Here is a 144,179-nt window from a genome sequence, read left to right as displayed (position 1 = left end):
AAACTAATATATAAAAAGGTGACTAAATCGGTGAGATTAACGGACAACTTAATTTTAAGGCTATAAATATTTTGTATGAATATTTTATTAAGAAGATATTCATCCATATAATATCAAACTTAATAGTTTTACGATTGAATTTATTTTAAAGAAATAAAAATACCGCTAGGTGGCGAAATCGGTGAGGTTGACGGACAGGCAGGTCAAGATCTGGTTCCAAAACCGCCGGATGAAGTGGAAGAAGGACCGGAGAAACGACCTCAGCCAGGGACTTTCCCAAAACCAGGTGTTTTCCCCAAACTGCAAGCTTCAGCTGAACCAGCCATGGTACAAGCAACATCAATATTTTCCCGCGGAAAAGTTCAGTTACGACGGTAACCAGCCAAAGGGGTTCGCGCCCGCCGAGGTGTTCCACGGCAACCAGGGTTTCCATGGCGACCAGATGGTGGGCTTGCTGAATCAGTGGCCCAGTTACCGCGGTTACCACGGCTATCATCCCCAAATAACCGGAAAAAGAATAAACGGAAATTATTTAACTGATTGTTACCATGGTTATTAATACTTTATTATTTTGCATTAGCTTTAGACGATGTCTTTTATTTTTCTTTATTACTTAAACTAATCGTATTCTTTTTTGTAATTTTTTCACATTGTTACTAAAAAACTGTGTCCAAAATAAGTTTTGCAGTTTGAAACTTTTCTTTTTGTACTGAATAATTTTGAGAATCAGCAGCTTTATTTTTGGGTTTGAAGAAAATTTAGTTTTGAAAGGTTTTATGATAAAATTCTAATAATTTTCATGTGTGTTAGCATACTTCAAACAACAAACTACTTAACATATTTTTAACTTAAGTTTTTAAATATTTTGAAAATAGTTTTTTTTGTTTGCATTATTAAGTACTTTTATTTGCTAAAGAATTAAGTTTTAAGTTATTTTTTAAAGTTTCGTTTTTACTGACTGTGACAAAATGTTGGACAAGATTACATAATTCTTCCTAAATAAGTTAAAACTTTCAAATAAATATTTGTTTTTTATGATACCTTTTAAGTTGAAGTCTTCTTTTAATAAATAATCCGTTCATTATATTGGATAAAAAGTAAATAACAAAGTAATAGATTAAAAGGTTGTTATTTAATTAGCTCACAAAATATTAGTCTAGTAAATTCCAATGGTAAAGACTACATTACAACTTTATGTAAGTATATTGAAAACTGTCAAATTGTTGTAAATTTTTCAAAATTTTTTGATATCAGACTATTTTAGGATCTGAAAAACATTTCAAACGAAAAATTCTATAATGTGATTCAAAAAAAATTGTTATCATGATATACATATAGTTTTCAATTTAGTTGTCATAGTCATAATATGTAAAACTTATGATTATATTAGTCGATATAGCACAACAGCAAAAAATACTTTAAAAACACGACAATGAACAACCAAAAAATGATACATTTATTGCTAAAAAATTAAAAACTAATATTAAATATTTTAAATTTTATCTGTTTTCTTTTAAAAGTTCATGACCTCGCGTATAGTGCTATCTTAATTATCAATGGCTTAAAAAATATTTCAAGTGTAAAAAAAATGAGCTTCTCAATACAGAGACGAACATTAAAATTTTACTCCAAGACATTAAAATAAAGTTTTTTTGTAAAAATAATGCTCATAAATCAAAAATATAACACTTATTTGACGGATCATTTTATCATTAAATACTGTAAAATAAAAGTTTTATTTTTTGTGTCAGGACGTTGAATCTTAAATTTCTTTACAAAAAAAGTTCGTTGGAAAATTAAAACAACTATTTTTGTAAATACATTTTTGTTTAAAAATTTATATTTATATTTAATTAAAACTTTGGTGCGTAGTTATAACTTGCACTATAAAGAAATACAAACAAAAATCGAACACAACACCAGTTTTGTACATAAAACAAATATACTTGATATAATTATACAAAAGAGTTTAAATCTAAAAATAAATAAGGAATGTTACTATTAAAATCAACTGTTTGAAACTGTTATCAAAACATCTGTAATCTAAAACGAACTTGTTGTTACGAGACTGTCGACCACTGGGTTAAATACGATCTTATAGCACTTTATACCAGAGAGAGTAAAATAAACAATACAATACTGTGATACAAGCTTACTTTTTATGTTAAAAACGTAAGAAATTTGTTTTTCTTTTAAAATCTAACCAGTAGTTATTACGACAGAGTTAAGAGAGTATCAACAAAGTTCATTAATTATTATTGATTGCGCGAAACATCTCAACTCTGTTGATGATGGCCGTAATAACTACTAATTAAAACTGATCAAACGAGCGCAGACTATAATCTCATAATAAGCTGACAATGTCTGAGACGTTTGGTTGTGAATGATTTAGCTGTGTCAATTTTTTCAACTTTACCCACAAACGATCGCTTCAGTACTTCGTACTTAATCCCGCTTGGTTAAGATTACAGCAGCGGTTTCTCGCGACTTTGCATACCTGATGAGTCCTAATTAGGACGAAACCGGTCGTAGGTTGTCTCGGATGCTGATGTTGTTGATCTTGCGGTAAAGTACATTAATTATGTCTTAAAGTCTAAGTCATAAAGTTGTACATACTTGTTACTCTATATCAGGGGTCGGCAAACTGCGGCCCGCGTGCCAATTGCGGCCCGCGAAGGGTAAATCTACGGCCCGCGAGCATGCTTACTTTTTTGAATGGAATGCGGCCCGCAAAAGAAAATTTCGTGGCCCTCGAGTATGTAAATGTGGCCCGCTGAGCAAAAATATATTTCAAGTTGAATTTTTTCGGTAATTGGTTTAAATTTGATTAGTTTGGTTTTAAGTCTTTGTATAATATTTAAAATAATTAGAAGAAATTACTGCTTTAGTTTAAAAATGTGAAAAAAAAAGATTAGCATTCTAACAGGATATTTTTCTCAGTTTCATAATAACTTCTTTTTAACAACAGCAAGTAATTATCTGAATAAAGAGTTTAAAGAGTGCTCGGATTTAATAAATTGGATATATAATACCTATTTATTAAATAAACTAAATGCAAATGTTTTCCATTTTGTACAAAAGTAATGCACAGTAATTAACTAAAGTGTCATTTCTTTATAGCTTAGATATTCTTTTTCAATATTTTTTAAACCTAAGTTTCCTTTATAGATTTTTTATTTGTAAATGTTATATTTTAGTGTAAAAACATTTAACATAACATAGTAATAAGAAATAAGGTTTATTCAATTTTTGTTTTGACACATTTTAATTTTTAAAAAGTTTTCTCTGCACTTTGAATTAATTTCTATGCACAACAACTTAAAAAGATGCCCATACTTTAAACCACTTTTTGTTTAATACTTTAGTTAGTAAGAGTTTAGTTTATGCTTAGTTTTCTAACATTGTTGTTTCTACATGTAATATCTAAATTGTACACACACGTTTAAAACAATATGACATAAATTAAAATAGTTTTTGTTAAGTACACATTTTCATATTTCAATTATTTTTTTTTGTCAAACTTTTTATGCCTTGAATATCAATACACACAATTGCTGTTTTTTTGAGCTACCTATTTAATATACACTAGATTTAGGGATTGTAAGTTTATTAAGTTTGTACATTGTTAATCAAAATAATTCAAATTCAAGCAAATAAACAACTAAAAATTGTCACAAACTCAGACCAGCACTATTTGAAGACTTTAAATCTTAGGCCAACTAAGTCATTTTTTAAGTTTTTTGCTAGAATTGCTTTTTGTATACAAAAATATCAGGAATGTTTTTGTTGACTCAGGCTGGCTTTTTTGCTTGAAAAAATGGCAAATTAAACTTATGATCTTTGTTTTGCTCAATCCACAGTGTTAGTTTGAGCTATAATATATGTTAAATTTTAAGTCTTGCAGCTTATATAATTTAAAATGCTATTTATATTATTGTGTACATTTAAGTGTGAACAATCAGTGTTGCCAAAAAACTTGAATCCCGGAAAAGCTTTGAATTTGAAAACTTATGCTTAAAAGTTCTGGAAAAAAACTTGAGTTTGAGAATTTTTGAAAAAACCTGGAATTTCAAACAATTTTTACATGTAAAGTAATAAATTTCGATTTGACACAAAAAACTTACCAAATAAATATTTTTCTATTAGAAAGTATATTAAAATAGCTTAACAGTATTTTTTAATATTGATATATTTGTTAAGACATTTTTTTCAACTTAAATTAAACTTTCTACTAAAAATTAAAGAAGGAATTGTACTTTCAAAAACTTTGTTTTGGTGCATTGCACCTTTACTTGTAAAATTTCACCAATTGTTGTGCTTCGCTTTGAAACTAAACCAAGAAATTCTACTAAAATGACAAAGTTAGTAAAAACATCTCTAATAAAAATTCTCATACGAGCAATAGTTTTTTTTGTCAGTGCTCCATATTAACAGATTGATTAAAGTCCTAATTTGATTTATGCGACTATAACCTTAATGCATTTCCTAAACACGACGTCTAGTTGTCATTGAAGAAATAAACAAAAGCTTTTCATTACCGCCAACATAAATTCTTTAGAAAAGTTTTCAATTATAAACGGTATCTCATTTTAATTAATAAATTTTGCTACTTTATAACTTGCCTTAACAATTTTTTCTGATCATTCTGTAGTTATTAAAGATAATCATGTACTTTAAGGAAAAACTGACTTTGGTGATTTGTTTTTTATCGTTTCTCGCAATAACTCCTAACTAACGTATTTTTTATTCTTGTAGCTCGTCTTATATTTTACAATTACTATTTTTAAATACAATATTCTTATTTCAGATAAAGAATTGCTAAAATACTTAATAAAAAATAAAGTTCTACTTCGCTAATGACTCAATAGAATTTTATACTTTTTAAAAATTTGATTAAGAATCTTAATTGTCCATTCAAGCTGACTTATATTTTTTTGGCATGTAATTTATTTACTGTTAATAACCTTCGTTATTTCTTTATGTTGTGAACTTTATTTTAACTGGGTTGCTACACAAACAGGCTATTTTAAAAGCTTGAAAACTCAGGTGTGTGTAAAACTTTTATCTCAATCACTTTAACGAAATCTTTCAATTCTCAGAATAGTTTTTATCACTGTAGTGTAGTTTACTAATTGTAATTTTTTCTTGTTTTCTTACATTTTGTGTACTTTTTGATAATGATAATATTTTAACTAGGTATTTAAGCTTGATTAACAACTATTTATTAGCTTTTTCAACTTTTAAAAAACTCAGGCTGGTTTGATACAACTCAGACATTTTTGCTTCTTAAGTGGCAACCATGTAAAATACTAATTACCATTAAGATATTTTATTAAAGTTTTCGAGAATTAATTATGTTAAAGAATTTGTTTTAGATTTGTTGAATACAAACATGTATTAATTTTATTAAGTTAACTAATTAATAAATTTTCTAATGAGTGTAAATTGTTTAACACGCAAAAACTTTTTTTGAAGTAAATATTCTTAGAAATATGAAAAAAGAGTTGATAATATAACAAGTGTATAAAAATGACCCATAAATTGTCTTTCAATTTAGGTTTTTATAGAGAGTTAGGTTGTAAATAAAATTACAAAAGTATTAAGTTTAACTTATTAAGTGCTTATGAAAGTACATACTTTATTAACAATATTAGTACATGTTTATTAAAGTATATTAGTCAATGTAAATTCTGTTCTAATAAATATTAATAAAAATAGGCATTCTATGTATAGCTAAAAGTCATTGAAAAATATGGTGAATAAAAGAAAAACCTTTCTTTAGTTTGACTAAAACTAAAACAAAAATATTATTCAAATGTCACTAAAACTAAAACTGCGGCCTGCGAAGACTTTGGAAAATTGAAATTTGGCCCGCGACCACCAACTGCCTGCCGACCCCTGCTCTATATAAATTGTCATATAAAAACTAGTATTATCAAACTATCTTTAGAAACTTTAAACTTTGTTATAAATCATAACAATTATAATGTTGTAAGGTTTTTTTGTTTATTCTAAATATAAAATAGTCTTACTAATAATTTACTACTAAAAATATTTAAAAAATTGAACTGAACAAAATCGTTTTATATAAATATTCTTAAAAGATTGTTTTGTTTTTCTTTAATTATACTTTAAAAGTTTTTTCACCTCTCAAAATTTTGTAGCTTATTTTTTTACTTGCTTGAATTTCGGGTCACTATTTGAATTTTTTCAAAAGCTAATAAAAATAAAAACGGTTTGTATGTGCAAAAAAAAACTTTATGACTTTAAATTTGTTAAGAAATTCAACAAAAATCTTCAATCAAATTTTTTTTTAATAAAGTTTTTTTTCAATAACCACAACATTATATTAATGATAGTGTTCTATAACTTCTCATTCTAACTTATAGTTGACCTTTTCATCGAATTTTTTTTTTTTTCAGCATTTAAGGTAAAATTAAATTCTTGTGGTTTTTGTTCAGGGTGTTATTTTTATTTCTGTAAATAGGAAATTAATAATTTTTTTTTCTATAAAATTTCAGCTATGAATTTTTAGAGTGTTATAATATTTTAAGTTAAGAAATAAAGTTTGTTTTTTTATTTATATTTTAACTAAATAGATTTTAGATTGAACTAGTTTAACAAAAACTTTTATTTATTCTAAAATTGACTATGATGACTAATAAAACAGTCTAACTAAAAGTATTTCAAGCTTAGTTATGCTACAACTCTTTAGCTATTAAGGTGTCCAAGATATATTTATGCACAGTTTAAACTCGGGAACATTTAAATGGAGCAGTTCGCTTTGATTTAAAAAGACAGCTGTATATAGATTTTATGCTATGGTTGACAACCAGTTGACTAACCAGTTGTTTATCTCAGCTTATTTGCTGAGACACGGAGAATAGTTTGATCTTTTTTATATAACGTTACTGTACTGTAACTAGTGTTGTCTAGTTGAGTTTGCCGCAACAGTTTGTTGTGCATTTATGATAGAGAAACTATAAATTATCATTGTTTGTTACTTAACAGTAATTTACAGCTAAAAAGTATAAGTTTGCTTTCATTTGTTACATGAGAAACAAAATTTAACTTATTGATAAATGTCTCATAAAAAGTATTTTATGAATCAATATTGAAGCAGTGAGTTAGTGTGATCAAAGAAAATATTTTCTTCGTTTTGTTTGAGATTCGGTGTTTTGTGTTATTATACTAATTAAATCATATTAATTATATACTTTAATAAAAAATGAAGTACAAAATAGTAGTATTATGTTTATTCTTTAAAATCATGCTATGTCCTGGACAATACGTTAAAAGGTATCCTTGCGACTCGATAGACTAAAGGTTTTTCGTGCACCAGGTCTTTTGACCAAATATTTTAAGCGCTTTTTTTTTGTTGTTCAAGAAACAACATATGTATGCTTTATTTTGAAAATAAAGTGTCTGAATGTAGATAGAAAGACCATATTTTTCAATAGGAAAAATTCCCCAACTTGCCTACATATGCTTTCAATGCTTGGCAATAAATAAAAATAAGCTGTATACCAAGTTGTTGTTTTACTATAATAAATGCAGAACAATATTGTCTACAGGTCAAGTGGTATAAAAGATGTTATCCGAATTAAAGTAAAAGTTAGTTTCTTTTTCTTATTTTGATGTTGTTGTTTGAAATTACTTATTTAGTAAATACATATTTGTGGAATGAAATAAAATTTATAAAAATTTTTTTTTACTAAAGGTTTTAAGATTGCAACCAGTAGACACAAATAAAGTGATTGAAAATTTTTTTTAATTATTTACTTTAAATTTGTTTAAAATAACGTTCTAATGAAATTTTTAAAAAATAAGCAGTATAATTTTATAGTAAAATAAAAACTACAAACTTAAAAAGATAAATATTTTAGTTATTTGTGTTTTGAGTAAACTATTAGTTTAAGTTATATTTTCTGTAGCTGATTTTGGGTTCAAATTGGTGGCTGTGTGTGGTTATTGCACCTCTGTTTGTTTTTGATCTTAAGAATCTTTGATTGTAGTTTTTAAGTTGGTCCTACCATTTGACAAGTCACCAATAGATTTTATCTAAAAGAAATAGTTTTTTTATGTTTACCTATTGATTATCAAGTGTTAGCTATTAAAAAGGAAAACTAAAGAAAATGTTTTATAACTTGCTTGCTAGAATTTTGCAAAGTGTTTGTTGTTAAAATACAAAAGTTATCATGTGTTTTCAACTAAAGAAACAGTTTTTTAATTTTTTGTTTCTTAATCATGTATATCAAAATGTTTATATCTTAAAGCCCTTTAAATCCTCTTCAAAGCAGTTATGGTATAGCTTTTTGGTTATTACCTTTTGTTTTTCTTCTTTTTAAAATCACAAGAACTAAAACAGTTACTTATACTAAAAATATGTTTTACTTATTGCTTCTTAGCTAAAAGTAGAAATCATACTTTTTGATAAACTTAATAATTTTTTACCTTCATATTTTCCTTGTATCAAAACATTAACATTTTACCACATTCAACATTTAATTTAATCTAGATGTTAAATTATATGCAGAAGCTAAAAAAATGTTAGACATATTATAAAATCTGCTATTTTATAAACAAAATGTATTGGTTTTTTAATATTCTTTCTCTTAGATATAGTATAACTTAATTAATAAGCTAAAAACTTCAGAACTTAAAAGTTATTGTGTTATGTTTTTGCAATCACACTTTACAATTCATATTTGTTTCAAAAAAAAAAAATTAATGTATAATAAATACCTGCTATAAGCAGCAAAAATAAACCATCATTTTTTTTACTAAAGTTAATAAGAGCTTTAAATGAGTAGTTGAAATATTAAATCGAGTTTTGTTTTGCTCTGTGTATACTAAATAGTTATTTTCATAAAACTATATTTGTTTAACTATTAGAAAGGGTAGAAACATATGCTTATAGATATTCATTTTAAACATTACTTTAAACAAATTTTCACCAAACATTAGATCAATATTTTTATAAGTATTTGTTTTATTTTTCATATAATTTTTAAAAGCTATTAAAAATTTATTTTTACCATTTAATTTTCTTTAATAAGTTGTTTTCTTTAGATTATTACTTATTAAAATTAGTTTTAGGATTTGTTCTTGTTCATGTTTTTATTGAAAAGCTGTATAAAATATCTAATGATAGTTTTGTTACTTTGAAATAGGGAACGGGTCAAAATTGCACAAAGAAAAATTTGCACAAAGGGTCAATTTTGCACAAAGACAAATTTACACAAGGGGACAAAATTGCACAAAGACAATTTTGCACAGAGGGTCAATTTTGCACAAGTGACAGTTTTGCAAGGAGGGTCACTTTTGCACGAGAGTAAAAAAATACACAAAAAAAAAACTAATAGATAAATTAATAAAAATCAACAAGGAGAAAAAAAAAGTTACCAAACGAGGGTAAGGGTTAGGGGTAACAATGATAGTATAAATCAAATAGATAACAAATAATAATTAATTTAAAAAAAAATAATTAATAAAAAAATAAAAAGAAATAATTTGGTTTTGATACTAGTTTTAACTAAAAAATTTAAACATAAGTCACTCATTTAAAAAAGTCATTTAGCGGGCCATCAAAATAATCTTGCTAAAAACTGATAAGAATATAGTGTAAATTTGTTTACATACAATCATTTTTAAATGTCTAGCTAAAAATAGTTACGTCATAAAGAGTTAAGTATAAAAGTCTGTTTAAAGGGTTTAAATTACAGTTGAGTTATACTTTGCTGATTCGAAGTTATTTATAAAATAAAAATGTTAAAACAAAAACATTTAAGGTAGTAGAAGTTTTACTTAAAACTAAATAAAAAAGTACATTACAAAAATACACAATAATAACATGCTATTTATAAAGTTTTAAACTGTAGAAAACTTGTTGTTTACAAACTTTCAGTTTGTGAGATCTAATAAACAATGATTCTAGAACCGAGAGATGATAAGAGTTTTATTGCTCTGGATAGAATTTTAAATCTACTATCTAGGTAGTTCTCAGCACAACTAGGGTTATTGAGCAGGTGTACATGAATGGATGATTGTTCACCTTTTGGCTTAACATCCTCATTTAAAAAGCTAAAAAGGTTTATTTTTTAAGGAGACGCTAAGCCAATAGGTGAACAGTACACTTCAACTGGGTTCTGTAAAAAATAATTACTGTAATATAAGAATACAAGCATAGAATAAAGTAGGTGTATAAATGTTTTCATTAAAATTAATATAAAATATTTACTACAGATTTCTACAGGTTAATAGTTAATAATAGGTAAAACGCTTAAAGTTAAATCCAACTGATATAAAACTATATAAAGTTTGTAATTATTAAGTCTAAACAAAGTATAGCATATGACCACCTTGTTGTTTTATGTTTTACATTTTAACTTCCATATATATTTTTGTGACTCCCTCGATTTAGTTGTTATGAATTTTTATCACTGATTATAATTTGTTTTTTATCTACCTTTAATTTTTTTAGAACTTTTAAATTTTTGAGTTTTTAAAATTACCAATATAACATAAAATTTTAAGAGTTTTATCTCTTACTTTCTTGTTAGAATTTACACAAAAGTATTTTGAGGTCAAAACTTTAAAACTTATTTTTATATTTTGTTTCTATGTTTAAATAAAAAAATGTTTTTTACTTGTACTAAATGTATAAATATTATAAACTATCATTCATGAACATTACCAAAGTATTTTATGCAGAAATATTCTGGCTACTTTAATCCAGAAACCAAAACGTTTTCTGTGGATCCTTTGTTGACTGCCTTTTCTGATTTACAAAAAATATTGGTCAATGCTTTTAGTCTAAAAGAGTAAGTTTTTAAGAATAATTTACTTATTTTGAAAAATATGATGTTAAGTTTTTTAAATTTTACTAACTGCAGTTATTAAAGACTTGAAAAGTTATATGCAATTCTTATGTAATTAAACTTTAAAATATATGTTTACTGCTAAAAGACCCACAAGATAACTAAAGAGGGTTTTGAGTTTCATGTTCAGCTAATTAAAATGTTGATACTTTTAAAAGTTTATTATTTTGTGGAAAAAACTGAAGTGTTGATCAAAGTTATAACTAAGTTCTAGATAAATAAGTTAAATAGTCAATTTTTTCACAAACTAAATTTTATTTTGTTTTTGTATTTTACATATACATTTTTAAACAGTTTTTTAGTAGTTACATGTTTATTTGTAAAATAATTCATTAAATATTAAAACCAGTAATTTTTATACTTAAACTTTTAGCTTAGGAATAGAATTTAAGCAGTTATTTAAAAAATAAAATTTAGAATACAATATTTTTAATAGTTCTTTGTTAGTTTTGCTGTTAAAGTCTATAAAAGCAGTTTAAAAATGTATCATTTTGGTGTTTTTAAATATGCTTTGTAATGAAATGTCTTGAGCTAACGAAATACTGAATTACTGAATGTTATTACATACCATTCCACATAATTTTAAAATATTATTCAAATAATATTTTTAAGTTTTCTCATTATGATTTATAGTATAAGAAATAAAAGTATTTTAAATTTTAAATTTAATATTACTTAAAAACCATCCACATAACATACTTGTGTAGGGATTACTGAACACTTTGCTGATCATAATTATAGGCCTATTACCACTTTGTGTAGAAATATACTAAAAAGTTACAAATGTCAAAGATTGTTATAAAAAATATTACAGGCCATTCCACATCACGTACTTGTGTAGGGACGACGCAGGAGACAAGATATTCCTGTCTCTACTGACGGATTGGGATCTGGATGCAGCTTTCCTCACTTCTTCCGATCCCTATCTCAAGCTCAAGGTAATGGAAATAAATATAAGGAAAAAAATAAAGTTGACTAGTTTTATCTAAAAAAAAGAGTAATAAAAATAAGTGAAAAAATAAAGTCAACAAGTAATATCTCAAGCTTAAGGTAATAAATATGACAAAAAAAATCAATAAGTATTACTTCAAGCTCAAAGTTTTAAATAAAAAATATGTAGATTAAAGTTTAAGGTCAACAAATATAACCTAAAGCTCAAAGTAATGAATACAAGTATGAGTAAAAAAATTAAGTTAATAGGTATTACTTTAAGCTCTTAATATTTGTTTGAGATAAAAAAAAGATTAATAAAAATTTAAAGTTGCCAAAAGTTTTGTCAAACTTTAGGTTTTTGTTTGATATGTTAATACACAAAAGTACTTATTGTAAAAAGAAGTCAGGAAAAGTTATCTCAATTTTTAAATATATTTGAATGTTACACAAAGTATAAGTTAAAAGTTGAAATAAAACTAAAACTCAATGTTTTTTTTTAACTAAACAAAAGCTCAAAAGTTTAACTTGTCTTAGATACTATTAGGTATAAACTAACAAAATAGGTAATCTAATTAAGAAAAACTCAATAAAAAATCATAATGTCTAAATCACCAGTCTTAGATTTTAAAATGAATGAATTTAAACTATTATTTTTGTTTGAAAGCATTTCATCTAAAGTCAGTTACATTATAAGTAAATGTTAAAAATCTCATACTTAAAATTATTTACACTGTACGTTTACTTGCTCAGGTTGACGCGGAGCCAAACAAGGACGGGTTGCTGTCATCAAAAATTTCGTTGACAGACTTACAAGAAGAAGAAGAAAACGCAAACAACAACCAGAACCAAAACAAATACATCACCAAAATATTTCAACCGAAACAAAAGTAAGCTTTTTTAATAACGATCTATTAAACAATAAATACTTGAAATAAACATTATTACTTAAAAAGTTTTAAATTGGTATTTGTTGACTTATTTAAGCTGAATCTTTGATTTTTCTTGTATAAGCTTGTAATTTAGTTTGAGTTTAACATAAGTTTTGTGTTAGAAGTGTATATGTATAAAATATATTTAATAAAAAGTTAAATGTTGTTAGAAGGGGTACTTGTACTTACACAATATTTCTTGATATTTTAAAAAATTGTTAGGTTCTTTTAATTGTTAAACAATTAATAAAATATTAAAGTGATATTTCCTTTAGTTTTTAATATGTAGCGTAATTATGTCTTAGATTTATGCAAAGTAAATGATTTTACTCAACACAATTATTTACTTTTGTAGTTTAAATTGTTTCTCAATGTGAATATGTTTTTTTTTGTTCCTAATTGTTTTCTTTTTACTAAAGTTTTATTTACACAAAATATATTTTACTAACTGTGATAATATTAATCTATTTTTTTATTTCATTGATTTTTTATTAATAAATTTCTCCATTAGTAATAAGCTGCATCTCAGCGCAGCATGTTTGTTTTACGCTTTCAAATGTGAAAAGTATTTATTTTGGTGTTAATTTTCTTTAGTTTGTTTTTGGCGGTAGTTTTGTTCATTAACCGTTAGTTCAAACATACATGTTAAACTATTAACAATTAAGAAAAAAAATAATTTAAATGCTTCAAGTTATACATATTTACTAAAAACTAAGAAAGTTAGTAAATTAATCTTAACATTTAAATAACTTTAACTTTACTTTAAAACCAAATATTAATATAAAAAGAAAGCAGATTAAGTTTTGAATTAAAACTAAGTACAAAAAACAGCACTTACAATACTTTTAGATATTCAGTTTTATTTATTGCATCGAAGTTATCTTAATTAGTAAAGATAAATTGTTACACTACTAAAATAAAGTAGTAGTAAAAACATGGTATGTTAAGAACAATTAATAAGAATAAAACTTATCAATAGAAATAAATTGAAAACATGGAATGTGAACTCGAGCGTGCAAAAGAGTTGGCAGGATAAGCTCGGTGAAGCGTTTAATAAACTGACTATCTGGGGAAACCAGCAGTTATTTCAGAATAACGAAGGTGTATTTCCGACTAAAACTCCGCTTGGTATGTAGTTGTATTTGTTTTTAATGAGGAAATATTTCTCACTAAAACACCACTTGGTTTTAATAAAATCTTACTACAATTAAGACCCTAACTTACATAACTAAAAAGTTATTTGTTATAAATTAGATTCGAATGAAACTATAACATCTTTATGTCTTATAGTAATCTATTCTGTTTTTAGCTATTTAAGAAAAAAAAAAGTTTGTTTAAAAGCTAACTAGTTTGAAACAAACTGATAAAAGTGTAAACCATAAGAAATTATTTACTAGATATTAAATTTTTGAACAGACTATGTTTACTCAAATAATTCAAATAAAATTTATTCAAAATTTCAAAATTTTTTTTATAAATAATTTTTTTTAATAATTTTGTTGTTTTCATAAAAATTAAAATAACTCTACGAACGGTTCTTCAAAGCCAACTTCTATATATTCACAAATTTTTGAAAACTTTTTTTTGAGAACTTAACTAAAGTGGATCAAGACAAGTAGTTTAGTAATAAATTTGTTTTACACAGACGGCGAAGAATTTCAGCGTATTTCTTAAATTGACAAAAAAAACTTATTAACTTGATATAAAAAAAATTCCAACGTAAAACTATAATAAGAGCTCCTAACATTTGCTAATTTTTAAACTGAAAATTGAGACTGTTTAAATCAGAGTTTTCCGAAGTCGGCGGTATTGCCTATTGGGGTAGATTTTTACTATAAGATGACAATAGCAAGTAAGGTGGCAAAAAGTAAATAGACAATGGGGCGATATCTGATAAAGGGTTTTTTTAACTCCTGCCGAGGGGGCGATTTCAAAAACGAGCGTGAGAAACCCTGGTTCAAATTAACTCAACAGGCTTTTCCTCTAAACCAGGGTTTCCCAGTTTTTTTTCAAATTGCCCCCTTTAAAGAAATTAAAAAGTACATTGCAAGACTACCATTTAAAACACTTAAGACTTTTTTTTTGCCTTTCATCTGCAACTTAAGAATATATAGTGTAAGTTCTATAGTTCCCTGCTCCAAACTGTAATTAACACTTTCAACTGTGACGACAGACGACGCGGAATTTCGTCAATACTTGGACGACGAGGGGAGGGTTGTGAGGGGGGAGGAGCTCCGCATGAGGATCTACCACGGGGGCATCGACCCCTCCCTCCGCAAAGTCGTTTGGAGGATTCTGCTGAACGTTTTCCCCGAAAACCTCACCGGCGAACAGAGGCTCGAGTACATCAAGAACAAAACCAGTGAGTTGGTTAAATAAAAAGTAAAAACAATTAGTTTGTAAAATAAATGACACTCCACTACATCAAAAATAAAACTTTTTGGTTTCTAAAACAAATAAAAATAATTAAAAATAAAACTAATGATTTTGTTAAACTAAAAGTAAATAAAGTTAAACTGAAAAACAATGAAGACTAGAGTACATCATGAATAAAACTTCTTAGTTTCTTAAAAAATGAAAAAATTAATGAAAATAAAACTAGTGAAATTAATACGTAGAGACTTAAGTATATCAGAAATAAAATTAGTGGGTAAAATTTATATATTTCTGTATAAAGTTTTAAGTAGGTTTAATTTTTAATATTGTAAAACTCAAAAAGTATAGCCTTCAAAATACGAATTAAAATAATGTAAGAGAAACTGCTGTAAATAAATGATTACTTTTTACATAATTGTCTAAATTTGAAATTTTCCTGAACCAAGGCTCGAAATATCAAAAATTAAGTTTATTAATTTTAATAAAACTGGTTAGTTGAGTTAAGTCAAAAGCAAAATAAAATTAGTGAAATAAATACATTACTTGAACAACAAAAACTAATGTTCAAATTAATTACTTGACATACGTCACATTGAGACATCTTTCAAGAATAAAACTATTAAATGGAATTATTTAGATTTATCTTGAAGGGTGTATTAAGTAGCATGCAGTTTTAATTTCTGTAAACTTAAGTCAATTTATAGTCTTCAATAAAATAAAAAACTATCAAAAAGTGTAAAAAACTTTTAAATTAATTATTAAATGAATAAAACTAGTAAGTGACATTATCTGAAATAATTAGTTACACCATTTATGTAACTAACAAGTTTATTTTTTCATGATAGCACATTTATATGTATACAGAAAGCTTTATCTCAGTTCCAATTTAAATACAATACATTTTTACCAACTATGCTCTTCTATAAAACAGAATTAAGACATAAAGTATTGAAAACAATAAAAAATGTTGAATTTTGATCCAAAACAGTTTGTAGGAACTTAAGGACAATTCAGTGTTTATTTATAATGTTTTGTAAGTACAAATTGCTGATGTTTTGTTTAGATTTATTAAGTAAAATATTTTGAATTTAGATAATTTGGCTGTACTTTTGATTTTTTTATTTTTTTATTTTTTCTATACTAGTAAAAGTACTTCAATAAAGTATGTATCAAATACTTTTATTTTTCCACAAAAACATTTTTAGCTGTAAGTTTAGTTGTGTGTCACTTATCACAATGCATGACAGAAACTAGTTACAATATTTTGAACTAAATTAAAAACTTTAAGTAATATTTACTTAAATAGTGTTGTACATTTAAATAAATAATTTGATTATATTTCAGGTGAATACGAATTATTACGTGACAAATGGCAATCAAAAGCTGATGACGACGAAGTCAAAATACTATCTAATATGGTTTGGAAGGACGCATTAAGAACTGATAGGTTTATTTATTTATTATTTGTAATAATGAATTATCAAAATATTATCTGATATGGTCTGGAAGGAACATTAAGAACTAATAGGTTTATTTATTTATTATTTGTTAAAAATTATTTTTAAAATATTATCTAATATGGTCTTGAAGGAACATTAAGAACTGATACGTTTATTGTTTATTATTTAGATGTATATATATGTTATTAAAATATTATCAAGTATTTTCCGATAAATGCTTTGAAAATTGATAGGTTTCTTTAACCATTTAGTATAATACATGTTTATAAGTAATTTTTTCATTCCAGTGTTTAAAAATGTTTAAATTTCAGTTAATAAAAAAAACAACAAGTGTTATAATTTACTGAAAGTTTGTTTAATCCAGACTAATAAAAGTATCACTTAACTATAATAGATATGTTAAGCAAAGTAGTTTTTTTATTATAGTCTTATTATTATTAATTATATTTAATATTTGTCGATTAAATCTTATTATCACATGTAAATTAAATGTATTTGATAAAAATAATCATTTATTTTTTGGGGTTTAATTAAAAAACTTAATTGTGTTTTTCATACAAGTTCTTTTTAATAAATACTGAACCTTTGTAAACAAATTTGCTTGAAAGTTTTCAAGTGATTTGAAGTTTTTGTTGTTTTAAGATCTTTTATTCTTGAACGAACGTTACAATAATATACTCTGCTGACTTTTAATTTCTCTCAAACTAGTTTTTTATAGCTTTTATGTTTTTAAAAACTAAATAAAAATATAAATGTTTAAGTGTAAAAAAATATATTAATCTGATTATACATGAAACTTTTAACCAAAACTTATTTTAAAGCTTTTGAAAACCGTCTAACATATTTACTTTTAATACACAAAAAAGTATTAGTTTACAATTTAAAGTCTTGAAAGGATAAACTATAAAATGAAATATTTTAATTTTGTAACAAAACTTGACAGAAACCACAAGTTCTACGAAGGACCCGATGACAACCCGAACACCATTTCGTTGCTGAACATTCTCACCACGTACGCGCTCAGCCATCCTAAAGTTTCTTACTGTCAAGGTTTGTATTTTAATTATAGATAGGTAAAAATAAATAGACATACATAGACTATAGGTGCTTTCTGTGATAGAAAGTCATTAAATAGTTGAAACTTGGTAACCCTAAAATTTCTTATCGTCAAGGTTATATTTTTATTTATACATATAGGTAAAAAACCTATAGGTGTTTTTTATGATATAAAATCGTTGATTAATTTTTTTACAGTTATGCAACAAAAATTGACATCAATTGAATAAATAAAAACTTGTCACCCAAAATTTATTACCGTCAAGGTTTCTAATTTAACGTATACTTACAGATAAAAATAAATAGTAACATTTACAGACTATAGGTGCTTTCTACAAAATAAAATCATTAAATTCCTATTTACTCACTTATGCAACAAAAATTAATTTACATTTAGTTTTAATAAAATGATTAGTGATTACGTTTGCTGAAAAGACATATTTTTTTTGTGTCAGTATTTTCTACAGGATCTTTCTAAAACATACTTCAAGCGACTTATTTTTTTTTTCAAAAATTAGTTTAAAGTCCTTCAACATAACACATGCTTTCTTTTCAAACGCAACTGATTTATACTGTGAAGTTTAGTTAATACCTGAAAGCTCTCATCATTTAACATCACAAAACTTTATCTTTTATAGTTTTTCTGTAAGTTAACTTGGTATCAATATTTTCAACCAGGATTGTGGCTCACCAATATCCGTTGTTGTTTAAATATACAAGGCTGCCACAAGGTCAGGAAATTTGACAAAATTTGGAAAAACGTCTGATTTTGTAAGTTCAAACTTACAAAATTCTTATTTTCCAAAGCCTTCAAGTGGTAAAAAGTTAATTAAAAGTTCTTTGAATTCAGAATAAAATTGCAAAATTACTTAATTTCCGATGCTTTCATCCCGTAAAAATTTATAAAATGTCCTTTGTAAAACTGCAAAGTTTTTCTAATAACACATTTAACAACTGTTTTTTTAACCTGTATAAAAATTAGATTTAAAGCTTTATATATTTTCAAGCGTTTGATTATGTATTTTAGAATAAGTTTAAATTAAGAGTTTGACTAGAAAAGTCAGAAAAGTTCTAGCAAAAAATTCAGGAAAATTTTCTTAGCTTGATCTGTGGAAACCCTGAATTTATATTTTCAACCAGTATTATTTGTTATTTGAATTTATATTTTCAACCAGTATTATTTGTTATTTGAATTTATATTTTCAACCAGTATTATTTGTTAAACTTATATTTTTAACCAGTATTATTTGTTGAATTTATATTTTCAACCAGTATTATTTGTTAAACTTATATTTTTAACCAGTATTATTTGTTGAATTTATAGTTTCAACTAATATTATTTGTTATTTGAACTTATATTTTCAATCATTAAAATTTGTTCAATTTATATTTCCAGGTATGTCTGATGTGGTCTCCCCAATACTGGTTGTTATGGACAACGAAGCGCAAGCTTACATTTGCTTCTGTGCCATAATGCGAAGACTGAAGTATAATTTCTCCACTGATGGCATTGCGCTGTCTACTAAGCTCAGGGTTTGATATTGTTATTTTTTTTTGCAAAACTTAAAAGTAGTATTATTTAAATTTGTAGCAAATAAGTTATGATAAAGTAAATAATAAAATTATTTACTGATGGTATTGCACCATCTATTAAACTCAGGGTTTGATATAACTATGATTTTTTTTGAAAAACATATCTTATTTGTCGACAATACGTTTTGTTTATTAAATTTAAATTTTACTTTTATAGTTGATGGAAAAACTTAATGTTCTTAAATTTTAATTTGTAGTAAATAAAATACATTTTTGCTCTACCTACTAAACTCAGGGTTATTTATTGTAAAAATTTCAACTATCTTAACTTATGATGCATATTTTTTTGTTATATACGTAAAATAATTACAGACTTTGTAGATCTGTTCTTATGTTGATGGCGTCAGTCTAATAATCTGTTTACGAACAACAAAATTTTGTTTTTAACTAAAGTAATACAAATATTTTTTTGCAATAAAAATCATTGTTATAAAAGTTTAAAGCAGATAGTCTTTGTTCGATTCTCTTCTAAACTAAACTTTAGAAGTTAGTAATTTTATATTGATGTGAAAAAATATACAGTTCTTTTTAAAAAATTTTAAAGTTTCTTAATTGTTTAAACTAAGGATCTATTGTTGATGTTGTTATATGTTAAATATTTTCTCTTAAATTGAAAAAAAGTTTCAATTAAACATTGTTCTAAACACGGAAATGATTTTATGATACTTCAAATTTGAATGAATTCAAAAATGACGTGATGCATTGAACTAAAGCTGTGAGAAAATACAATTACAAGTTTTTAAATTAAGTGTTTTTTCATAAAAATTTTCTAAAGCTATAAGTACAGTCAAAAGTTTAAACTAATTTGATAAAATGCAAAAGGTCATATCAAACTTACCAAGTTAATAACACTGTATTTTTAAACCTGCTACTTTTATACTAATGTCTGTGCAAGACAGAAGCATTTAAAAAAACAGAAAATAGAATAAATTTCATTAACTTTTGTTCAAATTAACTGTATTTTACAAGCTGGTTTGAACTCAACTGCAACTTTCTAAACAAATATTTGTCATAGTCTAAATTTTTCTTTATTCCTTTTAGCCTCTCTATTAATTTTTTTATTGCGTAAAAATATAAAACGTTTTTTATTTAAATGTTAGTGAGAAACTTCTATTTTTACAAATACTTAAATCATTTAATAACACAACAGGGTTGCCAAAAAACTTGAAACCCTGGAAAAATCTGTAATTTAACAGTTTAGGAAAAAAACTTGAAAAATCTGAAGTTTTTAATTATTTTTACATTCAAAGTAATTAAATTTCTCACAGGTATAAAAATCTGAAATTTTTTAATTTTTTCAGCATCTCTCCTTTTAGCATTGCCATTGTTTTGAATTTATAATAGAATGTACAAAACTTTTATTATTTAAATGTTAGTGGAAGACAGTTTTACAAATATTTAAATTAAACAATGCTGCAATGTTAATTTAGTTTGTTTATTAATTATATAATTTATTACCATTTTCAGCACCTTGCAATGCTGGTGGAGAGATTCGATTCGGAATTTTACAATTATTTGGTTTCCGTCGAGGCGGGTAACATGTTCTTCTGCTACAGGTGGCTCTTGTTGGAAATGAAGAGAGAGTTCTCCTTTGAAGACGCGATCGTCATGCTCGAAGTTTGTAATTAGTTTTAATTAATACGTGTGTTAAACCAGTTTTTCTCTATATTAAGTAATGAATGATTCCAATGTAACAATGAAGTACAAAAAAAAAAGAAAAAAAGAATACGGGATTGTCATGCTTGAAGTTTGTTTATAATTATCAATTTATATGTGGAATATAATTAATTTGTTTTAAGTTATGTTAAATACAAAGTTATATATGCATTAAGTATAGTGATGTTTGTAATTATATTTTATTTTGTAAGTACTATAATTCTTTATATTTTCTTTTTTTCAAATTCATAATTCTCCTTTCAAGACGCAACTGTCATGCTCGAAGTTTGTTAATTATAATTTAAAAATAAAATATGTATTACATGCATTGAAATAGTTCTTTTTCTGTAATATCCCGAATAATTTTATTTTACTTATTCTAAAATTAAATTAAATCGTTTAAAAGTTGACGTACGAATACTGAACGAAAAGTAAATTTAATTTTTTGACATACTGTTCTAAAATTTTATCTTTTTTTATTCCAGGTCATGTGGAGCTCTCTTCCGCCAGACCCCCCTCTGAAAGACCTCTCCCTGGAAGAAGATCCCCATGAAGAAGAAGTTTTGGTCCAGGTAAAACCCCCGACTCCTACCAAAACATCACCAAAAAAGCAAAAAAGAATTCGGCGCAAAAAACCCGCGAAAAAAACCGACGGTGAGGAAAAATCCCCAAGCCGAGACTCGTTCAACGCTTTGAAGTGCGAGTTCAACTCGTTGCTTGGCAACCATGGCGACTCCCTCTCCGACATTTCCTCCGCGGAATCCACCGCCACTGATAGGGAAACCCCTTCGATTAGTGACGTCATCGATTACAAGATGTTGCGAAAGACTTCGGCCAGCCCTTTGCTGCCAACAAGCGGTCACAAGTGGAAGGGGATTCCCCCGCCCCAAGAACTCGGGTTCGGCCACCCCTTCCTCCTGTTCGTTGCCATGGCGCTTTTGTTGGAGGAAAGGGAGGCGTTGCTAGGGGAGTCCCCGGGGGAGGGTTGGGGATACGAGGAGGTCGCCATGCATTTCGACGGGCTGGTGCGGCGGAACAACCCGAAAAAGGTGCTTTCCCGCGCCATTAGCAACTTCGCTGACTACCTGCGGTGCCACCGTGGCGACCAAGGTTGTCACGGTGGTGTGGGGACAACTTCCTGATGGGTTGTTGGGGTGATGTAGGAACAGTAGGATATTTATTGAGGTGATAAGGTAGAAATTTATATTTTAAACCAGGGTTTCCCAAAGTGGGTCACACAGGTCTCTTCGGAAATTTTTGGGGCCATAAGCAGCAAAGTGAGGTCATAGTTTGAAACTTACACTAGATATTCTGGAGTTGATGCTGAAGAGCAAAAAAAAAAAAGGTCTTAGACGTATATAAGGGTAGCTTTTGGGAAATGTTGTCGGAGGGGGCCATAGCTTTTTTTATTTCTTCAAAGGGAGCCTTATGAAAAAATTTGCAAAAACCCTGTTTTAGATTTTTTTTTTTAACAAATTATTATTTTCTTACGTCTGGTTACTTTTTTTAAATAGAAAATATTTGCATAAGTTTTTATTTATTTCCACTAGGTTATCTTTTAAATAACCATTTAAAATTAATTGAAAAAAAGTTATTTCACACATGAATTATTTACACATTTTTTAAAACTAGTATGAAAAAATATTTTTTATTATTTAAAAGATTTTGCCAATTGATTTTATAACCAAAACTCTTTATACTTATTTTTTTTTATATTTTTTATAAAAGTGCTTCTTATTTACACGTGTCGATTTTTTTTTTAATAAGTTTGTAAAGTTTTTTTACTGTAAGGTTTTTAAACAAATTTCTTCAAACTTTTTTTCATATTTAAAGTTTTTAGTTAATACTTAAGAATAAAGCGATTAGTTTATCTGTTTCAATTATGTTAACAATAACGGAAAAGAAACTGTTTCAATATTAATACTTTGTCTTTTATAACAATAAATAAAACCTTTCCTTTTTTTAGTAAATCAGTTTATTATTTACCTAAAACCAATTTGTACTTAAGAGAAGCTAAGTAATATTTTTATCTGTAAACTTATAGCTATTTCATAATACTTTTGTTTTATTTGTTATTATGTTACACAGCTCAAATTTCTACTTGTAAGTTATCCAGCTTGTAAGAAAACTCAGTTCTTCCGAATATTTTTATTTATTAGAATATATATTTGAAGCTAGAAAAATATTTGTACTCATTCAATAAATTCACTGTGTATTTTATACTGAACCTAATTTGTGTCTTTTATATTGTTATTATTTATGCTTTTTTACTTATATACGAAATAAAAACATAGAAAAGATGTAATTTGGTCTCTTGACTTTATTTATAAGCTTAAAGCAGGTATTATGTAAAAATTTTAATCAATTAATTTTTATTTTCCTAAACTTTTTATTAGGCAAACGATACTTGCTTTATTAAACTAAAGGAAATAAAAATTACATATAAACGTGGTTACAGCTTGTAATTACATACGTTACTTTTGCAAGCAAACATTTTTAGAATTTATCCGACTTGTTGTTAATAGTAAACATTGTTAAAGTCTTTTCTTTAAAAAAATCTATACATTTTTCATCAATTAGAAGTTATAACATAAGCTTTGTTTAGTTTTAAAAAATAGTATTTGAATACAAAAGCAGCATAAAAAAACGTAACATTTGTATACCTCATACTTACCTTTTAATTTTTCAGTACTCATGTACTCTGTCTCAAAATTTCCATCAAAAACGTCGGTCTGTGACGAAACAGCGGTTCCTGCTTGATGTTTCATCGTTTTGAATGTCGAGTAATGTTGAGTCAGCCAACCGGAAATAATTTCTGATGAAACTTAAATAAAGCTATAAATTTTTTTTATATGTGTCGGCCATGGGTTTCAAACCTAAAACTAGGAGTAAGTTATGATCATGCCCAATATACAACCATATATAATTAAATATTTTATATATATATAACAGATTTGTAGTGTGGGCATTCAACCTTTCAGCAGACAATTCTAGCATGGCTGTATAGTTTTAGTAATTTAGCTTGATATTTTTTCAATTTTTTAAATCTAAAGTTTACAGGGTTACCAAAAAAGCCTTGAAACATAGAACAATCTGAAATTTGACAATTTAGGCTAAAAAAACTGGAAGTTGAGAAATATTGAAAAAAACCTGGAATTTGGAACAAAAATCACTAAAAAACCTGGATTTTTTAACATGTTAAGTAGTAAAATTTCGGTTTGACTCAAAAAATATATCATAAAATAAAAAAAAATATTTGTCATCAACAAAAATTTTTTTTATTCATAAACACATTTAAAATAGTTTTACAATAACTTATACTATTTACCACAATTTCTTACCTTAAACTTAACTTTAAACTAAAAATAAACTCAAAAATATGTGCTTTTAAAACGTGGAGGAAATTTTGTAACCTGCAAAAAATTTGGCAACCCTGGGTTTTAATTCAACAATGTTTGTTTCTTTTAAGCGTCCTGGACAAGACGTTAAAAGGTACCCAAAATGCGTGCAACTCGATATCCAAAAGGTTATTTGGTGCATAGGTCCTACAACTTAATATTTTGAGCGTCTTTTTTGTCCTTCAATAAACTAATAATATTATTTAAACACTTCTCAAAACATCTTCTCTCAGGTATAATCTATTTGATGCTTTGATTTCATTTATAGTATCAATGTTCTTATGTTATCATTTTGTTTGTGTTTCTTTAAAATATATTATAATGACTTATTTGTCGTGAAATTTTATATAAAGAAACCTTAAGTACTTTTTAGTTTTTTCATATTTAAAATTAACTATGGTTAACAGTGTGGATTTAAATTTTAATAAAATCATACAAGTTTCATAGTTTAAACAATTCATGGTCAGTATTATAGGGTTATAGGTAATATATTATAATAGTTGTTAAAAATTATTTATATGTTACCAACATGCTAAACTTAGATTTTGCTTCATAAAGTTAGTTGCTATTGATAATTACTTAAAATTACTTTAAGCCAATAACAAATCCTATCTAAAGAAATAGACTGAGTTTTTATACCAGTGCATCAGAAATATCTACAAGAAACTATCCTGTTTCTAGGACATTTTGACCAGGTTGTATAAAATAACACACATGTGCAGTAGGGTGCATCTCTTGCCCTGACCTTGGAATTTTGCCTAGCCTATTTTTTTGTACGTACAAATCACATGAATTGACAGCACAAAAAATAGCTTTCTAGCTATAAGTTTGCTAGAGCAAAACACTTTTGAAAAGTTTGCTCTGCATCGTTTATAAGTTTAACAAAAAATTTAACTTTTTATAATTTTTTTAAATAAAGCATTTTAAATGAGCTTTTATTAATATATAAACAACTGAAGTTTGTAACTTCATTGGTTTTCTATAGTAGAAGCAAGCTAAAAGAGCAAAAAAAATACTACTTTATAATTTATCTTCTAGAAAGATAGAAGATATGAGAAACTTAGTTTTTAGAAGTAAAGAGTTGCAACCTCCTTGTGTGCATTGCATTTTATTTGGTTGGGTTTTAAACTGACCAAAATAGCTCAAAACTTGCCCATTGTAGTATGAAAGAATAAAGGTACTAGTGGTTTCTTGAAAAAGCTCCTACAAAAATATGATAACAAAAATGGCTTTATCAAAAAAATAATTTATATATTCTTAGCCGGTTCATGTAACACTACAGGGTTTTCTCCACACACTTAGTATACTCAGGGCTAATTAGGACCTTTTCAAAGGTTACGGTGTTTTTTACTCAAGGAGTTGCAACCGTGAAAAAAGCCGCAAACAGTTGTTTTCAGAGAATTTGTTTTTACGTTGTAGTGTTTAGTTTATATTTGGTATGTTCTTTTATTTTAAACATATTTTTTATTCATAAGTGTTTTTAACTTAAAGTCAACTAGTCAAATTTGTTTACAGCTAATTTAAAATTTTCAAATATTAGTTAACAAAGATGAGTTTAAGACAGAAGGTACCAACCTACGTTTGTATGGTGCATATTCTATAGTTAGCATGTGCAGAATTGACACATTTAGGATACTTGGGCTGTTTTTAGGTGTTTTCTTTAGAATAATCAGGTCCAGGGTTGCCACTCGGTCAGGAAATCAGGAAAAGTCAGGAAAAATTTAATAAAATTACAAAAGTCAGGAAAAAATGGGGGGTTTTGAAAAAAAGTCAGGAAAAGTCAGGAAATTTGATAAATTAAAAAAAAGTCAGATTTTGTCAGTTTAAATTTACAAAATTTATTGTTTTCCAAAGCCTTCAAATGGTAAAAATTAATTAAAAGTCCTTTAAAATCAGAAAAAAAATCCAAAATTTTCCTAGAAATTTATAAAAATATTTAATTTTATTTTCAATGCTTTCATCTGGTATAAATTAGTAAAATATCCTTTACAAAACTGCAAAAATTTTCTATTAACATATTGAACAAGTACCCTACTTGAACAAGCAGATTTTGTTTGCTTTTTAGTATTGATGATCTGTAGCAAGGACAATATAACTGTGATATAAACACAAAAGTTTATCTAGCATAACTTTAGAATCAAAGTGTTTTTTGTTTAAGTAAATAATTGAGTTCTTTACAACTAAGCAGCTAGTTTAGTATTTTATGTAACAAGTTAATGTGTATACTTTACCTCTTTATAATTTTTCAAAGTTGTTTAAATTTATAAAATAAGTTATAAGAGAGGTATATGCCAAGATTAAGTTTATTTAATATTTGTATTTTTTGTAGAGTAACTTAAGTTTTTAAAGTAAATAAGAGTATAACTTATTTGTTACAAATTTTATACTAAATGATAGGAGTAAATATTTTATAAATGAATGTAAAAATAAATGAGTGCCAAAAGAAAAGAAATGAAGCCCATAAGTTGTGGCTTGATTTTAGAAAAGATTCTCTTCAACAAGTGTAGGGGTAGCAGATGAGAGCGATTTAAATAAAATGAGGCAAATGATTTTAACTGCCAAAAAAATGAAGCGGAATGCAGTTCAGATGAAGGAAACCATATTTTCATTTGATGAAGTGGTTGAAGTGCTAATAAAAAAACGGAGAAAATAAATTTTAGTACAAACATTTAGAAAACAGTATTTTATTAAGTTCTTTATTGTTTTGATGTTTTAACTGTAAAAGTTCTTTATTGTTTGAGTTGTAAAAGTTCCTTATTGATTTAAGGTTTTAATTGTAAAAGTTCCTTATATGTCGTTTCATTTATTTAGATACATTTATGCTAGGCAATGCTAAAAAATTGTGTCTTTTTTCAGACAAACTCTGTTTATAAGGTAATAATACAAGTATTTAGCTGATAGAGCTGTTTATTACAAATTCATACACAGATGGTCTAAGTGGTGTACTGGAAGTTTGATGATAGAATTCAGCAAAAAACTGTTGTTTTTAACCTGTATTAAAATTAGATTGAAAGCTTTATATAGTTTCAAATGTTAGATTTTGTATTTTAGAATAAGTTTAATTTAAGAGTTTGATTTAGAAAAGTCAGGAAAAATTTTGTAAAAAGTCAGGAAAAAGTCAGGAAAAGTCAGGAAATTTTTCTCAGCTTGATCAGTGGCAACCATGCAGGTCTCTGTTGTTATATTTCAATTGTACTGCTTTGATATTTTGTACTTAAATATTGCGCTACCATTTCAGTTTTGTCATTTTTAGATGGTTGATTTTATTGATTGGTGAAAACCACTTAGATATAATAAAGGTATTTTCAAAAAATTTATAAACATAATGTGTAAATAAATTTTGCCTATTTTTTTGTTAAAAAATCTTAATTACTAAATGATCCATAAATCTAATAAAAAGCTACGACCTAATTAAGTTCATAAAATGAGCATAAACTTCTAACTATATCAGGGTTGCCAAAAAGTCTGCAGAAACCTTGAATCTGACAACATAGGCTAGAGAAACCTGTATTTGAGAAATTTTGAAAAAAAAAACACTAACAAAACCAGGAATTTTGATCAAAAACTAAGAAACTTGAAAAATCCTGGAATTGAAATAAAAGTTTACATGTTAGTAATCAAACTTTAATTTGACACAAAATATCTATTAAAGAGATACTTTTTTTTTGTTTTCCTTAATTTTTTTAATTAAAATATACACTTAAAATTGCTTTAAAGTGTCTTTTAGATGTTGCTATACTATTTAAAACTTTGTATCCACCTTTAGCTTGCTTTTATCTAAAAATCAACCCAATTACTTGTACTTTTAAAGATCAGGAAAAATTTTTGAAGAAACATGTTGCAACCCTGATATATGGCTATTTTTTACTATTTTCTTTGAACAAGTAAAGAGTTTTTAATATTAAAAAAACTTATTTTAAAAACTCACTATTTTTTCTGTTTTTAAATTGTTTAACCAAAACTCCTAAAATCAAGTGTACCTCTAGGGATTTTTAAGAGTAAATCAATGATCATATGACTCAATAAATGCATGTACATAATATGTATTTTTTTCCTAGAAAAATGTTATTTAAAAACTTCCAGAACATACGTTTCATAAAAGACAAAAAAGAATGTCTTGAGCTGGTTCAATTTAAAATAAAAAGCACTTTGGTAAACAGAGATGCAAAAGTTATACAATAATCACAAAAAACAATATAAGGTAAGAATTGAATATTACCTTAAAATTAATATCTGCTTACCAGAGTGGTTTTTATTTAAAATTGAACCAGCTGAAGATTGAAGACAATCTTTTTTTGTCTTTATGAAACATATGTTATGGAATTTTTTAAATCGCATTTTCTTAACCAATTATTTATAAGCCCTTCAAGTGGGCTCTGTAGAAAGTGATTAAGTTTAAATAATCACCTTATTATAAATATATATATATATATATCTTACTCTTATATCTGTTCAAAAACTTCATCTGATTTCAAGTTACAGAACATGTAATACGAACCCTAAACAAAATTTACAGAAAACTCTGTCTTTCGAAACAAAACATTTTATTAAAGTTTATTCAAGCAGTATTTAAAAGCTTTCTTACGCATTTATTCAAAAAAAATTATGCAAAAATTAGAGTTTTTAAAATAATTAATCTTATAATTTAATTAATACTAAACTATAATTAACATAATGGTAAAAGAACTATATAACTAAGTGTTCTAGGCGTATTTGTAAATAGTTTTTACAAACTGTTTTTTGACATAAGTTGTTTTAATTTGAATTGAATAAATAGTAATACTATTTGCAATTGCTTTATTTCAGTTATTCATATGTTGTTACTTTATTTAATTGTTATTTTAGTATTTTAAATCATTAATAAAAAAAAAACAAGATTGAGAGATGACGAAGTTTGTTTACATTTTTAGTTACTATTTTTACCGGCTGTATATTTCCCTTGGTAGTTTTTGCCAATTAAAAAAGGTAAACGTTTTTGCAATCTATGTGAGGGATGTTAAGTTAAAGTAGTGTATTTTTCAGATAATTTTTGAAAATCTTATTTTTATTCTCGATTATCAACCCCGCTAAGGCTTTTGGTTTCCAGTTTTTTCCACGCTTAACAACTTAAAATAAATTTCGTTTTTTAAATTATGCTTATTAAATGCTTTTTTTGGTTAATATTTGCGTTTTAATAAGTATTCGGGCAGTTTTCTTTTAATACCTATGTTCTTGCAACTATTTTAACATTATAATCAAAAACTCAGGTTTGGTTATTCAGGCTGTATTTTTGCTTCAAAAGTTAGCGACTTTGTATGAATAAATGTATGATTAATTTTCAATGAACTCTATATGACATTTTTAAGCTAGTAAAACTTATATGAATCTGTAAAATATATTTTCACTTATACTTGGTACAACGATATACAAAATAACTTGAAATATAATGTACGACTTGATAACTGAAAGACTCTTCTTACACCGGGCCCTCAGACCAAACTTTTTAAGCGCTCTATATTTATCGTTTGTTATATAAATAAATGTATATGTTATTAAAACATTTTTTTTTTTAAATTTTGTATTAACAACTTTATACTACTCTAACAGTTTATTATTAAATGATTTAAAAGGATACGTTTACTTTCTACTACGTAAGGCTAAATCTGATACTATAAAATTGTGATTCTTAACCTGGGGTAAATTTAGCCCGGGGTCGAGTTCCCTTGTTTTAAGGGTAAATTTTTATATTGCAAGTTATGTAAACTAATGCTTATTAGTTGTCTTTTTCATTTTTAAGTTAGTATCTAACTGTAATTTTATTTAAATTAAATAAAATCTTTAAGTTTTATGATCTTTTCTATTTAATAAGCATAAAGTTCAAAAATCTATTTTTTTTACCTTAAATTAAACACTGTTTTGGATGTTGGAGGTAAATTTGGTAATTACCTTTCCAAAAAGGGGTAAAATATGAAAAAAAAGGTTAAAAACCGCTTTCTAAAGTTATTAGAAAATTCAGGTCGAGTCAGACTAGTTCGATTTTTTTCAGAAAATCAGACCAATAAAAACTTTTAATAAGTTATTTTTGTTGAAACATAAACTAAACTTCTTACTTCAGATTTTAGCATTAAAAAAAAAAACATATAACCTTTTAGTTTTGTTTAACTTTACTGTTTTAATTTTAAACACGTTTAGCTAAAAGGTCTAATGCTTAAAACTTTTCGTAGCTTTTAATGTTTTAACTTTAGTTATTTACTTTGTTTTTATGTACACATCTTCTTTGAAAATTATTAAATCAATGTTTAGCAACGTCGTATGTTTGCCAATGCTGTATTAAAAAAAAATAAACTTTTTCTAATCTTGAAGAAATATTTAAATTTTTAGTGTTTTGAATTTTGATGCTTTTATCGACAAGATAACGTAAGATTTATTCACTTTGTATCGTAGTTATCAGATTGCTATGCGCAAAAAACACTCGGTCACAATTTTTTAACCTCACACCGATTGAAAGAGCTATGCTTTTTTTTAATCTAACCAGGGTTGGCTTTAAGCTGGTTTTCAGAAGTCTGTCCCTGTGAAAAGAAAAAAGATCAAACTGTTTACTATTAATTGAAAGATTTACACAGTAATCTTCTTCTTGAGTACGTATTTCGCACTCAGCACTAATTATCAACAGGAAAAGCCTAAAAAGTTCTAGACTCGGTGGAAAACTTTATTTCAAGCACAAAGCGTTTTGCTTAAAAGCGCCTACTCGACAGGAAGGCCTACTGTATAAGCCTGTAGACTTGCATACGCTTTCTTATTAGTTGCTTAATAGTGAAATTTTAAATTGAAAGTAGTACAAAAGTTCGGTGAGCACCTTATAACAGCTGTAACTAGTTTTGAAAATTGCGTAAAAAGTGATGGCATATGAAAAAAATAAATAAAGTTTTAAAGACCTATGCAAAAAATGAAAAAATAAACTAGTTTGCGTAAGTTATTCAACTGAAAGTGCTTGCATAGTAAAAACGCAACACTGGTTCTAAGTTCTGTACTGCGTTTTTGCTTTATAAATCTACAGTTCTGTGTCAAAATTTTAAATTATTAACTTTTATTTGTAGAAATTAAATTTATGCGCAGTAAGCTTTTATTATTTGAAAATAAAGCAATTGAAAATCGAGTTAAAATAATTCAGGTTACTTTACGCTTTCAAGCATGATACTTTTTTATATGCACTAGTTTTGATTTAATGTGATTCTAAAAATTAACCAATAATTGATCATGGCGGTTCGAATTCTCGACTACAAAAATATTAAGCGACATTTGAGCTTAAAGTTTACGGTAAAACCAATAAATATCTTATTTAGAAAAAAAATATTATTATTTTTTTAACTTTATCAAAGTAACTTTTCAACCTATACTACTTATACTAAAACTTAAACTTATAACTAAATAAGTTTATGAATTTAATTTTACTAAAGGCTAAAGAATTTAAAATAACGAAACCAAGGAAAAATTGAAATGTCAATATCGTAATGTCTAAAAACTTTCGTAATTTGTTTCGAAGTACATGATAAGTTTTTAAGAAATTTTGTCAATATAAATTTGATTTCGAATAAAAAAACTGTTATTTATAAATGTTTGTATTTAATGCAACGAAGCTTTGTAAGATTTATAAATATGTTTAATAATTTAATACAAAATTATTACTTATTAAATACAATGTTTTACATTTTACTCAGTGCCTTTACACGATTTTAAGCAGTTTATCTAAATGATTATTATAATAGTTTTTACTTTGACAGAAAAACTAATCGCATAAAACATGGTTAAACAAACACGTAAAATAGAAGATTTCACTTTTGTAAGAAAACACAAAAAATACGGAGTTGAAATGGTGAGCATTAAAGAGCTTAAGAAAAAAAAAGTTTCCCTGATACGAAACCCGGTTATGAGCGATTTCCAGCAGGGAGAAGTTGGGAACTGCGCAATGGTAGCCGCGCTCGCAGCCCTCTCCACGAGACCGGAGTTTATGCGCGAAATCTTTCCCGCCATCGAGCACTCGAAGAAGAGAGGCACCAAAATTCACTTCAAACTGTTCTGCAAAGGAGTTCCGACGACGCTGACCGTGGACGACGCCCTGCCGTATCTGAAAGGCCACGGGCTGGCTTACGCGCGTTCCTTCAACTACCAAAACAAGTACCTGGCGTCGTACTTTGAAAAGGCGTACGTGAAGCAGACTTGCTACAACTCGTATTCTCTCTGCGACAACTCGGAACCTTTGTTCGTGTTTTCGACTTTCAGCGACTGCATGAGCTGCTGCTACTTTTGGGAAGAGGACGAGCCCAAAACCAGCCTGCTAGATGACGTCATGCGTGAAATGGAAAAGGGCAGCTCGGTCGTACTGAGTTTAAACCCGGATTTTGATGAAGATGCAAATGAGTTAGGCGGCGGTCATTCTTACACGGTTGTTGGGGTAAACCGCGACGCAGTCAAACTCTACGATCCCAACTGCGTTCCCAAAGACTCCCTGCCTTCCTCGCTCGCAAGCAGTGACGCTGACAAAGACAAAGGCGAAGTTTGGGTAGGAAAAAAGGTCTTTGATGACAAACAGGTCGACGTCGTTGCTCTGCATTCGAAAAACATGTACAAAACTAACTTTAAAGTACACAGGCAGGTAGATCTAAAACGTTCAAAAGAAAGTAGCGAGTTCTGGTTGACGTCGTGCAAGATTTCTGTGAAAGAAAAATCCACTTTCATGGTAAACTTCTTCTTGTATTCGCACTTGGTTGAAAACGTGGGGTTTAAACTGACAACGGAGGATAAAAAAAAAGCTGATACGCATTTTGAATTACCGGAAGTATTTACTTGTGATAACTTCTCTACACTCAAGAAAGGGGATTATTTGACTCAATATTTTCAGAGATTTGAGCTGAAACCAAGCACATATGAGATTTCTTTTATAATAAAATTGTCAGATGAACAATTAGAGAAGAGTGCTATAGCTGACTTTTTATTGAAAATTGGATCAACCTCGGAATGTAGTTTCGAAGAGTTAAGTAATAAAACAAAGATTGTTGAATAAAAAGATTATTAGAAGGACTTGAAATGATAATAACTTTTCAGACCTGAGGATCCAAACTTTGGGTGAAACATTGTTGTCTTTTTGTAAACAAAGTTATTATTTGTATTGTCTCCGAATAAATTGTTGTCAAGACCTCTTGTGTTAAAAGTGTGACCTCTTCACGCATACTTAAAACAACCATATTTATTTCTCAACGCCTTCCTTAAAGACTTTCTTTATCGAGTCGTACACCACATGCTTTAAAACTTCTTACGAGCTAATACACTTATATTTTGTCATCTTCTAAATAATTACATATTTAGTAATAAAACAATCAATTAGACGAAGTGAAAGAAAAGAAAACTAAACTAAAATTAACTGAATTTTGTGTTTAAAAAAGTAATTAAAAACTTTTCTAATAACATAATAAGTAAAAAAATAAATATATATTTCTCTTTAAATTAACTTATTAAAAGGATAAAAATAATATTAATAGAAAACCTGAATGATAGGTTAAAACTCCTTTTAAAAATGTAAAAATGTAATACACTGAAGTATTTCTACGTAAAATTTTATTAGTATTTTGTGCTAATAGTGTAATTTTTCTTTTTATAATTGATGATTTTATTTGAACAGAAAAATGAACTTTACATTTAGTTAGATAAATAAACTATTGCATATTTTTTATAGTTTTAAAAAGGTTAATTCTACCATAACTGAGCTTAACTTTTATCAATGAAAATATAAAGAAAAGAACTGCAACATTATTCGCTTAATAATAAAGAAAAAAAAAGAAGATAAAAATAACAACAACAAGTTTCTTTCTTTTTTTAAACTTAAACATTGTAACACTTGAATAGTGTTTTGCAGTCGATAGTGGCTTTCTTTCTTTTCTCTCAAAATTGTTTACTCAAATTCAGTAAAAGCGCTTGTTTTTTTGGGGGAGTTAGTTTTCAGTGTCTTAGTTGATAACGCTTCTATTTCTTGCAAAGTGTTGTGTTTCCATTGTACACTTGTACGATGGCGACTGTTTTTTATGTGAACTTTTGAACTAAAGTAGTTTATTTGTACAATTTGCTATATTTTGTTTAGTCGTATTTCTATTCATTGTAATACACCTTTTTGTTCAGAGACTCGATTTCTATATATAAGTATTTAAACATTTTAACAATCTTACTACTTTATTAGGCTAAGCTTAAATGATAGTTTAAGTTATTTAACCAAATCAGTTCGAAACATTTAATTAACCGTCACCGATATTGTTACAACGCGTTAAGTTAGTTAATATCCAGGTTCGCGTAACTAAGTAACAACTTTCTAATCGTTTGATAGGTGAAACATATTTTTTATATTTTAGATACTTGTCTAAGTCAAAAATTGCAACAATAAAAAGCAAAATTATTTAAAATACAAAGAAGATTTTGGATTTCCTTACAGAAAGAGTTTTTTAACGTAAGTTTGCTTAAAACAATTATCTCAACCTACTATTTAAATGCTTAATTCTCTGTTAAAAATATACACCTATATATTTTTTTTTACATTGGCATGCTAAAAAAAAAGGAAAACAGTTTGTAAGTATTCTGATCCTAATTCAAAAAAGTAATCTTAAAAATTTATCTTAATAGTAACCAGATAAAAAGTGCTGCAATCTAGACTAAACCATTCTTATTGTAACCAAACATATTAAGTGTTGAACCAAAAAATAAAATTAAAGTTTTGAGGCTAAATGGCAAACAATATTAACTCCTCAAACAAAAGTAAATAAACGAGTAGCAATGATCACAAATAACCTTGATAATTACTATTTAATCGATAACTTTAAGGTCATCCTGGAACTTTTTAAAATGACTTATATTTTTTTGACATAATGGTCCATAACTTACTACCTTGGTAAGATAGCATATGACTTGATTTGCTTTTTAATTTAGGTAGGAAAAAATTGGTTTCTGAAGACCTCGTATGATAGTTATGGACACCTAGTTTAAGTTTAGGATAAATTTAAGACTTAGTTTAGGATAAGTTTTAAACTTTCTTATACTTTCTTCAATTTTTTATAATGTTTGCATCTAAGTGCTCTGTTTATGAGTACAATGATATCATTTATACATTTTTTATTTGCTCTTCCCCACAACAACAAGATTTCTAACATTCCTCATAAGCAAAAATATAATGATCAAACATAATGCTTTTTCATTTAAGAAATATCTCGTTTTATATATTACACCCAAAGTACTTTGTAACTTTGTTTTTATGATTTTTAAGTGTTTTTACTACTTGAAATTTCTGTCTTAAATAAAACCTAAATATTTATTGCTATATATCTTTGTTATAACTGTGTTACTTATTTTTACTTTAAGATTTAAGTTTTTCCAAAAATTATTTTTTGATTGATGTATAACGATGCTGCTGGTTTTATCAAGGTTAAGTTTGAGTTTAATTACCATAAGCCAATCTGATACTTTTTTTTAACTCTGTATATAAACTCACTTAATAGTTATTCTCCTAAAAGTAATAAATAACACTAATAAAAACAGAATAAAGACAGCCGTTTTCAACTTATAATTTATCTGCTAACATAGACAACACTTAAAAAGAAGTAGTTTTAATTAAAATTTCCTAAGGTTTAAAACAACATTTAAGAAAATAAATTTATTTTTTTCTAACAAAGTTTAAGCGATTTTTTTTAAAGTAATTTATTGTCCTGGACATGACTTTAAACCAGGGTTTCCCAAACTTTTTTGCTAATGGCCCCCTTTAAAGAGTTTGAAAAAGTAATGGCCCCTTCAACATATAGATTACTCATAAACTCCGATAAAATACACATAAGACCTTTTTTCTTTTTTTTTTTTTGCTCTTCATCTAAAACTCAAGAATATCTAGTGTAAGTTTCTAAACTGCCATAAAATACACGTCAGACCTTTTTTTTGCTCTTCATCTGAAACTCAAGAATATCTAGTGTAAGTTTCTAAATATCTAGTGTAAGTTTCAAGTTATGGCCTCATGGCCCCCCCCTGTGGCTTCTTTACTGCTCATGCCCCCCCCTCTTCCCCCTTTGCTGCTCATGGCCCCCTGAGTATCTGTCATGACCACTAGGGGCCACTTGGCCCACTTTGGGAAACCCTGCTTTAAACTGTATCCTGGTATATGACTCGATAACCGAAAGGTTTTTTCGTACACCAGGTCCTTGGACCAAATATTTGAGCTCTTTTTTGTTCAATAAACAATGATATAGTGATTTAGTTTTCTATTAATCAAAAAATTTTGTTTTAGCTCTTTTAAACATATAAGGGCACAATAAAATTATAATTAAAACATTAGTTTTATTTCGATATAACAGTTTTCTTTCTAAATTTAATAAAGCAATACAAACTTTAAAACAACTAAACAAAATATTCTTAGTTCTTTCGTAGGATGAGTTTATACTTAATCAGATAACAGTTTTTTTCAGTTTATAATTTATTAAGAAAATTCATAATTTTTTAAAAGAGGCAGCTTTTTAAGGAATTGTAACAAAATTTTGAGTAAATATCTAATTTTATTTAAAAAAATTTAAATAAAAAAATGTAATATTTGACTTGATATCATCGCAAAAGTAAAGTTAGATCACTTCTTGTTTAAAAACCAGTTAAAACGGCATAAATTTAAACAAATTATTTATTAAAACTTAGTCTAAACTTTTTATGTTCAAAATTATTTTTTCACAAACTTTTATGTTAGACTTGATGCCAAAAACAATGCTAGTCATCTGAAAACTTATTTTTTTCTTTAATTTTTTATACTTTTAATTTTTTACTAAACTTAAGTAAAATTGAAAACCAAGCATTTTTAAGATTTTTAAACGGATATAGATGCTCGCATATGGTTCAAAGTATTAAATGTGTTTTTTTAATTTTTTCAGTTATATAAAAAGTCTACTGGGTCCACAGAACTTAGGTCCAGCCTGTTCCGAATCTAGTTATGAAATCGGAATTTGGCTGAATCCAGCTTAACTACAAAACTTATTCCAACCGGGTTCGGAACTTGTTTTAAAATAAGGATCCGACTGGATCTGGATCCAACTGGATCCGGATCCAACTAATATTGTGTGAATCCCAAGCTCGAAATTCTAACAAGTGTGCCAAAACCTTTGTATTTTGCTCTTTATCGTTAACTCCAGAGTATCTAGTGTAGCTTGCAACTTTTTTTTTACTTATTGTTGTCAACTCACAAAATACTCATCAATTAACACGCTCTAGTGTGAATTTCACAAAGAACTTGGCGCTTTTTTTACCAAAGTATGTTCAACATGACTACTAAGAGTTGAGTACCTTACATTTTGTGCACTTACGTTCAATGGTTGCTCTCGATAGACCGGGTGTTGTTGATTTTAGTGAAGTGCCTTAGATCAAGAAACCTAGAGAAAATTAAAGGTGTTTGACATAACTTCTTCGTCTAACCCACTAATTTCGTAAGTTAAAAAAATGATCTAACATCCAAGGGTGTCTTATCTTTTTTCTTTTTACAAAGGCTACTTTATATTTGGCATAACAGTTGCTACAACGTTAATATTTATTCTAGTTGTAGTAAACTTTAAATTTTACATCATTTTTAAAGTGTTTATTCATTTTTTAGCACACCCCGTGTTTATGAAACAAAAATACTAAAAGTTTTCTTTATACTGCTAGAAAAATATTAAAAGTTATATTTTGTACCGTTAGAAGCATAATTCTAGATTTATGTAAAAAAAAATCGTGAAACATTAATCGAAAATGACATAGTTTAGCACTTTCTTTTCATAATTCAGAAACGTTCATTTCTTAAGTTCTAGCGGGACACGTTCAAAATCCACCCGCGATCAAAATCCACACAATATTAAATTTGAGAACCGCTTACCGAACACGGGTAAGGATTAGGGGTAACAGTGATAGTTAAAAATAAATTAAAAGTAAATAAAAAAAATAAAAAAATATATAAAATAAATTAGTAAATAAAGAAAGTGTAAAAAAATCGGGAGGATATTTAACGCGGGTGGATTTTGATAGTAAACTATTTTAGCAAACCTCTTTTAAAAGTATTAATAATTTTATAACTGTTTCATGTAACTCAGGGGTCGGCAGCTTTTTATAAGTTGCGGGCAAATTTTTCTAGAAGAAGTTTAACGCGGGCTGCAGTCATTTTAAATTATTTTTAGTAATCAACATAAGAATTCTACTTTAAACTAAAAATATTATAAAATAAGCACTGTTAGAACATTGTCAACAAATAAACTTAAAATTTGAAGCCTAATTGTGAGACTTTACCACAAAAACTTTTCTCTATCCTATTTTAAAAATATAGGTTTTCAGCTAAAACGTACCTCGTGGGCCGCAGTTGTTTAATTTTTATTTGACTTTTCTAATCACACTATTAAATAAAAAAATAAATTGTCAAACCATTCGCATAAAATAGTCATAAAACTTAAAGTACGAAAATTTCAGCTTATTTCATATTTTTGAACTTTTGAAAGTTTTCCTTAAAGAAGTTGAATGCTATCTTTTAATGTTTATGTTTTTTGTTACGAATGTTTATTTTGTTTTATAAACTTACTCAAAAATATTTTCAAGGTCTAAAAATATTTTATATTACTGTATATATATGTATTAAGCTTAGACTCTATCTCTATTTGTATGTTATTACAAGTTTCCAAGTACATTTTGCATACAACTTTCTAAAAAAACATTTTGCTAAGTATTTTTTAGAATAACTTTCTTTCCTATCTTTTTAGATTGTTTTATAGTTGAGGTTTAAACTTTAAGTTGAAAATAAAAAACTTCTTAGCTTTTAATAGATTTTGAAAACATGTGGTGTACTACTCGATAACCAAAAGATTTCTTCGTACACCAGGTTCTTAGAGTAATTAAATCACCAAAGATTTTAAGCGTTTTTTTTTATCATTTAATAATCATAATTAATTCAATTCTATAACGTTTTAAAACCTTTTGTTGCCTTCAAAAACCCTTCTACGCCTCATGCCTTTCAGCTAAAAAAAAATTGATTTACGAATAAACAAAAGCTTTTTCTTCTTTTTAACTCTGAGTAACTTAAGAGAAGGTTGTTTTACTGAACTTCTTACGAATGGTTTTACTAAACTTATTTTATTAATTGGGTCTTAAAATGTGTGGCAAAGGGGATTTTTATAAATATTCATAGTTTCCAAAAAAAAACAATAACAAAGCACTACTTATAATTTATTCGCTAACATAGATAACACTAAAAAAGAAGTAGTTTTAATTAAAATTTCCAAAGATTTAAAACAACATTTAAGAAAATAAATTTATTTTCTTCCATTAAAATTTAAACGATTTTTTTTCTTATGTAGTCTAAAACCTTTTTTATTGCGTTTTAGACGCCATTCTAATGTTTCACGAGGCGAAGGATCCGGCACTGCTGTTGTAGGTCCGGATGAAGGATCCGGCACTGCTGTTGTAGGTCCGGATGAAGGATCCGGCACTGCTGTTGTAGGTCCGGATGAAGGATTCGGCATTAGTGTTGTAGGTCCGGATGAAGGATCCGGCACTGCTGTTGTAGGTCGGGATGAAGGATCCGGCACTGCTGTTGTAGGTCCGGATGAAGGATCCGGCACTGCTGTTGTAGGTCCGGATGAAGGATCCGGCACTGCTGTTGTAGGTCCGGATGAAGGATCCGGCACTGCTGTTGTAGGTCCGGATGAAGGATCCGGCACTGCTGTTGTAGGTCCGGATGAAGGATCCGGCACTGCTGTTGTAGGTCCGGATGAAGGATCCGGCACTGCTGTTGTAGGTCCGGATGAAGGATCCGGCACTGCTGTTGTAGGTCCGGATGAAGGATCCGGCACTGCTGTTGTAGGTCCGGATGAAGGATCCGGCACTGCTGTTGTAGGTCCGGATGAAGGATTCGGCATTAGTGTTGTAGGTCCGGATGAAGGATCCGGCACTGCTGTTGTAGGTCCGGATGAAGGATCCGGCACTGCTGTTGTAGGTCCGGATGAAGGATTCGGCACTGCTGTTGTAGGTCCGGATGAAGGATCCGGCACTGGTAATGTAGGTCCGGCCGTTGATCTTCCATGAGCTTCTATCAATTCGTTATTTTGTTCCATTTCATTTAGTTTAAAACTACTACTAACACTATGAATATAGTTCTAAGATAAGATTCTATAGTATATTTTATGTTAAAAAAGTTACACCCACTCCTCTATGGCCTTAAAAGTAAAATATTGTTTTTATTGTAAAGTAGATATTAAATCGTTGATATATTCATGATATCATATTATATATGTTTTATTAAAATTAATTATAAATCTGAGTTACCGTTCAAAATAACTTTAGTTATCAATATTACTTATGATAATTTTTTTTTTAATTATTTCATGTAGTTTTAAAGTTTAAAACTAAACTAGTTATATGCTACATTCAGCAAAGTGGTATTATGTTTATATACATGAAAATTAGACTTAATTTGATTAACGATGCTAATTATATGATTTATAATTGCAATTATTTAGCTTTAACGACATAAAAATCACTTTTTAAAACCGATATGGCATTTTACAAACTTACCACCATAAGCTTATAAGCATAACTAAATTAAAATTAAAATTGTACAAAATTAGCAGTTAAAACTAGTTGAAACTGGGTAACAGTGTATTTAGTAAAATATTCGGCACAAAAGAAATTAAAAGTTAATAAATATGCATTGACCAGAAGACGTTCGTTTCTAAAACTTTTTGTTTTTCGGTAAACTAAGAGAAATTTACTTTTAAATTATAATATATTGTACGCATCGAAAAGTTATAATTAAAATTAAAAAATCTAATTATATTTTTTTAGTTCTATAACACCCTTCAATTTTAAAAATACTTTTTTAAAGTTATTATAAACAAAGTATGTCATTTATTAGTTTTCAAAACATTAGATATTGACATTTAGTTTAGTATTCTTTACAAAGAATAACATACATTTCCTTTAACTATTTGCTACATTCTAATTAGTTTAAGACAACGTCTAAACTTTAATTGTTAATGAGCCAATGGCTTTTATTTATCTTATTTTTAAGTATTACTTACATATTTAAATTAATTTTTTTAAAAACTTAAAAAAACAATTATATATACTTTATTAAATATTTTCTGTCAAATCAATAACCAATTTGAAATAGTGCGTTCAAAAACCTTTTGATCCTGCTTTGCAGACCATAGCACCTCCTACATAGGAGAGACAAAATGTTTCAAAGAGTTTCTGACCATAAAGGACAAGCTACTTTTGCCCACTTGCATATAAGTTTTCTGCATTACAACTCAAACATTTAGAATAACTTCAAAGCATAAATGCTAGAGTTTCGAATTTGCACACGTACAAACACATGTATGTTAAGTACGTGTGGCTTTGAGCTTATTAAAATCTGGCAACAATGCTCCGAAGTTCTTATGAAGTCTATTTGAGGCGAGCTTTACAGCTTAGAATCGATGCTAAGTTGCTGAACAAGAAAAAATAAAACCTAATACAAGAGTAGCAGCAAATAGATAAATGCTTTCAAAAAAAATAATAAACTTACTTTTGTTTTTAACTTAAGATTTTATGGCTTAATATGACGTTTTAAAACATAATAAGTCTGAGTTAAGTTTATAAATTTTTCAAATAATCGTTTAACTTTTAGTTTAAATTTTGAAATATTAACTTAATAACACAAAAGTTTTAATTGTGATAAAAAATTATAATAAATTAAAAATGTAAATATTTTAGCATCAAAATTATTTTTGAGTACAATGAAATACCTCGCTGCAATAGGTTTTTTGCATTCTTTTTACAACTTACTTGTTAAACTAATTTCTAACATTTTTTTATAGAATTTTTTTGAGAGATTTATTCAGATAGTTAAAACTCTATTATCAAAAAACAACTAAATCAATTTCAGTAATTCTATAAACCTACTTGAATTATATACTAAAAAAAAGTAAAAGTTATGTTTAAAATACAAAACAACAATTTTTGAATATAGATTACTGAACTTTTCTCTTAATATGACCTTTATACTTAGTAGAAAGTTTTTTCTAATGTTTTTTTTTTCTGATTGAGTAATTTATTGTCCTGGACATAACTTTAAACCAGGGTTTCCCAAACTTTTTTGCTAATGGCCCCCTTTAAAGAGTTTGAAAAAGTAATGGCCCCCTTCAACATATAGATTACTCATAAACTACGATAAATACACATAAGACCTTTTTTTTTTTTTTGCTCTTCATCTAAAACTCAAGAATATCTAGTGTAAGTTTCTAAACTGCCATAAAATACACGTCAGACCTTTTTTTTGCCCTTCATCTGAAAGTCAAGAATATCTTGTGTAAGTTTCTAAATATCTAGTGTAAGTTTCAAGTTATGGCCTCATGGCCCCCCCTGTGGCTTCTTTACTGCTCATGCCCCCCCTCTTCCCCCTTTGCTGCTCATGGCCCCCTGAGTATCTGTCATGACCACTAGGGGGCCACTTGGCCCACTTTGGGAAACCCTGCTTTAAACTGTATCCTGGTATATGACTCGATAACCGAAAGGTTTTTTCGTACACCAGGTCCTTGGACCAAATATTTGAGCTCTTTTTTTGTTCAAAAAACAATGATATTGTGATTTAGTTTTTTATTAGTCAAAAAATTTTGTTTTAGCTCTTTTAAACATATAAGGGCACAATAAAATTATAATTAAAACATTAGTTTTTTTTCGATATAACAGTTTTCCTTCTAAATTTAATAAAGCAATACAAACTTAAAAACAACTAAACAAAATATTCTTAGTTCTTTCGTAGGATGAGTTTATACTTAATCAGATAACAGTTTTTTTTCAGTTTATAATTTATTAAGAAAATTCATAATTTTTTAAAAGAGGCAGCTTTTTAAGGAATTGTAACAAAATTTTGAGTAAATATCTAATTTTATTTGAAACAATTTAAATAAAAAAATGTAATATTTGACTTAATATCATCGCAAAAGTAAAGTTAGATCACTTCTTGTTTAAAAACCAGTTAAAACGGCATAAATTTAAACAAATTATTTTTTTAAACTTAGTCTAAACTTTTTATGTTCAAAATTATTTTTTCACAAATTTTTATGTTAGACTTGATGCCAAAAACAATGCTAGTCATCTGAAAACTTATTTTTTTCTTTAATTTTTTAAACTTTTAATTTTTTACTAAACTTAAGTAAAATTGAAAACCAAGCATTTTTAAGATTTTTAAACGGATATAGATGCTCGCATATGGTTCAAATGTGTTTTTTTAATTTTTTCAGTTATATAAAAAGTCTACTGGGTCCACAGAACTTAGGTCCAGCCTGTTCCGAATCTAGTTATGAAATCGGAATTTGGCTGAATCCAGCTTAACTACAAAACTTATTCCAACCGGGTTCGGAACTTGTTTTAAAATAAGGATCCGACTGGATCCAGATCCAACTAATATTGTGTGAATCCCAAGCTCGAAATTCTAACAAGTGTGCCAAAACCTTTGTATTTTGCTCTTTATCGTTAACTCCAGAGTATCTAGTGTAGCTTGCAACTTTTTTTTTACTTATTGTTGTCAACTCACAAAATACTCATCAATTAACACGCTCTAGTGTGAATTTCACAAAGAACTTTGCGCTTTTTTTGCAAAGTATGTTCAACATGACTACTAAGAGTTGAGTACCTTACATTTTGTGCACTTACGTTCAATGGTTGCTCTCGATAGACCGGGTGTTGTTGATTTTAGTGAAGTGCCTTAGATCAAGAAACCTAGAGAAAATTAAAGGTGTTTGACATAACTTCTTCGTCTAACCCACTAATTTCGTAAGTTAAAAAAATGATCTAACACCCAAGGGTGTCTTATCTTTTTTTTTTTTTACAAAAGCTACTTTATACTTGGCATAACAGTTGCTACAACGTTAATATTTATTCTAGTTGTAGTAAACTTTAAATTTTACATCATTTTTAAAGTGTTTATTCATTTTTTAGCACACCCCGTGTTTATGAAACAAAAATACTAAAAGTTTTCTTTATACTGCTAAAAAAATATTAAAAGTTTTATTTTGTACCGTTAGAAGCATAATTCTAGATTTATGTAAAAAAAAATCGTGAAACATTAATCGAAAATGACATAGTTTAGCACTTTCTTTTCATAATTCAGAAACGTTCATTTCTTAAGTTCTAGCGGGACACGTTCAAAATCCTCCCGCGATCAAAATCCACACAATATTAAATTTGAGAACCGCTTACCGAACACGAGTAAGGGTTAGGGGTAACAGTGATAGTTAAAAATAAATTAAAAGTAATTAAAAAAAGATAAAAAAAAATATAAAATAAATTAGTAAATAAAAAAAGTGTAAAACAATCGGGAGGATATTTAACGCGGGTGGATTTTGATAGTAAACTGTTTTAGCAAACCTCTTTTAAAAGTATTAATAATTTTATAACTGTTTCATGTAACTCAGGGGTCGGCAGCTTTTTATAAGTTGCTGGCAAATTTTTCTAGAAGAAGTTTAACGCGGGCTGCAGTCATTTTAAATTATTTTTAGTAATCAACATAAGAATTCTACTTTAAACTAAAATATTATAAAATAAGCAATGTTAGAACATTGTCAACAAATAAATTTTAAATTAGAAGCCTAATTGTGAGACTTTAACACAAAAACTTTTCTATATCCTATTTGAAAAATGTAGGTTTTCAGCTAAAACGTACCTCGCGGGCCGCAGTTGTTTAACTCCCGATTTGACTGTTGTATTCACTTCACACTATTAAATAAAAGTTAAGTTGTCAAACCATTCGCATAAAATAGTCATAAAACTTAAAGTACGAAAATTTCAGCTTATTTCATATTTTTGAACTTTTGAAAATTTTCCTTAAAGAAGTTGAATGCTATCTTTTAATGTTTATGTTTTTTGTTACGAATGTTTATTTTGTTTTATAAACTTATTCAAAATATTTTCAAGGTCTAAAAATATTTTATATTACTGTATATATATGTATTTAAGTATTAAGCTTAGACTCTATCTCTATTTGTATGTTATTACAAGTTTCCAAGTACATTTTGAATACAACTTTCTAAAAAAACATTTTAATAAGTATTTTTTAGAATAATTTTCTTTCCTATCTTTTTTGATTGTTTTATTTGTTGAGTTTTAAACTTTAAGTTGAAAACAAAAAACTTCTTAGCTTTTAATAGATTTTGAAAACATGTGGTGTACTACTCGATAACCAAAAGGTTTCTTCGTAAACCAGGTTCTTAGAGTAATTAAATCACCAAAATTTTCAAGCGTTTTTCTTTTATCATTTAATAATCAATAATTAATTCAATTCTATAACGTTTTAAAACCTTTTATTGCCTTCAAAAACCCTTCTACGCTTCATGCCTTTCAGCTAAAAAAAAATTGATTTACGAATAAACAAAAGCTTTTTCTTCTTTTTTAACTCTGAGTAACTTAGGAAAAGGTTGTTTTACTGAACTTCTTACGAATGGTTTTACTAAACTTATTTTATTATTTGGGTCTTAAAATGTGTGGCAAAGGGGATTTTTATAAATATTCATAGTTTACAAAAAAAAACAATAACAAAGCACTACTTATAATTTTTATCAATTAAGGTAAACTGAGGAAATTTAAGAATAAATATTCAGTTTTAGTTGAATATAAATATGATTCAAAAATACTTGAATTGTATAATTAAGTATAAAAAATTTAATAAATAAAAGTTTAACATAATCTGTACATAATTCCTGTATAATATATGATTTTGGCCTTTATTTAAAAGTTTATAAATTCAATGCACTAAATAAACTTGCATTTTTATCTTCCAGTATAATTAAATTTTTGTGTAAGCATTTAAAAATTTAATAATTAATAGTAGCCAGAAAAAAAAGAAAGAATATTTCGTTGATAAAAGTTAAAAAAAACTCTAAAAACTACTTTTCACAGAGTTGCCACACATTTTGGATATTTCAAGATATTTTGAAACTTTTGAAAATCTCTGAATAACTAAGGGCAGTTCAGGATAATTCTGGATATTTTGAAGTTGTTTTAAAACTTAAGGGTGACTCTGCATAGTTTTGTTTGTTTTAATAAAATATCAGGGTAGGTGTAAGAATTTAAAAAATTTCAAGCCTGGTTTTTTGATTTTGAATGAGATTTAGTTGATTTAGTTTAAATGTTTAGATATTTTATATCCAATTTTATTGATAAACTTCTTTTTTCTTAATTTTTAGAAATTTGAACTTTTTTTAAATGTTTTGATAAAACTCAGGATGTCTTTGGATAGTTTAAGGTCACAGAAAACAGATTTTTGACTCAAAGAGTGGCGGCCCTGTTTTCAACTACATTTTTGATTGACTTAGGTCATAGAGGTTCTACCTTGTATTCAAAATGCAGTATCTTTATCTAAGATAGATTTTTTTCCAAGCTAGTAGAACATTTTTGTGGATTAGCATTTTTTAATGTAGCTTTTGAGATAAGTGATTAAATTTAAAGAGTTGTTAAATAAGTTAGGTATAGAGGGTGAAAAAAAAAATTGGGATAAAGTATATATTTTTTTAAATACATAGTTGCCAAAAAGCCTAGCATCCTGAAAAAACCTGGAAAAACCCGAAATTTGACAATTTAGTCTAAAAAGTTAGGAAGAAACTGAAATTTGAGGAAATAAAAAAAAATCTAGGATATCAAAAAAAAACACGAAAAAACCTGGAGAAATCTGGAATTTCAAACATATTAAGCAGAAATTTTTGACTTAACACAAAAATTATGAAAACTTGTATGCATGTTAGGGTGCATCTGTTGCCTTTTCAAAAATTAAGTTTTAAAGTTGGTGCACTGAAAAATTATTTCAGCAGTGTGGAAAATCAAAAAAAAAAAAAAACAACAACACCAACTAGATTAGTCTCATAGATAGATTTATTGAAAATGAGCTAATGACATTTAAAAATATTTTTAATGGATCTTTTAAAAATAGTTAACAGAGGGGTTGGTCAAAATTTTATTTTTTACATTTTTTCACCTTATTCACAGTTTTGTGGTTAAATAACTTTTAGATTTTGTTTGTTCATTTCTATAATAAAAAGTTCAATTAGTTATAGAGTTGTATTAAAAAAAACATAAATATTTGTAAGTATTTTGGTTCTAAAGAAAGTAAAACAAATTGATGAAATGGTTTTAACATTAGTTTGGTTCTAAAATTGTGCTAAAGTTTGGAGCTTAATTCTTAAGCCTTTGATAATTTGTAGATTGTCTTGAAGCGTGTTTTCATTTCTTAAAAAAATAGAAAATTTCTGCACAATTTAGCATCTTGTTAGGCAATGTCTTGACATTGCATTACTTTTACTAATTCTTTGATGTTTAAGTAATCTCTGTTGTTAATCCATTGTTATGGGAAGAAAAGTATGATTGCAGAGTAGAACAAAAAAAAACATTGAATTGCTTCCAACAAAGTACTAGATCTCGGTTCATTCCTTCTTCAGTAGCAAAATTAGACAGTTAAGGTAACTCATTCTTGTTTCTATAGTTTGTTTTTATCAGTTTAAAGCATCAGAAATCTTAGTTTTTATTACTAGAGTGGTATCATTATCAAACAAACTAGTTCTTTAACAAGATACCAGAGAAGGCAATTCATTGAATTTATCACAGAGGTTGCACACAACTTATCACTACTTTTCTAATTTTGAAGTGTGTTTATTCAATTTCAGTATATCTTAGGAGCTGATGAAGCAACAGTACAGTTCATCTATAGGGAACGTAGCAGTTTATACAAAAATCAACAAAGTGTTTAAGTTTCTTCAGTATAATATTGTCTATAATTTTTTTCAATGAGTTTTTTTGAAAACAAAGTTATTTTAAGAGCTTAAATGACTTTGCTCATCAATTTAGCTTTAAAAACAGCTCCCAGACGTTGAATAGTGAAACCAAGCAAGATTTTATTACATATTTGATTTAAGGCTAGCTTGACAAGCTTTTAATAATCATCACACAGACAAGTCAAATTTCCAAGTTTTTTAAACTGACAAATTTTAGAAGTAACATTTGTAATAACAAATCTCTATCAAAATGTTGCCAGGTTAAATTATAACTCATACTAAAACTCCTTAAGATCTTAGGAGTTTTTAAATTTTATATGGCTAGAGAACAAAAAACTTTATCTAGTAGCAGCTCTAGTACAGAATGCCTACAAGCTAGCTAAAATATTGACATACCAAGACACTTTTAGAATGTCACACAAGTGCCTGTTTTGCATCTTGTAATGTCAAAAACCATACAGTTATTACTGTTCTGTTTTTAATATAATCCATCAACATATATGTAATTAAAAAAGGTCTAATATCATTAATATCTGTATATGATAAAAGTTTGCAATAAGTAAGTTTGTCAAAAAAAGGTTTGTATTTAGAAGTACATTTTACTGTCCTCCAATAAGAAGTTTATGTAGAAATATTATGTTCATAAATTTTATACCTTTCTTTATGCTGTTATAACTAAAAAAGTTTATGTACATGTTTTTCAAACTATTTATTGTACTAAATAACAATTTTTCTAAACTTATATATTTGTTATAGGTAATACACAATTATATTGAAAATATTCAACAGTGTGTATATGGTAAAAGTTAAAAATTCACAATTTGATGTCTATTAAGAGAAAGATTTCTTACTAGATAAAACAGGGTAAATTATTGTTTTATAATTTTTTAAAAGTTTTTTTTGTACAAAATTGACATAACAAAGACAAAATATGTTCATTCAACAAAAGATTTTTTTATAAATACTCATTAAATCAGTATAATCCAATAAATGTTATGTTACATAATCAAAGAATCAGACAGCTAATAGTAGAAATAACTTTTATTGGTACTTTTATTTAAAAAAAAACTTGTATATAGATTTATATTGCCACTTTATTATAATTTCAAGGCTTTTAAACTTTAGTGAAAGCAAGATATATAGGGAAATTAAATCGTAAATCAGTTTTAAGAATATTTTATAGTGGTAAATTGTTAGAGTTTCATATATATTAATGAAAATGTAAATTAGAAAAAAATAGAATGAATATAATCATTTAATTTTAGTCTCAAATTATTTTACTATTGCCAGAACTTGTTTTTTAAATTACCTTTCATTTATATCAAACAAAAATAAACATTTTCTAAGCAAACTTTTGAATATTTTAATTATAGTTAAAGTTTATTTAATCATTGTTTTACAAACATATAATGTTTGCTCATAAAAATGGAGTCCTTGAGCGAGCGCTGCCACCAAAAAAAAGTGCAAAAGAAATAGCAAAAATCAGCAAACATGTCAAAATAAACAACAAGGAAATTAGCAAGCTGTCTGCACTCATATCTGAAAAGTTCATCAGCGGTGAGTTCTCACTGGACAACTGGAAAGCTCACGAGCTTCACCCGGATCAAGCCAACAACAAGGCCGTGGACTTTATATTTGCTGTGGACATCCTGAACTTTTCTTTCTGGCCCAGCAGTGGTGATGAGAAGTTCAAAGTTGCCTACCAGGGAAAGGAGTACACAGGGTACTGGTCCCTGGTGGCTGCTATAATGAGGGCGCAAGACAAGGGAATTCCCTTTTGCAGTGCAGAGTACATGGCTAAGGTGACTGACAGTGAAATGGAGGAAGTTTTCAAATCTGATCTTGGAGTAGCGCCACTATTGAAAGAGAGAAGAATGGCAATAAATGAGGCAGGGAAAGTTTTGCTGGAAAAATTTGAAGGCAGTTTTGTAAATTGCCTGAAAAAATGTAACCACGACGTTGTTGAGCTGTTGAAGGTGCTGACCACCAATTTCACTTCCTTGCAAGACATAAGTGTTTGTGGTGACAAAGTGTACTCGTTTCTGAAGCGCGCCCAGATCATAGTCGCTGATGTTTGGGGCTGTTTTCAAGGTGAAGGTCTGGGGTATTTCAAAAACATTGAGGAAATCACCATGTTTGCGGATTACAGAGTCCCTCAGACTTTAGAGTACTTTGAAATACTAAAGTATTCTGATGAGTTGAAGCAAAAGCTGAACAGTTTAGAAGTTATGGAAAAGGATTGCATTTATGAAATTGAGATAAGAGGCTGTTCTATTCACGCTGTTGAGCTGCTGAGGGATTGTGTGCTGAAAGACCTGGCTGAGAAGGAAGCCAGTAAAGATGTGCTTGATATTGTCAACTCTATCACCTTGGACTTCTTTTTGTGGGATTTTGCTAGAGCGCATAGGAAGGAAATGAACCATTTGCAGTTTCATAGAGTAAGGACTATTTACTACTAGAAGCTGTATTAATTGTTTGATAAGCAAAAATTAAAATTTCAACAAAAAAGACTCAAGTTATAAAATTAATTTGGTACTTTAATCAAACTTGTAAATATATTTATTTTATTCAGTCAGTTGTTCTTATAGGACTTTTATTTTTTATGAAAATTATGTTATAGTTGAATTATAATTATTTTTTAAAGTATTTGTTTTTGTGTGTTAGTAAATATATTTTTATTTGACTTTATTTAGTTTTTTCATAGTTTTACTAGTGTTTGATTTTGTTTGTAAAATTTTGTTGTATAGTTTTTGATGGTCTTAACAGTTTATGGTGTATTTTAAACTAAAAAAAACTTGTTTAACTAACAAACAATATTTTCATTTCATTCATGTTTTAATTTGCAGATTTAGTACTAATTTTTTTTAAATTTTACATTTGTACATTTTTTACTATGTTTTAAAGTTATATTAAATTACAGTTTGTAGTTTAGGTACAATTTTAAAACCTTAGTGATTTTACTTTTTATTTATATCAACTTTGAAAATCCATATTATTTCAGCAAGATTTATACAGCAGTTATCATGGCAATTAATTTTATCAGATTTTATTTAACATAACTATTATGAGAGATGCTTTCGGCTGAGGAATTGAAATTAAAAGATGATGCAAAATACAAGCAATACTGCAATCAGATAGACAAGGCTCTGAGGAGTTTTGAGGCTTCCAATGAGTGGGCCGATCTTATATCCGCCCTTGGAAAACTTCAAAAGGTTTCTTATTGTTTCAGTATTAACCTGTGCACATTTTGTACTAAACTCTATTTAGTGTATTCAAGGCCACCTGTTGCTTAAGTGGATGGTTATACTTGAGCTAGTTTACAGTTTAACCTGAAAATAGCAAACATTTTCCTTAAATTAAATGAAGTATTCTAATTATAAAGGTTTCGGCTTTAATTTTTTTTAAATATTTAAAAAAATTTTAAACACGTAATTTTAAAAAGCAACTTTTTCAAGGAATGATCGTTAATTGCTTTAAGTTTAAAACAGCTTATTTAAAACTCAAGTTTGTACTTGGTTTGTATCAAAAAGTAGCAGCTTTGTTTTTAGTACCATATTTTGTATCATTATTATTGTTGGTTATAGATAACAATCAAATTAATATTTCACCAGACGTTGAGTTCCAAATACAAGTTTGTTCCAAACAAGTTGTTGGTGGCAAAACGCTTAGCCCAATGCATGCACCCGAACCTACCTGGGGGCGTCCACATTAAAGCGCTGTCCGTTTACAAAACCATATTTGAAATCCTGTCCAAAGAACAACTCGGTAAAGATTTGTACCTCTACAGGTTAGATTATTTTATGTTTTTTAATTATTTATTTAAAATTTTTAAGGACCATTTTTATACTAGTTCAGTATTTTTAAGTTTTTGTTTAAGAAAATATTACTTTAAGCTTTTTTTTGTTATATTAATTCATTAAATTAAATGCATATTAATAAGTTTTGGATTGTATTTTTTGGTCTAAATTAGATGTCCTCATTGTTATCTTTTACAACCTAAAATGCATTCTCACAAATGACAACAATTTAGTTCTGTATTTTGCTCTGTTTAGCTTTGTTTAATTAACTTTAAAAAAAAAAACTATTTTTGTCAAACAACAATGACTAGAATAGATTTATAGTAGTTAGTATTTATTAGAACAATAAAACTAAATTATTAAAAATAAAAGTATATCAAAATATACATTTGAACTCAGAATATTTGTCTGTATTAATTGTTTTAATGTTTTCATAAAAGTTTAAACTAATTAAAGTTAAAATTTTTCAACTAAGTAATATTTTATGGTCTTCAATTTATTTACGTTTTTGGCTAAAAAATAAATGGTGAAAGTTGTGTCAATTTGTTTCACACATTTTGAGTTGGAATTGGAAAAAATTGGATTTATTTATTACTTGTTAAAATTTCAAAAATTATACTTTATTGTTATAACAAGTATGGTAATTTTTGTTTATTGAATAATAAACTTTCACATTTAGAGGTGATTACAGTCCTTTTTTGCCTGAAATATTTTAAAATTGTTATCTTCATAATTAATAGAAACAAAAAAGCTTTTAAAAGAAAACAATATGTTTTTTTCGTAATAGTTTCTTACAATTACTTTCTTAGTTGAACATCAACTTAATTAGTAATAGTCAAAAAGCAATATTTAATATTATTAAAAAAATTACATTACTACCACGATTGTTTCTAAAATAAATAAAAAAGATACGTGTCTACAAAGTATTTAATTGTTGATATTCCTATGTTAATACCTAACTAATTAATATTTAAGGGCATAGGGGGGGGTAAACACCCTTTTTTGGTTTTTGATCTTATTTTATATAGTTTTTGCTAAGCTACAAAATGCTTTTTACAGATTTAAAAATTTCAAAATATTTTTTGAGATATAGCCGGTCAAAGTCGGAGGCAACAACAGGTTCCTTATGGGAGGCGCAAACTAAAACGGCAAAAATAGACTATTTTACTAAAAATCTATCTTCTCCTACGTTTTTTGAGATAACTACCTCAAATTTTCAGGAAATGTTCCTTGATATATTTAAAAAATTCTGTCGGAAGGAATTTTTTAAAAATTAAAAAATAAAAATTTTATATAAAAAATAAACAAAAAAAACAGTTTTTTTTTAGTTTTTTTATTATAAAATTTTTATTTTTTAATTTTTTTAAATTCTGTTCCGACAGAATTTTCTAAATATTCCAAGGAACATTTCCTGAAAATTTGAAGTAGTTATCTTAAAAAACGTAGGAGGAGATAGATTTTTAGTGATTTCTAGTTATTTGCCTTTTTAGTTTGCGCCTCCCATAAGGTTCCTATTGTTGCCTCCGACTTTGACCGGCTATATCTCAAAAATTATTTTGAACTTTTTGAATCTGTAAAAAGCATCTTGTAGCTTAGTAAAAACTATATAAAATAAGATCAAAAACCAAAAAAGGGTGTTTACCCCCCCCCCCTATGCCCTTAATAGATTATAATTTAGCTGTATGTGCAGAAAAATAATTGTTTAAAATTGTTTCTAAAAAACTGTATTTATTAAGAACAAGATGTTTTTCGTATGGTTTATGAGTTACTAAGTTTAACCTGATCACTTGCATGATAGTTAATTTATGTTCAGTCAATTTACAGCACATTTTATATTAACAACCATACAGCAACTATAAGATTTTATATTTGTTTAGTTCTTTAACAACAAACTAAATACTTATTGTTAAAACACAAGATCTTTTTGTTTGTTTGACTAACTTTAGCTATCGTATTCATTACGATGCGTTGTAGTGCAATTTATGTTTAGATAACTTATATCTTATGTTCGAACAACTTTTACAGCACAGGAATATTTCCAATTTACTTGTCGGCATCTTTGCAAGTTCGCCCAAAGGTTCTTTCCCTAATTGAAAACTATTTCCTTCCTCTAGAAACTTCGCTGTCAATATGCCTGGACGGTTTATTGTTTGGGCTTTTACCAGGTTTTTTGTCGTTTAAATATTTAAATAACAGTATTTCTAGTAGTTAATAATATTGTTTATAGTTTACAAGTCTAAAAAGTAATTTTTATATTTAACTTTTCATATACTTTTCATAATGGAGAAAATCATTTTAACTGTTTTTAAGATGTTTCTTTTTCTCAACACATTGACAAGTAGGTACTAAATAAATATTAGCATACAAAGTATTTCTCTTTGTTTATTTCAGTATGGGTCATTAAAATCAATTAATCATCAAATTCTCTTTAAAAACTGCGTGTAGAATATTGTAAATGCAAGTTACAGTTTGTTTATTTAATAATTTAAACGATCACTTTAAATAATTTTGTGATGTATATAAAATTGTAACACTTACTATTAAATTTGTTAACTAATTTGTTAAATTAGTTAAGTGAAAAATTCTTTACAAAGTACTACTTGTGAGGAAAGGTTATTTTAACTTATTTATATATTTTTAGAAATAATGGACGTATCTATTTAATGTTATAGTGTAAACTTTAAATTAATTAATTATTTTATCTACAAAAAAATATTTAGTTACTATAAGTTATCTCACTAAATTTTGAGATTTATTATATTATAAAAATTGAGAGGTACACTTAACCATAAAAAGGTTGAAAAAATTTCCTTAAAAAATATTTTACATAAAATACTTAAAGTAAGGAATGTTGAATTCAAGTTTCAGATACATTTCATTTAATAATAACTCTTGGTATATTTTGATATCTTGATATGTGAAAGCATAACAAGCTTTAGTTAAACACAACAATTTAGATATTCTTTTCAAAATAAAAGTTTAAATGTTGGAGATTATGGTGTAAGTTAATATTGTTTATAAACAGACGTTTTTGTTGCGTAGATAAACTTATCTAATTTGACATGTTACAAAGATAAAGTTTTGCCATAAAAACTAATGAACTTTTCTATTTATGAAATATGTTTTTTTTTTTTAATTACATAAAAATGATTGAACTAGTTTATATGAAAACAGTAAGTTTCTAAATCAAGTGTTAAAATTTGTCTATATTTTCATATTTAAGTCAGTTATTTTATTTGGTCTTTAACAGTTTTAAGTAGCTTTTATTTAGCTTTATCTTATAAAGTTTACATATATTTTTTGTTTAGTTTAAAACTATCACTAAAAACTTTTATGATAACTGTTTTAAAGCTAACAAAAATCTTTTGATGTGTTTATAAACACTTGAAACTTGTTGCATAATAAAATAATGCTTACTTCAAGAGTGTAAGTTTATTGATTTCCATATGAAAGCCTAATGTGCGGCACTTATATATGATAACACCTACTCCATATAAATATAACGCCATGAAAACTGTTTTCCTTTTTATGTGGTTTATAATAGTTTATAATTCTTTTTTGATAACTGTTTGCAGTATTGTACTATTTGCTTTTAAACCAGTCACATGTATAATTTACATATGTCTTCATAAGATACAAATCAATAAACATGGTAATGTTTATTATTTGTGTTAAAAATTTCTTTTGTTACTACAATCAATACAATTCAGTTTAAATAAACTTAAAAAACCTTGGTGATCACAACAAATGTTTTAAAATCAATAAATTTATTTTAAAAAAATCTTTAGTTGAATACCTTACAAAAAGTGCTGATTATAAAATGTTCGTACATATATAATTAAAATAGGCTAAATCTATAACTACGTGTAAAATGAAAGTTGTTATTGTTTGTAATTTGATATTAAACTTTCAAACGTATATTTTTTTATTTGAATATTTTAACTGGGTGCTTTCTGTTAAACTAAGTCGGTATTTAGCTCAAGATAATTAGTTTACTATTTTGAAAGTGTTTAAGTTGTAATTTAAAAAATCTTGTATACTACTAATTATCATTATCACTTTAAATGAATAACAATTTAAAGAACGTGATAAATATGTTTACATGGAATAAAGTTTACAGCTATTACTGTTTATTTGAAAAAATTAAATTCAGATTATTTAGTACAAAGTTTTATGATAAACAATATATAGCTTTCTAGTTTTTTTTTTGTCCTTTCATTTTTTAGGAATAAAAAAAACTTTTTTTTAATTATGAAACCCACTTTTATACTGCAGTTGTGCAATCAACAGTTAAAATTTAATACTGTACTTTTTTGATTTTTAATGGTGTTTCAATACTAATTTATTAAAGCTTCATAACTGTTCTTCAAAGCTTAACACACTACACATACTTCCCAGGTACTTTATACTTCCTGCCAATAACCACACGCACACCTCTTAGGACTAAAAGTAGGAAGTGGACTTTGACATTGATTAAAAACTTATAAACTACACTACTATAGTTTTTTTTTAAATACACTTACTTAAGCAAAACATTATTGTTTTATATGTGAACATTTTATTAAATGATGATTTAATAATAAAATATGCTCAAAAGTCGGCTTAAGGATTATAATAATTTAAAGTACCTTCGACTCATATTGTCGCAGTTTTAGAAGAAGAAAGTAAATGTTTCAAATATATATTTTTTTAATTTGGTTTTGCTAACACATTTCGTTATGTTTATTGTTATTTTTTTACATACAATTTGTCATTTTTTGAATAATTTTTCAACAAATGACCACTGGATTAGAAAGAAGGTTGTAATACTAAAAAATTAAAAACATATCAAATAAAAACATATACAGTTTTAAATTTTGTAGCCAGCATATACTTTTGATGGTAGAGAGCAGATCAGATCTTAAACAAATAAAATTAAAAGATAAACAAAGTGACACGAATAGATGAACTAAATCACCTTCCACTGAGCCCACTTGAAGGGCTTTTAATATTTTATTGCGAATATTTAAGTTCAAAAAAACCGCATATATTAGAAATACCTTATATATCAAGTATATAATAAGGTTGTTTTCAATCCTGAGCAGTAGCTCGAATTGAATTGCACTGTGCTTAGAATTAACAAAAAAAAAAAAAACAACTATAACGTAATTATGAAATTTTGCATAGACATTTTTGAACTTTAATTTTTGCACTGAAGATTGTCCACTACAAAATACAACGTAATATTTATAATTTCTCATCACCACAGGCTTGGAAGAAGGTAGTGAATACTTCACGCGCGTGGATCAGATCTTCACCAAGCTTTGCGACAGGATAGGCAGGAGGGACTTCTTCACGTCCGTGTGGAACTGCGTCACCTCCCCGTCTCCCGCCAGGTTGCCGGCCATCCAGCTCATCACCAGGAAGTTCAACAAGAAGCAAGCGACCAATTACCAGACGGCCATACTGGGCTGCAACTACGATATTGTTGTTAGTATTTGAAATAATTGTATAAATATAAAATGAACTATCACTATAGTGGGCTGCAACTACGATATTGTTTTAGTATTTGAAATAATTGTATAAATATAAAATGATCTATCACTATACTGGGCTGCAACTATGATATTGTTGTTAATATTTGAAATAATTGTATAAATATAAAATGAACTATCACTATACTGGGCTGCAACTACGACATTGTTGTTAGTATTTGAAATAATTGTATAAATATAAAATGAACTATCACTATACTGGGCTGCAACTACGATATTGTTGTTAGTATTTGAAATAATTGTATAAATATAAAATGAACTATCACTATACTGGGCTGCAACTATGATATTGTTGTTAATATTTAAAATAATTGTATAAATATAAAATGAACTATCACTATACTGGGCTGCAACTATGATATTGTTGTTAGTATTTGAAATAATTGTATAAATATAAAATGAATTATTACTATACTGGGCTGCAACTACGATATTGTTGTTAGTATTTAAAATAATTGTATAAATATAAAATGAACTATCACTATACTGGGCTGCAACTACGATATTGTTGTTAATATTTGAAATAATTGTATAAATATAAAATGAACTATCACTATACTGGGCTGCAACTACAATATTGTTGTTAATATTTGAAATAACTGTATAAATATAATATGAACTATCACTATACTGGGCTGCAACTACGATATTGTTGTTAGTATTTGAAATAACTGTATAAATATAAAATGAACTATCACTATACTGGGCTGCAACTACGATATTGTTGTTAGTATTTGAAATAATTGTATAAATATAAAATGAACTATTACTATACTGGGCTGCAACTACGATATTGTTGTTAATATTTGAAATAACTGTATAAATATAATATGAACTATCACTATACTGGGCTGCAACTATGATATTGTTGTTAGTATTTGAAATAATTGTATAAATATAAAATGAACTATCACTATACTGGGCTGCAACTACGATATTGTTGTTAATATTTGAAATAATTGTATAAATATAATATGAACTATCACTATACTGGGCTGCAACTATGATATTGTTGTTAGTATTTGAAATAATTGTATAAATATAAAATGAACTATCACTATACTGGGCTGCAACTATGATATTGTTGTTAATATTTGAAATAACTGTATAAATATAATATGAACTATCACTATACTGGGCTGCAACTACGATATTGTTGTTAATATTTGAAATAATTGTATAAATATAAAATGAACTATCACTATACTGGGCTGCAACTACGATATTGTTGTTAGTATTTGAAATAATTGTATAAATATAAAATGAACTATTACTATACTGGGCTGCAACTACGATATTGTTGTTAGTATTTGAAATAATTGTATAAATATAAAATGAACTATCACTTTACTAGGCTGCAACTACGATATTGTTGTTAGTACTTGAAATAATTGTATAAATATAAAATGAACTATCACCATACTGGGCTGCAACTACTATATTGTTGTTAGTATTTGAAATAATTGTATAAATATAAAATGAACTATTACTATACTGGGCTGCAACTATGATATTGTTGTTAGTATTTGAAATAATTGTATAAATATAAATTGAACTATCACTATACTGGGCTGCAACTACGATATTGTTGTTAGTATTTGAAATAATTGTATAAATATAAAATGAACTATCACTATACTGGGCTGCAACTATGATATTGTTGTTAGTATTTGAAATAATTGTATAAATATAAAATGAACTATCACTATACTGGGCTGCAACTATGATATTGTTGTTAGTATTTTAAAATAATTGTATAGATATAAAATGGACTATCACTATACTGGGCTGCAACTACGATATTGTTGTTAGTATTTTGAATATGAATAAGCATAAAATGAACTATCACTATACTGGGCTGCAATTACGATATTGTTGTCAATATTTTGATATAAATAAACTTTGAAACCTGTAAGAATCTGGAATTTTGAACAAAAACCTGAAAAAACATAGAATTTTAAACTATTTTTACACGTTAAGTCGGTTTAAAATAATTTAAATTCAAAACTAATTATCACTGTACTGAGATGCAGTTGTGATATCGTTGTTAGTGTTTGTTAACATTTTTTTTTTATCAGTGTTCTTTATAAATTCATAACCAACACAGTTTTTACATACTTATAGAAAAATAAGTTTATCTTTACGTATGATTACTTTTAACTTCTGCTTAATTTGTTAAATTATATTATGATAAAAGATAAATACAGATTGTAACATTTTAATACTTGGTTTTATATCTAGGCCAAGACTAGGCCAAGATAGTAGTAAAAATATTTTTAGTTAAAGTTTATGTGTTTAATTAAAAAAAACTTGGATGCTTCTTTCTGACTTTAATCATTAAAATTATATAAAGTTGTACAATAACACTATTTAAAGTTAACTACATTGAATATTTTAATACCATGCATAATAAATGAAAAATTTAATTCCCAGATGATATATAAAAAATAGACAACACAAAGTACTTGTTAGCTCAAAACACTTCAAAGGAAAAATATCACAATTTTTATAAATTAAATCATATTTCCCAGATAATAGGACTAGAGTTAATCAAGTTGAAAATCCTAATACCACATGCTATTAATGAACAACTAAAAACTAAAAAACATGATGTTTTTTTTATTCAAAATAACACAAAAATAAATATATATTGAACTATTTTCCCAGATAATCGGGCTGACGGGGGCGCTTCAGGATTCCAACATTCTGGTGCAGAGGGCGGTGCTGGACTTTCTCATCATTTGTTTCCCCTTCACCGGAACCGTGCTGACTAGGGACAAGCTGATGACGTTGCTCGTGACGTCACTCACGTGCATGCTCAGGAGGGACATGTCATTGAACAGGAGGCTTTACACGTGGTTGCTGGGTGAGTTGAAGTTATACCACTAGTAAGTATTTTGAAGTCATATATACATATATATATATATATATATATATATATATAAACAGCCGTTATGTATGCGTTAAAAAGAAAGGTTGTTTAAAATAAGAGACAAACAATTAAAACTATATTTTGAACAGTTATATGTATGTATATATATTTTACACTTGATTTTTGGGTTAGTGTGGTTTTATACCACTTACAAGTATTATAGTATATATTTATATATATATGGCTTTATAGTACTTATTATAAAATATAATACTTTATATATATTGTTCTGATGAAACGTGTTAAATGTTGAAACTTTAGTAAGCAATACATTTTTTTTTGTATTACAAATAAAAAAACATATATATATATATATACCACAGATTCCGATAAGCTTAGCTTATCAGGATCTCCAGGATTTAACGCCTTTTAACGTTACATCTTATATATATATATATATATATATATCAAGTGTAAAATAACCCCAAAAAAAAAATATTTTACACTTGATTTTTGGGTTAGTGTGGAATTATACCACTAATAAGTATTATAAAGTCGTATATTCTACACTTAGTTGTTGGGTTAGTTGAAATAATATCCAGTGTTGCCAAAAAACCTGGAATCCTGGAAAAAATTGGAATTTTAAACAATTTTTACATGTTAAGTAGTAAAATTTCGATTTGACACTAAAAATCTATTGTATAGATGAAGTTTTTTTGAAATTATCAAAAAAAAAAATTAACACACATGTTTAAAAGCTTAAAGATATTTTTTCAATGCGTTTATACTATTCAACACAGTTTTTACCTTAAACTTAATTTTAAACCAAAAATAGACCTTAAAACGTGTAATTTTAAAAACCTAGAAATTTTTTTTTTAATCTGGAGAAAATTTGCCAAAAACATTTTGCAACCCAGTATATCACTAGTAAGTATTATAAACTCATATATATATATATATATATATATTATACTTGGCTGTTGGGTGAGTATAAAAGTTATTTTAAAAAGAAGTTTATGTCCCTTACGTTGATGGTTGTTTTTTAACTTTCCCAGTTAATTTAAGAAGTTTTTAGTTTTAAATTCGGTTTATTGGTTTGCTTAATTTTTTTATGTGTGTTTGTTTAAAAATTTTCTTATAAATTATTTTGTTTGAAGCGTATCATTTTAATTAGTGTTCCTCAAATTAAAAATGTGTAAGGAATTAACAAGTAAAAAAATATTTTGTGCTCACTATATGTATTTTTTGATAGTCAGATATTTATTTTTACATAGCTACACTTTTAAAAGTTTGTTGTTTTGATAAATCACTGATACATTGCTAACGACTACTTCTGTTTATTAAATAATTTTGTTTTAGTAAAAAAAAATATATATAGTTTTAAATAAAAAGCTTTCTGAATAAGTGGTAAATTTATTACAACAGATCTGATTTTTTGCAGTGTTCTCATTGTTTTTGAAGTTGTATTAACATACATTTGCGTTTCTGAGCTTTTGAAGTTTTTGCAAAATCTTTTTATTTACATCTAAATACATGCGCCTTAATGTATGTTTTTCTTTAAAGATCTTAAATGTAATTATGCGACAAATAGTTTTATTTTTAAGCTTTTAGTTATGAAATTTTACTTTTCAAGGTTGCGATCAAACAAAGTTAATTTCAAATACGAGCGAAACGTTGAAGTTGCAGGTAAGAAAATATTTCAACGAATTTTCGAGAAATATGTTGGTGGAGAGTTTGAACAGCTTAATAAACAAACAAATTGATACCATCAAGTCCTACTGTAATAATCCTGTGAGTTTATTTGCATGTATATAATTATGCAATGTAATATATGTCCAGAAAAAAAACATCATATATGCATACATTAGATAAAACAGTTTCTTTTTTACACGTGTTTCAAGATTTCCTTAGAGTGAAGTTTATTTGTTAACGTATAAGCACATTAAACAAGAAATTTAGTATGAATTAAGTCTGAAAAATGGTTATATAACTTTTAAGGTGTTTATAATTTTTATTTTGACATTAATTTTCATTAAAACATTTAATTTAAATCTAAAGATCTATTTTCACTGTTTATAAGTATGTTCAATATTTTTTTGATAATTTAATATAGTTTGCACAGTTTAAATAAAGTTATTAAACATAAAAGTATTGTAAATACAGTTATAAAAAGAAGTTTATACAAAAATGATTATTAATCATACAGAATTATTTTTGCTTCATTTTAAGTATTTTTTACAAACATGTTAATGACATTCAAGCAAACATATAGTTTAAAAAGTTAATTACGATAAAATAGAAAAAAGCAAAAGTATTAACACAAATGAACTAGAAAGTCTTTATGTAAAATTTAATTGTTTTATATTTTGTTACATGGTACTGTAATCATTTTTATTATGAAGTTTAAAAATAAAATCGAAAACTATAAACATACAAAATTAATACTTAAAAATTTAAACATAAATATAAAATAACACAAACGATGATAGTTGAACAAATATCTAGTATGTATACAAAAATAAATAAATTTATTTGTACATATATAATTGATCACTTTTACAGAAAGAGAAAGTGACACAGTCGATGATTGTGGAACAAATGTTTCCATTGAAAGTAATTACCAGTTTGTTAGATAAGCCCGAAGTAGGACCACTAGTGGTAGAAAATGTACTTGTCTCTGTTTTCAGGTTATTGAATATTGTTGTGTATTTATTTATCATTAAATTTATGATAAAAACAACTGATTAATATTAAATTATTTTCTTATTCGATCGAAGAATATTTTAGTAGTTTTTAGATTTTGAATTAGAACAACTTTTTTTAATGTTTTGTACAACGAATAATTTCAAACTACATATTTCAGACTGGTTAAAACAGCTGTTGAAACGTCGAAAATAGTAGAAAATGTAAAAAAAGAAGAGAAAAAATGCAATGGAGAAGAGTACAGGTTTCTTAAACTATAAGTATTACAATTAAACAAGAAAATACATACTCAAAATATTTTTTACAAGAAAATATTTTTGTTGTTTTTTTTCTATATAAAGCAACTTTTTTTAGTTAATAATAATTTTAAGTAAGGATTATTTTATAGTTTTTTTCACTTTTAATATTTATAATTTTGTTGAATTTCAATATTTTATGCTTTATTTGTATAAATAGTGTAGAAATGTCTGAGTTAACATTTAAAAAATGTTAAATGTTAAAAAACAGTTAATATTTTATACTATAAAATCCAATACTAATTTTTTTTCACTGCTTTCATTTAAAATAAACCTGTAACTGCAGTTATAAAAGGAAACAATTGAAAAATTGAAGATGCTTACCATGTAATTGCTTAAAAAACAACAGTTTAATGAGTTGATTTTTGTTGTTTGACTGATTTTTTATTGTAAATTAATGTTGTACATACATTTGATATCGTGACGTAATAACAAAAAAATTTACAGAAACGAACAAACAAAAGAAAAATCGTCCAAGGAAAACATCAGAGATGAAGTGGTCAAAAGCATCAAACTGTTCTTCAGTTTTCTTGATGATGAAATTGTTTGGAGTTACCTGTCTCGTTGTATTAAGCAAATTGGTTCAAAAAAGTTTGCTGTTATTATTTATGCTTTAAAATAAGTTTTAATATTTAATATTATTTTATTAATAAAAGTATTTAACAACTTTTCATTGATAACTTGTTACACCTGTAATATTATTTTTGATCTGTAAAGACTTTTTACAACTTGTTTATTTATTTCTTACTTTTTGTTACTTTCTGTTTTTTAGGAGCTCGTTTTTACATCAAACACAAACTTAATTATCTTACAGTAAATCCAATTCAGTCTGATTTAAGTTTGATGTTTAAAAGTTAAAATTGTTACTTTATTTTCTAAATAAAAAGTCTGGTACTTGTATCTGTTATAAGGTTTTAACACATGTTTATAAAAGTAACATAAAAATAAACTGTTGTTCTTTTTACTAGTATTTCGTAACGTATTTTCATTCACGCTGAAGATTGTTGATTTAGTAAATGTATTAACAACAAATTAATAAACAGAAATTCAACTGTAGAAAATCGTGAAGCTTCAAAAAATGAAGATCTTAGTATCGGAGAATTGTGCACGTTTGTGTCTTTTCTACTTGAAAATCTATCACTCGACAATGGAATTGAAGTAATTAATGGTTAAACTGCATATGAAAATAACATAGATTCTAAAAAAATACACTTTTTAAAAACTTATAGTTTATGTAGTTTTGTCCTTGTTATTGACACTTTTCACTTTTCATAAAAATGCTGTATGCATTAAATGTGTATTTTCAATATTTAATAGATTTTTTACATGTTTTCAGGTACAAACATTATGGTTACCATCCGTGAGTCACTCAATTTTATCGGTGCTAGTGTCAAGAGGTCACCAAATGAGCGGAGAACAAATTAAAATTGCAATCAAAACTTGTTCATTACTACTACAACATACACAAGTACAATTTCCAACCCAAGTTAGTTTTTTTTTGTTTTAATAAGTTTGATTAAAAAAAAATAAAGTCACAATCAAAACTTGTTCATTGTTGTTAATACGCAAACAAAAGTTTAATTTTCTGCCTAAGTTAGTTTATATTTGTTTTTCAATCGACATTTCTTTATATGCATGCAAACTATAAGCTCTAAAATTTAGGTAGCATAGGTAACTATTAAAAGGGTGCATGACTATTAGAATTCTGATAGTTTTGTTTTAAAGTGAATTGCTCTCTTATTTTTCAAATTATTTTATTTTTGTCATAATTTTGTGTACTTTTATCTCTTATTACAATAGAAGTTCTCAACTTATAAATAAGGAGAATTGTATTATTAAAATTTTTAAAAATTTATACCAAAACAATTTTCACTCGTTTAAACAATTTAAACGAGATCTTCTATTGATTAATGAGATCTTATTCAATTGAAAATTTCAGTCATATTCTTAACAAATTTATGGTAAATTTTTATATGTTTTTGATTATAAGTTATTTTCAGAAACGGCCTTTTAATTTTTTTACAAAAATTTGATATACCTTGTAACCATAAAAAAAACAGTGACTATCATAAGGCATGTATAATTTATTGTTCTTATTATTATAGTTTTCACTGTAGAACGAATCTTTATAAAAGCACCAAAGTGACATGTGCTATCGTGATTTATAACCTCGCAAATGCATTATAAACCATCAACAAAATCTTTTGAATATACTTTATACATTTGTATTTATTAATTTTTATAAATTTGTGTCAAGATTTATTGTTATATATATTTTTTATAGGATTCCGATGATGATGAAGACTTGATATACACAGTTGAAGATTCATTTAACTTGGTGCAAAAATTCTTTGTAAAATTCGTTTACCATCGAATTAACTGTAACAAGTTGGTTTATTTAAATTTGGTTATATATTTCAATCACTTATTTGAAGATTCATTTACCATTGAATTAATTTTAATAAGTAAGATTCTTCTTTGAGTTTTCATTTGAAAACTCATTACTTTTAAATATAAATTAGTAACTACTAATTAAAAGCTTGATGGTTATTTAGGCATTAAACAAACTATGAAAAGGCAGATATTATGTAAGTTATGTGTTATCGCAAAGTTGTAAAATATTTATGATAGTTTACATTTTTTTGATACGTCAAAGAGGTATATCACGATCAAAAGTTTCTATTTTTTGTTGTCTTTGAACTAGTTATGAACGAGAAGTATCTTTAATAACTGCAACTAAAAAATATTTTGCATCAATACACACTTTATAAACAATAAAAAATGTAAAATGAAGTAAATGTGTTTGAAAAACATTTTTTGCAACTAAATTAGATCATAACACGTAATAATATCACAAGATGTAGCGCAAGTTTTACGCAATTAACATTTATCACATGAAAGTTGTTGTGAAGTTTGTATGCAAAACAAAACTTTTTAACTAACTTTTTAAAAAATTTGATATTTTAAAAGATAAATTTCTGTAAACATTGCATTTATTATCACTTATTTCAGAGACAAGCTGGAGAAATGTCTGAATGAAATAAGTTTCCAGCCAGAATCGAAAAATTGCCTTCTAAAAAACTGTCCGCTTGATGATGGTAGAGATACATTTGTATTATCTTAAATTAAACGAAATACATAAAAATTTTCACAATGAACCTTAATTTTTTATGATTTTAATTTTCTTTTAAGTCCCTGTTTACGTATTAGATTTTTGTTAATTTTCAAAAAAGTAGGTTGCTTAAAGCACTAAATAAATAATTCAAAACAATGTATTTCAAGTCGTATTTAATTTTTCGTTTAATTTAGTTGAAAGTATTTCATACGAGTCGTTTTCATTAATTTTTGCAAACAAAACAAAGTTATAAAGGTTTTGTTTCTAATGAATTTTTTCAGTTTGTTTATATTATATAAATTTGAAATACTAAACAGAAGAACCTTCACACGCAGCAACAACTTCACCCCCGTTCGAACCTCCCACCCTCTCCAAACTGTTCACTTCGCTGTGCCGGTTGCTGATGGACTACGCCTCCTTGCCCGTCTACCAACCGTCCCCTCCTGCTGAGACATTATTACGTCACAGGAGGTGCCACACCCCTCCCCCTGTGACGTACAACCCTCCCTTGTTACGTCACAAGCGGTGCAAGAGCGACGGCGCTGCCAAGTACGAGTTTCAGGGCAACTTCGTTCCCACTTCCACAAAGTTTGTTTGAATTTTTATATTGAAAAAAATGTATGAAGTTCAGTTTATACTTTCGAATAACTTATTTGTGTATAAAAGAGTTGAAGTTTTTGTGTAGTTGTCTAATGATTTTTGAATTGAAAACTGATAGGTTTTCAAAATAAACCATTTGAAATTTGTTAGCAGATTGCTAATTAATTTAAAAATGACCTATATACACATATTCTATTGGTACTGAAAAGGTCTAAACAGTAATGAATCAGTATCAAAAAATTATGAAGTAAAAAGTTTAAGTTTATATATATAGATATTCATCAACAGAGAACACGAATCGCCTTGGGTGGCCTCACTGGTCTGGTGCTGCTGTTCTTGCTTCAACGAAGCAAATAACCAAAATTTTCACGTTTTTTCAACCGCTGTACAAACCGCCATTGACCTCATGCAAATTTCGCAAAATTCAAATGTTAAAAGTAAGTGAATTTATAGTTTGTTTTTATATGTACTAATTATTGTAGTCATTAATGTATAATATAACCTGCGATTGAATTCTAAAAGTTTTTTTTATACTTTAGTTGATTTTAATTTCAACACAAAGTTTAAACGTATTAAGTCTAATATTTTTATAAGTGAATTAAAAATTAGCTTAATATCTGTTACTGATTTTAAACAAGTAATTTAACTACTTTATGACCATAAAAACTGTTATTATCAAGGTAGCAAAGAACTGAATAACAATGAAACAACATCGGTGAAATGGCTGACTAATTTCACAAGAGTGCAAGCCGATTACATCACTTATCAAACTGCTTTCTATGAAAACGTTACCAAAACACTGTGGCAGGTATGAACAAAATATTAAAACTATTTGGAATACTTTAAAATCTAGCATTTTTGAACTTTTACAACTTTTTTATGTTGATTACAATTTTTAGAGTTTTTTGATCGGTTTTATTTTAATAAAGTTTCTTAAAATAATTTCCTATCACTAATCTTATTTAAGATCTAACACAAAGAAGTTCTTAATTTTGTTTAGTTGTTTAGTTTTGTATTAATTCAGATAATAGGAGATAGAAGGTACGGTTCTTCACACTTATCCGCTGTTAAATTGATCACTGTTTGCAACACTGTGTGTCCAAATTCCTCCTGTGAAGATGTCATTTTGAAAGATCTCCTGTCAAACAAGGAGGTAAGTGTTTTTAATAGATTTAAAGTATTTTAAGTTTCGTGCACTACAAAACAGTTTGTGGTGGTTTTTCTATTAAATTTATTTTCTAGCAAATATTTTAATCACACGAGGGAACCATAGCAGCTGTTTTTAAATTTAGTTTGTTCGTAAAAAGGATAGAACGTTTTCTTTTTTAATAAATTGAAAGTATAATATGTAAGATTAAAAGTTTAAAATAGTTGTTATGATCTATAAATCCATCTTGTTTTGTGCAGATAATTTTAATAACTTTTAAAATGAAATAGTATTTCATATGCTTTATATTTCGCTCGTTTAATAAACTTTAAATTAATAAAACGTTCCTACTTTTGAATTTTTTTTTATTAGTTTAAAAGCTTGTCTTCTTTCTTACATTTTTAGCACAAAGTATTAAAATTAACAAATGTATAATTTATTTTTTCAGGAAATGCGAATGATAGCATTGCAAAAATTTTGCAGATTATGGCAAATAATAAGAAATTCAAAAAGTTTGTCTTCTGATAACAAAAACAACAAAACTAAACCTTTCAACAGGTAATTAGTTCCACATATTAAATTGATAACTTGTTACCACACTACTTTAACTACCGCATCTCAAATACTAAAATAACTTTTTAATAAATTTTTTTGTAACAAAGTTAGTGACTCTTAACTTAACGAAAGTATTACCAGTGAGAAAAGTTCTGTGTGCAATCGAACAGTCAATTTTAAACGTTTTAAACTTTCTCAAAACTATAGATAAAAATATGTTTATATACAAGTGTAACTTTCACCTATTAGATCAGATTTTTGTTATTAAACTTTTTTACAGGTGTTTGCTTCAGCTAGCGGACCACCTTTTTAATTATTAAACTTGTTTACAGGTTTTTTTAGTGGATCAGCTTTTTCATTATTGAAATACTTTACAGGTGCTTGTTCCACCTGGTTGACCAGCTGTGCTCGCAACACCACCTGGTGGCGAACAGCAGCATGGTTGTGGGCCGGTGGCTGCGTCAGTGCTTGGAGGTGAGGGACATCAGCAGGATTTTGCAGCCCTACTTCAACATCTTGTTGAACCAATCAACGCACAGCTCGCCGCTGAACCCTGATAATAATTTCCGTTAGTTTGTGTGAATAAATTTTATTTTGTTATATAGTAAGTATAAATAATAATTGAAAAGTAAATTAATAACCTCGTTAGTTACAAGTTAGCAAAGCCCTGATAATAGTTTCTGTTAGTTTGTACATACACTTTATTGTTTTTATCGATGAATTTGTAACTTGACAAGTTGTTAATAAAATTAACAATTTATGTTAACTGATGTAAACAACATATTGTGGCTATCGATTGGTTTACAGCTTGAAAATTAATTAGTAAAATTGATAGTTCATGTTTGTAAAAGTGTCTGTCTTCGAAAATGCCACAAGTAAAAACACACGCTGAGCTTTAATACAATAGTTTCTGGTATTCAGTTACTAAGTAGTAATGTTTAATCCCGTTGTTTTCCTATAAATATAATGATTGAACTTTAAAACGTCTAGGAAATATTAAACTAAAAGTTATTTGTATTTAAAGTTGTCTAATTTGTTGTAAATTTTGCACAATTGATTATAAATCTAGTTTTTATTTTACAGTGCCTAAACCTAGAAGTAATTTAAAGGATATCGTCAGATTGGTTAGTTAAAAAAATTTAAATAAAACAATCTCATTATTATTTTTTTTTTCTAACCTAATCATAATACTCTATAATTTTAATAACAAACAGGAAAAATGTCCGATAATTTTGTCGCAATTTTCAAAAAATTCACCTGCATCTGTTAGAAGTGTTTCTCAATACACGTTAGTTTATTTGTATTCATATTTAACAAAAAAATCTCAAAATAATCTACAATGAACATATAGTCAAGTTTAAACTTTAAGAGATGTATTTTCTAAAAATAAAGAAGTTGTTTATACTTGTAAACTGTTCTAAACTATTTCACACACTCTTCTGTTACAAATTTATCTAAATGTATTATGAACTATGTTGATAATTTTTATTGTAAATTACAGCGATGACAAGTCAGAATCGTTCACGATGAGCGAATTTTCAGAGTTTAAATTGAATGAGACTAGGTAATCTTTTTATTATTAATAATTAGTTATAATAGTATTTTTTAAGGAAATATTTAGTTTTTGTATACAACTTAACTGAACCTACTAAGATTATATATAAACTAACACAAAAACATAAGTTTACCAGCTATACGTGAGGATTTTTCATTTACCATAAAAATTTAAATTTCTTCAGTAGAAATTACAAATATGATTTTAAAAGTTTTTGATAAAACAAAATTTTTCAATCAGGAATTCAGAGGGGTCGCCTCAGACTGAAAGTTCAACAGCAAAACAGAAAAGTGAAAATTTAGTAGAAATACAGAAGACAGTGGACGAAGTTGCAGCAGAATTAGTTGATACTGCAATTAAAAACAGCTACATTGAACTTTCTCAAAAGTTTGTTCGGTTGTTAACTACGTTTTTTGTTATAAAAACTATTATTTTCTCCTCAAAGGATGCTGATTTGTACTGTTACACTGAATATTATCAACTTGTTTTTATTTATGCAGCTTTTGCTTGATTAATCTTTCATAAAACTCTAGTCTTTAAAGGTTACTCAAGAACTCTTTTGTGATAAAGATAGTTTTATATGTATTTATTTTTTATTTTTTACAACTAAATTGATTGTTCTTTTACAGCGACTCACCAATATCTATAAAAGGACAATTTGAAGAAAGTATGGATGGTTAGTTGATATCTTTATAAATAGTTATAAATGTTCAAAATGAAATTATTTAAATTCAATAATATAATCTATTATGTTTATAAAAACTTTAAGATTTTTCTATATAATAAACCTCGTTTGCTAAATTTATTATTTCAAACTAAATAAGAATGTTAAATTTATTAAACCAAAACAAAAATCATAGTTAATAAAATAACTTTTATTTATTTATTAGTTCTTCTTAGAGCAGTTTTTAAACAAAACTTTTTATTTTATATGAAAACCAGACTCTCCGGCTTACAAACTGGACAAGAGGTGGAAGAGCGAAACGGACATTTCCGACTCGGCCTCCATGACGTTGTACGACAACTGTGACGTCACCATGACGAGCGGGCATGACGTCACAAAGTGCGAGGACACCACGTCGCGCGACAGCTCGCTGTCGATGGAGGAAATTGAAAAAATCGGCAAAGAAATTCCGCAGGCTCTTGTTTATCAGGTATAAAAATAAAAGTTATTTATGTATTTTTTATTATTTTTAAGAAAATGAACTGATCAATTTGTTTTAAGTTTTCTTGTTTACCAGGTAGCAAAGTTTGAAAGTATTTATTTTCAATTTATTCGAAAAAAACCTAACAAAATATATGTTTAACTTTCGACTCTTAAATATATAATTGTTTATAGATTTGGCTCTAAGTGAAAACGTATTTAATTACAGGAAAGTGTTTGTGGGAAATTAAACAGTTTAATATTTCATAAAAAGGTTCTTTGGTATCATGACTATATTTACAAGTTTGAAAGTGTTTTACTAAAGTTAAAAACTATGTTGAGTCTTAAATATTCAACTGTTTAATTATTTGTTAATGTGTGCTACAATTTTGTTTGTGTGCAAACATAAAAATAATTCATCGTAGAAGATTCTGTAAACATTGAGATACGTAATCTGCCTTGAGGTAGTAAATATGCGGTTATTAATAGAAACAGATTATAAATATAACCTCCTCGGGCAATAAGAATCTTTGTTAAATAATTTTGACAAAATTTATGTTCACAACTATTCGCTCGATCATAAGTTAATATGAAGCACGATTTAGTTTTGTTTAACACCAAACAAAGTTATAATTCATGACGTTAATTACTTTTACCAACTCTGTTGAATGCTAAGCTCATAATTGCTAAATACGTATGTATTTTAATTACTGTTTTAGGTGATTTTTTTTTCAAGATTATTTCAAGTTTAAACAAAGGTTTGCTGAGGTTATGTTTTGTATAATAAGGAGCTGTTTTAAACGTGATGTTACTTTGATCATGCGAATAATTTTTATCAGTTTCGATTTGTTTTATTATGACTGGATAATGTCATGCAAAGTTCACATACTTTTAGTTTTTAACATTTACCTATAAATCAAAAATCTTTTTTTTTTTTTTAATTAATTCTTTGAAATTTAAAGAAAACTATTAATATTTTAAACATTTTGCAAAACATAAAAACCAAATTTTTCCGACATAATTTTATTCAACTATTTCAAAACTGTAGTACGTTTGTTCCGATTTTAAGTAAAGCGTTTTCTTCCAATTACAAATCTAAGAAAACTTATTTTCATACAGCACTTTAATAATTCAACAACTTTGAATCAAATTATTTTCTGACCATTACAACTTACCAAACAAATTTTTCTCCAACCATGTTTTCATTCACAACAAAGTTGCTTCGAACATTTTCATGTCACAACATTTCAAACTTCACATAAAATAAAAGCCATACACGAATCCCACAGGACAGTTTCGACAGAGGTCAGGTCGTGTACGCGCTTCGCTCAATTCTCAACATTGTCAAAAACCAGCCACAACTGTTCATATACGCCGCTAGCACCACCCAACTGTCGAGTAGCAACCTGTGCGCTGATGGCAGCTATCTGCAGGTTCGACTATTTGTTGTTGTAAGTAAAATTAACTGTTGGGTAAAATTATTTGCAGGTGTGTTTAGTGTTGTTATTGTGTTTTTACAACACTTTAAATAAATGTCCACTTAAACTATTTGCTATTTCGACTTTTTAAACACTCAACATTGTTAAACAATAAAAATGATTAGCTAAAAGTATGTTTACCAATATCTAGTTGTTAGCTTCATTACAACACTTTGATAAGATTATTACTTATTAAAGTCATAACTTTTTTAAATTTATATTTAAAATGTAAAAAAATCCACTGTCCAATGAGTACGTGGAAAAATCGTCAAGTTCAACGTCGTTCTGATACGTGTAGTAATGCTAGTGTAGAACATTTAATGTAGTATTACATATATTCTAAACTGCAGCATATATCTTATATTACTTTAAATATTGATTATACTATTTTTATGGTCATAACGACCCTTTTAATTATTAGAACAATATATTTGTATGCTTTGTAATAAGCCATGTAATTAACAAACATTCATTTGTACTTATATATTTTTATAGGAACTAATATCAAGACACGAACAGGCCCACAAAGGAAAGAAATTTCATGGAGATATAAGCAAAAGAAAAAAATCATTGATGATTGTAGACGTTCTTATTGGAATCTGTCTGCATTATATACGGTATATTGATATTTAATTACTATTATTTTACTTTTTGCATTATACACGGTTTACTTTATATGCTTAATTATTTATTTTTCTTTACTATTGATTTGACAAACTTAGTATGCAATGGTTATTTTTAAACATTCGATTAAATACAATTGCATAACTTAAATATGTATACACTTAATTGATAAAGTAAAGCAATACTAAATTTAACTCGAAATACAACAATTATTCTTTCAGATACCTTAATTGATGAATTCTTTTAAAAATAACAAATTTATACCAATTAGACGATTAAGATATACCAAAACTCTGTTTCTCTAGCAGGATTAGATATATACTAATTTATACTTTTAATCTACTTGTTTCATTATTAATTTATTTAATATTTATCAAATTTTAAACCATTAAAACTTTTTTTTTTCGAGGATAATTCAGTATACATTCAAATTTTAAACCAATCAGATCGTGGCCTTCGATGGACGCCACCTCATTGGATGAATTCCACGAAGTCAGATGCAATGCCTGCCTCCTATTGGTCGAAGTTCTAAAGCAGCTCAACCAACTGAACTGCGAGAAGAGCGACCTGCACCATGGTAACCATGGCAACCATCAAGGTGGTGCCAGGCCCACCACGCTGTCCATAGCAACCGGTCACAACAACGACCTGCCCAAATTTGCGGCATACCTTAGCAGCATATTGGACAAACACAAAGTGAATTCGACCATATTGCAGTCGCTCTCCGCTACTGTGAGGGCAATGGTTTGTTTATTTAATTGTAAAAAAAATATTCATTCTTTTATAGTTCGATGATATTGCTAACACTGTTTGCTAATGTCAGGGAAATAGTTTATTTGGATATTTATGTTAAATAAGTATTTTATTTTATACATCAGTTCAGTTGTCTATTGAATAGTACAATGTTTGTTTAATAAATAAAAATTGTTTTTGTATTTTATATTATGTTTCTAAGTAATTCTGCAATTACTATCTGCTGCTGTTGAAAACATGGTTTCTAGAAATGTATTTGCACAAAAGTAAAAATGATAAGAAAACATAAGCTGAAAGTTTTTATTTATAGTTTAAATTTTATTTTGTTTTAAATAGTTTTAATTCAACCTGTTCGCTTCCTGTTAATTTCAACAGCACTGCATTCTTTATCCTCTAGTGACTGACCTTTAGTTTGTATTTGCTCTAGTATTTTGTGTTTACAGTTTTAGTCCTATGATTTAACTTGCATTTATTTTTCAACTGGAAATTATAATACGAAAGGCGTACAAACGCTAATTTTGTTTTTAACTTTTGTTCGAGTTGCCTGTCAAAAACAAAATGTGGAAACATTATGCTTAAACTTAAAATTTCTTTATAAATGTTTATTGTTTTCTTATGAATTATTTAAACACTTTTAACCTAAATTTCAAAAATTATTTTCTTACTTGCTAAGCAAATAATTGGTAATTGGTTGATAAATTTTACATGTGCGAGAACAAAATTTTTTTTACCAAAACTGATTTAAGAAAAAACAATCATAAATTTAAAGTTGTTCTTTATGTTATATGCATTTTTGAAACTGATATTTTTTATATAAAATGTTTTTAATTTTAAGATTAGAACCAAATAGTTTACTAAAATTAAAAGAAATATTTAAGTATTAACAAATGAATTTTATTAATGCTCTTTTAAGTTTCTGTTTAAATTACGAATTTAAATTAATTTATTTCGAATATTAACAGAAAAAATCATCGAAAACAACTGAAACTGGGAACAACAACGAAATAATATCGAGTTTGCACTACTGGTGTGGTAGTAGCAGCTTGAGAATAAAAACTTTTCAACATTTGTTGCTCAACACTGTGAACACACTGCTGCACATTGAAGATGAAAACACTTCGAATAAAAAACAAATTCCATCTCCAACCACTCCTACTGGTTAGTGTGTTTATTTTTTTGTTTGATATTTTTAATGTTTGTATAACACTTGACCTTACTTAAGTTTTAACAGTTAACATGTTAAATTTTTGCAAACTAGTTGATGTTTAGATGTATCTTTTTAAGTGGCTCTGACCGATAATTTAGCAGATTAAAGTCAATTTATTTTAATTTTACGGAAATTACATGCCGTTCACATCATTAGTAGTTTTATTTGTAGATAACATAAACATTTTGTTCACATAATTTTAGTTCACCCAAACTTATAATTTATTTATCTATTTTGTAAAGTTCTTTTTGTGTTTTATAAAGGTTTTAAATTATTAATGAACAATTAAGAAGCAAACTGTTTGTACGTTCAACGCAGTTTATTGTCAAAATAACGACACAAAGTAACCTCACAACACAACAATTTAAATTAGTTAATTTCACAAAATGCAATATATCCGACCATAGTTCATCTAATTCGTTCACAAAAGTCTGACGGAGCCGGAACAAAAGCTCCTGTAGCAAGTTTCGCACAAGTTTCTGAATTCCATCAGGCTCCAAGCTTGCAGTTTCGATATTGCAGGGTTGAATTCTGCAATGAAAAATAAATCGTTTATATTTTCAGTTCACCTGTAGTATTTAGGTTGAATTAAAATAATGGCCATAAGAAGTTTTGAAAAACGCTTTTGTAAGTTTTGTGAGTTTGTAAAGGAAAATAGTTTAAGGAGTGGTAGCTTTAGTTTGTTTGAAAAATAAGCGAACAAGCTGGTCAAAGTTTTATGTTGGTAAACAACAGCAAGCTGTCACATTAAAAAAAGAAAAGTAGAATTTAAATATTTTTATTTCAGTAATACCTTTTACGAAAAATGACTTGAATTTTTTAAAAACTCATGGGTTGAATAAAGTTAAAGTCAAAAATGTTTATGCAATCACAACTGACTTATATTTCTGCAACCGGTTGATTTAGAAAACCTCTCACAAACCCGTTGAGCCTGACAAACTTTCCTGAACACAGGCCTGGATATGACCCGTTTGTCTTCTGTTTTTCTTGCTGAGTTTACGTATTTCACCTTTAAATTAATTTACTTTATTAATAATACAAAGTTTCTATTACTTCATACTATGGCTTAATTGAATGAATAAAAAGCATATGAGTGTTAATTATTAACTGAAATCTTTCAAAATTTGTTTAAGATAAAAACTAAAGTTTGATATTATTTATACATCCTTATAAAATAATGAACAATAAAAATTATGGCTTAAAATAATTATAAAGTGTATATGGTTTAATAGAATAGAAAAACTTATATCGAATTAAATCAGGCTTGAATACGGTTTTTTAAATTGCAAAAGTTAAAAAAAAATTAAATAATATCATTTTTAAATTATTTTTAAGTAAAATATTTTTTACAAAATTATTTTTTTACAAGTAATAATTTTTAATCCAGCAACAAAGTTTAAAAAAATTTCATTATGCATTGGATAAATTATTTTGAAAAATAGATTAACAAAACTTCATTTTCATAATAAATTGAGTATTAATATATTTGATTTTGTTCTTAAATAGTTAAATAGCTACTGGATTTTTTCTACTAAACTTAATACTAAACTTTCTACTAAATTATATTTTTCTACTAAACTAATTACACTTACAAAGTATTAGACAGCTAAGAAAAATATTTGTGAAAACGTTAACTTATCAAGACACTTCATATAAAACTTTAGCATTTTACGATTTTCTTCAACAAAACACAGTGAAAATTAAAGTGAATAAGGTTGAACAAACTTTTAGTAATAAATATCTGATACTTTGTAAGTTTCAAAAGCAACCAACTAACAAGGATGTCATGAGAACAATTGGGTAGTTCCCCGTACCATTTGCCTCTCATTATAAACAAACAAGCAACTAACAAGGTTGTCATGGGAACAATCGGGTAGTTCCCCGTACCATTTGCCCCCCTTGTTGCACACCACGTTGGAAGACCTGAACCTCCCCTGTCCGTCCATGGGGCACAAGTATGAGAACTGGCACCTGATCGCGATGCCTCTCACCCCCGACTGCGTCCTGCAGGTCATTTTGTTGGGGAAACCCCAGTTTCGAGAGCTCGTCATCATGTCCTTCAGTTTGCAGTTTGTTGAGACCTCTGTTGGGAAAAACAGAGAATTAAGTCTGAACCTTAACTTGAATCGAATGGCGTTAGAATTAAACTTTGGTTTGGTATAAAGAAAAGTGATGCATTAGTTGAAAAAAAACTGTACTAAAGCCAAAGTAAAATAAGACAGTAATAAGAATAGACTCAAAGATTACAACAAAAACTAATACCTTTATACTTCCAAGATGCGTTATTTAAATTTAAAGATGTTTTCAATGTTTTTTTTTGTTTTTTTAATCATATTTAAAGATGTATTTTGTATTTAAATGTTTTTGGTACATTGTCGTTATTTTTGTAAAACTTACTGATTAATTAAGTAAACTATAATTGGTATACTAAATACAGTTTTTTTACTAAAATTAAAATTCAAAATTAATAAGTATGTATGTACATATTATATATAAAAACTAACTATGACCAATATTAAAAAAGTTTCAATCAAATTTAAAAGTATAACAAAATTAAAAATTATTATTTTTAATTAAACCATGATAAATTTTAAGTACCGTATATACTTAAAATTGATAACAAAAGTTAGAAAAAAATATATATAAACAACAAAATACTAAACATTTACACTTAAGGTATACCTCAAGATTTTTTCATAACATATTTTTAGTTATTGATACAAGTTTGTTTTAGAAGTAGTAAGAAATACGTAGTTTGAACTTTTGTCAGCGTAATAAATCTCATTAACGAAGTCAAATTGTTATAGTTTATCTTTCAAACAATTCTCAAAATAAATCAAGTTGTTTTAAAACACAGCTGGTTTGTTACAAAATGATAAAGCCATAAAAGTAATTATTTAAAGCTAAAAATGACTGTTATAATTCATAAAAAAAATCCTAACCAAACGTATTGGAAGATTTTTGAGCTGTATAGAAATAATTTAAAAACAAACAGTTTTAAATAATAAAAAATTAACCAGAAATGAAAGCTTATGATGTTATGAACAACTAATATACAAAAAATCGTTCTACAAAAGCTAAAAACAATAAATAATAAAGAAAGTTGTTAATATTTTACCTCTCATTTGTTTAATAATAAATGCTGGCGTTTTCGAATGAATCGAATATCCTTGCGTTAGCATCAACCAAAAATATACAAATATATTTTCTATTTTCATTTCTATTTATATAGTAAAAACTGAAAAAACAATTTTGCTAAGTATCTTCTACAACTGAACTTTTTACCAGTTGCCCTGATTTTAAGTCGCGATTTTTTTTTTACACTGAATCGCTTTTTTTCTTTTATCTCACTGTTAGCTTACTAGAATCCCTGAGAGAAAGTTAAAATAAAATGCAAAATAAAAAAGTGTTTTGTGTGCCATAATTACTGCATTAAAAATTAATTCGACACGTTTAAAAGTGCATTGAAAATATAAGTTTTAACATAAAAATATAAAAATAAGAGTTGTTGTTGGTTTTCAATAATGATCATAACTATTGATGTAAGTTACATTAAGTAAAAGCTTTTATGTTTGTTTAATAGATTAAATTACCATATAACTTGATTAAACAATTTTAAGGATATAATAAATTTCTCATTTCTTGGTATTAACTATCTATGTTTTAAGTTTATATTTTATAATCTTCCTGTTTTGAAAACGTTTTACATATGGCCTTTTTGAAACTTCAACTTTTTTAAATGTTTTCAAAACAAAGCTCATAATTTTTAATGGGTAAAACGTTGTTTGGGATTATGTTGAAGTCAACAGTCTTATAAGACGCCGTAAACATATTAGAATTAATAATTAATAAGCTCAAGTCTGGTTATTTCCAATTTCATCAGCATTAAATATTTTCCGTTTTTTCTAATTTCGTGACTTTACTCAGTAAAAGTTTACTACGGAATTTAATTAAGAGAAAATATAAAAATCTATATATTTTGCTTGAAAATATTATTGTATAAAATGTCTTTTTGTCAAAAGATTTATTGTTTGATATTTATAAAACATGCAAAATCATTAGCCTATGACTCAGTTATTTTATGTAAAATAATCAATTCATCTAAATTGGATTTATTTTTAAAAGATGCGTCACTCACATAAAATCAAGATAAAAAGCAGAATCATTGAAATTAGTTTGTTTTTGGTTTTCAGAAGTTGACTTCTAAACAAAAGATAATTATTTACAAAATGTTACTTCTAACAAACAAAAGTTTAGATGTTTAAAAGCAAGAATTAATAAAATTTCAAACCAACTTTATCACGCAAGGGCAACATAAAAGTTCAGGATTATTAAAGTCACTATTAATAAAAGTTTCAAAGATTAAAGTTTTCTAAATAATGAAAATTTTGAATAAATCTTAGCACGCAAGTAGTAACCTACAATGGCTTATTTGTAGTTAAGTTGGCAAGTTGCCTTATTTTCATTTTTCTCAGTAATTCGAATATTTGAGTAAGACTTGTGTACTTATGTATTGTAGACTTGTATGTTTTCAATGCCAATTAATACTTACGTAATTAAAAAACATACAAGTTGTTTAAACAGTTTTTTTTTTCAATAGTGTTATCTAACTAACCATAGTTGATAAACAAAACTAAGTTAAGCTTGTTCCTTAATTTTTACCAGTAGTAATAAAAGATTTATTTATTAGATTTTATATGAAAATCACATCATTTTATTAATGTTTGTTTATAAAAAGTAAAACTTATAAGTTTTACAGTTTTGATAAATTTAGTTGTCATTCTTAAATTCAAAAAAGCTCGTTTTGTGAATATGTTCATTCGAAAGTTAAATATTTATTACTTTTATGTTTGTTTACGACAGTAATTTTGATAAATCATTGTAATTTTTCAACTCTATGAATTTTGCATCAAGTCTTGTTCTGATATACTACTAAAATACAGTAAAAAATTTCAAACTTAGTCGCTTCTCAAGTATAATGTGAGAAATTTGACTTAATAAGTTGATTGTTTATTGGATTATCCGATTTAGATGGATCATCTCAAATAGACTCTTACCAGAATTAGCTACTGGTTGGCAGACATTCCATTTTTGTTTGTCATTTTTATTTGTTGATTATAATTTGTTTTGAAACGTTTCAAATCAAGAGACTTGTGTCAATCAATTTTGTTTTGTTGCTACATTTAGTTAAACAATTAACTGTTTTTCCCATGTTAACACGTAAAGTCATGAAATTGATTTATTTTGAAAACTTTAGTACATATAAAACTTATTGTTTTCATAGACCAAATGTTTGTTTATGTAAAAGAAATTATTCTTATGGTAATACAATATGTATAAAGTAAAAAAGTTCTCAAAATATCAGTCATGATACAAAGTTTGAGTTTAAGTTTTTCATATTTGTTTAATTTCATTTTCACGATTATCAATGTCAATAAAACTATTTATTATACACATTAGAAATACATTAACCTATTTTATGCCCATATATAAAAGTTATATAGCATTTTAGTTGACTTATATGTCGTGCTAAATGTTTAATCCAAAACAGGTAAAGTAAGTTTAATCGAAGTCAAATATTTAAAGTTCGTTCGAACGCTTTTGAACTGAATATATTGAAGTTCATTTGTCGTAAACTTCTAAGTTTTCAAATGTTTCACAATTTGAACTTATTTTAAATTTACAGCAAAATCAGTACCGTGGAAAAAATTGAGCAAAATAAAATACAAGAATGAAGAATATTTATCAAAACAGCCTCTTCTTACATCTTGCATTATAAATGTTCTGTCAGATGAGGTTTCATGTTTAATTATATAATTTTTTTAAATTACTTCAATATATATTTACTTTATAACTATATACTGCACTTATTTAGCTTAGCATAGTTAGTTGTATTTTTTTTAATATATTTAAACTTCATGACTACTTGCTAGTATAGTTTGGTGCATTTTACATATACAAAATATACATACTCAAAAGTAATTTTAAAGTTTTAAAGAAATTAGTATAAAAATTCAATCTAAACTGGTAAACTTACGACAGCTAATTAGTACACATTACCTGACAAGAACAGCTTCAATTTAACTCACACCTGAAAACGAGTTATTTTTGGTTATTATTTTCGTGCCTCAGAAGTCCATTGTGACGCAACAGACAGGCGTTTAATTTCCATTGTAAACTCCAACAATTGCAAATAAACTTTTCGGCGTGTTCTTGCTAACCTGGTGATGAATTTTGCGCGCCTGTCTCCACCAGCCTGGTTGTTTCTTGTGTGAATTTAAAAGTGCTTATTGCATCATGACTCATTTTATTGCGTCGGGTTTTTTACCTCTCAGTTATTTTGGCTGGTATAAAAAGATTTAGCAGGGAATTAGAATGAGCAAGGTTTTCCGGTTTTCGGTTTTTTGTTTTCCTTTAAAAGTTTGTAAAACGTAAACTAGTTTCTTAATGTGTGAGAAAAAACAACCATTAATTTGAAAAATATTTACGTATAAAAGTTTTTAGAGTACATTGAGGTAGATTTACTACATGTAGTTTAAATTACAGAATAAAATTAACTCCTTAAAGTATTTAGTTATTGATGCTTAGGTTGAAGTTTATAACTTTAATCTTTAAAATAAGCTACTAAAAATCCGAACAAAACAATATTACGTTTTTAACATAGAGAAGTGTCATCAGTTTAAAACAAAACTATTTAATAAACTAATACTATTTTAAAAACATATTATTAATGTTAAATTTTATTCAAAAAACACCTTTAAAAAATCAGTATGAAAAAATAAACAAACTATTCAATAGAAAAATTGAAAAAAGCAAGTTTAATAATTTTTGTTCTCACAGCAACAGTGCGATGACGTCAAAGTCACGTGGATGAACTTCATGACGTCGTCGCTCAGCGCGCTACGTCACAGAAGCCACATTTTGGCCAAACCGATTGTGACGTCACTCTGCGAGCTGCTGGAGCGTGTCAGCCGGGTTTACGAGGAATCTGCCGATAATCGAGATGACTGTTATTTGCTGGTTTGTTTTATTAATTAATACTGTTGTACTTTTTTATTTTTATAAAAACTTTTAGACGTGTTGAAATACTTTTTTGAAGTGAGTCTAGCGGTGGTATTAAATTTTTTATATTTAAAAAAATTGTTTGCATTTGTCGTTATTAGTAATTAAACAATTCAACTCTATTTGTAATATTGTTCATAAAAAATATTTTTTACAGGGTGAAATGCCAGTAGACTACCTGATGATTTGCCTGAAAACATTGAGAATTTTTATTCACAATCTACTGCCTTCATTTAACAGTGAGTTATTTATATTTTTGTTCACAATCTACTGCCTTCATTTAATAGTAAGCTGTTTATTATCTGTGTTAGAAAATTACTTAAAAATTATAAAAAGTCTAAATGAGCTTGACTTTAACTTTTAATATCTTATTCAAACTTATTAAACTTATATTAAAATGAGAACTTATTAAATAAAAACATGTAAAACTTTAAGCAAAATTAGATAGACGTCTGACAATATAGACTGATAAATGATAATGGAAATTTTATGTTTAAATTGTTAAAATACAAAAACTGAAATCAGTCACTAGTCTGTTTAGGTGTTATTATTAAAAGTATGCCATTTTTATAAATTAAATTTCGGTTTATTAAAAAAATAACAACTTCTTGTTTTAAGATTTAATTTAAGTTAAGTAACTTTTAATGGTTTAATAACCTTTCCAAGTTACTTATATTAAAATTACATTTGATACATTTATGTATTTAGTTTTGTAAATAAACTCTGTGTTTTTGCTATGCCATTAAGTTGTATAAAAAGTAAGATTAGTTATACTATAACATTCGCAATAAAAATACTTCCCCAAACTAACTTATTTTTACTTTTAATTTATAGCTTTACGTTGTTCATAAGATTGATAGTTTTATGTGTATTTTATTTTATTTTTAAGTACATAATTACTGTTCTTGTATAATTTTTTTTTTACTATGTCTAATACAATTACTTAAATGAAAAATATAAATAGTAAGTTTGTTTAACATGATAAGTTTTAAATTAAAATATTTCTAATGTTTGTAAAACAAAACTATTAACGAAATTTTTTATCCAATCTTTGAACGAAGAAAAATAAAAGGATTAAAATTAAAAGTAAAAAATAATGGTATAGTCGCATAAAAATATGCTTTATAAAAGTTTGTATGCAATATTATTAATCTAGAAACTAAAAAATAAATTAGTGTACTGTACTTATAGAATCAAATGCTATTTTTTACTAAAACATCAAAATGTTTTTTCATGTTTTGACTAGTGTAAAATTTTTTAATGTATAAGCCTTAAAAATCCTTATAAAACAAAATTTAAAAACAAGCTATTGTAACTAGTCACACCGATATTTTTGATATGCTAAAGGTTTGTAAAAAATATCGATTTAAACGTAAAATAATAGTATCAAAGATTCAAAACGCTTCGAAACATTTCATTTTAAGCTAAAAATTTTTTTAGGTTTAAATTAACTCGAGTTATCTCGTAAATTTGTCATGTTGTCGCATAATGTAAATGTTACTAGCACTTAACAGTGCTTGCAAGTTATTTTCTCTTGCTAAAAGCTTTCTTTGTGACCGAAACCTTTTTAAAATTCCCACTAGGGATTTGCTATAAATATGTAATATAAGTCACTTTACAAAAAGATAATAATTAATTGGTGTTCATAATAAAAATGCTCAATTTTGTTCGAGTGTAAAAAATAGTTCAATATGTATAACATTTTTCAATATTTGACTGAAAACCTTATACAATTTTGTTTTCGAAAGGTTTGTCAAACATCTAACTTAATTTAGCATATAGTATATATGAAAATTATAAAAATAGAATTGAAAACCTAATTTTTGGCTGCTGACATAATTTTTCCGTTTAGCAGAAAACTTTTTTGTCAATACTTTTGTGTACTACATATTATATTCAAGTTAGCATAATTGTCATAAAACTTTTTCGAAAGTTATTTCGCAAATTTGAATAAAAAATAAATACACCAAAATGTGTTTTTATAGTAAGAAAAATTAAGCAGATTGTTTAAAAGTTGTTAATGTTTTTAACAATTGCCTTGTAGTTTTTAAATAAATTTATTTGTTTATTCACTTATTTGAACGTTTAAATCTATTTATAAGTTTAAAGTTTAAGGTATTTAATTATTCCGACATGGTTTTAAATTTACTGTTTAACATTCCAAAGGTAAAACGAAGTCGCTTACGATGAATTCCAATTCCAGCCAGAGCACAACACCTAGTTCCAGTTTGTTTAATATGTTCAATATGTTTGGACAACCTAGTAAGGTTTTTTTTCGTATACTTATTATTTTTAATGTTATACTTTTTAACAGTTTATAAAATTCAAAATATTGAAACTAACGACGTTTTTTATTATAAACTACTAAAATAGTACAACAGACTAAGAAAATAAGTTAATGTCGTGCCTATGAATAATTTTAATTGATTTTATTTATTAGAATTAAGTAGTTGTGTTTGTTTGTTTTTGTATTATAAAGCTTTGCTTAGGCAACAAACAGATTACGGAAATCGATTTAAATTTGTTTATTATTTGTTTAGTTTATAATTTCATGTTTTCTTGTAAACTAATTTCACACCCTAGTAATCTGTAAAGTGATTCACTTAATTGCGTATTGTCTCAAATTCTTTTGTATGTTTATTTTATTTCAGTGTTCTAATCTTTCTCAAATTCTTTAACACAACTAGATGCTTTATTTAAAAGTTTTAGAATTTTAAGTTTGGATAAACTTTCTCTAAAGTATCTATAGCTTACGAGCATAAAACAAAGTTTAAATTTATTTTTAAATAACTTTTTAGTACTTTATATAATCTTATTTTTTATGACATGTATTGATAAGTTATATATTTTTTATTCTAAAACTCTCAGTAAAATGTAAATTATTCTACAGCTAAATTAATTTTTAGTTCTACAACAAGTTATGTAAAACATTTTGAGCAGAATTACAAAGGAGGAGATGAACTTGTGATATCTCCATACTACATACAAATACAATCAGTTATAATGCAACTAATACCGAAAATTATTACTACTATGTCGTCTGTCTGGAGCAGAATTGTTAAAAACAAACAAATTATGGTAAACTTTATTTTATACTTTTTGTTTAAATTCAGTAATAACAGTTCTCAAATTAAAGGTTAAAAAAAACTATATGAACGAGATTTGTTATTTAATAAATGTTTTGTATTCGAGTTTAATCTAAGAGGACCTTAATTGCAAAATGACTCCTATTGAAGTATATATTTTTTAATATAATTATTGTCCTTCTTGATTAAAAATTATTTTGTAACAGATGATACTCTTAGATAAAATTAAACTCAGTTTTAAAATGATAATTATGATCTAAAAAGCGCAGTAATTTTTAATTAAATGAGTCTTAATTTGAATAAAAAATATTTTGCACTTATGCTTAATATTAAAGCTTGTCTAGCGTAAAGCAAAGTTCTCAAATAATCTTGTTATATATTGATTTTGTATTAACATACTAACTAATATTCAAACCTATTGATTTAGGAAGGATATTGTGTAAGTGAAATTTTTGTATTTGCAAATAATTATAATCAAAAAGTTCTGTTTGATACAACTTTACGTTAGTGATTTTTTCTCAATGTTTATCCAAAGGAGAAATAATAATATTATCAAGTAGAAAATCAAAATGGAAAAATCTAGTACTTTAATAAGTTATTGCAAATTTTCTTATAAAAATTATACTTGCTAAACTTTATAAAATGATTTAGTTGAAATGCTAACGGAGATTTTTTAAAGTATTTTTAAAGATTATTTTATATAATCTAGTGTTCAATACTTTGTTTTTAAGTTCACAAAATAATAATATTTATACAGAAATATTCCGATGAAAGCTTTATTCATTCATCTTCAGTTTTGGGCAGTTCGCAAACTGTTTCGAAAAATATTCTTCAAATTCTCAATCCCTTTGTTCAAAATGTTAGTCTTTTATAATAGATATAATTAAAATCTCTACCAATGGTTAATAGTGTTACACTGATCTTGTAAAAACGTTAGATTTAAAAGTGTAACACTATTAATCATAATTGTAATGCAAGACAAGTAAGTATGACGATGCAATTAAATATTTGTTAAACTACTCATTTACCTAATTTTGTATACCCAATTCATCTTTTTGATTAAAACTTAGTATTGATGGTTTATATTTCTAAAGTGGCTAAAAATTATTCAAACTAATGCAAATTAACAGCTAAACTTAATATTTTGTACAATCATGAAATGGCTATATTTGTTTTTTTTTGGTACTATGAAATAGCATCTAGATTTATTATTTTGTAGTAAAATATATTTTTTGACTATATTTATTTGTTATATAACTAATGCGAGACAGATAACCATAGTATTGATTACATAGTTAAAAATAAAGATTTACTGTTTAAACAAATCATTTACCTTTTAATTATTTTTATATACCAAGTTAACTTCAAGTTACGTTGAGATTTAAAATAATGATAATTGATTTTTTATAAAATAATGATAAAAGTTTCCGAACAATAAAAATAACAGCTAGATTTAATATTTCTCATTAGTACGGCGAAAACCTGATGGCCGGTTTCGCGGTTGTGTGGCGAAGCATGACGAGCAGCCAGCCAGTAGAAACGCAGGAAACGTTGCAAGGCGAAATGGGAGAAAGTCAGAGTGAGCTGCTGAATTTAGTGGCCACTATTACGTCACTGAGGTGCGATTTTCTGGTGAAAATGGTGAAAAAAGTTCTGGAAAAACCCCCGATCAAACCGGAACCCGAACCACATCAACAATCCAACACTTCTTTGCAAGTTTGTATTTTGTGTATATTGGTTTGTATAAGGTGCTAATTAAAACTAACGATATTTTACAAGTATAATGGTTGTATATTAAAAGCTGTTATTTTGTAAATAAACTTAATCAAGTTTAAGCAAACCTGTTTTACTAAAAGTTTGTATTTAATATTTTTATTATAAAATTCTGCTTCAAAGATGTAATTTGAAACTAAGTTTCATTCTACTGCAATGCAAAATAAATTGTACAAAAAGCATATTTAAGATATGAAATATTATAAATGTTTTAAGACAGCAAACTAAACAACTTTTATTTTAAAAAGATTTTAAGTAAAAACTTTATTATTTTTATCATAACTTTAAATACATAACAATTTTTTTAATTTTTTGAAAGTGATTTTTAAGAATATTAAGAAATATTTTTAATCAAGAAAATTTCCAAATTATAACAATAAGAATGCAAACTTACGTACAAGATTTTATATAAAGTACTTTAAGTATATCATTCATTTAAGGTCAGCCTGCTCCAATTCACACTGGGTTACATCCACCTCCAGTCCGGACCAACCTTGTTGGAATGCCGCCCGACCATCGTGTCCCTGATACGCGACCACCTGCAAAACAGCTCGCCGACGTTAGAATTTTCATCCGCCAGTGGTCGGCATTGGGCGAAGTCGCCGAAATGCTGCTTCTACTTGTTACTGGTGCTGTTCGAAGTTGTGCGGAGGAACCAGCTCAATGTTAATGGTCAGAGCGAGGGTAGTCAGGGTGAAGATAAAAAACAACAGAAAGATTTGCAAGTTTGTTTAAAGTTTAAGTGTTAATTTAAGTAAAATATCTTTATACGTACAAATCTGTTGGCATGTCAGTTTTTCTTTTATTCATATACTTTTAACCGCATAAAAAATATTAACGAGTTTCTTTAAATATCTTTAATCAATATAATAAGTCTTTAAAGTTAAATTTTAAATGAGCAAGTCCGTATAATCAATGCATTATTTGTTTTAACAAAATATTTACAAGTAAAAAAAAAGCTTTAGTTCATATACTGAAGTAAAAAAAAAGTTTATAATCAAGCTACAGTCTTTTACAAACTAATTCATTGTTTATCAAAAACTTGTGTGGTTTAACTTAGTATTAATTTACAAACAATATTTGCAGGAAGTGTGTCAGAAATGTGTGGAATTTTGCAACGTAGTGGTCGAACAATCACTAGAACACGGAAGTTGGTTGCACACTAGGAAGTTGAACGCCGTAGTACCTAACACCCAGCAACCCAATATACAGAAAGTGTTTCAACTCAGTATACAAGCTATCACCGTGCTTTCACAGGTGTGTTTTTATAACATTAAACAGTATTTTAAAGCATATTAATGTTAATGCTTTTATTTATGATAGTTTTTTATTAAAAGTATAATATACTGTTGTTCTTGAATTATATTTTGAAACAAATGTATTAAGTTTACATGTTTTGTGGGCAGCGAAACGCCTTTAATTTAAAATAAGTATTAGCATACAAAAAGTTAGTTTTTATTAATACTTGTTTTATTTTTATAGGTATTAGCAAACTTACTGGATCTTGTGTTTTCGAGCGAAGAAAAAGAAAAAATATTACCAATTTTGACTCCTGTTATTTCCAATGTCACACCTTATCTGAAAAATCCAAAGTTTGTTTGAAAAATATTTTGTTAATTGTTATATATATATCTAAGATTTTAAACTTATCTAATTTATTGTTCAATTATACTGTTTTTATTAGAATTATTAGACACCTAATAAGTTATAAAGTTTTTTATGCTCACCTATTAAAATTTATTACTAAATTTTTCTATCTTATTCGTACGTCATAATATAAGTTTTATAAGCTTTTTAAACTTACTTTAATACCTGTAATATTTGAATAATATTTGGTCCGTAAATTACTATATAAAAAAATTTTTTATACAGAACATTGTATAAATCTGAATGAATACTTTTGATACTAGTTCTATTTAAATATGTTAAGGGCATAAGGGGGGTAGGGCGTTTATTCTACAAAAACAATACTGTCTCTTATATTTAACCTATAAATATAAACTGTATGTCAGTCCTAATAGGAATAAAGCCAATTTATTCTTGCCTTTTAATCTTCGCCCATCCATAAGAGCCCTATTGAACTCTCCGATTTTGTCTCATTTTATCCAAAAATTAATTTTCATCATAAGAAAAGGTAAACAGTAACTGTTAGCTAAGTTGAAGATCTTGAAAATTAGGTCAACATGTAAAAAAAAGTGACATATGCCCTTAAACTGGTCAGATAAAGGGTTAATCTTAATTTTTGAAATAGTATACAGATAATAAAAGCTTAAATGTTTTATGTAGTCATTACTAATACAGATCGGCAAACACCGGAGCATACAGTTCATCAGTGAACCTGCTATCTTCAGTTTGCGGGTACCAACAAACGAGGAGGGCGTGGAAGAAGGAGGTTCAGGACGCGTTCTTCCACAACAACTTCTTCGCATCCCTCGATAACAAGGCGGAAGATCACCACCTAGTGTCGAAAGTGTCAGATAATCCGGTGTCAAAATGGAAGGTGGTTATCGATCACTTGATGACCCACGACAACACAACTTTCAAGGATTTAATCGGTATATATTGTTTGACTTTTAGGGATTTTTTGCTAAAGTTTTGATAATGTTTCTGTTAAAAAAGTTAAAATTATCATTATTATGTCCTTAAATAAATTAAAAGTTCAAACTTTTTTTTTATCGATATTTTACTCCTATTTAATACTTTACTTTTTTTATTTATGTTTTAATGTATCACAAAAAAGAAAAAAATCCGTTGAACCACTTTTGAATAAACAAACAATATTTTCAACCGCTACAGGTCGCATCGGAGTAATAAGATCGACCACAGGACCAAGCTCATTGAACTTGTTTTCTAACAAAGATCAGGTAAAAATCAACATATTTAAAAATTAAAAAGATTTTTCTAAATATTTATTTTTGTAAATACTCTGAATATTCTTCCTTAACATAGCTTTTAATGTTGTTAACTAATTAAAAATATGTAATTTAAAAAAATTCATTAGTTTTTATTTCTTTTAAACAGATATTTTTTCTAACACATGCAGTAGATAAACCTGTAACAAATCACAACTTTTGTTAACCAAATTCTAATAATTTAACAAAGGAGCACGAATTGCGGGCAATGATGTTGAAGAGAATGGCATTTGTGTTGTTCAGTTCTGAAGTGAACCAGTTCAAATCAGCTTTACCTGAAATACAAGAAAGATTAGCTGATAGTTTGAAACTACAACATGTTCCTAATATTCAACAACAGGTATTAATAATTATTTACATCAAATTCATATGTATTAGGTTGTTTTAAATTTTAATGCGAAAGTAATTGTAGTGCTAAATGTAAATAAGTCATAATTTTTAAATTTAATCTTATGTATATTTTAGATAGCTTTTATAAATTTTAAGTAAAAACTATTTGTTAAATGCTGTATTTTTCAAATTATTTTAAATGTTTTAAGGCTAACATTTTGTAAAACTTCATTCCATTGATAAAAACCAAAAAAAAATTAAGACACAGAATTGGCATATAAGACAGTTTTAACTGTTATAAGTGCAATGTGGCGCTTTTACTTAACATTTTTTGTAAACAACTTTACTTACTTCCAGGTTTTAATTATGTTAAAGAGTTCTTCTGGTTAAAAATTATCAAGTTTATTATTTGTACTAAAACATTTTTCAGGTTTTCTTATGTTTTAGAGTTCTTCTAATAAAAAAATTATTAAGTTCATTATTTATATTGTAATGTTTTTCAGGTTTTCTTATGTTTTAGAGTTCTTCTTATAAAAATTTTACCAACTTCACTTGCTGCCTTATGGCCAACTATGTTAACAGAGCTGGTAAGTTCTAAAGTTTATAATAATAAACATTAAAATATATTGTTTTTAAAAACTAAAAATAACTGGTGTTTTATTGTAACATAAGTAAAATTGTTAAATGCTATTGATAAGTACTAATTAAAAAAATTAAATCTTTTTTAATTCGGTGTTATATATGCGTAAACATAAATGTTTATTTACAAATAAGTATATAATAGTTTTTGGAAACTTAAATTATTATTTTTGTTTTATTTCAGTATCAAATACTGGTTCGAATAGAAGCTGAAATAGAAAAACTCCCCACACCGAAAATAAAAAGTCAGGAAGTTTCCAACGCCAAGCTGACACGCAACAAAATCGTCAACGCGTCACATTTGAACAATGACGTCATAATCACCCCACTGCCGTCATCCAGCAACTCGAGCAAGAACAACAAGGAAAAGTAATTTATTTAATTTATATTTGATTAGTACTAGAATTTGTAGATGGTATTTTTTAATGTAAACTATTAGAAAACTATTTTATACTTGTTTACAGTTTACATTGTTTAAATATTAATAATTAGAGTATTTCTTAAGTCAAAAAATTTTCTAAAAGTTTTTAAAAGTTTTGAACTATTTATAAACAATTTTTTTATAGTTAAATAAATTTAAGTAGTTTTTTAATTTATTTATAATGTAAAATAACAACTGATTATACTAAAAAGGACTTGATTATGAAATAAAGTTAAAGTTTAAATTATTTGTTTTATCAAGTAAAATAACAATTTTTTATTTACAAAGGGACATACTGGCATTGTACTTGTCAGTTTGCAAATTGTTGGACCTACTTCTAGTTATACAACCTGATCAAATTCCTCATTTTAAAGTTTGTTTTAACGTTATGTTGTAGTTGTGTTTAGTGATATTTATTCTTTTTTGATTAAATTATTAAAAAAAAATTAAGATAGTTCAAAACTTCTCATTTAAAGTTTGTTATAATTTTATATGTTCATATGAATACTGGAATTGTCAGTTTTTAACACTTTTATTACATTCTAACTAATTTTTAGTTTTGAAGTAGTTGAGTCAAACATCTTCCAGAAAATTTATTATTTAGGAACCATACATTAATTTTAAATAGTTTATAATTCGAGTATATTTTTACAGTTGTTCATGTGGTCGTTTGTGGGCAAAATAAGCAAATCGACCGAATTTGACGACAGTATGGCAAATGACGTCATAAAGAACTCCACACACCTGAGTATCACGTCACAAAAGCCTAATTTCACTCCGCTTTGCAAAAGAATTCGAAACACACTCGCCGAAAAAGTGATCAAAATTAATGTTCTCAAATTAATCTTTTTTTTAGTTTTAATTATTCATTAAAAAATCTAAATGGACTACTGAAGTAAAAATAAAACGTTTTTTGTAAAACTTATTTGTTATTCATGCATATTTTGATACAATGAAACGTTGTTAATATGTGAAAAACATTAACAAATTATTTAATTAACTATTATTTTAACCAAAAAAGTTAGTATTATTTATCTACAAAAATTTATAATTTTTCTTTGCAGAATCCCTATGGTGCGTACCAGTTGAACGAGGTTGTACCAAACCGACCTCAACTGGCAATGAGGACAATTTCGTCAATACTAGAACTCCAAACTTTTTTCAACACAATTTCGTCTCCGAAGACAGTCGTCAAATATCATCAACACAACAAACTTCAAAGTAATGTCATCAGCAAGAAAAAAGGTTTAAGATAATACGGAGTTTTTATAACCTTCCTATTCTGCTAAATTAAATTTATGTAGTTTAAAAAAAATACTTAATACTAATGTAAACTATTATCTTCAAATTTAAGACTACTCAAGAAACTTGTACATAAAAATGAATGTATATTAGATTTAATATTTGTTCAAATTTTATTTAACTCTTTTTTAAAGTTTTATTTTTGTAGATGATTCTGTTAGCAAGAAAAAAGCTTCCATGGAAAACTTAAGCGACGTTTTAACGCTCTTAGAAAAAGACTTCGCTGAAAGCGTGTCTTCGTGACACAACTAAAAGCATCTACACAAAATGAAATACATTGTACACGAAAACTAAGAAAAATTCTCTGAAAATACACGGTTCTATTTAGTTGTTACACAAAACAATCTGACATACATTTGTACTTGTTTATTTGCAATTGTTGAGTGGCAAAATTTTACTGCTAACCCGTTACATTTCCTTCAATCATCAGATATTTATATGCAGAATCTTATTTGAATATTTAAATTAACTTTTGATTTAGCGGAAAGTGCAACATAAATTGTTTTTTTGCTTTTTTTCTTTAAATAATTTATTTAGCTACTAATTTTCTTCAACTGTTTTTGTTACGCGATTCCTTATTTCGTTTATCTATAATAAAGAAACCTTTTTTTTCTACAACTACTGTAACAAAATTATGTTAACTAGAAAAAAAAATACTTTTTTTCATTGTACATTAGGTAAAGTAACTTACTATTATTTAAAGTTAAAATATTTTATCTAGTTTTGAAAGTTTTAGCTAATTCTTCAAAATTAAATTTTCTAAACTTAGTTTTGCATAGAATGATTTAATTTAATTATAAAATCACTGATACAATTACTCACAAAGAGTTCATTTTTCTCCATTATTTTGTCCAAGTGGATTTTTGAGGACAACTTTTTTGAATGTTTTTAAGTAACAGCTAGTATCAATCTCTGAGATATTTCTAGATGGAATAATAAAAAATTCACTTTAAATAAATCTAAACCAAGGTAATTAAGTTTAACGATAAATAATAGATCGGAAATGAGCAGTAAAGGGGTCACAGGGGGCAATGAGGTCATAGCTTGAAACTTACATTAGATATTCTGGAGTTGATGATGAAGAGCAAAAAAAGGTCTTACGCATTTAAAAAAAATGTTGTCGGGGGGCATAGCTTTTTAAGTTCTCTCAAGGGAACCTTTTAAAACAAAGCTTGGGAAATCCCGGTTTAAATCATCTGAAGAAATTTCTCATAAAAGCATTACATGTTAAGTCTTAATGCGTTGTTTAGAAAAATCAAACTACAAAATATTATCAAATTTTTTTTTCTTATAGTTTTGATAAACATTGATTAGAAATATAAAACATTATTCAATAAGGCCTCATAGATACAGGTTAGACATAAAGTTATATTTAGAAGTTGTCTATACAAAAATGTCAATTTATGCTAATCTGAAATTTACCCAGAGATATAAATTATATTTGCCTCATTAAACTTCACTTTCAGCTTTAAATGTTTGTGTGTATTTAGTTTCAGCTATCTAAAAAAATGTTTTACATTCATTATGTTTTTATTAATTGTTTGTATATTGAGTCTCTTTTTTTTTTGGTACAATTTCAGTTGTAAACTAATATTTTAACAGATTAAATAATAAAGTTTTAAAAAAATATTAAAACTGTGTCAGGTGCTACTTAAAATTGTTAGCTTAGTTAAGTAGTTTACTATAAAAACTAAAACTTTGTATAACTTATTTAACACGATAAATAAGTTAGTCAAAGAACCTGGTGTATAGAAAGACTTTTCGGTATTAGTCTATTGAAAAATCAAAAACAAAGATGCTCAGAATGTTTGGTCTTAGGACTTGCACAAAGAACCTTTTGAATATCGAATCGCACATCACGGATATCTTTTAACTTCCTGTCTAGGAACATAAGTAATCAACCATTGTTATATTACAAAATTCTATAACTTAAATTTTCAATAGAAAAGTTATAGTTGGTGGTAGCATAATTCTCTCTCTAATAATATATTTTTCGATAATAATTTTAAGGGTTTATAAATACTTTTTAAAATAATGCTTTTACACTATATAAGTAGAACAAATTTCAAATTAAAGACAATTCACTAAATTGATAAAATATAAACTAAATCTCCCCGATGTAAACTCATTGGCGACATTAAACGGATAATAGATATTGTAGTTTGCATAAGCATGTTTTTTTGAAATTATAGAAGTAATCAAAAAAAGTAGCAAATTAAGCCAAAAATTTTCAAAATAATCAATATTTAATGCACTTCATAAATAGTTATAAAATAAAACGAATCTATAAGCTAAAACAGAATTTTTAAATAAAAGCATTTAATGTTCAATTATGGCCTTACTTTAGCTTAGTTTTTAATTTATGTTTAAATTACTATGATATAGTTTTTTCCAACCTGGATTTAGATTTAAGCTCAAACGGTAATCAGCTTAGCTTCGGTTTTAATAAAACAAAGTTTAAGTAAGCTGAACAAAATAATATTTTGAAAAATACTTCAAAAAACGTTTATCGTTGTAGAGCAGGGGTCGGAAAAATGCGGCCCGCGAGCACGTTTATTTTTTGAATGAAATGCGGCCCGAGAGAGAAAATTTTTCGGCCCGCTAAGTAAAAATATATTTAAAATTTATTTTTTTAAGTTATTTGGTTTAGTTAAATTAGTTTCGTTTTAAGTCCCTGTAAAACATTTTAAGCAATTAAAAGACTTAACTGCTTTAGGTTGAAAATGTGAAAAGACAGATTAACATTTCACCAGGGATTTTTTTCTTAGTTTATTACTAACTTTTTTATTACAGCAGCAAGTAATTATCTGAAAAAAAAGTGCGCGAATTTAATAAGTTAGCTATATAATACCTGTTTACTAAATAATCTAATTGCAAATGTTTTCCATTTTGTACTAAAGTATTATACAGTAATTAGCTAAAATGTCGCTTCTTTAAAGTTTAGCTTTTAGTTTAAATGTTTTTTACAGAAGTTTAGCTTTTATAGATGGTTTATTACTAAATGTTGTATTTAAGTGTGCACAAAAACATTTAAATAATACAATAATAAGAAATAAGGTTTATTTTGTTTTGGTTTTGACACATTTTGATTTTTTAGTAGTTTACTTGGTACTTTGAACTAGTTCTTATGCACACTAATGTAGAAAGATGCTCATATCTTAAACTGCTTTTTATTTAATACTTAAGTTAAATTATGTTTAGTTTATGCATAATTTTCTAACATACCTTTTTACATGTAATATCTAAGTGTGTACAAACACATTTAAAACAATATACATATTATATAAATTAAAATAGTTTTTGTTAGAAATACATTTTTATTTTTTAAACACTATTTTTTGGCATATTAAGTTATTTTTTATCTATTGCATACTAATATACACAGTTGCTGTTTTTTGGAACAATCTATTTACTACAATTTTGATTAAAGGATGTTAAATTAATTAAGTACGTACATTGTTAATCAAAATAGTTTAAATTCAAGCAAATAAACAACTAAAGTTTGCCTGAAACTCAGATTATGACTATTTGAAGATTTTAAATCTCAGGCCTATTACGTAATTTTTTTAGTTTTTGACTTGAATTGCTTTTTGTATACTAAAATATCAGGCTAAATTTTGGTCACTCAGGCTGGATTTTTTGCTTTAAAGAGTGAAAATTAAATTTATGATGTATGTTTTGTTCAATTCACAGTATTAGTTTGAATTATAATATATGTTAATTTTTAAGTCTTGTAGCTAATATAATTTATATAATTATTTATTTTAATTGTATACATATAAGTGTGAACAACTAGTGTTGCTGAAAAGAATCAGTGTTGTGATTCAGTGTTGCAATTATTATCAAAAAACATATTCATAGTAGCTTAACAGTAACATTTTAATATTGCTTTATTGTTGAAAACTGTTTTTTTACGTTTAATTTATTTTTGTTCTAAAAATAGAAGCAAAAATTGTACTTTCAAAAACGTTATACTGGTGAATTGCACTGTTGCTTTTGAATTGTCTTTATCTATTGTTGTGCTTTGCATTGAAACTAAACCTAGAGATTTCTTTTAAAATATCAAAGTTAGTAAGAACATCTCTTTTTAAAATTCTCAGATGAGCAATATTTGTTGTATTATTGGTCTCATCTAAACAGATTGATTAAAGTCTTTATTTGGTTTATGCGGCTTTATAGTTTTCAGACATTTATTAAATACGATTTTTTGTTCTCTTTGAAGAAATAAACAAACATATTTTACTAACGCCAATACAAGTTCTTTAAAAAAGTATAAAATTCTAAACGGTATCTTCTTTGTAGTAATTTTTTTTTTTACTTTATAACTTGCCCTAACAATTTTTTTTGATTAGTCTGTAGTTACTATAAATAATCATGTGTTTTGTCGGAACTGAATTGAGCGTTTTTTTTCGTTTCTCGTAATAAATCCTAGCTAACGTTTTTTAAATTTTAATTCTTACAGCTCGTCTTATATTTCACATTTACTCTTTTTAAATGCAATAATTATATTGCAGATAAAGAATTGCTATACTGCTAAATTAAAAATACGTTTTGCTACTTCATTAATGTCTTAATAAATTTTTATACTTTTGTTAAAAATATTTAAGAAACTTTATTGTACATTTAAGCTGACTTATAATACAATTTTTTGCTATACATTTTTTTGCTATTTAATTTACTGTTAATAAACGTCGTTATTTATTTATTTATTTTGTGAACTTGATTTTAAACAGGGCTGCCGAACAAACAGGCTAATTTAAAAATTTAAAAAACTCAGACTAGCTTAAACTTGTTTAAAACATTTTAAAAAAACTCAGATGTGTGTGAAACTTTTATTTCAAACACTTTGAATAAGTCTTCGAACTCTCAGAATAGTTTTTATGACTGTAGTGTAGTTTACTAACTGTAGTTTTTTTCTTGTCTACTTACATATTGTGTACTTTTTTATAATGATAGTATTTTAGTTAGGTATTTAAGCTTATGTTTTTTTTAAGCAAGTCTTTAGTTTTTTCAATTTTTAGTCAACTTAGGCTGGTTTGGATAGCTCAGATATTTTTGCTTTTTAAGTGGCAACCATGTAAAAGACTAATTAATTACTAATAAGGTATTTTATTAAAGTATTCGAGCATTAACTATGTTAATTAATTTGTTTTGACTCTTATAGAATACAAATAGATATTAATTTTATTTAGTTAACTGACTACTGAATTTTTTAAAGAATGCAAACTATTTAAGACGCGAAAACTGTTTTCAAAAGTAAATATTTTAAAAATATGAACAAGTGGTTCGTAATATAAAAATTGTAAAAAAGTGATCCATAAATGTTTTTCAAGCTCGGTTTTTATAGAGAGTTAGGTTGTATTTAAAATCAAGAAAATATTAAGTTAAGTTACTAAGTATTTAAGAAAGTACATAGTTCATTAATACTTAAGTAACAGTCAATATAAAGTTTATTTCATTAGATATTTATAATTTAAATAGGCATTCTATGTGTACCTAAAAGTCTTTTAAAATATTAAAGTGAATAAATCAATTATTTTCTGTAGTGTGGCTTAAATGTCACTAAAACTAAAACTGCGGCCCGTAATGATTTTGAAAACTTGAATTTTGGCTCGCGAGCACCAACTGCCTGTCGATCCCTGTTGTAGAGGAAAGAGTAAGAGTGAATTTTTTCGAACATAAAAAGAAACTTTATTCTTCACAAACTAGCATTTTTACTAAGAGAAGTAAAACAAATAATAACATAGAAAATTTATACTGTTTTGAAAATAAACAGATTATTCCATAGTCTACAAAGTTTAAGATAACTTTAAAGCACTTTTGACTAAAATAAATAACTCTAAACAAAAAAAAATTACTGATACTTTTAAAAAATCCCTTTCTGTAAAACATTATATTTCTAAATATACGGTCTATTGATTGTAAAAACTTTGATTAACAGGTAAGTAATAAAAGTATTTTTTATAGCTTGTTTTTGTTGGCTAAAATTGTAGGAATAAATAAAGTACATAAAAATATTTAAAAGTTTCATCGTTAACTTTCAACGATTTGTTTATGAATGAAATATTCCATAGCGGGAAAACACCTGAAAGTTTGCCCAGATTGTTAATGTTTAAGCTCTAGAATAAAATTGTATGTTTTTTAGATTGATAAAACGAGTTATACAGCTATTGAAAAAAAAAACACTTTGTCTTAAGGTTTAAATGTTTTGAAACTTGTTTTAATTTTTACTATCGTGCTCGTTTTTTCAATACAAAGCATATTTAAAAGTAAAAAAGAACTTAATACAGTTAGGTGTTTTAATGTTAGTGATAGAAGTTTTATGAACAAAAACTATCAACAGCTAAAGAAACACTTGAAAGCTTACTTTAGATATATCGTACAAAATGTTTTATATTTAACCAAAATAAACTTTATAGAAATTTTTACTAAAAATAGTCAAACAGTTGAACTTATGAGGGGGTAAAACTATGTTGTACTTGTATTAAATTAAACGAAAAAACTTGTCTTAAATTTAGCTATTAGAAAGTAACAAGCAGGTCGTATTATATATGACCTGCGTAAAGCAAGTACTTTATACCGACAATAAACTAAAACTTTATTATAAAATATTATGATTAAATAATAGAATAGTTTAATGTATTTTAAAGCATTCAAAAATTTTAAAAGTGTTAGAGCTTTTATCTGTTATTATTCATAACAAGTTTATTATTTAAAATAAACATTTTCGTTAGTTAAATAACAAAAAGATTTAATCATTCTCTACTAAGTTTTTTATACCTTATATTTATGTTGATATCAAAACTTTTAAACAGTACACCTTATGACAGGATAAAGAACAAAACAAGGTATTTATCAATCAAAAAACTTTAATTACAAGTTTCTTTAATGAAAATCAGTTTCAATATTCATTATTTTTATTGATATTTTACTAACAATATGCTGCTTATTTTATTTTTTCTTAGTACTGCTTTTCAGGCACCAAAAGGGGAAAAGCAACATCAAAAAATTGCTCATAAGGGTGAAAAAATAGCAATGCCACAACAACAGCCCAAAAGTTTTAGAACAAGATTTTTATTTAAGTAAAATTATAATTATTAGTGTTAGTTTATTTTTTGCCTGTGTGCAGTATAAAAAACTAAGATTGTTTATTTAAGAAAATTTGTTTTGAAAAACAAGTTGTACCGAGTCAATAAATCAGTAAGCTGTTTATTAACTTTAAATAGATAGTTTGTTGGAGAAAAAAGTATTAAGAGATACTCCTTAACTTGAATATTAGAATAATGATAAAAGTGCTTCGCCAAATATGAAAATTGCTCTGTTGGTTTTCTTTTTATTAACTTCATAAAACATATAAACACAAATAGCTACTTTTTTAAATGACCCTTTTTAGATTCTAAGCATGCAGAAAAAATTAGTCCACCTAAAAAAGGAGACAAACTTTAACAGTACAATGTGGATACTAAAAAATGTGATTAATTAATTTATTGTTTTAATTTTTACTGTTTATTTTTATGAATTATAAATTACTGCTCAGTTATATTCTAATGAAAGTGACTTTATTTATAAACATACTTTTATAAATGTTTAATTTAGTTGTTACTTATTTTTCTTAAGTACTAATATAGGGGTGGGCAACGTTTTTCAAGCAACGGGCCGGATCCGGAAAAATTTAGTCTTTTGCGGGCCGGAGCATTTCGAATTAGTGATTTATCGGATCCAGTACCCGGATCAAGCCGAATAATGACTTTTTAGATCCGAATCAGACTGGAAACTAATTTTAAGTCGAGATACAGATCTGGTCGGATTTTAAAGTAAATAAAAATTTCGGATCCGGGTGGAATATAAATTTATGGATACAGATAATCACTTTTTTAAATCCTTCAAGTTCAAAAAACTTTCTCAAGTCTGACAACTTAAGATGAAGATTGAGACATGTCAGATGTTTAAACAATGTATATAAATAGAATTGACATTATAATTGACAAAGGTACGTATGTAAAATATCGTATGTAAAAAAAACACTTTGCTTGGGGTAATTTTACAAAAAGATATTCCAACTAAGTTAGAACAACATAAAAAATTAGGACAAAATGGTGTATTTATTAGTACACATTAATTTATAAAGTAATTTTTTAGCATGTTGTTGAAGTCAAATTCTTACACTTTTGTTTTATAAAAATATGATACAAAGTTTTGTAATATTGACTTTTTGCGGTCCTATAAATTTGCTCGCGGGCCGGTCATTTTCATTTGCGGGCCGTACGTTACCCACCCCTATACTAATAAACTTAAATTATCAGTTGAGGTTAAATACAAAATTGATTTTATTACAAAGATTGTTATAGAATTCCTGCGAATACCAGCTGAAATTATAAATTTGCATATCATAGTTATGTCATAATCAGTTTAAGGCAAGTTTTTCAACTTGAATTTTTTTTTTCTTTCAGTGTTAAATCTTTTTAAAGTGGTATCTGTTCTTATAAATGTAATTTATAATTATTATTTTTTAAGACATTTGTCTTTAAAAATACTACATTTTCTTTAAATGTGTTCATTGCTGTTCTAAAAAGAGTTAAATTGATCGAACAAAATATTTAGTTTCAAACTTACAACTTTTGTCTTTATTTTGAATATAATAAACCTCACAATTAGTTTTTTGATAACTTTACAGCAGTTATATCAACAAAATGTTGAACAAACTAATGTCAGTTACTTTTAACATTGTTAGTCTCAGATATCCTAAACCTGCAGTCTGCATATAATCACCAAATGACTTAAACTAAATTGTTGTTGAATTCAAAGAATTAACAGCTATAAGTCAAAAGAAATAATCTTACTTTGTTTTTCACTAATAGTTCAATAATCAATTACTTATAAGTAGTGAATAGTTATATAACAAATAAAACATTGTTGGTTTGACTCATAACTTGTTTTCTTTTTTATTTTCTTCAGACAATTTGAATCAGTAGGTTTTACTAAAGGTATATATGATAAGATCAACTGTATATTAAATGAAAACATACTAAACACATATTCATTTGACATGAACTGGTATACTTTTATACCTAGCTTATAATTTTAATATAGTTTTACTTCATATAATAGCTAAGTATAATACAACTTTTCTACAAAAACCTCTTTTAAGCAGGTTGTTAATTAGGTGAAAATAAAAAAATAAGGGGTCTATTTATAAGCTAAAGCTAACCCAAAAATCTCATGACATTTTTCTTATTAACTTCAACAACTATTTTCTTTTAAGTAATGAATAGTCATTTAAAAATAAAATATTGTTGGTTTGAACTCATTACTTGTTTTCTTTTTTATTTTCTTCAGACAATTTGAATCAGTAGGTTTTACTGAAGGTGTATATCAGTTTCATAAGATCAACTGTATATTTTATGAAAACATACTAAACACATATTCATTTGACATAAACTGATAAACACTTATACCTAGCTTAAAATCTTACAAGAGTTTTATTTCATATAATAGCTAAGTACAATACAACTTTTCTACGAAATCTTTTAAACAGGTCGAGTGAAACAAAAAATATAGTTTATTGTATTTATAAGCTAAAGCAAACTCAATATTCCAATAGTTTTTCTTTATCATAAAACTTTTGTTGCTTTATTAAGTAAAATTTCATTTAATATTTTGGTTAGCCGTATTAAAGAACACTTTCTTTATCTAAGTTTGAATATAAAAACGCATAAGTAGTTGTATTGATTTAAAATATAACCTTAGATAAGCAGTGAACATTGACATGATTTTCTTTCTTATTTGATTCAGACGATATGAGTCAGTAAGTTTTAAACAGAAATATTAATTTTTCTATTTCATATTTTTACAATTAAACATTCAAAATTGATATTATTACAATGCTTTTATCTACATATTACGTTTTTAGACCTATTGCTTGTTTAGTATATAAAATCTTGAAAAATATAGTGATGTATTTTTCATATAAGAACATCTAAAGTAACTTTTAAATTAATATGGTTTAGAAACGTTTTATCTTTTGCATTAAATGATAACTTTGCAGTTATTTTTTGGAATGTTTTATTTATTAAGTAAAAAAATATTTTAAATGGAAGATGGCTGCGTATTGATTTTTAAAATCAACCTTACAAAAAGATTACCTTAAGTACAAATACTTTGGCAATCAACATTTATATAATTCTCAAGTCAGAAATTTGACCAAAATTAATAAAAAACTAATAAAGTTTTCATCAGATGCGTATTTTTATTGATTAAAAAAATCTCATTCAGCGTAGTCGACATTACTGCATTTTGGTGAACAGAAAAGCTAAATACCACTGGAGTAAAAATTGCTGAGTCAGCAAGTTGTCTGGTGAACTTTTTTCTGAACCACTAGCTCCATAAAGAAGTGCGTAAAAACGTATTCTAACTATTAAGATAAAAGCTCACAGGCGAATTTTGTAAGAGCGGTAAATATATATATTTTTTTTCATTTAAAACACAGCATTCGAACTGATTCACATTAGCTAAGGTTATCGAAAAAGGGGTTAAAGATCTATCCAAAAGTCCTTAATTGGATAGCTCTACACCTCTTTTCACTATATAGTGCAGATGATTAGGCTGTAAAAGATCATATCATTGTTTTTTGGGTCCAGTAAAGTTATTTGACAGCATAATACTTATATTCTTTAAGTAAAGGTTTTCTTCCTTGCTGAACTTATCATTTATTTCTTCTATTCTTTAAAATAATTCAGTAGTATTAGAAGCATTTAATGTTCTGCTGAAAAAAGATATTTTCCACTTGTTTTATTCAAAAATTTTTTTTATCAAAAATACAATTTTTCAAAACCAATGAAAACTGTAACTTTCTATAATGAATTGTTTTAACCAATCTTTACAAAAATTACTTTTAGTCCAACTACTTTTGCAATCAACTTTTTATAATTCTCAAGTCACAAGTTTGACCAAAATGAATTTAAAGTTTTTGAATAAAAAATTGTTGAACATTTGCTGTGACTGAAAATAAAGTTTTGCTCAAACTTGCTACTTAAATTATCACTGAGAAATGAAATTAATTTGACAATATTTTTGGACACACCTATCCTAATATATTAAAATTGGCTTTGTTTTGAATACCCATTTATTTTTTTTATTAAAACATCTTCACAAGTACCTTAAAAATTAAGCGTTTTCGAATCGATGACCTCTAACGATTCCATTAAGTGGATGGTTTGTTTTCTACACGACACTATAAGAACTTAATGGCTTGTGCAGTTTAATTAAGTAAACTGGACAATGATGGAATCAGTAATAGAAAACTGATCATCTTAGTTTAATATTCTGCAAAATATTTATTTTTAATAACCATATGATGGACAGACTTTATAAGTATCATCCAAACAGTAAGTAGTACAAATCTTAGTGGCTTCTTATGTAATGCTTTGGACAAACTTTTGTCAGCTTGTTTCTAAAGTTTTCATCGAGTTTACTTACAGCAAACTGATGCATTATAAGTAACTTTGTTTATTTTTTAACTACGTTACTTTTCCTTCATTGACATCAAAATTTAAGTTTATAGGGTGTTTATTTGCAACACATTGAAAAAAAAATTCAATTTTTTTTGTTATAATTGAAATAAGAAATAGTTGGGTGGTACGATTTGTTAAAGGAAAATTGTAGAAATCTTGTAATATATATGTTTATTGAACGATAAAAAAACACTCAAAAAGTTTGGTCTAAAGATACTATCTTTGTATGATGTTATTTTTTCAAACGGATCACAAACATTTGTTGTTATGAAAAATGCCACCCTATTAGCACACTGGATCCCAGTTCCGTCACATTTTGTTTCACCAGATGAACTTAGTTTATTAAAAGCATCGTCGCCTGTTTTTCATGAACATCCAACTGACATCTGGAGTAGTAATTGCTGACTCAGCAAGTTATAAAGTAAACTTTTCTCTGAACCACTAGCTCCATGTAAAGAGATATTCTTTTTTTTTTAAGCTCACAGGCGAATGCTGGAAGTGCAATAAATTTGATTTTTATTTCCACTCAAAACGCCACATTTAACTTAATTTGCTATTTCTAAAACCATTGAAAGACCTTCTTTGAGGACATAAGATCTTTATTTTTATATCTGAGTAACTTGAAAGTTATATAAAAGTACAAAGAAGTGTAACTTTTAGTTATTGTACTCAAGTGTTTAATATTACAAATAACATGAAATGTTTTTGAGATCATTTTGTATTGTTACAAATTTTTTTATTACAAAGTTTTGACAGTTTTGCTAAGCAAGTTTTCTGCAAACTTATTATTTTTTGTTACGTGTTGGTTTGTTTTTGAAAATTGAGAGGTGGGCGTTATACTTAAACTATATTGTTTATGTAGTTGACCTTTAATTAATCCTAGTCTGACGATTTTCGTCCGAATACATCATCCCTGACCACAAGGGAGCCATAAATATGACAAGAGTTTTAAATGAGGCAAAAAATACGATATTTGTCATTACTTGTAGTTTTAAAATCTTTGTTGAATAATATCTCAAAAGGTGAACTTTTTGCCATCTTTACAGGCCTCATTCTTCCTTTGACAGTGTTCCAGCCAAAACTTTTGATTTTTTTTTTCAAATTTTGTTAATGAGATTTTTTAACGCCACCTTGAAAGAAATGCTGGTCTAGTAAAGTTTTTCTTTTTTGTGAACTGTGTTTACTACATTTATGTTTAAACACGGCAAAAAAGTTATTACTACTCAAAAACTTAAACCTCAAAAGCACATTTCTTTGTTAGAGTAAAGACAATACCTTTTGGTCATCTCCGAAATTTTCTTTTAGTTACAAGGCGCAGATTTTACTTAATATTTTTTTCCTTTATACTTGTTGAATTGTTCATCCTAGCAAATACAAATGTACAAAAATAAAACTGTTATGCATATGTCGAGAGATTTCATAGCGATTACTAAAGTGTGGTATTTAAGTGTTTCTTACTAAACATTTTTTATCAAGTGAGCAATTCTTCAATACTAATGAGAACTATAATTTTCTCTAGAAAAAAACTGTTTTAATCGATCTTTACTAAAGTTACTTTAAATCCAACTACTTTGGCAATCAGCAATTTTTTCATAATTCTCAAGTCTGAAATTTGACCAAAAACAGTTTAGCTATCTGTGTATTTATAAATGAAAGATTTGTTAAACATTTGCTACGTTTCAAAATAAATTTTGCTTGTATTACCACTTAGAAATAAAATTTATTTGGAGAATTTATGAATACACCTATCTTAAAATATAGTTAAATGACTTTATACTGAAACATGCATAAATTAAATATGTTGTAAAAACTCAGCATTTTGGCAATGACGACCTTTAAAAAATCTATTTTGTGGTTTCTATTATACACAACATTATAAGACTTAATGATTTGTATAGAATAACAACAAACACTTTGGATTTTTATTGAAGTAGAATTTTTTTTGATACACCCTTTTCAACTACTATTGTGTACAACTAAGATATCTGAAATGCTCCAAACATTATAATGATAATAAATTGATGATTGTAGAGTTTAAATAAGTAAACTAAACAAAGATGGAACCAATAACAAATAAATTATTTATCTTGGTCTTAAAAGTCTGTGCAGTATTCTTCAAAACCTAATTATGAAAAATTTAAAATAATTATCTAATTCTTTGTTTAAACAGTGCAAATCTTAATCGCTCTAATTGTAATGCACTGGACAAAATTTTGTTTATTTTGTTGCTAAAGTTTTGGACATACATGGTGCAAATTATAGTCCTTTAGTTAAAACAGAAAACTTGTTATCGTGCAATGCTAGGAGCATTAGAGATTATTTAACAGATGACTTTTAATTGCCGGGAGAATTTTGTTTAAGTGATCCAGATTCAAAAACATTTTGTTATGTTTTGATTCCTTCTTAGATAAAACTTTGAATTGAGGAGTTTTTCCATTATATACTATAAACATTATTTATATATCATTGAAATACAGAACGTTAGAAATTTTTTATTATTTTTGTATTAGATTTCTGTTTACAAACTTTATTATAAGATATTTGTGTTTCTTTATTTTTCAACAACCGTACAATTGCTGTTATGCTTACATTTAATATGGACTTTTTAAAGTAACAATTATTAAATATGTTAAGGAAAAAAACTTGCAATATTACTAATATAATATGCAATTATGAATATTTGAATAAATAGTCCCTTTTTTACTAAGCTTTCTATGATGTCTAAAGAAAATAACTTGAACAAAACTGGATTTTCTCAAACATTATTCAATTTTTGATATAAATGAACGTTTTTGAACAAAACTTATAATTTATTTACACTACTTATGGGCAACATATTTTGTTAATCTGCTTTTGGAACATAATCAAATTAATTTTAATAATAAAAAAAGTTACATTACTTATGTTAACCTTTTTTTGGTCTGTTAAAATTTTAGTACTGAAATTTTTATAATTTATTGTTGTGAGATGTAAATTATATTCTATAAGGCAATTACTTTACGAAACTCTAATACTTTTATCTGAGTCAGTATTGCAAAAAAAACATGTTAACTTATGCAGAGTGTCTTAAATTTTGATTGATATTTCGCACAGTAAATTAAAAAAGTATTTATAATTCAGCGTAAAACTGTTTAAAACTAAAATTTGATATTTAAAACAAGCTAATTTTTTTAATCTCAACCAAAACTTGTAAGCTATTAGAATAATTTTCAAACATCGAAGTATGTATGCCGCTTTAACAGTTTACAAAGCTTCACTACAGAGAAAAGTTTGTTTTAATAACAACAATACAAAGATAACGATCATAAGAAAAAATGAAAGCTATCTTCTTAAACGGAGTTCGTATAACATCAAAACTAATTGTCTTACGTAAAGTTAAGTATTTGAAGTTAAAAACACATTTAATTAAAGGCTTTTTCAGACACAAAAATAACAGACCAAAAAATTGTAAGCTATCTTATTTACTGTTACTGATTTTAGTTTTCAATATATACTTCAAAGGTTAAAATATTGCTTTGAAAAGTTAAAAAGTAAACAAAAGTTTGAATTCATACAGATGTTTTTTGTTACTTAAAAATATAGATAAATTTTTAAATTACCATTTAAGTTTTTTTTTAGTTGTATAAGGTGTTGTCTTTTATATGATTATTTTTAGAAATTAGTGTTTTTCTTAAAAAAAAGATATTTTTATTTTTTCTTCAACAGATTTTACTCGAAAAACTAACAAAAAACTTGTGTAACTGAAAGCTTTAATCTTTCTAAGGTCGTACCAATATGTTTCGATATTTTTACGAAAACTTTTAATTTGAGCGACTTCTTATTACAACAACATTGCTAAAAAATTAGTTTAGACAAGTTTTTAAAAATAGTAAGTATTTTAAAATTGAAAAAGAACGTTTGTTTTATATAATAAGATGCACTATTACCTCTGTTACAAAAGTTTTTTATAATTTAATTTACAGTTTAACATCAAACAAAACTGTAAACATTGTATATACATTTTTTTAATAATAATTACTAACATTAATAAAACACGTGTAGTTTTTAAGACTTAATTTATTTAACTCTAAAACTGTTTAAAAACTTTACTTAAGTTCTACTCAACTTTATAAAAAAGTTGTAAATTTACTAACTCTTAGTAAAATAATTTAACAAACTTTAAAAAGAAATTTTTTAATCATTTCCAGTCTAAATTTTGTTACGGTGAGATTTAAAATCGATTTTAATTTCATAAAACAATCTTGTGAGGTATAGAATTTGTTTTTTTAACTTTATCACACCGTCATGGAAAGGTTAAAATACTCGAAAACTTTTTCGTTGAGACTCGAAAGATGAGATAAAAGTTAATCCCAGTTGTCAACTTTGAATGGATTGGGATTAACTTGTCTTCCTTATTGCACCTGCATTTATTTTATACCAAGTTTTTCCCAGAATTTAAAGGTTTTTGTGAAATTCTAATTGATTAAATATAATGTAAATTAAATGTAGTTTCTTTACTTTATGAACTTTTTGATAACAAAAATTAGAAAGTTTACAAACTGCTTTTACAACTATTTGCTTGGATTTCTTGTAAAGTTTATAAAAGCTGTTTCACTAACATACAATTTTTCTTATCTAAGTTAAATATTGACAAACAGCAAAAGACGTTTAAAGTAAAAGTATATGCTTGTATAAGCAATTGGTGGTAATGACCCATACTTGTTACATGTCTTTTATAAATTGAGTTGATGTTAGTTTTTATTGAACTAACCAATAAACAATCTTCCTATGTAAAGTAAAAAAACTGTTTGATGTTATCAAGTTTAAAGTTTTGTAACACTTAAGATATTTTAATTTTTTTTATTTATGTTTGTAATAGAAGTGACTGCCAAAATGTTGTTTAATGTATTGTAAATCAACAAATAATATATTTATAGTATCATTAACAAAACTAATTTACATGCAAGAAATACTACAGTTTTTTAGTAAACCTTATGCTTTTATTTATGGGAATTTAGCTTTTACAAGCAACTTGTTTAGTTATAATTTTAAAACTTAACCTCACTTTTATAAAAGCAAAATTTTGTTAAAGATTTTACAGGTTTTAGTAAGTAGATAAAATCAAACTTTTAAGTTTTTTTTTTTTTTAAATAGTCTGTAGAAAACTTTAATTGGCCTAGAGCTAAGTTTTCCAAAGTGCGCAACAACTAGTAAAAGGGCGATATCTAATGAAGGGGAATGAAATTTTTTTTCTAATTTCTGCCAGAGGATAATATGAAATTGAATTTGGAAAACTGTAATCTAAACATTATTAAATTTTAAAATGATCAATATATTAAACAAATAAGCTTTTTGTTTCTTTGACAATGTTTAGATTTTTGCTTTAAAGTAAGAGTTTTAAATATATAATATACTTAGGCACTAAGTTCTTTTTTTTTTGATTTATTGTATACATTACCTATACTCAAAAATTTAAATAACGTAATCAAAAAATCAACAAAAGAAATTTTTAAATACATCTTTTTCACTAGATCTTCTACTATAAATCTAAATAACATTCGATAAAAAAAGTTACATTTAAAAGTGGTTCATTTCTTTAAAAGCTTTATCATTTGTGAATTGTTATTTTAAAAAGCTTTAGGTTTAAAGAAATATTTTTTAGTAAACGACAAAAGCAGCGAGAAAAATAAAAGTAGTTTACAAATGTTATGATTTCAATTTGGCACCAAATAAGTTGTCCAGCAACTCAAGTTCAAAAATCCCCATAACAACAATGACGTCATCAAACCCTCGTCGTCATGCGGGGTCGCGATTTCGTTGTGACGTCACTTAGCGCTTCTCTCGAAAGCTGGTGTCTTAGCAGCGCGTGCTTGTATTGGGGAGTTTTTGGGGCGCAATGGAAGTTCTGTGGGGTCCCTTGGAAAGGCGACACCGCGTGTTGAGACCTGCCGAACAATGTTGTGGTACTGGAACACCTCTGGTTGTCATGGTGACGGAGAGACTGTACCGCGTCTGATGTGGAGTTGTACACTTGGTAGCCCCCTTGGTAACCAGAAACGATTCTTTGTTGCATCATCATTTTGGGGTCGTGTTGTTGAATAGGGTAATAACCTGTAAAAAGATTAGTTAAAGTTTTAGCAATAAAGATTTTTTACAATAAAAACGACGTCTTACAAACTTATTTTATTTCATTTTCTTTGTTCTTTAACTAACAATACCTGATATTTAACAAGTGTAATTTGAAATAAAATATTTAATCTTAACCTTATTCTTTTTATACTAAACAAAAAAAAATTTTAACCTCAATAAAGATATTAATAAGTTATTAAAACCTTTAAAGCTTTACAAATGTCGTGACTGAGTTTCTTACAAGGTGCTTATGAAAGTACTTCAATAATATTTCAAATGAAATAATGCCCCCTTAAGAAGTAAATAATATCTTGATAAAAAATTGTGTTGTTTTGCTTGAAAAAGTTGAAGAAGTTACATTGTTTTAGTAAAAGTAACATTAGAAAAAAGTATCGTTCTTAGACATACTTTTATCTCATCGAAAGTTTGCTAAAAATAGAAAAACCAAATCAACACTTTGCAAAAAGTTTAATTTGTATAAAGAACAAAGCAAATTGTTTTACTACTTTTTGATAGTTAGATTGATAGTTATGCACTTTAAAATTTTATAGTTTAGGTCATAAAAATGTATTGTCTATTTTTTCATAAACATTTAGTTTTTTATTTAAACGTTTCAATTTTGCACATTATCATTTGTAGAATACATTGCTTATAACCGTTTCTATAAATATATAAATGCAATTCTTGTGACATCACAATAAAGCCTAAAATAAGTAGAACCACATTATTTAGGTTACATAGTTGTGAACTTACCAACTTTCTATTTAACCTCAAAAACTTTTTAAATACAATTAGTAAAACATTAAGTTTAATAACAAAAAAAGATTGCAACTTATACAGCTTAACTATTCTATTTTATCTACCTTCAGTAATATAACCTTCATCATTCACAGGACTCTCCGATGTGTGAATCTGAACTGATTCCGTGGAATTTCTTGATCTCTGATCTTCAGTGGATCTTCTCGATGAATATTCTGAACTCTTCGGATTTGTTGATTGATCGTCATTAATTTGTAGCGAGTCTTTAACTGGGACTTTCTAAGAAGATTTTAGAGTTAAAAGCTACAAAAATTGTGTAGTTGTTTTACAATTACTTTTTAATTTAAATTAGAAACAACATGTTTTCAAAAGTAACATTGCACTACTTTTTTTACAGGTATATAAGATGCTCTAAACAAAATTAAATAGGAAAGCATATTCTTGTTTTATTTTTAAGTTTACAATTCAGTAGCTTTATAAATACAAGTTATAATTATTTTCTGAAAAACAATTTGATATATAAATACACTGTCAAGTTTTATCTGTAAAATTTTTTTTTGATTAATATAAGTTTAGAAATAGCTATAAAAACTTACTTTAAAAGAAGAATTTGTTGAAAATTTTGAAAACTTTTGATTTTCATGATCCCCCTGTTGAGATCTCTTTAGTTTGCAACGAATAATTAAACAAATAACTGCAACAAGAATGAACAGTCCTCCTAAACAAGAGCAAAGGATTACAACAAATCTATTTGATGGAGAACCTGTTAATTTTTTTATTAAATTTATAAGTATAAAAGCTTATGTAGTTTAAAAACGTTTTGTTTAGTCGAGAACATGTTATAGTAAAAGAACATTGAACATACAAATTTAAAACTACAAACTTTAAGTTTAAATTATACATATTTTGTTGAAGAAATGTTTTAAAAGTCTCTAATATTTTTCTTAGCTCTTTATTTCTGTTTAATATTATATTTGTTGCAACAAATATAATATAATTTAAAAATTTGTTTCACTAAAAATAAACAAATGTTTTATCAACCATTATCAACTAAAAGCAGAAAAAAAAGAGAATTTGAATACTTTAGACCAGCGGTTCTCAACTTTTTTAAATTTTTTACCCCTTTTTTGAAGGTTTTTACCAAATTTACCCAATTTTGGAAGGTAATTACAACGTTTACCCCCAATGTACAAAAAAGTGCTTTTTCTGAGAAAAAAAAGATTTTTGAACTTTAAGCTTAAAAAACATAACAAAATCTTGCAGTTTAAAGAATTTATTTAATAAAAAGAAATACAGTTTAATACTAACTTATAAATAAAAAAGACATTAGATATACACAAATTTACTTAACTTTTGTAAAAAACAAAATTTACGCCCTAAAACAAGGGAATTTACTCTCAGGGGTAAATTTACCTCAGGTTAAAAATCGCTGCTATAGACACTTTTTTATAGAAGCAAACTCATCAGAAACTTACTTTCTCAGAATATAAAATGATACGAATTTATTTATTGTATATGCTACTATATCTAAGAAAAGTTTAACTGAAACTTACTTTCTTTTATTGTGATATTCAAGCTTGCAGTTCCATATTCGTTTGAAACTTGACATTTATATCCCTTTACAACTTCATCTAAATCACTTTTATTTAAATCATGTATAATTAGTTTTCCTTTGTTGTTTTTTCTATCAAATATGCTTTCGTATTTAATTTTCTTGCCAACCATATACTTTTCATTGTCAACTAGTTTGTATGATATTGAGTTTGGTTTAGTTTGATTTGATACTTTAGTCCAGTACCATTCCTTAAAAAGTGAAGAAATTTAAAACAACAGAGTTAAATATGTAAAAAAATAAACATTTTTATATCATAAAATATTTTTTTAACGACTTTGAAAGTTTATAGTTCATTTTATCGAAATAATTGAAAATAGTGTTGAGTTAATTTTCTAAGAAACACTAATAAATCTGTAAATAGTTAATTAGTTTTAATTTCTGAAACAATTATAAAAAAGTAGAATTTAAAATGATTACCAAACAGATGGTAAAATATATTTTCTTTAAAGTACATGTACTGTACATTGTAGTACACTTACAAATGAAACTATTCGAGAAGTAGTTGAATATTTGCATTGAACTTCAGCTTTTGTGTTTAATTGAAAGTTTTGAACTTTATTTTTACTGTCCATGGTTGGAGGTCCTTTTACTTCTAGTTTAACTACTTTTTCAACTGATCCAACCTTTTATAAATTGGCTAATTAAATTAAAAACCTTTAAGACGATTTAAATAGCTTCACTTAACAAAAATAGTTTATGTTTTGATTATGTTTAGTAAAAGGTACTTTTGAATACTTTTATGTCAACAAAGCAAAGTTTACTAGTTATCTTAAAACGTAAAAAAAATCGTTATGTTTTGTTTTAACTAAAAAGTCCTATGATAAGACATCACTTAAAAAAACATTTTTACTCATTAATGTTTTCAAAATTTCAATAACTAATTACTTGTTCATTTTTTTTTAATTACATACCCTGTTAGTGACGCGGCACTTGTACAATCCAGATTGGTCAAAAGTAGCCTCAACAACTTCAAACGTATTCTCATTGGTCAGTATTTCGTGATCACTCATCCGTATCCACGTCACTCGAGTGTCATCTAAATTGGATTCGTACGAGCAGGTTAAACTTGCAGAGCTTCCAACTTTCACTGTGACGTCATCGATCGGTTTTATTGTCGGTGAACCTGTAATTTTTTTTGTTAAATCTAAACTTTAAGTAACACTACACAGAATGGAGATTTGTTGATTAACTTCAAACTTGTTTTAAAACTGAATGCTTAATATTTTTTAAGAGTTTTGTTTTATTACGCCCTGGATGTTTTATTTATTAAAAATTCAAAAATGTATTGTAATTATCTTAAAAAAACATATTTATATTTACACGTGTAAAATGTACAATTTTCTTCTTTATCTGTAATTCATACAAACTAGCTTTATGCTGAAAATATAATGCACAAAATGCTTTTTACGAGGTTTTCCTGTGATAAAATCAGCAATAAAAAAGTAATAAGTCATACATAAACCTTTAAAAGTATATAAGTGTTTATACTGTTTTGCATTAAAATGTTGATAAAATATAGCTGAACGTAAAAAAAGGACTTAAGTCAAAAGTTATAAGTTGTTCAAAGAAAATAAAGCTTTGCATACATATCTACCATCATTATGTTAAAATATATTACTTAAAGCATTTTTATAAAATAAAAAAACGTTATGTAGAGATAGGAATTAAAGTCGAAACGCCTCAATAATGCTTAGTTAAGTAAAATATAAAAAATTTCGTGCTGTTATAGTCGGCTTAAATTCGGACGATACCATCAAAAAGTGTTTACAAACAGAAAATCAAAGCAGAAACAATTTGCTATTTATATTAGCAGGGACGAAAAATTACAGAGGTTTATTTTCTTTGCCGAGCTTTCACGTTTGGTATGTTTCACGTGTTTTTGGTGTTTTCGGCCGATTCAAGCAATTAAAGTTTTCGGGCGTTAAAATGAACTTTTGAACGCGTTTTAATGTATTTTGGCTCCTTTAAACTGCTTGTTTTAATATAAATAGTATATTAGAATTTAATTACACACATATTAAAAAAAGTATAAGAATTAAATAAACTTTGTGCTTAGTTTTTTTATAGCTTTTATTTTTATACAGTTTTTAAACTTTTGAACATGTAATTAAATAATATATATTTATTTAATAAAACAAACTTTTTGTAAAAATAGTGTATTTAAATTTAAATTCAAATTAGCTGAAATATATGTTTAATGTTAATTACGTATATATTAAACAGTATATATAATATTTTAAATACTTTTTTATACTAAATATTTTGTTTCCTTTAACTTTATATTGTTATAAACATTTTTAATTTCAATAAAACATTAAATTTTTAGTATTTAATAAAACAGACGTCTCATAAGTAAAGTTTTAGTTGATTTAATCGAACATCCTGCTTCGTTGCAAGCATCACAAGATATATTTGTACCATCGTAACTACTATTTATTGATGTTATTCCGTACCTCTTCGAATAAACTCGCGTCACTATTTCATCATTCTCATACCATCTGAACAATACATTATTAACAATTAATTTTATTAAAAGATTGAGAAGTTTTATAAATAGTTACTAATTAACTGCATTTGATAGATTTTTATCAATTAAGTTGCTTAAAAATTCGTTAAACTAACCGAAACTAAATTGCAATAAACTAAATATATCATCAATACTTAAAGTTGGTTTTACAAAAATAATTTCAAAAGTTGATCTAAAAGTTTAATCTTTAACAAAGCAATTAAAACTAAATAGTAAATACGTAAAATTATCCAAGTAAAACTGATATAAAATATTTAAAAATATATATCACTAAGTTTGATAGTTGTTATATGGTTGTTTATTAAAAATGTCTCAGACACCTGAAACACATCATATAAACAGTAGTTATAATTTTTGTCAGGCACTTGAGAATGATAATGTAGGATTTTAAATAGTTACGTCATAATGTTCAAACCATACACGCTGAACAATGTGCTTGTAATTACGTGTTTTTATGCGTGATGAAGTTTAATAAATATTTCATGAAACGGGAGTCAGATATTTCACGCGAATATTTTCATGTCATGGTAGATATAAAATGCAGAAACAAAAACTCGTAGTGCAAAAGGAGTATATATATTTTAATGGCTGTCAAAAGTTTATACTTGTTGTGTATCGTGATAAAAATGTTTTATATCTTTTATGACTTGAAGTCTAGGTTTTTTGGAAAAGGCATTGTTTTGACAAAAATGTGTTTATACAGAATCAGTAAGTGACTTTACAAAGTTTTTCAAGTGTACTTGTAATATGTTGCTTTCAAATTAGTTTTTACTTATACCGGCGAATTTAATAACAACACAATTGACATTACGACCTTATAAATAGCTTTGTAGTATTTTAAAAACTTTACAAAAACCTAAACTGTATTTTAAACGCATTAATTTTACTTTTTCGAAAGGCATTTTTTATGCTATAGGCTATCTTTTTAAGTTATAATAAAAGTTTAAGTTATTTGTAATCAACTTTAAATATATCATTGTTTCTTGTTTTAAGTATTAAAAGTCATAAGAAATGTTTTAGTAGTAAAACTTAAATGATAATTAGAGGTATTTAGAAGGTTAAACAAGTGTTATAGTAGTTTATTGCTATTTTAAGGACATTAATATTTTTAATGGTTGGAATACTTTTTTTAATGTTTTAAAAGCTCAACAGACTCATAAGATATGTACATAAGATAACAGTTAAAGTAGTACTAGCCTGTAATTAGTAATTGGTACGTCACTATCAGTCGTTGCATTGCATAAAAAGTAAACGTCCAAACCATTTGCAAATACCGGACCATTATGATCAACTACCATTTCTGCAATTGGTTTGGCTAAAAAAAGGTAGTTTTGTTTAATTAAGCTGCTAATATATTTGAGTAAGTTGTTAGTGTGTTAAAAGTTATATTGTGAAGTAAATCTAACTCAGACATTTTAAAAGAGCAGAAAATTCATAACTTTTTTTATGAAATTAAAAATATTAAACTTAAAATTTTTAACTTAAATAGTGTTAAGTATAAGATATTTCATAAACTTACCAATGACTTTTATTTTTATTGTTTTTTTCTTCACAATATTGTCACCTTCTAATTGTTTTGAAGGTTCAACTTTACATGTGAACTTTTTGTCATTCAGATCTTCAGTAACGTCAAGCTTCAAATTACTTTCTGTGTTCCATAATCCTTCAGATGTCAGTTTGTGATCAACTTTCGCTGAGTTTGTTACTGGTTGTCCTTCTGTACAAATAAGCTATTTAATCTAACATACGGTTTGTAAAGCTTGTTTTGCATACTAGTTTTTATAGTAAAATGAATTATTCTAATTAAATATTTAGTTTAGCACTTTAAAGAAACATTTTTAAAGTAGTATTTTTTTAAAAGCTTTTAAAACTAAATTATTGAAAAAAATTATTATATTTTTTGTTAAAGCTCAGACTTGTAGAAAGTTATAAAACTCATAATTATAAAAAAATATGTTTTACTTGACGTTTTTATATGAATTTTTGTTATAAACAATGCACAAACTAACCATTAAACCAGGTAACTTTAGGTTGAGGAAACCCATTTATACCTGAACATCTTATAACAGCTTCTGTCCCTTTGACCAGTTTGTAAACTAAATTGTCGTCAATGTTTTTAATTATTGGACCAGATGGGTAAGCTGAAAAGAAAAAGATGTATGATTTTAATTAAGTTTTATATCACTGGTTTAACTTTTATTGTTTAATAATTTTTAATAAAAGTAAACAACATCTTTTAAAAAGCTGGCACTTTAAACTGCAAAAATTAACTTTGAACCTGTCAATAGAATGTATAGAACAAACAAAGAAAAAGTTAATGTTGTTGCATTTTATTAAATGCTGTGGTAAGCTTAAAAAGTATTTTAGAATATTGAAATAGTTTGAACATGTAGAAACAGTTTACATACAAACAAACTAAATAAGCTAAAAAACGAACTCTTACTTTGTGACAGTAACTTAAAAACAAACTTTATAATTGAACAACTATTAAATTTATACCAAGTACGTCAATTGGTGCGGATTGTGATCTTATTGGTACGGCATCTCCATTCTTTATAAATGTGGTCTGACACTCATACTTTCCCGCGTCTTTCAAATTAGCTTCTTGTATTGTTACGTCATAAACACCTTTCTTACGGTCTCCTAACATCTTGTATCTTGGGTAATCTGAATAAAGCACATTGAAAATAAGCTATCTTTAAAACTATTTTTAAAATAAAATTAGTTGCTATTGTAATGTTGAATATATGATTAAAAATCAGTTTTACACTTACAGAAAATTTAAAATACTTAATAAACTTAAAGTTAAAAAAAAACACATGTAAAATAGAAACTATTCTACATATTTTTTATTACTAACTGCTTTTGATTTTAGGTCAATAAAATTAAAAATTTAGAAAACCAAAGTTTTCTCAACGGCTATACTTACTTTAGAACAATCTAACTAACTTACTTTTAAAATAGTTTGTTCCAGTTTTCAAGTCACCAAGAATGAATGCATTTTTCACCCATTCGACATTAATGTCATTAGGAAGATTTTTGATTCTACAAGGAATAATGACACTACTCCCTAACATGACACTTTTCGCAACTGGATGGTGAGTGATTGAAACGTCGTTACTGCATTTGACTGTGGCCACAATTGAAAAAAGTACTGCAAGTTTTGTATTGAAGTTAATAGTTTTAATAAACTGTAAATAACTGTTAAAAGTTTGTTTTGATTTTTTTGTTTTGCTTCAACGTATGTTTTTCTATAACAAAACATATAATAAAATATTTAAAAGTACAACGCATATTCAAAGTTTTTCTAATATTAATATTAAGTATTTTAAAAAACACGAAAAAGTAAATTTTTAAAATTGCTATCAATTAAAATTATGCAAAACATTTTTACTTTAAAAAGTATGCTCATTTGTTACTGAATGAGCTCTTTTGATTATTAAAGACTTAAAAAGTGTATTGTTTAGCACAAATGTCGTGTAAGGAAGTTTATACGAAAAACGTTGTAAAACAGTTTTGTATAATTCTATACCATGCGTATTTTTTCAAGTTTTAATTGCAAAGTTTTAACATAAAGTTGAGTTAGATAGTAAAAGTAAGTATTAGATGTTTAAACGAGTTCTTTCTCATATATACATGCTAATAATACTTTATATTTGCTTAAAAAAAGTAACAATACGAGTACGATAATTGATATCTTAGTTTACTTTAACAGCAATTAAAATAAGTGTTTTAGAAAAAGTAACTTCAAAAAACTATAGGTAGAAGAAAGTATAAACAAACTTGAAACTAAAAAGTAGTACCTTTATAAAACCTTATTCAAAAAACTGACTTTCTTAAGTTAAAAAAAGTTCTTATTTTATAAAAGCTTATCACAGTTTTATTAGTATATGATTTTTGTTTGATAAATTAGAAAATTAAAACTAAAACAACACTTACTTGTCAAAAGCATTATATTCGTTTTCGCCATAAAATTTAAAGCAGTTTCTTGATTATTTTAATCTATATAATAGTTGAAAATCTAGAAAAATAATTAAGCTTATAAAATCGATTTACATTGTTAACAAAAGTTAAATGTTGTTTTTTTTTTTGTATTTGACATATAACTTCCTGTTTAACTTTTAAGTATAAAAATTTGACCTTTTAAAATAATCAAAATAAAAACTTTTAAGTTTAACTTTATTTTAATTAATAATAGTTAGATAGAAAAAACTTGCTTAATCAGTTGTTTGTTAGTTTGTGTTGCGTTTGCATAAAATAAAAAACTGGTAAATTGCTTTTCTTAAAGTTTTAAAATGTAATCAACAAAATTAGGCTCCAAGCTCACATAATTGAGAATTTGCTTAAAAGCAGTTTTATGAGTTTTTAAGTAAAATTGATTATTCTGGTTAATTATAATTCAAGTATCTAGAACACAAATTATTTATTTAAGCTACTTTTCACAGAAGTTCAATGTTGTTTCGAAATGGTTTTTGTATTTGACATGAACTTTACTGGTTAATTTTTAAAGTCAAGATTGATGATTATTAAAAACAATTTAATTAAAACATTAACATCATTTTTATCACAGTTTATCAAAAGTTAAATAGTAAGTATAATAAGTAGAACAAATGTGCTTAATACGTTATTCGATAAATTTGTTAAGTTTGCATAAAATGAAAACTGCTAAATAGCTTTTGTTTAAGTTTTGAAAAATTAGCGTAATCAACAAAATTAGTCAAAAGCTCACAGAATTGAGAATGTGCTTAAAAGTAGTTTTATGAGTTTTTAACCACAATTGCCTTCCTGAGATAATCTATTTGACTGATTAGTCTGTACAAGTTTTAAGAAAACAACTTTTTTTAAGAAGAATTTCTCAAAAAGTATATATGCTTTTATTAATCACTTATTTTTATTTTTATTTTATTTTGCTATCCCTTTTATTTTTTAATAAAAAATAGTTTTTTATTTAAAAGAACATATGATTTTTGAACGAATATTACAAGTTTAGAAAATGTTTTTAAAGCATTTTCCTTTTTATTATTAGTAAAAAATGTTAATTAAATTATTTTTTATGTGATTTTTTTTATTCAGTATACCAAAGTGATTTGAATTTATATGTACAAATATAAACATGTTAAATTAGTTTATTAGTTGAAAACAGTTTGTTATACTTTCATACCTTGTTTGGTAAAAACTTAATTTTCTTATGTATCCACAGTTTATTAACATTAAATTTCAAAATGCAAGTTTTAAAAAAGTTATTATTTATTCGTTAGTTAGACAAGTGAGAATTTATTTAAAAACTTTTAGAGAAAAAAAAAGTCAAACTAAGTTTCAAGTACAGCTCAAAAATTAATCTGATGTTTGTGCAAGTTTAAATTTTTAAGTGTAAGTTCGCTGACCCGTAAATAAGTCTGCACTTCAAAAACTTTCATGTTAGATGACAAATCTTGTTAACGTTTTTTTCAAAGTCTACTTAGCTTGTCAGTAAAGTAACTTCTAACTATTATGAGTTTTACTCGCATGAATGAATAAAACTATCACTTTCAAATTTGCGTTTCAATTATCATAAATACCAACTTAAATATGCTTTGACACTTTCAATCTGAACTGACTACAAGTGTAAACAAAGCTTGTTTGATTTTTGTTTTTACTATAAACAACGGCAAAATTGTTACATCATAAAACGTGAGAAACCGAAGCAAAATAATCGAGAGATTTTTTCTTGAACTTTTATTAATTTTCTAACCCTTTTAGAAAGGGGGTACAATACTACTGGCGTCAAAATTTTGAAAAGGCACGTAAGAAAAAAAATTAAGAATTAAAGTTAATCCCAGTTGTCATTAAGACTATATTCTGTGTATTTTTTCTCCAACTACAATTAAGACGGAACATTTTCGTAGGTTTGAAGATTTGAGTTATATTACAGAAAAATCACCGAAAACAAGAAACTTTAAACTTATGCCCTGGTGAGCAATTTTTTCAAGCGTGAAATGATACATTATAAATTCCTAAAGTGAAATTGATTTTTTAAGTTGGCATGGTTAAGACTTGGATTCTTTGACTGTAAATGGTTGTTAGACAAACAAATGTTTAACTTTTAAAGTTTTACATTTTCAAGCTTTCCATTTTAGTTTGCGTTTTTCTTAAATTACAAAAAAAAAAGAAACTTTTGTTTACAATTGGCCGAAATTACTTTTAAGTACGTTGAAACATTTTGAATGTTATGTATAAACAGTTTTTATTAATGCTTCATAAAGTTTAATAAGTGCTTGCGTTTAGAAATAACCATTTTCTTTAAAAAATAGTTTTAGTTCAAGCAAAACTTAAGTAGAGAGTGACTTAGGTTCTTTCTAAACATACTTAATTGCAAGCACACTCATTATTAAGCAATAAGAATAGTCATTAGAAAGCCTTTAAAAGCTTTCTTCTTAATTAAACAATTAAGCTACCTTAAGTAGCAAGTAGTGCTTAAATACACTTTAAATGTTCAATATTCCAATTAAATTTTGTATTTTTAGTTGTAGCCAAAGCTGTCAATTGCCAATTTAATGTTTGATGCCAAAGACTATAATATAACAAATTAATAAAAGACTTCTAACTAGTTGTAATCTTGTTAACTTTACTTATTTTTTATAGGTTTTAGTTGCTTAAAGGTCTGGTTATCAATAAGGGCTTCAAACTTTTCTGTTATTGTTAAAGTCTACTATATAACCTGTGCTTATGCTGTAAGGAAAAAAAAGTTCATTATTAATAAAATGAGGATTCTTAACATTGTTTTTAAACAATGTACAAAGAAATCGCGAGGATTTTTTTTTCATTATAACTGTGAATAAAAATAAGCAAAGGAAATAAATTTCATTTCAAAAAAACGGAAATATAGACAAATTTAAAGGTAATGCAAATGATAGTCAGTTTTTTTCTTATTTTTTAGATAAGAATAAGCTACGGAAACATGTACCAAACAATCCAACACGCTAAGTTAAAGCTTTTTTTGTTGTTCCAGTGCTATATGTTTCTTGTAGTTATTTTGAGTAAAAATTTATCATCTACATGATTTTTAAAAAACATAATCCATTAAAAACAGTAATCCTGAACTGAATACAACGTTAATTCTATCAAGTAAAATAAACTAACTTTTTCAATGCTCTTCAAAAAAATAAACAAAAATCAAAAATTTATTGCTTTAAACTCGTTTTAGTTAATATAGTAGTTTTACAACTAAACTATTATAGACAATTTGACAATAATAAAAAAAAGTTTTATTAGATCTTTGTACATTTCAAACCGACAAAGTCGTCTACATCTTTAACTGAAGTATTTTCGAAACATAAAGTACACGAGAGAACAGAAAAAAAAAGCTTGAAAATCTCATCTAGTTTTCGTAAAGGGAAGTAAATTTAATCTGAAAAACTTTTTAAATATTTTTAACTTGTTACACTAAGTTTTTGATTTAAAAATACTTTAAAAATAATGACAAGTATGTGCACTACGTTCAAATAAGTTTTTAAGTATTTCATCTTTTAGAAAGAAAAAAAAACAATTAAAAAATAAAAACATAACCGCGGGCGCAGTTTCTCGTTCCCTGCTCTGATGTTTAATTCAAATCGACAAAAATTTGCATTTTTCAATAAATATATGAAAATAGTGAAATATAGAGAACTTAAGCTTTCCATTCAGTAGAACACATTAACTCATATATAACATCGACGGTTTTTTATAGTTTAAGCAAATTAGGTATGTAATAAAATTTGAAAGCTAACTTTGTTCAAACTATAGTTGAAATAATTTCTTACAACTTAAACGTCCAAACATTTGTTCTACAAATTAGTTTTTAAATTGAACAACGTTTAGCAAATTACAGTAACCTCTCACATCTTTACGCACTCGTGACGTTACGCACTCTCGTTTAGTTACGCATTTTAGAATTCTAAAAAATTCAAAAAGTAAATTTTTTTTTTTTAATATTACAAAAATTAGGTTTATTGTATATTTTTAATTTAAAATATGTTTTTAAATACTATACCACCTCTCTATATCTTCAAAATTTGTAAACTTATGTTTGTTGACTAATTGATAAATATTTAGTTATACCTCAGTATTAACATTTTTGTTATATTTTAAATATTTTCGTTCAAAAGAAGAAATCCATTACAGCTCTAAATGCATATTTTTGTAAAAGGCTATAGAAACAAATTCTAATATAGACACCAAACCATTTATTAAATTTAATTAAATAAAAAAAAAGCTTATTAATTATAAACAAATGCTTAATTTAAATTAAATTTGCTAAGTAGAATAGAATATAAATGTAAAGTGCTAAATAAGTCTTAAGTTATAAAGGTATAATCTTATTATTAAAATTTGTAAAATTTTTCTACAAGTACTATTATTTCATATAAATTTAAATTCTTTTTTTTACTGTATGTATAGTTTTATCTTTTGTTTTCATACATATTAATAAATTAAGTAAAAACATTGTTAAAAGTTGGAAAATTCCCAGTCTGCTTTTAACTAAAAGCAATATCAAAAAACAGTCATTATAGTAAGCATATTTGGTACCTCTCGTATCTTTACGATCTCTCATATCTTTACGCACTTTTTCTGTGGACACAATGTGCGTAGATAAGCGAGAGGTTACTGTATATTATTTTAAGTATAAAGCTGGGTTTAATAACTTGTATTTTACTTAGCTAGACTTGATATGTCTTTCTAGTATAAAAGTTTGACATGCGTTTCATAAAATTTTAGTATTAAGTGTTTGTATTTTAGAGTTACTTTTTATTGAACTAAATTATTTTTGTGTCAATGAACAAGTTTAAACAAACAGTACTAAAGGGTTGCTCATGCCAATTCGATTATCAGACCACAAGTTTCGGTAGACTGAGACCGGTTTCGTCCTTATTAGGACTCATCAGTCAGTCACAACCGAAAAACTTGTAGTCGTCAATCTACAAACAGTTTATCATGCTTTCGCATGAAGCAACCATTTGCTGGCAATGATTAGTGACGTCAGCATTGTCTTTGCCGTGCAACGTTTAAAACATTGTCCACTAGGCAAGACATCTGGTACGCTCGTTTTAGTACAATCAACAAAATCGGCGAAAGTCTGCAGAACAAGTCCGGACTTTCGTTTGCCGTGAGACAAGCTCAAATTTAACAAAAGGGTTGATCATGCCAATTCGATCATCAGACCACAAGTTTCGGTAGACTGAGACCGGTTTCGTCCTTATTAGGACTCATCAGTTTAACAAAAGGGTTGATAATGCCAATTCGATCATCAGACTGATGAGTCCTAATAAGGACGAAACCGGTCTCAGTCTACCAAAACTTGTGGTCTGATGATCGAATTGGCATGATCAACCCTTTTGTTAAATTTGAGCTTGTCTCACGGCAAACGAAAGTCCGGACTTGTTCTGCAGACTTTCGCCGATTTTGTAAACAGTACTAAACATTGACTTAAAGTTAACAACATATTAATACAATACAACTTTTATTAGCCAAAAGCTTTTTCGAATATAGTATTAAATACATCATTCTTGTAATTTTTGTGGATTTGGTAGATAAATAGATACCAGATAACTTCTTAAAGTTGATTTGTTTAACTAGTTTTTTTTTTTGCTTTTTGAGTTTGTTTAGTTATCTTATTACAAGCTTCATGAAAATAATGTATTTTAAATACTAAAGTAGTGTTACTTAAATTGTGCTACAGCTTCAAAATAAAACTTCATTTTAAGAAAATTGTATTTGATCAATAACAATAAAAATTAACAATTTCAGTTACATATCTATTTAATTTTATTTAAATTTTTTTAAATTGGTTTCGCATCTTAATATATTTTTTTCTAATATATATAAATAAATTGTGTTGTATTATCTTTGTTTTTTTAATACTATCTCATTAAGTTTATAACAGATATAAGTTTTAATTCAACTCTAAGTACAAGCCTTTATGTACTTAAAAAACTTTGTCAAACTTTCTAAAAACTTTTAGCCTTTGAAATAAACTTTTAACATCAAAGCTTATGCCGCGACGTGAGTTTACAAAATCTTTACAACAAAGAAATAATTAAGCTTTTCTTAAGAACAGCAGTATTATAAAATGCACGTTGGTAAAGATCAGAAGAATTAACTCAAAACATTTTCTAAAACAAAAACTTGCAAAACATTAAAACTAAGTATTAAACAAATAAAACTTTGAAGTTTTATGGGAAAATACAAAATGCCTGAACTGATACAATAGTAATTTTTAAAACACATTTAAAAATAGGTCAATTGTTTTTTTTTCTAAGGTAATTTGTACACGATATTGTTTAAGGAAAAGGTTCTGTTTTTTTTTCAAAATTTGATCGTACTTAAACTGTAAAAAATAGCACTCAATTTATTAAAATAAAGCACTTATTTCTACTTAATAATCATAATATACATTGTTTATTTATTATTATAACTTTCCAAAAAAAAAAACACGATAAAACTTGTTAAATATCTTTTATACATTTGCTTGTAGATTTTGTTGTTTGAAATTTATTTCTAAGAACAATAAATTAAACTCAATTAAATTTTTTAATTTAAAAATAAATGAACAAATAAATAGGTAATTTTTTACAGGTGTTTTATTTAGAACAAAACTAAATAAGATAACTAACTAAGTTTAATTTAAACAAACAATATAATATTTCTGGTAAAACAAAAAAGAGTCAATTTATGTCATTTAAACACAAAATAGTTATTAGTAAGATAACTGTTCAAAATAAATATTTAAGTGTTTGCTAACAAAAGATCCTAGTGGAACAAGTTCACTGGAATATAAATAAAAACAAATTATACTTTTAAGGTACATTAAAAAAAGTTTACTGTATAATTTGTTTTTACCAATAAGATACTTTTTTATAAAACCTATTTGATTATTCTTCAAGAATAACTGTTTTTTCCATGATTAGTCAGGTAAATATAAAAAAAATCTTAAGAAACTAGTTAATTTGTTAATCTACTAAACTTTTGCAATTTTTTTTAGCTTTTTAACTTTTTCTGCTGGTTATTACAAAAATAAGCATTTACTTATGTGCTGCTAAAATTTAAAAACGAACTGTCATTTTTTTCTTTCTTTTGTTTTTTGGTCAATTAACTCTGCAGATAAATAAAATTCACAATAAATTGGTTTTTAATGCTTTAGAGTCTCAGAATCGTTACGGTAGGATTTAAAATCGATTAAAATTACAAAAAAAAAAATCGTGTGAGGTGAACAATTTATTAAACTTATCACACCGTCAAGGAAAGGTTATAGAGCTTGAACTAAATTTTCGTCCACACTCGAAAGATGAGATAAAAGTTAATCCCAGTTGTCAACTTTGAATAGATTGGGATTAACTTGTCTTCTTTGTTGCACCTGCATTTACTTTATAGGATATCTTTTGTGGAGTTCTCAAAGTTTTTTTAAAATTCTAAGCTAAATTTTTAAGCCTTATTTGATGTAAGTTAATACTATTTGTAAAGCTGTTGTACGTTTTTTTTTTTCTGCTTTTAAAAAGTTTAACAGTTTTAACTTTCAAAACTAATGTTGATGTAACTAGAGTTTTGAAGGAATGTACTTTTAACTAAAAAATGGATAAGAGATTAAATGCAACGACGTTTGGTGTTTTTTTTCTATATTATTTTTTTCAAAATAACTGTTTAGATTTATTTAAATACATTTTAGAGAAAGTTAACACTAAATCAACTTTTGTTTAGTTTTTTTCCAGATTATTAAACACTTCTCAAAACTAAATTGTTAAAATTTATAATAGTATTGTATAAAACAAGTGCAAAAACTTTTTTTAGTTAAGCCTTTTAAATTTGTAAATATAACCTTACATATTCTGAGGATTGTTATTTTTCTACATTAATTAATGGTTATTTATCGACAATTTTGAGCTGGCTTAAGTCGTGTAAAAGTCAAAAAATAAATGTAACAACTGTTTTACAGCTAAAGTCCTAAATAACTTGGATCTTTTTTTAATTCCTTTTAAACATGTTTTATAAATAATAAACGCTTCAACAGCAAAAGCTTTCATATTTTTTTATAACGCTAATAGTTGGTTAATGTTAAAACTTAATTTTAACTCTAGTTTATTTTCAACAATGTTTTTGAGCGCCATAAACCTTAAAAAACGTTTTATTTTTAGTATTTTTTTTCTGCTTTAAATAAATTCTTTATAATTCGGTTTCAATAAAGTTATGAGTTGTTATACTTTACTGTTACCACATTTAAAAAGAAGTCTTTAAGTTTTTTTAGTTTTTTTTTTAATTTAAAGCACTGTGTAGGTTCCATTAAAAGCTTTAAAAACAATTAGAGCTGTAAGAAGTTTGGTGTGAGGTGCAATGTTTTTTGTCATGAAAAGGGTGAAAAAACTATTGAAACTAAACTTTCGACAAATAAAAACAAAGACTCGAAAGATGAGATATAAGTTAATCCCAGTTGTCAATTTTGAATGGATTGGGATTAACTTGTCTTCTTTGTTGCACCTGCATTTACTTTATATAAAGTTTTTAACATAGCTGCAAAGTTTATTAGTTTTTTTTTTTTTTCATTGTAAATTAATATTTTTTGTAAAGCTGGTATGTTTTTATTTTTAATTTAGAGGTAGTGTTGTTTTAGTTTCAAATCTAGATTTTATAAAACTAGAGTTGTATAAAACTATTCTTATGACTCAAAAACTTTGATATTAAATTAAAAGTAAACAAATTAATTATTATTTTTACTATCTATACTCTTTGTCTGAAAAAAACTGTTTAGATTGCTTTTATTAGATGCTAGTATAAATTAACATTTAGAATCATTAAATTTGATCTAACTTTTCTTAGCTAGTTTATTATTTCTTAAAGCAAACTTTTCACAACTTATTAAAGTATGCTTTAAGAAAAAATCATGTAATAAGTTCTTTTTTAACAAATAAGTATTTTAAGCAAATAGTACCAAAATATAGTTGGTATACTTTATTTAGGAACTAATATTAACCTAAACTAATTGACAAGAACTTGTCAAGAAGTGTGTGTTTTCTAAAGTCGTTTAAAAGATAAAAAGTATACTTTATTAACTCCTTTTATAACAATGTTTTTCACCAATAAAGTCCTAAATAACTTTAGATTAGCCTTAAATAACTTTAAATTCCTAGAACCCTTTTGAACATGTTTTATAGATAATAAACGTTACGGTCACAAGCAAAACAATTCATATTTTTTGAAATAACACTACTAGCTAATTAATGTTAATACTACAATTTAACTACAGTTTATTTTAAATAAAGCTCCGTAAACATTAAATTATGTTTTTTTTGTCAATGCTACTTTTCGGTTTTCTCAAATTAAGTTTTATCAGTTTTCGGTTTTTATAAAGTTTACAGTTTTTAAACAACCTTTGAAAAAAAATCTTTTGTTAGTTTCTTTTTTAACTTCGAAGCACTGTATAAGTTTTAATGAAAGTTTAGAAGCATAAAGCTTTTAAAAACAATTAAAAGTACTTAAGAAATTGCCAATTGGTAGAAATACATTTTCACGTAAAAAAAATGCTGATTTTTATGCATTTTGATTTGATTCACTTTCCTTATTTTTCCTACTTCATGATTTAAGCCTCATTTTGTCCTAAACAAAATGTTTTAAATACAAAAAATACATAATTAACTTAGTGACACATCCAAATAAAGGTTATTTTGCAATACTTTACAAACATTATAATTTTATTAAAAGTGTTTCTTTTCAGTACTTTGTTTGGAAAGAATGAAACCTTTTAAAGTCTTATCGTTTATATTAAAAATAAAATTTTAGGTTCCTTAAAAAATATTAGTATTGAAATATAATAATACAACCTATCTTTTTAAACTCAGTGGAAATAATTAGAAGCAATTGTTTGAATCGTATAATATAATACTTATAAATTTAAATACAAAGAAAGTTTGTTCTTTTGATCGGATAACAAAACTTAACGTTAAGATAATTTAAATGTTTTACACTTATGGTAAAAATTGACTTTTAGTACGCTGAACAACAATTGAAAAACGTAAAAGTTATTTGATAATTAAGTTTAATTATAGTATTAAACTTTTAAAGTGTTCGAGCTTTTTCAGTTCATTTAAGTTAACCAAAAAAATACAAAAAGTTTAAATATTGCAAATTGAAAGGGTTTATACTACACACCAAAATAAAAGCTGAACTTAACTATTTTAGCTCATATTTAAAAATAATTTTAAGTTTAAAATATTTTCACCATAGTTGTTTTTAGCACATATACATGAAGTTATAAACAGTGGTTTAAAGAAGCTTAAAAAATACTTGTAATTCTGCTCACTAATGTTAAAGATTAAGTTTTCATTCCTTCAAGAATAAGATTTTAAGTTCGTTTTTTTCATGTTTTTGCGTAGCTATTGATGATTTTGGTAAAGCATATACGTTTTGGTTTATTAAAACTATCTTTTTAAAAGAGATTTCAATAAAAAATAAAACCCATAAAAACTACAATTCTTAATCTACGGCGTTATACTTTCAGAGGATTAGTCTGATATTGTTTAAATTTTATTCTTAATTACTTGTTCATTTACTTTTTGTTTTTGGCTAAAATATTTTTTTTCAAAGCGTTTAAGTTTCAGCTATATATTCTAAATATGTTATTGACTTGTAGTTCGTCCGAAATATTTTTGTATGACATAATGTACTCATTCAGTGTATAGCATCTAGGCTTCGTGTTAATACTTAAACAAACTTTTATTTTTTTAGAAATATAATCCGATGAGTTTATCACACAATAAAAAAGAAGACTCTGTGAAAATACTTAAACACGTAAAATCGAGCATTTGAAGTTTTTATTTCTAACTAAAGTTTTATCTTCTAAAGGCATTTATTACTTAAACAGCATTTAATACAAAAATCTACAGTAACACAATAGAGTTTTATTTAAGAGTTCTTTAAGTCTTATATACAAATTAAGTTTGTTTTAAGTTTTCATAGTTTACATTGAAAAAACAAATCTCTTTAGAATAATATTGCATTCAAAGTTTTACAAATAAATATCAACTTTAAAAAATATAGTAACCTGTTGATTATCTATAATTAATAAGTAAAAATGTTTAAAGAAGCATTTATTTTAAGTTCTTTGTACAATTTTTTTTAACCTTCAAAATTTACAAAAATTATATTAAAATAAAGAAAATTACACGAGTTGCTTTTAACTAAAACTAAAATGATTTAAGATAACGCATTTTGACATCTACATATTAGTATTTAAAAACAGATACATAGATATAAGTTTTGTTTAAACTTAAATATCTCTTAAAATAAAAAAATACTATACACTTTGTGTTTTCTATATTAATCTTTGAGGTACACTTACCAATAGTATGTTTGATTAAATTATAAGCTTTGAAAAACATAAAAATAGCTTAAATCTATTCCAAATTATTGCACAATTTAACAATATTATTTCTTGTCTTCAATCCAAGTTTTGGTACATCTCTTCAATTTTATCAGCGAATTTCTTCCCTATCACCGGGCGTTTGGACTTAAAGGTGGGTGTGAGCAAGTTGTTCTCAACTGAGAACAACTCCGAACACAAGTATATCTTTTTGGGCTGCAAGATGTAATCATGATTTACTGTTTTACAAAATACTTTATACAATTTATAATTAAAGATTTATAGTTTAAAATCTAGAAGCAAAAAAGTTCATTTAATCTGTTAGCTCTGACAGTTTTTTTTTTGGGAAACATTTTTAAACTTTAAGTTACTAAACTATACTATTTATTAAAAAAAAGCAGATAACAACAAAGGAACTTAATATTAAAAAAAAAAGTTTAATTTAGTCGGTTTTTAAAAAAACTTCTATAAAATACATCAAAACTAGTTTAATGCAATTAGAAAATTCATTTTTTTTTAATTAATAAACAAAAACTAACAATTTCGAATCCCTTCAGCCCCTTCTGCGAGCCAACGCTCTTCATGTCATCGAGAACCATCTCGTTGACCCGGTCGCTCTCGCACAGATCTTTAAAACTTTTCTTCTCGCCGGCGCCACCTTTTGACTGCACCCACGCGCCGAACGACTCCTCGTCGGGGACCACCACCCCGACCAGACACGACTTCAAGCTGTCGCCGTGGACATAGATCTTTGGAGAAAGTGATTTGGTTTTATTATCTTATAATTAAGTATCGACGGGTATTTAAACATGAGTTTAGTGTATTTTTTTACATTATTAAATGTATTACATTACATTATACCACTTATTTTTGTTTTTTAGGAAAAAAGATAGTAGTTCATTTTAAATTACTTATGAAATACATGATTTTGTTGTCGTTTTAGTTATGTATGAACGACTTAAAAAAAAATTTTTCTAACAAGCCTAACTTTTTTTTATTATTTAAATTTTTGAGCAATATTAGATTGTTCAACCGTAAAAATTTTAAGTAAATATGATTTTTTGTTGAACTTAAAGTCTGCCAGCAGCTGTTTTTTAATTAGTTTCATAAATGGATGGCTAACCTTTAAATTACATATGATCCTTAACCAGTTTTAATATTTTATTTAAGTTTACCTGGGCAACAGCAGGGGATTGTACCAACACTTGTTCTATTTTTTCGGGAGCAATATATTCTCCTTGTGAAAGTTTGAAAATGTGCTTCTTTCGATCTATCACTTTCAATGATCCGTTCTGAAGAACAATAAACTGTGTTTATTCTTTTGACAAATTAGTACCAAGTTTTCTGCAGTATAGGTCAATTATGTTTTTTAATGATTTTTAGTATTTAAGTAAAAGCAAAAGTTACTGGTTCTAGTTTAAATAGCTAGGCAATCAATTCCAATGAGTTAGTTTTTAGTTTTTAGTTAGCTATTTATTTATACTATTATTTGCTTAATTATTTCAAAACTAGTCGATTTTTATTTATTTGAAACAAAGTTCTTTTTTTTTTACATTAAACAAAACAAAAAAAAACTAACTGAGTAAAGACTTAAAACTTCATTAAGCTACAAGTAATTAGAAGTTTAAAAATGTAAAAGTCTATGTTACTGTTGTAACGCGCACTTTAGAAAATTGTTATGACTCATTTGCTAAAGTTTTATACATAGCAAAAAATGAACTTATTATGCTTCTAAAAGAAACTTTAAGTTCAAGTGTTGCATAAATTAAAACAAATAACTGTTTAAACAAAAAGTTAACTTTTTAAAAATAAAAAGTTAATAAAACACAAGTAAACAAATTTATAGAAAAATTTTGATAAAAATAGACTAATGTATTTTTTAAATATCACAGCCCATTCAGTTAGCACTTTTTAATATTCTAAAACAATAAAGGCATCTAACAAAACCAAATGCAGAGCTTTTAACAAGGGGCAAATTCAACAGAATAGTTGGTATAGTTTATTTTATTAAATCTAAGAAGTTTGACAAAAATAACTGATATAAATAAAAAAAAAACAGCAATCATGATGTGAAAGAAATATATTTCAATTAATTATGACGCAACAAACCGGAAGCCACATTCCAATGTCGCCAGTGTGAAGCCAACCGTCTTCATCAAGAGCCTCCTTGGTCTTTTCTTCGTTTTTGTAATATCTAAATTGTAATAAGATTGAAAAAATGTTAGATTTATGATAAGTTTAGATGTATCCTTTTTTATTAAGAACTTCTTTGTGCTTTCTTAGTTTTTATAATACCTGGTGAAATATTAAGATAATATATACTATAAAACTTAAAGTTAGGTATATATACGTTTTTTATTGAAAGTTTCCTTCATTTTTGTTTCATTTTCGTAATATCTGAATTTTAAAAAATATTAATATATACTTCATATATATAATTAGGTTATATAATTGTTTTTATCAAGAGTCTCCTTGGTTTTTTCTTCGTTATTATAGTACCTGAAATTGTGTAAAGATTGAAAATTGTAATTAGAATTATAATACGAGTATATAAATAAGTCTTTATCAACGGTTTCCTTAACTTTTTTTATTTTTTCTTGTAAATTCTGGTCAAATATGGAATTCGGTTACATGCAGTGGCGTCGCGTGGTCTTTTTGTTAGGGGGTGCTGCAGATTGACATTGTCAAATTTAAAAATCCCCTAGGTTGAAACATTTAGATTTAAATCATAAAGGTTATATTAAATAATAGCAGGTTTTTCAGAAAAAAAGTTTAACATATTTGTTTGAATAAATAATAAATAAAATATAAAAATAATTAGAAAAAAACACATATCTCATACCCATGTATATCATCACCCTTTCTTAACAACTATAGCTACTTTAATTTCATTTATTTCAATGTAAGTTTCTGTATTTGCACAAACATAAATTTACTAAATTAATTTTACGACTTGTCGAGCTAATGATAAAAAACAAAAAAAAAACATGCTAGTAACTTAAAAAAAACGAGGATGCCCCTGTTCGAGTTGCTCCTGCTCGAGTTTCTCCTGTTCAAGTTGTTCCTGCTCGAGTTGCCCCTGCTCGTGTTTTCTCTGCTCGAGTTTTCCCTGCTCGAGTTGCTCCTGCTCGAGTTGTTCTTGCTCGAGTTTTCTCTACTTGAGTTTTCCCTTCTCGAGTTTTCGCTGCTTTAATTGCTCCTGCTAGAGTTGCTCCTGCTAGAGTTGCTCCTGCTAGAGTTGCTCCTGCTCGAGTTTATTCCTGCTCGAGTTGCTCCTGCTTGAATTGCCCTTGCTCGAGTCTTCCCTTCTCGAGTTTTCCCTGCTTGAATTGCTCCTGTTCGAGTTGCTCCTGCTCAAGTTGCCCTTGCTCGCGTTTTCCCTGCTTTAACTGCTTCTGCCGAGTAGTCCCTCCTCGAGTTTCTTCTGCTCGAGTTCAACTTGTCTTGTTGTTCTCGCGTTGTATTAAATTTTCAACAAATATTGTGATTTAATTCACTTGGTGCTGAAAGTGCAGCTCTAGAATTCAACATATAAGATGCAGCTGACACAGATTGAGCTTGCAGCTTAAATTTTACGAACATTTTGAACATCAAATATAAAAATTTGAAAAGAACTAATTTAGCAGCGATGTTAACTACGTTCATATACACATTTGGCTTAATTCCTAATCTTTAAAATAAAGTACCTTTGACGTAGTTTGGGGTTGTACAGCTGAAGTACGGGCCCATTTAAAGCAGCGTTTTTAAAGGCTTAAACTCTAAATCATAAAAAAAATTAGCATAATTTTCATTTTTTAGGTGGAGCTACAGCTCCAGCATTCCACCCCACGCGACGCCCCTGGTTACATGTATATGAATTTATCTAAAGTTTCTTTTGCCTTATCTTCATATTTGTAATATCTGAATTTATAACTAATACGTATTTCAAATCTTTAAATTAGGTACATATCTGCTTTATCAAAAGCTTTCTTGGTCTGTTTTTCGTTTTTGTAATGTCTAGAGACTTTGTATCTTAAAATGAATTTATTATTTTGCATGCACGCAAGATATGCAAATCTAGTTATAACTATAGCACTATAAGTTACCTTAAAGAACTATAGCAGATAGAAGTAGTAAGCTACGGTAATCTAACTCTTAAGTGCAAGAGAGCACCGCCAAAAAGGGCGTACCTAGAAATACGTTACTAAAAGAACAACTACTGTAGTCAATACTATAAAGACCTCCAGTATAAATTTTGTTTTAATAGATAACTAAAAACTACTGTAAAAAACCTTACGAGGTTCTTAAAAGTAAACATAAAACTAGTTAAACTAAACACATAGTTTAAATTAAACTAAAACTATTTACTATTTGAAATGTTTCAAAAAAAACTAAATAAATAAAATAACTGACTGTTACAATATCAACTTAACCTTTTAAATATACTGTTTCTAAATTTTAACTAGGAACATTTATTGTTTACATTGAAAAACTAAAAACTGTACAAAAGCATAATTTGATTGAAAAAAGTTATGATAAATCCAACTCACCCTTTAAATATGTTGTTACCCCTGGCGCATATCTCCCCTTTCCCCTCACTGGCGAAGTAGTTCTTCTCCGGCACGTCCACCAGCTTCACCTCGTTGCAAATAGCGGGCGTCCCCACGCTGCCAGAAAAAAAATCCCCCGGCAGCGAGATGGATATCCCCGCCGTCGCCTCCGTCTGCCCGTAACCTGGGGTGGGTTTTTCAATTTAGGGGATTTTCGTAAAGAGTAGATTTGAAATAGCGTAAATCAGTACATGTTAAGAGAGTATTTCAATCAGCTTTTAAAAGTTTAATAAAATTTTTCATAATTTTTTGTTATTGCTTGCTGTAAAATTTTTGACAAGTATTAAACTTTGAGGCAGTTTTTTTTTTCTTGCTCGGTTTTGCGTTGAGACCGATTTATCTATTATCGGAGTTTTATTTTATTTTGATGCTTGATTATTAAATATTCAAATGTTGAGCTTTTGTTCTACATGTGCTTGTGTCAACTTAACTACTATTTTCACAAGCCTTCAATTGACCGTTCGAGCAAATGAATCAATTTGATTCAAAAAACTTCTGGTAAGTTTAAAATTAACTTTTTTTTTATACAATAAAAACGAAGTAACTTTTTATAATTTTAATTAATTTTATTACCTTCACTGAACGGTACTCCGAGCATGCACCTCATAAAGTTCAGGACATCAGGAGAGATCGGAGCCGCTCCAGTCAAACACACTCTGACCCTTCCTCCAAACATGTTTTGCAACTTTCTGTAATATTTTAATTTTTTATTTATCACTCGTTGTTAAATTGGTAAGACAGACTCTGGCCTCCGTACATGCTTTTAATTTTTTTTCGGAAAACTTTTTAGTTATATAATTAATTGCTCTATTTGGTATTTTCATACATAAAGAGTGAGAAATATTCTAGCTCCGTATCCGAAAGTATTCTGGTGCTTTATGTAGAAATATTTGCCGCATTATTACAACATTTATTAGTTACTTTTGAATTTTCCTGTAAAATATCAAAATATTTCAACAAATGCTTCTTCGAGATTCTTTAAAATTGCTTGTTTTTGTGTTATTAATTTTTTTTTTTCAAATCGTTAGTGTAGGTTTACTACTATTCCTGTCGACATTTTTTTCTGGATAAATGTTAATAGTTTATTGGTGTGTATTTTAATTTTTTAATATTAGACTTTTCTTGACTTTGTAAAAGTTTAGTAAAATCATAGGTATTTTATGGTACCTTTGTTTAAAAGTTGCTTTGATTATTAATTAAGTACTTTATAAAAAAAAGTCTTTAAAGTGTTTATCATTTCTTAGACCTAGGCAAAAAAAAGCTTAAATACCGGATACGATTTTTAAAATACTTTTATTTTATCCAGTTTCGTTTATAAATTATCTCAGGTACTTATGCTAAGTTAAAAAATAGCGAACTTGTTTAAAGTTCAGTAAATTGTTATTAAAACCAAGTGTTTTATAATGTTTAAGGTTACTTAGGATATGAGTAAACTTAAATTTCTATGTAACACAAGTTTATTGCTGTTTGAAAGTTTCTCTTTAGCTAAAGCTTTTAATGATTCATCAGTTCAAGTAGTATACTCAATCTAAAATTATTTTAATAAAAACTAAAGAAACCACTACAGCAATTTTACTGACCTTTAAAAATTTATACTCTAAACTATTTTTTTATAAAGTAAGTACACTAAAGAAAGTTGCAAGAGTGATTTAAACCAATGAATCTATAATAAGAAAGTTATCAAAAAATAATACGTGATAAGTAGTTTAAGTAATAATTTACTTACATTTTAAAAGTTTAATGCGTTACTGACCTCTAAACAAAACTATATCATTTATATTTTACAGCTACCTAAAAGTTCTGATTTTAAAGTAAATTAAGTTCAACAGATACTGAAAAATTGAAATTGTTTTAGACGAGTTTTAATATTAAAGTATAAAAAACGTGTAATTTGCAGATAAATTCATTTTGTAAGAGCGTTTTATGTTAAATTCAAACACTTTTGGCGATATAAGCTTTAATAATTAAGTTTATGAAACAATAAACATTTTAGTTTTACTTTCTACTACGTTAAAACATCTTATGATAAACCATATGTTTTAAGAATCTTAATAAAAACAAAATTTAAGGTTTGATGAAGTAAAAAGTTTAATGAAAACTAAAAAGTATGTTAATATATTATTATAAGTTAGACAGTTTTTATTAGTCGACAAAAAGAGTATAATGCCAAGCTGAAAATAGCTTATCTTTTTTTTTTGTTAAATAATAAAACGTTTTATTTATGTTCGTTTAACAAATATAAGATTGTATTTTGTTATGTATAACATTTTTGTTTTAGAAAGTAAAGTAACAATAATAATAAAAAAAGAACTATAGAACAAATTCAAAACAAACAGTTACTGAAACTACTTCAAGTACTTATTTAAATAATAAAACATTCAAGTTATTGTACTTCTACAAAAATGTTGTAGGGCAATATAAAAACACTCTAAACTCAAACTAACTTATAAACAATTTTGTCCCAAAATGAACCCCTAGTAGTTTTTCCATTTCTAAGAAGCTTCAGTTTACTTTTTTCTGCAAATCCAAAAAGGAGTCTTTTGATGCAGACAGCATTTGCTCCTTTGGTTATCTAAACATGAATTTTGTTAGTTTTCAACTTTCTTTAAAGATGTTTTAGCTATATGTACATTTTTTAAATTAAACACTGCTTAAAAATGGTCAACAACAAAGGCAAAGAAAATATGTTTATTTTAAACTGTAATTTTGTTTATTAAAAATTATTATGTGAGCTAAACGAAAACTTATATAAACTAATATAATATATCTTATTTACTATTACAGTAAAGAAAAATTGTAAAAATTAACAAATTACGTTTGTACTTGTTATAAACTGTAAAATTTTTAGCTGTTATTATGTGGGTAACTCACTTTAGCAAAACTATATAAATATTTTCTACTAACTGTAACTTTAATTATTTGTATCAAAACTCACTTTATCAAACAGCCGATTAATAAGTCGGGGTACCATCGGGAATATTGAAGGTTTCAAAGCTTCTATGTCGCTTAGCAACAGTTTTATGTCCCCTTGAAAGAATCCAACTCTGTATTTTTATTTTTGAAGTCTAACTTGTTTTAACACAAATAGTAGTTAAATAAGTATAGCTCTACAAAAAAGACAGGTTAAATGCGTTAAAAATGATAAAAATGGTAAATGATAGATAAGCAAATATACCTAGACGATAAAGCTGCAATAGTACTAAAATACATTTGAAGTTTATAGCTACTTTGAAAAGTAAATATCATCTTTTAACAACGTCTACACAAAAATAAAATTTTAAAAGATAACTTATTTAGTGGAAAATACTTTCTTTAGTTTCCTTATGTTGAAAACTTTTATTTAAAGACTTTAGAATGACTCAAAACACTATATATCTAAAAACAAGTTAAATTTGATTGTCATCCATTTAATAAGCAGACTATTTTTTTTAAATGTCGCTTTTTATGAATAAAGCTCAAAAGTTAAAACATTTTAGATAACAGCAAACTTTTTAACATTTTCAACTAAAAATTCCTGAAAAAGTACAATTTCAATACAATTTTCCACTTTTTGTTTAGTAGATAAATTCAAAAGCCACGTTGGCTTTGTTACTTTTACTGACGCTGTATGCAGCAGTGTCTATTTATCAAATATACCAAACGAACCTGGCACCATTGTAGTATGCAAAACATGATACTAGTCTTTCCATCACGTGAGCAAGTGGCAAGTAAGAAATGTGTACGTCTTCTTTGCCTACTTTCAAAAAGCTCTGCGAGAAGTTTCGTTTATGACTACACTATGATAAGAATGGTTTAAGGAATCTAAGGGTGTGTCTTAGTTTGATGCCATATAAGTTTCAACTAAGAAAATGTAAAAATATACTTGGTTTTAATATTGTACTCGATAAGTAAGTATGAAACTTTTTTAGCAAAGTATTAGTTTGTCATTGCTAAAAAGTTTAAAGATAAACTGTTGTTTGAACATAAATAATAAAGAAAACTGTACAAGTTAACAAAAACAAGTTCTGCTTATTTCAAACTAATAAATATGGTTAAAAAGTATTTGAGAAAGTTATGAAAACAGTTGATTAGCAAAAAAAAGTCTATAAAAAAAACTCAGAACTTAGACCAAATAACTTGTACTACAATTTAACAGCAAGCTCTAAAATTACGTCAGCATAGTGTTTGTATAGCATACTTGAACAATCTCTAATCTTTTATTAACTGTTAGTTTAATCTAACTTACGTCTTTCCCAATACCGTATATACCGCACAGATTAGCGACAATATTCTTGTGCGTGAGCATGACACCTTTTGGCAGGCCGGTTGTGCCACTTGTGAAGCAAATGGTGTGCAAGTCGTCGGGTTTCGGTGGCTGTTAAATGTTATTGTTCTTTTATTAAAATCTATCAAATTTGAGTGTACATAAAGTGTTTGTTAGTTTCTTTAGTACTTAGCAGGTTTAGTTAAAAGTTTAGTGACTACTAGAGTAGGGGTGGGCAACGTACGGCCCGCGCGCCAAACAAAATAAAAGTTGAATTTGGCACGCGAGCATGCAAATCTGGCCCGCTGAACAAAATTTTGCAACTTCTACTTGATATTTTGGAATTTTAGATGAAAAGAATAAAAAAAAAGGACGTAGGTACAATTTGCAGGATATTTAAAACTTGCACTAAAAACATTTAAAATTAGGTAACATTAAACTACTACTTTATGAAGATGAGTTAGATGTTTGAGTAATTCTTATGAATTTAATAAAGTTTAAATGTTACCGCCCGACCAAATTTCTAATATCTGGTTTGCCGGCTAAAAACGCTGCCCACCCATTTACTAGAGCAACTAATAAGTCATTATATATTTCATCTGTTTTAGCTAAGCATATCAACTAAAAATGTATACTTAAATTATTTTCTTGCTTTGGTCTTTAGAATATTTTATTTGAATTATCTTATTTAGTAGCTTCTAATCACGTATTTAATATGTATAACGTATTTTAATGTACATGTATTTTCAAGTTTGAAAAGTTACATATTAAGTAGCTTATATAACTTTAAAAACCTTAACTTTGGTTGTCAAAATGCATTACTAAAGAACAAAAAAGGCAAATTTCAAACACTTTGTATGCAAATTGGCTATCTGAGGTAAGTGATAGTTAGCTCGATAATTAGTTAACTAAGCTCAAAGTTTACGTTATTAGTTAACCTATATTATAAGTAGGTTAAATCAGTTACTTCCAAAATGTTTAAAAATGAACACACATGGTAACTATGTGTAAATTTTGATGAAAAATGTTAAGTCTGTTCTTTACATTGGTCTTATTAAGGTTAAAAAAACATTTTTATCAAACAAGAACTAAGTAGCTATTTATATGTATAAAATCACTGTACCATTTAATATTTATGTTATTTAAAAGTTAACACACATGGTTACTATGTGTAAGTTTTGATGAAAAATTTTAAGTCTGTTCTTTACATTGGACTTATTAAGGTATAAAAAAAACATTTTTATCAACCAAGAACTAACTAAGTAGCTATTTATATGTATGAAATCACTGTACCATTTAATATTTATGTTATTGTAGGATATAAAATGGGGATATAAGTTATAAAGCTTAACAAGGACAAAAAGCTTTATAAATTTTAACTAAACAAAACAATACTTGTACTTTATAGCAAACCATTAATTATCTTCCGAAAACCTTGCGTATTTAGCGTTTTTAAGCGTATAGTTTATGTAAATAAAGCTAGAAGGTAAGCTTAAAGAAAAAGTTTGCAGTTAAAAAAATAGTTGTTAGGATTCATAAATTGTATAAAACTTTAGTGTGTTTGTAAATTGATGATATTAGTAATAAAACATCACACAAACTTTTTATTTAATATTATAAAGCACTAATAACACTAACAAGTTTTACAGTTTTAGGTTATTATCTTTAGCAGTTATCAAACAAAAAAAAGTTATACTACAACATCTTTGTATTAACAACTTACAACAAAGTCTTTCAAGTTTTCTTTTCCAAGTTCTAGCACTTCATCAAATGTTAGCAGTTCTACATTATTGTCAGTCGCTTTTTGTTTCACTTCATCAGAAGGTTCGTTCATTATCACAATAGTGGTTATTGTGAACACTTTTTCTTCTACACACTTCAAAAGTGTTTGTGCTTTCTCTTCGGTGTCGACTACTATTATTTTCAACTCACCTATGAAAAGTATTGGTATTTGCAATACATTTGTTAATTCGTTTTTTATTCATAGTTTTTATTGCTATTTAAAATTAGACCTTTTAGGTTAGTTTTCTGTACTACTTATTTTATTTTATTTAAAATGTATTATTACAACTATGACTATATACGTAAGCAGTTAAAAAAAGAGGAATTATTTTTTTACATTTATTTTACTTGTATAGCTCCGATATTTTACTAAAAATACACAAGTTAAGAACAAACTATGATTTACGGCTCCCAACAAAATAATATTTTTAAAGTTTTTTCTAATAAATGAATCACTTACACAAATTGACGATATGGTCGATGGCTTCGGCGCCCAAAGTGTCGTACAGAGGCACAATGCACATCGAGTAAGAATTGCAAGTCTGCTCAGTGATCTTCCATTCCACTCTGTTCTGCGAGAAGATGCCTATGAACTGATCGGGATTCGTTTGCGCTCCTTTCGAGATCAACCCTGATCCGAACTGCTTCGTTTTGGTTAGAACCTGAAATAAATAATTTGATAGAAGTTCGGTTAACTATTGTATTACAATGATTGAAAAAGTAAAAATTACTTGTGTCATTGCAAAAACTAATGAGAATAGTTGCTGGAGTAGAGCAACATAAAATCCACAAATTTTATAATTCTATCAATTTTATAATTAATATTTGAGTGTATATGTTTATTGTTTTTAAAGTTTAACCTTTTTAATAAAATTATGTATAAAAAACAAACAAATAGTACAAGCCACATCGTAAGTCAGTCACTATACTCAGATTCAGAAATAATTTAATTAACATCTAATAAAACTATTAATAAAAACTAATTTAATCATAACTTAAGCCATTTATATACAGGTTTAGGAGTAGTTTAAATATTAAATATTAGAATAAAAAATATAATTACACCAACCTCATCATATGTCAGCCACTTATATTCAGAATCTGGACTGGGTCTCCATCCTATGCAAGGGTCGTCCTCTGTTTGTTAAAGTTATAAAGTTTTGTTTACTTAAAAGAATGTTTTTTAAATTGAAATTATCGACAACTTATTTAGCAATAAGTGTTTTTAATGAACACATAAAAGGTTATTTCCTCCTAAGATTGACAGAAACTAGTTTAAGTATTTTAGTTTGACATTTATTCTGTTGTTAATTTAGAAAAGATTTTTCAGTTAAGTCTTTCTAGCTTACTCCAGCAACTTACAAATAGTAATCTTCATAAAACTACTTGCTAAAACATTAGTTATTCGAAGTAAATTTTAAGCTACAAAATTAATTATGCTAAGCAATTTCCAATATATTCTGTTTAAAAGTTCATACTTACTTGTAACTTACTTACGTCCTAAAATTAACAAATCATTAACAGTTATAGGTTTTGAGGTATTTGATATATAGTAGCAAATACAAAAAGTTTATTGAAAAAAATCTTACTAGAAATACTATGTCCTTTCATGAAAACATCATTAACAGTTTGATACTTGAGATCCAAGCAAGATATTGGTTGGTTTTTCTTCATCATGGGGTTTCGGTGTATCTAAGAATACAAATGTTTTGAAAAATGTTTTGCTTGAGTTTAAGTTCAGGTCTTTACGAAAATAAGAAATATATAGAAAAGCGTAATAAAGTATTTTGCTATGTGTATTGAAAAGTTATTTTTTTAAAACACAAGTAGCTAGTTTTTAGCAGGAAATTTAATTTTATGTTTCAATAATGAGCTTGTATGGTAAGTGACCTTTCTGTAGCTTCAAACAAAATAAACTATTTTACAGCTCAATTGGTTTGTACTGATAAAGACGTGTTTATCTTAAACTAAATATTAGTGTCTTAAATTTAAATATCAGGGAAAGTAACTAGGGCCAAAGACTGGATTTTCCTGTGTCTTGAAAATCCTCAAAATTAAAAAAAAGTTTTGGTCATACAACTTGGATCGTAAGACCACAAGCTCTTGGTAAACTGAGTTATGACTAACTGATGAGTTTTAATAAAATTGAATTTCAATTTAAGGAAAGCTTGTGGTTTAATAATCAAATTGGTATGATCAATATCTGTTTTTATTTACACTTGAGATAGCAAACAAAACTTAACTCACTCCGTCTTCAACCTTAGTTTGTTCATGAAGGAACTCCGAGTGACTAATATCATCGTATTCACAAGACATTTTTTATCAATCGCTACAAATAAAATATTTTGAAAGTGTTACATTGTTTGATAAAAGTAGATCTAATTTATTTTCTTAACAACTATTAAAATAGTTAATTAAAGTATTAAGTACCTTCTAACCGCTAAAAGGTTTATTGCTATGTTAGTAACTTACTTCAAGTATAATACTACAGTATTTTTAATCAATCTTAAATTACTTCTTATTAGCTAAATACTAATATGAATGCCTTTTTTTACTTAAGGGTTAAACTGTGTAAAGTGCAGCAACTAAAAACAAAATATAATTTAATATAAATGATAAAGCTAAAATTTGACTTAATATCGAAAAAAATTTTCACGTTTTTAAAATACTGTGTACGACTTTTTTGAATAAAATAATG

At 26.6% G+C, this 144,179-nt stretch overlaps 6 protein-coding genes across 9 annotated transcripts; 3 read left to right on the top strand and 3 right to left on the bottom strand.

Annotated features, from left to right (window-relative positions):
• Positions 1–7,518: 7,518 nt before the first annotated feature.
• LOC145837899 (TBC1 domain family member 25-like) lies at positions 7,519–22,490 on the top strand. The gene is made up of 11 exons (XM_082945385.1): positions 7,519–7,614; positions 10,714–10,823; positions 11,695–11,818; positions 12,564–12,700; positions 13,722–13,870; positions 14,916–15,104; positions 16,463–16,565; positions 17,522–17,628; positions 19,031–19,167; positions 20,695–20,844; positions 21,369–22,490. The coding sequence occupies exons 1-11, from the start codon at positions 7,552–7,554 to the stop codon at positions 22,023–22,025; spliced, it is 1,926 nt and encodes a 641-aa protein (XP_082801511.1). The 5' UTR covers positions 7,519–7,551; the 3' UTR covers positions 22,026–22,490.
• A 26,978-nt stretch (positions 22,491–49,468) lies between these two features.
• Positions 49,469–50,577, top strand: LOC145838310 (queuosine 5'-phosphate N-glycosylase/hydrolase-like). The gene has a single exon (XM_082945879.1). It carries the CDS (start codon positions 49,492–49,494, stop codon positions 50,539–50,541), a length of 1,050 nt encoding a protein of 349 aa, XP_082802005.1. The 5' UTR covers positions 49,469–49,491; the 3' UTR covers positions 50,542–50,577.
• Positions 50,578–51,131: 554 nt separating this feature from the next.
• On the top strand, positions 51,132–93,551 carry LOC145837715 (protein DOP1A-like). 4 transcript variants are annotated; one of them, XM_082945139.1, is made up of 48 exons: positions 51,132–51,294; positions 51,694–51,869; positions 53,905–54,044; positions 57,128–57,348; positions 60,081–60,279; positions 61,919–62,065; positions 62,858–62,972; positions 63,149–63,232; positions 63,732–63,875; positions 64,328–64,442; positions 64,621–64,770; positions 65,569–65,672; positions 66,297–66,382; positions 66,717–66,987; positions 67,288–67,436; positions 67,680–67,807; positions 68,024–68,152; positions 68,595–68,704; positions 69,079–69,269; positions 69,785–69,825; positions 69,916–69,989; positions 70,203–70,265; positions 70,497–70,643; positions 70,886–70,932; positions 71,199–71,410; positions 72,690–72,833; positions 73,374–73,495; positions 73,949–74,246; positions 75,218–75,413; positions 81,149–81,258; positions 82,303–82,482; positions 82,682–82,763; positions 84,691–84,791; positions 85,465–85,602; positions 86,368–86,469; positions 87,081–87,326; positions 87,824–88,108; positions 88,470–88,640; positions 88,866–88,975; positions 89,685–89,938; positions 90,180–90,247; positions 90,486–90,635; positions 91,129–91,212; positions 91,449–91,633; positions 91,974–92,058; positions 92,340–92,501; positions 92,750–92,930; positions 93,136–93,551. In XM_082945139.1, exons 1-48 carry the CDS (start codon positions 51,154–51,156, stop codon positions 93,228–93,230), a joined length of 6,933 nt encoding a protein of 2,310 aa, XP_082801265.1. In that variant the 5' UTR covers positions 51,132–51,153; the 3' UTR covers positions 93,231–93,551. The 4 variants fall into 4 exon arrangements, with proteins under 4 accessions (XP_082801265.1, XP_082801264.1, XP_082801262.1 ...); XM_082945138.1 differs by having other exon boundaries at positions 61,919–62,076; positions 62,848–62,972; positions 66,720–66,987; XM_082945136.1 differs by having other exon boundaries at positions 61,919–62,076; positions 62,848–62,972.
• LOC145837716 (uncharacterized) lies at positions 75,838–78,719 on the bottom strand. Its single transcript, XM_082945140.1, has 4 exons — positions 78,581–78,719; positions 77,313–77,545; positions 76,342–76,471; positions 75,838–75,993 (listed from the first exon to the last, which is right to left on the bottom strand). Exons 1-4 carry the CDS (start codon positions 78,678–78,680, stop codon positions 75,884–75,886), a joined length of 573 nt encoding a protein of 190 aa, XP_082801266.1. The 5' UTR covers positions 78,681–78,719; the 3' UTR covers positions 75,838–75,883.
• Positions 93,552–110,258: 16,707 nt separating the features above from the next.
• On the bottom strand, positions 110,259–119,458 carry LOC145839157 (kin of IRRE-like protein 1). The gene is made up of 13 exons (XM_082946766.1): positions 119,446–119,458; positions 118,460–118,660; positions 118,006–118,173; positions 117,516–117,647; positions 117,026–117,223; positions 116,704–116,821; positions 115,359–115,477; positions 113,891–114,102; positions 113,459–113,602; positions 112,918–113,167; positions 112,515–112,570; positions 111,469–111,643; positions 110,259–110,587 (listed from the first exon to the last, which is right to left on the bottom strand). Exons 1-13 carry the CDS (start codon positions 119,456–119,458, stop codon positions 110,259–110,261), a joined length of 2,115 nt encoding a protein of 704 aa, XP_082802892.1.
• Positions 119,459–130,945: 11,487 nt separating this feature from the next.
• Positions 130,946–143,797, bottom strand: LOC145839156 (long-chain-fatty-acid--CoA ligase 1-like). Its single transcript, XM_082946765.1, has 19 exons — positions 143,729–143,797; positions 143,071–143,173; positions 142,551–142,618; positions 141,942–142,143; positions 141,423–141,631; positions 139,682–139,810; positions 139,102–139,205; positions 138,392–138,500; positions 137,901–138,028; positions 136,030–136,145; positions 135,397–135,580; positions 134,714–134,767; positions 134,365–134,537; positions 134,156–134,291; positions 133,866–134,036; positions 132,977–133,061; positions 132,043–132,159; positions 131,407–131,616; positions 130,946–131,083 (listed from the first exon to the last, which is right to left on the bottom strand). The coding sequence occupies exons 1-19, from the start codon at positions 143,795–143,797 to the stop codon at positions 130,946–130,948; spliced, it is 2,505 nt and encodes an 834-aa protein (XP_082802891.1).
• Between the last annotated feature and the right edge of the window lie 382 nt (positions 143,798–144,179).

The sequence above is a fragment of the Thalia democratica genome, chromosome 6, assembly GCF_965202585.1.
Source record: "Thalia democratica chromosome 6, ktThaDemo2.hap1.1, whole genome shotgun sequence".
Taxonomy (NCBI): Eukaryota; Metazoa; Chordata; class Thaliacea; order Salpida; family Salpidae; genus Thalia; species Thalia democratica.
Note: the sequence above shows the minus strand (reverse complement) of the source record. Positions and strands in the feature narration are given on the sequence as shown.

Excerpts from the sequence above, each read along its gene's own strand:
- LOC145839157 (XM_082946766.1), bottom strand. Across the intron at positions 117,648-118,005 it reads CGCACCAATTGACGTACTTG|CTTACCCATCTGGTCCAATA; the intron begins GTATAAATTTAA and ends TTTTCTTTTCAG. Across the intron at positions 115,478-116,703 it reads GTACCAATTACTAATTACAG|ATGGTATGAGAATGATGAAA; the intron begins GCTAGTACTACT and ends TGTATTGTTCAG.
- LOC145837715 (XM_082945136.1), top strand. The coding sequence starts at position 51,154 with ATGCTTTCGGCTGAGGAATTGAAATTAAAAGATGATGCAAAATACAAG. Across the intron at positions 90,636-91,128 it reads TTCCTAATATTCAACAACAG|GTTTTCTTATGTTTTAGAGT; the intron begins GTATTAATAATT and ends AATGTTTTTCAG. Across the intron at positions 92,059-92,339 it reads ATCAAATTCCTCATTTTAAA|TTGTTCATGTGGTCGTTTGT; the intron begins GTTTGTTTTAAC and ends ATATTTTTACAG.
- LOC145837716 (XM_082945140.1), bottom strand. The coding sequence starts at position 78,680 with ATGAAAATAGAAAATATATTTGTATATTTTTGGTTGATGCTAACGCAA. Across the intron at positions 77,546-78,580 it reads TATTATTAAACAAATGAGAG|AGGTCTCAACAAACTGCAAA; the intron begins GTAAAATATTAA and ends TTTTCCCAACAG. Across the intron at positions 75,994-76,341 it reads AACCGGTTGCAGAAATATAA|AATTCAACCCTGCAATATCG; the intron begins GTCAGTTGTGAT and ends TTTTCATTGCAG.
- LOC145837899 (XM_082945385.1), top strand. The coding sequence starts at position 7,552 with ATGCAGAACAATATTGTCTACAGGTCAAGTGGTATAAAAGATGTTATC. Across the intron at positions 10,824-11,694 it reads AATGCTTTTAGTCTAAAAGA|GCCATTCCACATCACGTACT; the intron begins GTAAGTTTTTAA and ends AAAATATTACAG. Across the intron at positions 11,819-12,563 it reads ATCCCTATCTCAAGCTCAAG|GTTGACGCGGAGCCAAACAA; the intron begins GTAATGGAAATA and ends TTACTTGCTCAG.
- LOC145839156 (XM_082946765.1), bottom strand. The coding sequence starts at position 143,797 with ATGTCTTGTGAATACGATGATATTAGTCACTCGGAGTTCCTTCATGAA. Across the intron at positions 141,632-141,941 it reads CGACCATATCGTCAATTTGT|GTGAGTTGAAAATAATAGTA; the intron begins GTAAGTGATTCA and ends TACTTTTCATAG. Across the intron at positions 138,029-138,391 it reads TTAATCGGCTGTTTGATAAA|ATAACCAAAGGAGCAAATGC; the intron begins GTGAGTTTTGAT and ends ATTCATGTTTAG.
- LOC145838310 (XM_082945879.1), top strand. The coding sequence starts at position 49,492 with ATGTTTGCTCATAAAAATGGAGTCCTTGAGCGAGCGCTGCCACCAAAA.